Below are 144,179 nucleotides of genomic sequence, written 5' to 3' on the forward strand. Positions count from 1 at the left end.
ATAAGCCGGGTCTTCCCTTCAGAAATAAGGGGAACAAAGCCTTTCTTATCTTTACTAAAATCATGATGAACCTTATAAACTGGTTACATTAAAAATCATTTTGAAATTTTTGAATTAGTTCGTAATGGACTCGTAGGAATGGTATGGGGATGTAGCTCAAATGGTAGAGCGCTCGCTTAGCATGTGAGAGGTACGGGGATCGATGCCCCGCATCTCCAGTTGTTTTTCCACAGACGTATACAAAGAGTGTTAGATAGTTTTACACTATATAGTAATTCCAGATTGGCTTAGGTTGATATTGTAGTGGTATAGATGACACTTACGTATGGTTTGCTGGCATAATTTTTTGATTTCATTGCAATGCAAGTTCAGGGATTCTGTAAGGTTCCCAGAGTACGCAATATGACATGGGTTTACTGTTGTGTATTAGTATGATTCCCTCCTATCCCTCCATGCAGGTACCTCATCTTTTATCTTTCATGATTGGCCACTAAAGAAAGCAAAGACTCGCGCATCAGCCTGTCAAGTGCTTTGATGTCGGAGTCTATGACAAAAGTTCCTCCAGAATCCTTGAGACAGTAGTCGCACAGGAGAGTTCACCAATAGGACCCATCACTGCGAAATCCGAATTGGTCATCAAGAAAGAAGGGAATGGGGTTCTGTTTAAGAAAAAAAAATGAAAGGAAAGATTGAAAGACTTAGGAGATAGGGAAGGGGAGTAATAGGGCGATAGTCAGTGGGATCAGAGCATGCTTTTAAGAGTAGGGGAAAGTTGGGCTTTTTAAAGAATGGTGAGAGACAGACGAGCAAGGATTAGAGATAGCTCAGTCACACCAGAGATAGCTCAGATACACTAGAGATAGTTCAGACACACTAGAGATAGCTCAGACACTAGAGATAGCTCAGATACACTAGAGATAGCTCAGACACTAGAGATAGCTCAGATACACTAGAGATAGTTCAGAGGCACATTCCTTGAGGACTTGAGTAGTTATGCCGATCTGGGTCAAGAAGTCTTGTCTACTTGGAGTTTCGGGAGAGGAAATGGTTTAGATTCTGTGGGAGAAAGGTAACACAGGATTAAAGGCACAGTCATCCAAAGTTGAATTAGAGGGGAAGAGACATGAAAAAGAGCGGCTTTATCGGTTAGAGTTGGCTCTCGATTGATTAGGCCGGAAAAAAAGGAGGAAAGATTGAATTAAAAAGTGCTTGGAGATGTTTTTGGTTAAGGACCAGGAAGATTTGTCAAAACGTCAAATCAGCACCTGTCTTTTTTCTTTATGAAGACTAGATTGACTTTATGAAGAATAGCAGCGATTCTAAGAAAAAATAAAAATAGAGCAACCTGTGTCTAGGTGAGGCACTTGAGAGGGTGTTAGGGAGATGCGGAAGGAGTAGTCGGTTGGAGATCGTAATTAAACGACACGAGTATGCTGACCTTTCACCAACTTTATGAGACTACTGCTTTACGATCTTTCTAACGTGATGTATGTTAATGTGTGATGCAAATGTATATCATTCTACCTGTAAACAACATAACTACAACTACCATCATATTACAACCTTGCGAAGTCCTCGTGTCCAGCGAATGCTGTCGCAAATAAAAGACCCAGTAAATATATACCATCCCAAAATAACAGAATATTTGAAAAATAAACTGTCATGAGAGTAAGTGATGTTTCATAGGTATTTTTTAGAGTAAATCAAGTTTGATTTATTTAAGTAATATAATCATAAGAAGAAAAAAACACCGCCATCTTTTGTTTACAAGCTCCAAACATTTGAGTCCAGTACAAGGGTCGGCGGCCAAGAAGATGTCTTTCCCAGTGACTTGTTCGGCTTGCTGATAAACGGAGGACCCTGCTGCACAGCGGAGTTACTAACCTGCACCGCCCGCAGGGAAAAGTTAGTGGTGAACTGTTAAAGTGGGTAACATAGCCTGTAAATGGTGGTGGGAGAGAGGAGACATGAAGGTATGTGTCGCGTCCCACGTTGAGGTGTGATGCTCTGTGCAGCCCAAACACATACCATGTTGACCTAAAGTTGCCTTTAGGAGTGCCAGGGAGGGTGAAGGTTGTGGTTTTTAATTTTTTATTGTATTACTTTTTGATGGAGATGGGGAGATGGAGGTCATTAAAGTTCTACAGGACCTGTTGAATGCAACTGCTGATTCATGAACGTGACCAGGCTAGCCAAGCCAGCTGTGGACTGGCGTCACCATGTATGGATAACTAATAATATCGTACCCATAGGAGCAAGTTTTTGAAATGACTAGTAGATTAGGTTGATGGTTTGGATCAAGTGGATTTCTCATATTGCACGGGAGAAAGGCTATGAATTTTGAAGGCTCAATAGTAAAACTTCGATATGTTGCTTAGATAGATAATGTTATGTATGAATGGGACATTATTGTTTATTTCGTGCACAGTTAATACAATGGGACACTATATTATCTGCAATTGGAGCCTTTTCTTTTCAGTGCAGTTTTAGCATCTGATAACATAATTACAGAGAAATCGTGGTGAACAGGAAGTTTAGAGGCACCACATGAATCGCAGAAATATTGTATTCTTTTGCAGCGATACTATATTGCGTATAGATTAAAGTGAGATCAATGAAGAATGATAGGATCATCGTTTTTTTTATGAAAGGCTCCATGGCTGGCCTGCCATGCACAGAGTTTGCAAGTTATGTAGCTAATGTTAGGGTCTCCAGCTGGAGAACTAGCAGATGTTACAGATGAGATATAAATATTTGCTTGGATATATGGTATTTTGTCACAGAGTAGAGCAAAATATTCTTATAGTGCCTTAGTAAGAGGCTGTATTAATTATCCATTGCAAATGATAATAGATCATTGTCTATTATTTGAGTACGTATTATAGCAAAACCCAGAAATGTGCGCTTACAGCCATCTTATTATTATGCTCCCACCAAAAGCTTTTATTACTTCTTGGCTAAGTTAAGGCATATATCCCTTGATTCTTGTTTTTTTTATTTATGATTTTTCATTATTATAACAAAAATTTTTTATTTTTATATTGAAGATGTATGGTATGTCAATGTCTGTGACCCCAAAATAGCTTTACCAAAGAAGAATTTGGTATGTTAAGCATGGAATATGAAACATAGGTAGCTAATAAATTGCCCAAGTTTGGCACTCAATTTTGAAAAGCAGTGAGAATCTCCAAATTGTAAATGTATTCCTTGAGATGTTGATCAGCCCACGTAAATTTATACCTGGATATGCTGAAGGGTTAGTGTTGTTCCTCAGTATTACATGTCTGTGTTATATCACTGTCATCTGTATTTGGGATTCTTTATAGGTCATTTCCAAATGGAGGTGTATTAGTCTCTCTTATAATATATACCTGTTAATGTTTACTCATGAAGGGCCATTGTATAAAGTTGAAAATGAAGGAAAGTTGATTGTGCAATAAGATAATTATGTCAGAAGTTGTTGAATGCACTAACTTGAATGTGTCGCTTACCTCTTGTGAGATGTTAAAGTCAAGTAACTTTCTTATGTAAACCATACTAGCAAATATTGATTGTCGTAACTTAATGGGTCTTCAAAAGCTATTACAACTAGTATATTTTTATAGAGCTGTGATGGAGGCACTTGTAGTATACACATTTTTATGTAAATGTTGGTAATTGTGATTTCTGATGTTGTTACAATTCGTATGTTTTCATATTCTTATAAAAAAATTTATTAGAACCTAGGCAATATGAATCATAGTTATTTTGGACATTTCATAACATCATTCATTAGAAGCAAATTTGGATTGAATTGATATGCATTAAGTCAATTAGTGCTATGTGATGACTGATTTGCAGATGTCTGTGGATGGGCAGCTGGAAGGGGGTCAGCAGGGACCCTCAGAAGCACAACAGTCTCTCAACAGTTTTTGGCCTAAGGTTACGGATGAAATCCGCCAACTCACACAGGTTTGTTGACTTACATACTCCTCCCCTTGAACTTCCTTATATGGAGCCCTTGTAACCTACAGGAAGCAAGTCACATTTACTAGGCAGAGCCATAGATTGAGAAGTAAAGTGATGTGTACTCGTCTTGGAAGGATGAGAGCACGGGAATTGAGAAGTAGATATTTCTTCACTGTGGAAGTTGCACCTTGAGCATGAGATGTTGATTGACATGCTTAATTGATGTTCTTAATGTTGGAGAAATAGGTGATGCCTAGAGTTCATATGAGAAAATGAAATTAGTACATGTTTGTTGATAAACTATTATCAGGATTTTTTAGAATTTAGGATGGGTTTATCTGCTAAAGGAAACCAAAATATTTAAATATAGATATAGTTTTAGCATATTAGAGTGTGATAGGTTCCAGGGTCTCACTGTAATCCCAACATTCTTAATTGTCACAGATACAGACACATTTTCATACTTGATACATAAACTAAATATTTCATGAAATTATCAGGGCTTGGGACTGTTGGTTGGTAAAAGGAGTTAACAAGATCTGGAGTGATTGTGCAAGGAGCAGACAGTCTAGTACTGCATCTTTTAGCTTACTGGACTTTATTAGTTTTCCTTATTTGTGCCTGATTTATGAATATTTTTTGTTGTGATTGCTTTATGAGCATTTAAGATGGGGAGTGTGGGGCTGTAAATCTTCTTTTGTGTTGTCACTTTCAAAAAGGAAGAACAGAAAGCCAGGCAAGGATTTTTTTCTCAAAGGTTCATTTGTCAGTTCGTGGTGCTGTGTCATTGAGGTGGAAAGAGACGAGCACATATAAGTAAATCATAATGATACACTTCAGCCTTGATTATGGAAAGTTAGATTTTTTTTTTAATTTCCAGTCAGTACAAAATGATCAGTTGAAAAGAATTTTATTGCTTCACCTAACGATTATGAATTGAGAATGGTCATTGTCAGCTGCAAATAAATAACTGATTTATCTTCTGTGCTCCCCTCCTCTAACTACAACATAAGTTTGATGTGCTCTTCACTAAGTATAGCAGCCATATTTAGATGTATCAATACTCTTAGAGATTGATGAAAAAGAAATACCTATGTATCTTCTACATGCTATTGAAGGCAAGTAATAGGGGCAGGATTAGTGGGCTGAAAATCCTTCTTTCCAGTGGAAATGACGTCTTTTGATTAATGTTTATGTCATAAGAATCAAAGTACTCTTAATCAGTACCCTGACCCTTGATTATTTTAGATGAAGTTTACGGATTGTGTAATGCTATCGACAGACTGATCTCCGTCAGCAAGAGTTACCATTAGCACGAATAAAGAGGATAATGAAACTGGATGAGGATGTGAAAATGATCAGTGCAGAAGCTCCAGTCTTATTTAGCAAAGCTGCAGAAATATTCATCACAGAACTCACCCTTAGAGCATGGATACACACTGAGGACAACAAACGTAGAACGTTACAGGTATCTGCAGATTTTTATTACTTGACCTATATTATGCCTGATATGAACCAGTTGATTTTAACCTTATGTGGAAGCAAGGTATGGTTGGTCACTTCATTACTGCAATACTCAGTAATTCACCTGTTTTATATTTTGTTGGTATTATATATGCCATAGTAAATAATCAAATGTGAAACACAAGATACTGCAGCTTGTTTTACATTAACCTTAATTAATATTACTGTAAATCAGTGATACCAATTAGTGTACTTAGTGTTAAGTTTTACTGTCTTATTTGACAATTAATGAATTTCTCTGATTTTGGAAATAAAGCAGTTGTATGTTGTAAATGAACAGGTATTGTCTTATTGTGTCCAATGAATTGATTTCCTGGTGCATGGGATAAAGACTTAGTGTTGTGGAGCTGTAGTTATTGTGATTTGTCACTGCCATTGCTTCCTTGCTGCTTAATTTATTGTTTGTTTTGATGCTTAATTTCTAGAGCTTATTTTAATAGAAACATTTTGTTTATTACTTATCCATATCATGTAGTGCAGAATGTTTTGTTTAGTATCACTGTTTCTCCTTTTTTTGTCATTTTTAGTGACCAATATGGCATGGGCAAAGGGTGAAAGAGACAAAGTAGGAGAAAAATAAAGTAGACACTAAACAGGTTTACATCAAAGGATGGGCTAAACAAAGGCATGCTTCTTAGGGCAAGGAAAAGTCTAGGTTTTAAGGCAAAGATGAAATAGGCTTTCATTTTGAGAACAAAAGGGGGTCCTGATGTTATATATTGATAATATCCCTTGGGTAAAGCTAGGGACTTTTCCACCTCTGTCTAGTATTAACTATAATTGTTTCTCTCATATGTTAAGAAACCCCAGGTAGACTTGCTGTAGGATTGATAAAGCTAAGTACCTCCTCGTCCATTTTTCTCTGCAGTGTATAACTATATCTTTCATTTGACACACTTTTCTCCTCTACAGAGAAATGATATAGCCATGGCAATAACCAAGTATGACCAGTTTGACTTCCTTATTGATATTGTACCAAGAGATGAATTAAAGCCCTCCAAGAGCCGGGATGATGCCAACCGCACTGGAGTTCCTGCTGATCAGGTAATTTTCTATTCATGAAGTTTTGAAGAAAACAGTCGAAAAGAGTACAGTGGGCACTCATTTAAACATTATAATGAGGTGGTTCATGAGCATAATAAAACTAAATCGGCAATCAGACCAAGGGTGCCTGGATTTTTTTTTTTATTCATAGTACCCATATCCAGGTCTGTAAGCACTTGTTCTGGCTTGATTTGCATGCCAACTTTTCCTGTAAATTATCTGGCCATGTCCAAGTTCTGCTCCCTCTCCATTCCCCATCCTCACAGCACCTCACACGAATCACGAAAACGCGGGACACAGCGACAAAGCAAAATAATAAAATAATAGATATATCTTTCTTTCTTCTTTCATACTATTCGCCATCTCCTGCATTAGCGAGGTAGCGCTAAGAACAGAGGACTGGACCTTTGAGGGAATATCCTCTCCTGGCCCCCTTCTCTGTTCCCTCTTTTGGAGAATTAAAAAAAAAAAACGAGAGGGGAGGATTTCCAGCCCCCCGCTCCCTCCCCTTTTAGTCGCCTTCTACGACACGCAGGGAATACGTGGGAAGTATTCTTTCTCCCCTATCCCCAGGGATAGATAAATATATGTATTCATATCTATTTATTATACTTTGACGCTGTCTCCCGCGTTAGCAAGGTAGCACAAGGAAACAGGTGAAAGAATGGCCCAACCCACCCACATACACATGTACATACATAAACGCCCACACACACACATATACATACCTATACATTTCAACATATACATAACATATAATACACAGACATATACATATATACACATGTACATATTCATACGTGCTGCCTACATCCATTCCCACCACACATGAAATGACACCTTCCTTCCCACACGTGCACACGAGGTAGTGCTAGGAAAAGACAAAGGCCACATTCATTCACACTCAGTCTCCAGCTATCATGTGTAATGCATCAAAACCACAGCTCCCTTTCCTCATCCAGGCCCCACAAAACTTTCCATGGTTTACCCCAGATGCTTCATATGCCCTGGTTCAGTCCATTGACAGCATGTCAACCCCGGTATACTTTATGCCACACCTCAAGGGTTAAATAATTACCTGTTTCCAGAAGCCAGATTTATAATGTGTTAGGGTTTTGTATCTGAGTGTCTGTACAATCAGTGAAAGATACTGTACATAATTTTGGGTTTTCAGAGCACTTTTCCTTTCTGTCTTTTCAATACATACCTGAAGTTGATGAAGTAAGGGCAGTTATTGACTCTACCTGAAGTTCACTGGGAAAATTTCTTAAAAGGAAAAGTTTTTAATGTAACAATCAAGACTAACCAGGTTTGTACATAGCACTATTTCCAGATAGCACAGCATTACCAGGCAGTACTTCAGCAGTCCACAGCCAACAGCAGCAATAATAGCTCCCAGACCAATGTTCAGCCAACCACTGTCCAGCCCCAAACCATTCAAATTGTACAGACAGGAGGACAAGCTTCAACAGTACAGGTAATTAGAAAAATTATATATTGCTTTGATACCTCTTCTGTATACACGATGATGTGATGATAATGGAACTGTATGGTTTAGCAGTTAGCGTTGCTGACTGAGATGCATTCAGGGGCTGACTGGAGTCAGGTCAATAGATTTTGATCTTTATTTTTCCATAGTCACAGTCAACCCAGATGTTCATCTGCCCTTGAGATATGGTTGGCTTATGCAAAAATATTTTCTTTTGTACTTGATTGCCATTTCTCGCATTAGTAAGGTAGCGCCATAAATAGATAAAGGCTGCATCCTCTCCCATACATTTTCTGGCTGTCATGTGTGACACACCAAAACCTTACACACACACACACACACACACACAAACACATTATTTTTTAATATTATACTTGATCACCATTTCCTGCGTCAGTGGGATAGTGCCAGGAAACAGACGAAGAAAGACCCATCTACTCATATACACACATATATACAGACACGCCCATACACGTGCATATACATTACTTTGATTTATTGTACTTGATCACCATTTCCTGCATCAGCGAAGTAGTGCCAGGGAACAGACGAAGAATGGCCCATCCACTCATAGACACATCTATATACATAAATACCCATACACACTTAAACATATCAACATATACACATATACATATATACACCTGCACAACATATTCATACTTACTTGCCTTCATCCATTCTAGGCACTACCCTGTCCCACAGGAAACAGCATCACTACCCCCTGCTTCAGCGAGGTAGTGCCAGGAAAATAGATAAAAAAGTCTCATTAGTTCACGTTCAATCTAGCTGTTATGTGTAATGCACCAAAACCACAGCTTCCTATCCACATATAGGCCCCACAGACCTTTCCAAGGTTTACCCCAGGCATTTCACGTGCCTTGGTTCTGTCCATTGACAGTACGTCTACCCCAGTATTCCACATCATTCCAGTTCACTCTATTCCTTGCATGCCTCTTACCCTCTTGTATGTTCAGGCCCCAATTGCTCAAGATATTTTTCACACTACCCGTCCACCTCCAAATTGGTCTCCCGCTTCTTCTTGTTCCTTCCATCTCTGACATATATATATCTTTTGTCACCCTTTCCTCACTTATTCTCTCCATATTTCCAACCCATTTCTACACACCCTCCTCTGGTCTCTCAACCACACTCTTTTTATTTCCACACACTTCTCTTACCCTTTCATTACTTAATCAAACCACCTCACACCATATATTGTCCTCATTCATTTCATTTCCAACACATCAACCCTCCTCTGTACAACCCTATCTATAGCCCATGCCTCGCAACCATATAATGTTATTGGAACTACTATTCCTTCTAACATACCCATTTTTGCTCTCCGGGGTAATGTTCTCTCTTTCCACATATTCTTCATCACTCTCAGAACCTTCACCCCCTCCCCCACCCTGTGACACTTCTGTGGTTCCATTCGCTGCTAAGGCCACTCCCAGATATCTGAAACACTTCTTTTCCTCCAATTTTTCTTCATTCAAACTTACAGCCCAGTTAACTTGTTCCTCAACTCTGCTGAAACTAATAACGAATGTGGCCTTTTATTTTTTATTTTCTTGTCTCTTTTCTTGGCGCTACCTCACTGATGCAAGGGGTGGCAATGCTGTTTTCTGTGGGGAGGGTTGGTGCTAAGAATGGATGAAGGCAAGCAAGTATGAATATGTACATGGTTGTATATGTATACGTTGATATGTATATGTATGTGCATGAGCGTGTACGTATATATGTGTGCATATGAGTGGATGGGTCATTCTTCGTCTGATTCCTGGTGCTACCTCGCTGATGCGGAAGACAGCAATCAAGTATGATTATAATAAAAAATGTGTGTGTATGTTATCCCCAGGGATAGGGAAGAAAGAATGCAGCTATGTATTTCCTGTGTGTTGTGGAAGATGACTAAGAGGGATTGGAGCAGGTGGCTATAAATTCTCCCTTTCTGTATTACTTTCCAAAAGAAGGAACAGAGAAGGACCCAAGTAAGGAATTTTCCCTCTAAGGGTCTATCTTCTATTCTTGATGCTACCTCGCTCACATGAAAAATGGCAAGCATGTATGGAAAAAAATATGTACATGTTTATTAAGAAAATATTCATAATCCAATGGAGGTTCTTAGATTGTTTCATTATTTCGCACACTTTATATAAGGTATAGTATATTTTTGAATCATGTATAACAATGCTAATACGCCATGACATTTAGAACATTATTTTACCAGTTTTTTCTGCATGTAATAAAGACATGCTGGGCAGTTGTGCCATATGGTAGTTTTGTAAGTCACTGTGATAATGGAGGAATATGAAGAAATTTAGAGAGCTATGCATTTATTTGCAGTGATTGTGTTACATGTTTTGTTAATCTTTGAAATTTGGATGAATGCCTTATAAGGTAGTTTTGTCAAAGGTCTTAAGTCTTGTGATAAGACAATACATAATTATCAGCATGTTTGAATATAAATGTGTTTACAGACAACTGGGACCACTGCAGTAACAACAGCACAGGCTCAGCAAGCACCACAGATCATTCAACTGCAACCACAAACTCAGCCACAACAAAGTCAGCCTCAAGCTCAACAAGCGACACAGCAGACGGGTGGTATTCAGATTATTCAGCAAATAATTGGACCAGATGGACAGATTCAGCAGATACCTGTAAGTAATGATAGAGTGCTAGCATCAAGTACATGAACAAGCCCTCGCAACTCAGAATCTCAATATTTGGAAAAGTCATTTGGCCTGTTACCCTGAGAGAGTTTGGTAGCTTTATAGATTGTTATCAGTCATTAATATCTAAATACATGTAGTAAATCTCATCTTAAGCTTCTCTTTTCTGAGCTGCGTAAGTTTAAGACATCCATCCATTTCTTATAGGATTTATTTCTCACACCAAGAATCATCATGGTTTGCTCGGTTTGGAGCTTGCTCAGAGTTAAATCATTTACTGTTTGTGGATGATGTAGCTGTGCTGGCAGAATCCAGTGTTTGGTGACAGAGTTTGTGAGAATGTATCAAAGAAGAAAGTTTAAGGTAAATGTGAATTAAACAAGGGAATTAGATGCAGTAGAGTTTAATAGAAGTTTTATTTTCACTTTGGTGTGAGGAAAATACAGTTACAGACTGGTTTTGTGAGGCCATTGTTCATGTTATCCTGAAACATTTCTGCTGAAATAAGATGTTTATTTGTAAAAGAATATGTGTTCTTGTACACTTTTTCAGGGCGTAGGGGGCATGTGTCTACAAAAGCACTGATTGTGTTTAGACTTTTATATTCTTATTCTAATCATAGTAAAATGTATCATAACATTGTGTAGCTTTGCAGGTTAGGTCTTATAATTTTGAAACAATTGGCATTTTGTATTAATTTAAGCTTTTTGCACATTGTACATTACCCCCATTACTACCTATGTATCTACTGCTTGTCTTAGAAGATAAATAATAGGGGCAGGAATGAGGATGTAGGAAGTTTTTCCTTGCCGTGGTATGTTTTAAAAGAAGGAACAGGAGAAGGGTTAAGCAAGGATTTTTCATCAAATCTCTTTCAGTAGTTTTGGATGCTAGTTCACTAAATTGGAAAAGGCAAGAAGATATAGAAAGAAAAAGTAACACATGGTGTAGAATTTAACAGCATACATATGCTAAGTAGTAAACTCCATTAGTTGAAATTTCTATCAGTTACAGCTGTATTTCTCGTATGAATGAGCTTTACTCTGTGAGGTATTTAAGGCCCTCGTCATGTATGGGTAGGGAGTAACCAGGCTCCTGCCTAAGCATGATTTTTTCACTTCTAGTCAGAAGACTAAGCTATTACAATTCTGGAGGGGCTGCCGGACTGAGGCATATCTAATGATGAAAAGAGGAACTTGAGTTTATTCAGTTAAAAGAAAATATAAAGGAAAGGTAAAGAAGGACATTGAAAAAAGTTGTTGCTGTACCAACAGTTAAGTGTGGTGCATATACCAAGGGTATGTAGAGTGTGGATGCAATGCAGATTATCTGTTTATTTTTCAAGTTTAACCAGACCCTTGGAGGTGTAGGGATCTGATTTAGCCAAGAACCTGAATGTTGGTTTGCTGTTTGTGAAATAACATTCCTTTTGAAAGTGGAGGAACATAGTAAAAAATGTAGACCAGAACAGTGGTAGTGAGTGGAAGGGATTACTTGTATTTTCATTTGTTGTTTGATGCCATATAAAGAGCAGTTAGTTTTTTTCCATGTTTTTTTGCTTGGAAGAAGATTTTTTGTGGATATTATACTCTAAAACCCAGAATTTCTCATTAAAAACAGAGGGTGAGGGAGAAGGTAGGGGCCAGGAAGTGCTTTAAGGCCTGACCATGGATACAGAGAGTGTGAGGTGCAATGCAGCAAAGAACAAGAAATTCGTAAGCATGTAGTCTGTAGAAAGTGTACACAGTGAATTTGCTTGTATGGCGAGATTGGCATAGCATACCAGGGAGGATGTAAATTTGACCACTCCTGAAAATTTCAGGATCAGATTTAGGAAGAGAAATATCACTAAGGAAGAATGCAGATTTTACCAGCCAGAATTGTGTAAATTGTTGTTAAACTTTAGATGATGTCAGGCAAGGACCACCTCATATCAGGGATGATGAGACATATCCCTCATGCTGATCATAACACATTCCTCCTTATACACTAAGACAGGGTCAAACAGCCATGGAAAAATAGTTAGAGGAAGAACTAATACAGGCCTTTCTCTACAAAATAGTAAGGAACTGATAGAACCCAGCCATGCTCAGCAGAAGAGAACATTAACCCAATCATTATTCAAACAGCACCAATACAGGCAGTAACACAGCAGGCCCAGACTGTGGTTACCACTCAGCCTCAGATTATTCAGTTGCAGTTAGTGAGCGCCAGTTAACAACCAGGCTTACAACTACCTTGAAACTTCTCAGCTTTACATCTACAGATGGCATAGGAAATAACCCACCGTAATTTTCCAAAAGAAGGAACAGAGAAGGGGGCCAAGTGAGGATATTTCCTCTAAGGCTCAGTCCTCTGTTCTTAACACTACCTCGCTGATGTGGGAAATGGCGAATGTATAAAAAAAGAATTGAAATAAACTGTGTGCCATCCTTTGTATATGCCTACATACTGGCACTGAAATCACATGGAACAAATGAAACACAGATGTACGGGGTATGTCATCATCTGCACCTGAAGAATCCTAGAAAGCATGATCCCCAACTTACACTTGGAAGTATGTTCCTTTTAGGACAATAGGCATGGGAGACTGTAAAATGCTACCTCTGAAATCAGAAGCTGAAAATTGAACAAAAACAGAGAACATCTGAAACTTTTTGGGCCCCAGGCTTATCATCACCTTGACTATTATCATCAGTAACACCATAAATTGTACAGTGATGTTAAAGAAATTCCTGGACAAGTATTTACAAGGTGTACCAGACCAGCCAGCCTGTTGAGGCTCTACAGATTTGTGGACGTAGCTTCCAATAGCTTGGTTGACTAACAACCAACCCAGCAGCTTGGGCCCAGCCTTGTTATGGTAGATGAGTAACTAATGCTTAAGATGACCAAATAAGAGAACCATTCAATTAAGTGACTGGGGAAGGGCATCCAATTCAGGTGTGGATGGGGTCCCCATAGGTTCAGATATATAATCCCTTTGTGTTATATGGGTAACTGAAACTAGGAGCTTTACTAGTGATAATGATTCTTGTTTAGAACATAAAGCAACTCTGTATACTGAAAAGGCACACTTTCCAATTTAAATGAAAGCAGGAAGAGGCAGCCAATGCAAGTACTATTACAATCCCCACAAGGAAACCCTTGCAAGCATGGATATAGTCCTTTAAGGGTTAAAGTTTTTTATTGGAATCCAGTAGGCACAGTGGTATACTGTTGACTGCCATATTGCCATAGAGATAAAATGCTTTCTTTGATTCTGTATTGTCCTCTTTCTCTTTCTGTGTGGTTTAAGTTACTGACCTTGCAAATCTTTTGCAGATCCAGTTGACACCACAGCAGCTGCAGATGATTAAATTGCAAATGTCTGGTGCTACTCAGCAGCCTATCATTATTCAAACAGCACCAATACAGGCAGTAACACAGCAGGCCCAGACTGTGGTTACCACTCAGCCTCAGATTATTCAGTTGCAGCAGGTGAGCACCAGTTAACAACCAGGGTTAACACTACCTTGAAACCTCTCAGCTTTACATCAACAGATGGCATAGGAAATAAACACCAATTGATTGCTATTTTCTCAGAATAGTGGAACCCATATTGGACCAGGCTTAGTTCTTTACTTAATTACAGTGGTGTACAAATTGTAGGTTTGAAATTGGATTACAAAAAGACAACCTCATTTACTTAGCATAAAACTGTGTTGTTTGTCCAAGGACCTGGATTCAAGCTAAAATACTTGAGTTTGAGTTGCCTCCTAACATGTTCATAGACCTTTCAACTTTCTCATCTTGTTTAACAGACAAGCAATGCACTCTTTGTAAGTGTAGGTCATTTACATATTATTTTACAGTATAGGAAGGAATAGTTGATTGAAAATAGTGAAATCTCGATAAGTCAAATATGGAGTGCTTGAAATTCTGTACTTCTAGGTTATTGACTTTTCCAGATGGCATAATAAACAATGCCCATGAAAAGTTGAAATTCTGTACCAGTCAGTCCAGTTAAGTCAAACTTTAGCACTTGAAAGAATAGGAATGCCAATTCACTTATGGAAGAGGTACAAAACTAGTGTCTTTGATACTGAAAATCTGCAGCTTGCCAGAAATTATTTAGGAGGCATTTAGAATCATCACCTACTTGATGAAATCTTTTAATGTACTGGCTGTTATCTTGAAACGCTGCATAGCTCGAATTTTAAGGCAGTTCCCCTGAGATTTGACTCATCGAGATTATACTCTAGGAAGATGAACAGGAGTGATAAATGGGGAGTAGTAAGATGAGGAATGATAGGGAGGAAGTTGTAAGGTAATCAGGAATGATGAATAAGAAATAGTAAGATAAACAGGAATGAATAATAAGGTTTAAGATAATCAGAAATGATAGATATGAAATATGAACAAAAATGATGAATATGAAATGTTAAGGTAATAGAAATGACGAATAGGAAATATTTAGATAAGCATGAAGTAAAGATATATGTTCACCTTTTCTGCCTTAGTGAGGTAGCACTTGAAACTGAGCCTTCCCCCCCCGAAATCCGTTTGCTTGATTTTTTTATTTTTCGTAAAGGATGGAGGGGGGATTTCCAGACCTCTACTCCTGCCTCTCTTAGCCTCTTTTTGTGACATGCAGAAGATATGTGGGTATGATAGCATTCTTTATCTCTAATCCCAAGGGATAATGGTAGTAAGATAAGTAGAGATGATTCATAGGAAGTATGAAAGAATGATAAACTGGAAGTATAGTAGTAGATAAGCAGAAGTAATGAATAGGAGTCAGTAAGCTGAGCATGAATGATTTTTAAGTCATAAAATTTAGAAATGGAAGAAAGTAAGATAAGCTGGAATGATAAACAAGCTGTAGAATATTAAGCAGGAATAATGAACAGGAAGATGTAAGTTTTCACACATGATGAATAGGAAAGTATGATGATCAAGAATAATGAATAGAAAATAAGTAAGAATGATGAATAAGAAATAGTAAGATAAATAGGAATGATCAGTTGGAAGTAATGTGATAAGAAGAAATTATAAATAGGTAGTTTTAAGCAGGAATGATGAATAAAAAGTAGGAAGATCAGTAGAAATGATCAAGAGGAAATAGTAAGATAAACAGGAAAGATAAGTTGGAAGTGTGATAAGCAGGAACAACAGATAAGTGATAAGCAGGAATGATGAATTGGAAGTTGGAAGATCATCAGGAATGATGAGGAAATTGCAAGTTTGCGTTTAGAGCATTCATCAAAAAAAACATGCAACACTGTATACGTAGGAGAGATTTTGAAGCTTTATGGATTCTGTTCTGGGTACAGTTCATATGATTCCTAGAGAATAGTTTCATGTATTCTGTAAGTGTATGATCTGGAGACATGTGGTATTGCCTTTACTCTGCCCATCATGCTATATCTTTTTTTCTCTTGATATTAACTTTGTTTTTAATAACTGTGGCAAATATTCTCATGTTGCTCCCCATTTCATGGAATTTAATGGAGTTGAAACTTGTCAAATTTAAAATCACTTCATATGTTTAGTGTGGTGCATTTCAAGCTATGTAGTATTTGTACAATGTAATATTATCTTTACAGAGTGGAGGTCAACCCGTCTATATCACTCAGAGTCAGGCCCAGCAGCAGTAATGAGACTTGTTGAAATGAAGTTGAATTATTTTTCATCTTCATGGATACAAGTTTAAACTTTACAGAGGATCTTTTAGCAAAATTGAAAGTCAATACAAGATGCCTTTTCTGTAATTACAAACAGGAAGAAGTTAGTTTCAATAAAAGTGCCCTTGAAGGTTATAAAGTATTGAACATGGTGGGCTATTGTGAAGTACATGTGGGTAAAAAGGCAGAGATTCATGATGTAACATTTGTATAAAACGTGAGTTCAGCTCATCAATAGCAGCTCATGTTCCATTTTCAACCAGAAAAACATTCTTTTTTTCTCTGCATCTTACAGAAACACATAAGAGCTGTGCATTCATTGGTTATGGATGACTAGTTTAATGAAATATTTATTATTTTCCCAGGTTATTGTAAGTAAAGACTAGTTCAAAAGTTTCAAGACTAGACTCTTGGAAAATGCCATGAAGAAAGTTTGCGCCAGTCAGAAAATGCCAGATGCAGAATGTTGAGGGTTTGTGTGTAGACAGTGATGCTGGAGCTGTGTCAGATGTATGTACAAGTGTTTCCTTGATAAGTTATTATGCAATATATTTTCAAAGTTGATTAAATCTCATATCAAATGTATAACTAGTATGTAAATAAGATTATTGAGAAAATGTAAATTTTTCCTTTTGACTGAGTGTTATTGTTGTCCTGTATTTTGACAGTGCACTTTCTCTCATCAAAGATTTTGTAAATTATGGTAATTTAAGCAATAAAACGTATTTTATAATAGATGATGATGTTTGTCACCTCACCCAAAGATTTTACTTCATCTCCACACCATCGTCACAACACACCTTAGTGGATTCCTGCAATTTCACCATTACCATAGATCAGTGTATTATGTGATACCTTTCATCTTACCTGTAGGTATTTTTTAGTGCTATTTTGGCATCAAATTCTAAAAGAAATATATTTTTCCCAAAATCTCGAAGGCTCAGTTTGTTCATCTTACATGTAGGTATTTTTTAGTGCTATTTTGGCATCAAATTCTAAAAGAATTATATTTTTCCCAAAATCTTGAAGGCTCAGTTTGTTCCAAATGCTACCTTACAAAGAGCAGGAAAGGTACTATGGTTTGATTTTTTTTTTTTTTTTTTTTTTTTTTTTTTACGTATATAATTGACTCCCTGTAGGAGGAGGATGCATATTGGTCTGCCACATTACCCTGGGAAAAAGCAGTTACATGATTAACTGCCGGACAGTCGTACACAGGAGGTATGATTGATGCGTAATAATTGCTGCTGTTACTGGGACTGCCAAGGAATGCATCTGAATGACAGTAAGTTGGCCATTCTCAAATTCAGCTTGTTCCTTGATAATGTTTTAGATGAGACACCTCGATGAAATACTTTCAAGGGTCCATTATGTGCTAGAGTCTAGATGTGAGGGCTAGATTATCTTGATTGCTAATCATCACCCATGAATGCCTTCTCACTTTAATCCAGAGAATGTGTGATGACCTTTCTTCTGCTGATACGGCTATCTGGCTTTTAGATAAAAGCATCAAATAACTTTTGTGCTACCTATCCTTTGTTCTTCCATTCATATGATTATATAGTTGCCTTTCCTGATAAAAACTCTTATTGGTTCTCTGTTCTCCTTTAGCTCCACTTGATTCTAACACTACCACACCCCATAACACATCTTGTACTTCTATGTCCCTTTCTATAATCATTTTCTTTTACAGTCGAAAGAGCACTCCTCTCTGGACGCAAATGGCATCTAATTTTGTTTTGAAAGAGTACATTTCTGAACTTGCATTTGTGCTTTCTTGTCTTTTTAACTATGTTTGTGAACCGAAGGTTTTCCATCAGCTTGGAAGCATGCATTGGTATAGTCTATCCCTCCAAAATTGAAGACAACTTTAATCCTTCCAGTTGCCCAGTGTCCTATTATTTTCAGACTGAAACTCTCTTTAGCTTATATTTCCTCAAGTATCTTGAATCTTGGTCTTTCTGAACATTAGTATGACTCTCAAGGTGAGATCCTCTTGTAAAATCCTTTTATATCGTAGATCTTGAATGTAACCGGATTGTGAATTATCCAGACTTGCTTGATCTTCGAAACTGCCCACAAGACCCTGAAACTTGGAGAGGAATCCTCAGGTTGGAACCTTGATAGAAGTTTAAAAAGTGTTTATTCCTTGAGACTTTATCTAGATAGGCAGACTTCATGCTAGTGACAGAATGTAGCCAGTTTCATTGAAAGTGGTGTGTTTGCTGGTGAGGTGACAAATTCTGAGTTGTAAATGAAAATATGGGCTTCTGAAGTATAATGTAACGTTTTTGGTAAACTTCACTAACACTACAGTTCCACAAACGTTCTCATCTGAGTCACTTTCCTTGGTGAAAGTGACCCAAAGGGATCCCTTGAATGAGGCCAGTTTGTCTTTTCTCCTCGGTTGCAAACCAACTGAAGACATTCCTCACCATAGCAGACAGACACCACAGTGATTCCATTTCTAACAGTAGAACTGGATTAACTACTTCAGGCATTGTGTTAATGATTACACAAGAATGATTGTGCTTTCAGGAAGCCGGTTTCCTGAGGAAGCGAATTAAACTATAAGATTTCCCTAGAGGAAGGACATTCCTTTTTCAAGAAAACTTATAAGCTGGCATTGGATTGGTTGTAAGGGCCTGTTAGGCCTCAAGATTTAAACATGCGATATGGGCCTCTAAATGTGTTTAAACTTGCCTACTGGACGTACAGAATAACTTGTTGAAAAGAGCCCTGTTCTGCAACAACTTGCATGCGGACCTACTTTTGAAGAAGGTTATGCTGCTTTGATACCTGGTCACCTTTTTTCATCCTGTCCTAGGTCAAATTGGCTGGATGATGGCAACTGCCACTTACTTAAGAAAGAGATCAAGTAATTTTATGCTTCATTTAGCAAGAGATATTGCAGGAATTTGCCAAGGGTAAGAGTGTCTCAACAGTTTCTGGTTCTTTGGAATATTTTAGACCAATGCTTATCATAAGTCTGGAGGACAGGTTAAATGTCACTGGCCTGTGTCTTAGTCAAACTGATTGTGATAGAATATCCAACGCAAATAAGAGAATGCTTAAATGAATCAGTTGCCAGATGTAAGTGAGATATGCATTTCCACTCAAGGGAAGGAGGGGAAAAACTGAGCAAGAAGACCTGTTTCTGAAGGCAATGTGTTACCTTAGAGGCAGGTTTGAAACTAGCGCCATCATAAAGGACCTAGGACTCACGCAAGACCAAGGGGATTTTAGTGGTATGTGCAGAAAATACTTGAATATTGGAACAAGATCAGATATATAAGAGCCTAGAAGTTACCCCCAGTAACACTGCCTGTAAGCCATGAGTATCGCTGGAAGTGGATATTTCCGGTCTTCCCAAAATACGTTTGGTAATGAGAAGAAACTCTGCGGAATCACCTACCCACATTTTACACAACGGGTTACTGTAAAGCGTCTTTAGTCTGCCCAACATCGGTCTTCAAGGCTAGCGTATAGTAGCCTAAAACCTGGTCCAGATTCTGTTGTACCCTTCACTCAAAATCTAGAGCCTTTAGGTGCTATATGAAGCTGTGGTAAGTCGGAACCTTGTAGGGTGGCCTTTGTTGGCCTTTAAGGTCGGACTCTGATACCCTTGGATCCCGCCTTTGACCCCGAGGTACCTATATTATAATTTGTGGCCGCTAGATCGTCTGATTTGGATGAGCAGTGAACTGAGTGTAATGTTTAAGCTAGGAACGGCCAGATAGTGGCCTCAAAATGGCCTTCAAGGGCAGCGTACGTTAGGCCTTAAACCTGACCCAGATTCAGAAGTACCAGCTCCCGAAGTCTCGCGCTGGTATGTGCTACGCTTCGACCGTGAAAAAGGTACACACACACACACGCACAGACTCTCAACATTATTTATTGAATGATCTGCGTGAGGTGTTGTATGATTTCTCGTTGGCCCAGTGTGGAAAGAGGAAAGAATCAAAATAGTGGCGGGGAAAGGTACTTGTGAATCAAGGTGACAGTAAAAGTAGTGGCGGGGTAAATGATATGTCAGGGTAGTGGCAAGTCAAGGTATGGCAGGGGCAAAGTAGTGAAGGTCGTGACGGGGCAAGGACGGTTGTGGTGGGGCAAGGAGGGTAGTGGCGGGGCATGGAAGGTAGTGACAGAGCAGGGAGTGTAGTGACGAGGCAGGAAGGATAGTGGCGGGGCAAGAAATGTAATGATGGGAAAGGGAGGGTACTGGCGGGGCAAGAAAGGTAGTGACGGGGCAGGCAAGGTTGAGAAAAGGTAGTAGAGGGCCAGGAAAGACTGTGGTGGGGCAGGGAAGGTAATGGCGGATTAGAATTGTTAGTAGAGGAGTAGACAAGGTAGTGGCGGGGATGGAAGGTAGTGGCGGTGCAGGGAACGGTATAGTGAGGTAAAGAAGAGAGTGGCGGGACACGGAAAGTAGTAGCGAGGCAGAGAAGGGGCCGTGAAGGTAGTGGTTAGGCAATGAAATTAGTGGCGGGGCAGTGATGGTAGTAGTAGGGCAGAGATGGTAGTGGTGGGTCACGGTAGTGGCGGGGCAGTGAAGGTAGTGGCGGGGCCGGGGCTCGGGATGGCTGGGATGTGCGCCGGGCCGGGAGAGAGAGAGCCGTAGCCACCTAGCGGCCGAGGCCCCAGTCTCTGGCGGAGAGCGGCCGCGGAACAGTGCCATATATCCCGGGCCGCCAATTTCCCCGTTATGGCTACCTTGTCGCCCACTGTGTCCCCCCACGGTGCCCAGGTACGTGCCGTTGGCTCAGCTGTGTTGAGTATCCCTCGATGGAGGTGACTAAAGCCGAAGGGGCGTCGAGACCAGTCCCTCTGGATGATGCGCACCTCCAAGCACTACCCAGGAGGCCGACCTGACTCGGCCCGCATCATCCCAGATGCTGAGCGGCCCCGGCCTCGCCTCTCAACCTGAGTGTACCAGTGTAAACCTACGTGTTGGTGTTCCCTGTAGAGTGTAGACTAGAGGACGTGAGTCTAGGGCTGTAATACGGGCGGGTGGGCGCGGGCGGGCGTGTGTTTATCTGGGGCGCGAGTGGATCAATACGGTGTTGGAGGCTGGGCAGGGAAGGCGGCCAGCCACCCAGCCACCCAGCTCCATGATGCTCCTGCAGCTGCAACCTCCGCTCAACCCACCACCACCACCCCTCATCCTCCTCCTCATTACCGCCATTGTACCGTCGCTCAGCATCCTATACCTGCCGTACCGTGTGACCAAGCTTGGTGTACCCTACTGGCCTCCTTTCCAAGCCATCTTTTGTTTCTCTGCGTTGAGAGGAGGGGAGCATGCACCTCCACCACCATCACGACTCCTTCCCTCCCCACTCTCCCCCCAAGAGCCGATCACTCATTCCTGTATATTATTAAGGAATGAGTAACTTTTGCTTTGTCCTCTTCTCTCCCTCCCGCGGACGTCCGGACTCTCCCCGGCGCCGCCAGAACCCCAGACCGGCCGTGACTTACCCTCTGGTGACGGTGAGATGTGACGGGAGATGACGGCCACCATAGGTGATGGGTTTCTTCGTGACTCCCGTCACGCTTCTACATCAGGGGTCTCCTGTACAGGTCCTTGGCCTATTATACTGGACCTGGGTCTCCTGGGGCTACTATACTGGACCTGGGGTCCCCTCGGGCTACTATACTGGACCTGGGGTCTCCTCGGGCTACTATACTGGACCTGGGGTCCCCTCGGGCTACTATACTGGACCTGGGGTCTCCTTGGGCTACTATACTGGACCTGGGGTCTCCTTGGGCTACTATACTGGACCTGGGGCTACTGTAGTAGACCAGAAGTCTCCTGGGGCTACTATACTGGACCTGGGGTCTCCTCGGGCTACTATACTGGGCCTGGGGCTACTGTAGTAGACCAGAGGTCTCCTGGGGCTACTATACTGGACCTGGGGTCTCCTCGGGCTACTATACTGGGCCTGGGGCTACTGTAGTAGACCAGAGGTCTGGGGCTACTATACTGGACCTGGGGTCTCCTCGGGCTACTACACTGGGCCTGGGGCTACTGTAGTAGACCAAAGGTCTCCTGGGGCTACTATACTGGACCTGGGGTCTCCTAGGGCTACTATATAGTTCATGGGGTCTCCCGGGATTACTGTACTAGACCTGGGGTCTCCTAGGGCTACTGTATATTTTATGGGGGTCTCCTGGAATTACTGTACTGGACCAGGGGTCTACAGGGGCTACTATACAGGTCTTGGGGCTAATGTGCAGGTCCTGGGGGCTCCTGGGTCTTCTGTATAGGTCCTAGGGCTACTCTACAGGTTCCGGTGTCTCCTGGGGCTGCTCTACAGATCCTGGGCTCCTCTCCAGGTCCTGGGGATACTGCACATGTCTGTGGGTCTCCTGCGGCTACTGTATAGGCCCTGAGGTCTTCTGGACCTACTGTACAGCTGCTGGGGTCTCCTGGGGCTATTGTACGGGTCCCGGGGTCTCGTTGAACTTCTGTACAGGTCCTGGGGTCTCCTTGGCCTACCGTATAGGTTCTGAGGTCTCCTGGGGCTACTGTGCAGGTACTAAGGTCTCCTGGGGCTACTGTACGTATTCTGTGGTCTCGCGGGGCTACTGTAATGTCCTGGAGTCTCCTAGGGCTACTGTATAGGAGCTTGGGGTCTCCTAGGACAACTGTACAGGTGTTTGGGTCTGCTGGGGCTACTGTGCAGGTGCTGGTGTTCCCTAGGACTACTGAACAGGTGCTGTGGATCTCCTGGGATTATTGCACAAGTGCTGGGGTCTCATGGGACTACCGAATAAGTGTTGGCTTCTCGTGAGACTACTGAACAGATGCTAGGGTATTTTGGGACTATTGAACATGTGTGGGGCTACTGAACAGGTGCTGGGGTCTCGTGGGACTACTAACAGGTGCTTGGGTCTCTCGGGACTACTAACAGGTGCTGGCGTCTCGTGGGACTACTAGCAGGTGCTGGGGTCTCGCGGGACTACTAACAGGTGCTGGGGTCTCGTGGGACTACTAACAGTTGCTTAGGTCTCGCGGGACTACGAACAGGTGCTGGCGTCTCGTGGGACTACTAGCAGGTGCTGGGGTCTCGCGGGACTACTAACAGGTGCTGGGGTCTCGTGGAATTACGGTTCAGGTGCCGGGATTACTCCTCAGTTGCTAGGGTTTCTAGGACTACCGAATAGGTGCTGGGGTTTCATGGGACCGATACTAATGTCTCCTTGGGCTACTGAATAGGTTCTTGGGTCTCTTGGGACTGCTGCTAGGTGCTGGGGTCTCCTGGGACTGCTTCTAAGGCACTGGAGTCTCCTGGGATTCCTGTACAGGTGCTGGGTTATGCTAGGACTACTGCACAGGTAGTGGGTTTTGCTGGAGGTACTGTGTAGGTGGTGGGGTTTCCAGGAACTAGTGAACAAGGTGCTGGGGGGTCTGCTGGGGCAAAGTTTTAGTCGCTGGGGCTACTGTACAAATACTGGGACTACTGTTGAGATGCCGGATCCCATGGGACTACTGTACAGGTGCTGAGGTCTCCTAGGGCTACTGTACAGCTGATGGGGGTCTCCTTTGACGATTGTGCAGTTACTGGAGTCTCCTACGACTACTGTACAGCTGCTGTGGTCTGTTGCGAATATTGTACAGGAGCTGGGGGTCTTCTGGGACCACTGTACAGATGATGGAGTTTCCTGTACAATTGCTAGGGTCTGCTAGGACCACTGCACAGATGCTGGCTTACACCGGTGCTACCACATAGGTGATGGGGTCTTCTAGGGCTACTCTAGTGGTGCTAGGGATACTGTACTGGTTCGGGATCTCCGGGAACAATTTTAGGGGCGCTAGGGCCACTGTAGAGATATTAGCTGTCCTGAGACTACTGTACAGGTTTTGAGGGCTCCTGGGACTACTGTACAGGAGCTGGAGCTTTCTGAGGCTATTGTACAGGTATTGAGGGCTCCTAGGACTACTGTACAGGCACTGGAGCATTCGAGGGTTACTGTACAGGTATTCGGGCCTCCTAGGATTACTCTACAGGTCCTCTCCTAGGACTATTGTTCAGGTGATAGGTCTCTAGAGACTACTGTACAGATGCTGGAGTCTCCTGAGGCTGCTGCATAGGTACTGTTGGGTCTCCTAGGACTACTGTGCAGGTGCTGGGTTCTCCTGGGACTGCTTCATAGGTGCTAGGATCTCGGGTTTACTGTACAGGTTCCTGGATCTCCTTGGGCTACTGGACAGGTGCTGTGGTCTGCTGGGGCTACTGTAGAGATAGTTGCTGGAGACCTCCTGGGGGGTACTGCACAGGTACTGTAGCCTACTGGGGTTACTTTACAGGCGCTGGGGGTGTCCTCGGGCTACTGTACAGGTGCTGGGGGTGTCCTCGGGCTACTGTACAGGTGCTGGGGGTGTCCTCGGGCTACTGCACAGGTGCTGGGGGTGTCCTCGGGCTACTGTACAGGTGCTGGGGGTGTCCTCGGGCTACTGTACAGGTGCTGGGGGTGTCCTCGGGCTACTGTACAGGTGCTGGGGGTGTCCTCGGGCTACTGTACAGGTGCTGGGGGGTCTCTTGAGAGATCTGTACAAGTGCTGATGCTATCTAGAGCTAATGTACAGGTGCTGGGTCCTCCTAAGGCGGTCGTAGAGGTACTGAAGTGTGTTGGCGCTACTGTGGAGGGTTTGGGTCACCTATGGAGGTAGGTACTGGGGTGTCTTGGACTATTGTAGCGCTGAGGTGGGGGGAGGGGGAGTCGTTTCCTAGGGCTACTCTACAGGTACTGGGTTCTCCTAGGGTTACTGCACAGGCTACTCCCAGGACTACTGTACAGGTGCTGGGGTTTCCTAGGACTATTGCACTAGTTCCGGTAGGACTATTGTACATTTGCTTTGGTCTTTTAAGGCTACTGTACTGATGCTGGGGTCTCTTAGGGCTACTGTACAGCTGGTACGGTCTCCTAGGGCTACTGTACAGGTGCTGGGATCTCTTAGGGCTACTGTGCAGGTGCTAGGGTCTTCTAAGGCTACTGCACTGGTGCTTGGGTCATTTTGGGCTACTGTGCAGATGCTGAGGGCTCCTAGGGCCACTGTATTGGTCCTGAGGTCTCATAGGACCACTGTATTGGTCCTGAGATCTCCTAGGGCTACTATACAGGTGCTGGGGTTTCCTAGGGCAACTGTACGTATGCTGGGTATCCTATAGAGCTACTGTAGGGTGTTTGGGGCCTCCTCGGGCTACTGTACAAGTGCTGGGGGTCTCTTAGAGCTACTGTGCGTTTGCTGAGGTCTTCTAGGGCTACTGCAAAGGTGCTTAGGGTCTCCTAGAGCTACTGTACGTTTACTGAGGTCTTCTAAGGCTACTGCACAGGTGCTGGGGGTCTCTTAGAGCTACTGTACGTTTGCTGAGGTCTTCTAGGGCTACTGCACAGGTACTTAGGGTCTCTTGGAGCTACTGTACGTTTACTGAGGTCTTCTAGGGCTACTGCACAGGTGCTGGGGGTCTCTTAGAGCTACTGTACGTTTGCTGAGGTCTTCTAGGGCTACTGCACAGGTACTTAGGGTCTCCTGGAGCTACTGTACGTTTACTGAGGTCTTCTAGGGCTACTGCACAGGTGCTGGGGGTCTCCTAGAGCTACTGTACGTTTACTGAGGTCTTCTAGGGCTACTGCACAGGTACTTAGGGTCTCCTGGAGCTACTGTACGTTTATTGAGGTCTTCTAGGGCTACTGTACAGGTGCTGGGGGTCTCTTAGAGCTACTGTACGTTTACTGAGGTCTCCTAGAGCTACTGTACGTTTACTGAGGTCTTCTAGGGCTACTGCACAGGTGCTGGGGGGTCTCCTAGAGCTACTATACTGGCGCTGGTAAGTCTCCCAGGTCAATTGTACTGGTCAGGGCGACCCGTGATGAAGGACACCTCTGGGATCCTGTGGTGTTGTCGGTGAGCCTTTGATATCGTAGTGGCGACACCCGGACTATCCTGCATCGGTGGTGATGACTCCGGGGCTACTCTAACGTGACTCCTGTAGTCTCCTGGGGCTACTGTAGGTTGAACTCTCTCTCTCTCTCTCTCTCTCTCTCTCTCTCTCTCTCTCTCTCTCTCTCTCTCTCTCTCTCTCTCTCTCTCTCTCTCTCTCCGTCACAACATCATCATCCTCATCATCATCATCATCATCATCCTCATCATCATCATACAGTAATACGTGATGATGACTCCTCCTGGGCTATCTCTCCTGTGCTAGGTGACTATTGGCTTACTGTAGTGGTGTTGAGTCGTCTTAGGCTACTGTAATGGCGACTCCTTGGCTACTGTAGTGATGGTGATGACATCTGGGCTACTGTAGTGGTGATTGTGACCCCCTGGGCTACTGTAGTAGTGGTGATAGTGACCCCCTGGGCTACTGTAGTAGTGATAGTGACCCCCTGGGCTACTGAAGTGGTGATAGTGACCCCCTGGGCTACTGTAGTAGTGATAGTGACCCCCTGGGCTACTGTAGTGGTGATAGTGACCCCCTGGGCTACTGTAGTGGTGATAGTGACCCCCTGGGCTACTGTAGTGGTGATAGTGACCCCGTGGGCTACTTGTAGTAGTGGAGACACCTGGACTACCGAAGTGGTTGTGGTGATTCTGGCAGCCGTGGTGATGAAGGTCACACCAAGACGACCATGTCAGAGACACTTGTGCAGCTGGTCGTGTCTCCAGGGACTGACTGGACTGGTGGCGATGTCTCCAGGGAGGGGCTGCTTGGCGGCGGGGTGGTAATGGTGGTGGTGGGCGCTACGCGAGAGGTCTGTCATGGGGTTGATGCGAAGTGGGGGAGGTGGAGGGTTGGGGAGGGGAGGGGATGTCACCGGGCCCTCGTCTGCCAGAGGTTCCGACGTGGTCTACTGGGTAGCCTAGGAAATGGATGGCTGGGGGCTGCTGCTCCTAGGGCTACTGTAGCCACAGTGATGTCCCGAGGCTACCGAAATGCTAGCTGCAAGACGTCAAGGGAGGAGAGTGATGTATATATATATATATATATATATATATATATATATATATATATATATATATATATATATATATGTATTGCTCGCTCGGAAGACTTTGCTTCATTTAGGTGAATCGCCAAAGGCGTCTTTTGGGGTCGCTACGTTCGTACGTAGGGGGTAGACGTCAAAACCTAGGAAAATGATTATTATCTGTCATTTTGCGTGTGGTCAAGCCTCAGGCATTCTCTCTCTCTCTCTCTCTCTCTCTCTCTCTCTCTCTCTCTCTCTCTCTCTCTCTCTCTCTCTCTCTCTCTCTCTCTCTCTCTCTCTCTCTCTCAAGCCCTTTGCTTCATTCAAGTCAAGATATCAGTGTTGTCTCACATGATGTGAGCCGAGGTACCGTCTGGCCAGCGCTGGTTGCTGACCAAGTCCAGCGAAGACCGCTTCACAGACGAACGCTACACAGAAGACCGCTACACAGAAGACCGCTACGCAGACGACCGCTACACAGACGACCGCTATGCAGACGACCGCTACGCAGACGACCGCTACACAGACGAACGCTACACAGACGACCGCTACACAGACGACCGCTACCCAGACGACCGCTACCCAGACGACCGCTACCCAGACGACCGCTACCCAGACGACCGCTACACAGACGAACGCTACCCAGACAACCGCTACACACACGACCGCTTCACAGAAGAACGCTACACAGACGAACGCTACCCAAACGACCGCCACACAGACGACCGCTACACAGACGACCGCTACCCAGACAACCGCTACACACACGACCGCTTCACAGAAGAACGCTACACAGACGAACGCTACACAAACGACCGCTACACAGACGACGCTACACAGACGACGCTACCCAGACGACCGCTGCACAGACGACCGCTACATAGACGACCGCTCTCAAAATGTCATCGTTCGACGAAGCCTCACATCGTCATTTCTTAATGACATTTCTGGACGAACTCTCAATGCCAGCCACTTCTGGACGAACTCTCATCGTCACTTCTGGACGAAGGCGGGGGTTCACTGTGTCTCATTTATTTGGTCTCTTGTGAAGATGTGGGTGACGGTAGCACCTGAGAGGGATTCGAGGCTTGAAAGCGAGCCCCTCGTCCCTGTGTAAGGCAGATTTTTAAGGTGATTTGTGAGCCAGGGAGTCCGTCATTGCACTGAGGTGATTCACAGCGCTCTCCAGGGCAGGAGGGAATCGTGGACTTGAACTGGTGTGGTGAATTGAATGGAAAGAGCGAAGAAAACGGAGACTGTTGATGACGACACGGACGTTAGAAAATGGCCCTTGGCAGCTATGGCTAAGGCTGGGGTCAAGTGAGGTCGACCAGTTGGCTAATGTGGAGGTCGTGATGAGGGTCGTAGACAGCAAGGGTCGTGTCCACAGACCGATCTGACTTTGGTGTTGAGCACGACCAGCGAGAGGGTCGTACCCGTAGACCTGGCCCTGGTGTTGAGCACGACCAGCGAGAGGGTCGTGCCTAGCGACCTGGCTGGCCCTGGTGTTGAGCACGACCAGCGAGAGGGTCGTGCCTAGCGACCTGGCTGGCCCTGGTGTTGAGCACGACCAGCGAGAGGGTCGTGCCTAGCGACCTGGCTGGCCCTGGTGTTGAGCACGACCAGCGAGAGGGTCGTGCCTGGCGACCTGGCTGGCCCTGGTGTTGAGCACGACCAGCGAGAGGGTCGTGCCTGGAGACTTGGCTCTGGTGTTGAGCACGACCAGCGTGAGACAGGCAGGCTCACCTGGCTATATTTATATATGCATATATTTGAAAATAATCCTTTTTATTTTTTCATACGTTAAGCTCCAGGACTGGATGGGGTAGGGGGAGGGGTGTTGGGGCGCGGGGCAGGGTGGTGGTGTTGGGGCGGGGCAGGGTGGTGGTGTTGGGGCGGGGCAGGATGGTGGTGTTGGGGCGGGGCAGGATGGTGGTGTTGGGGCGGGGAAGGGTGGTTGTGTTGGGGGGCGGGGCAGGGTGGTGGTGTTGGGGCGGGGCAGGGCGGTAGTGGGGCGGGACAGGGAAGTAGTGGTCGAGGGGCAGGGAGGTATATGGTGGGGCGGGGCAGGGTAGAATGGTGGTAGTACATAGGGGCGGGTCAGGATGGTGGTGGTGTGGGGGAGGGTGGTAGTTGCAGGGGCAAAATTGTGGTAGGGTGGGGCGGGTGTGGGTGGTGGTACTGTGGGGTAGGTGGTGCGGGTCAGGATGGGACGTGGCGGGGCAGAGCGGGGTCGGTTGGGGCTAGGCTAGGCGGGGCCCTTGGGTAATGGTTGAGTGGGGCACATTGGTGGTAGGGTGGGGCGTATGTACTGAGGTGGGGCAGGGAGAGGGTAGTGGCAGGGCAGGGCGGGGCGCGGTCCTGATGGAGCGGGGGCAGGTTAGTGGTGGTGGGGCGGGGGCAGGTTAGTGGTGGTGGGGCGGGGGCAGGTTAGTGGTGGTGGGGCGGGGGCAGAGTATGTATGGTGCTCTTCAGCATCACGTCAGCACCACCATAAATTCACAACCTCACATCATACATGGTTGTGGGGGGGTGTTAGTCTCCACCTCCCTCACTTGTAGAGTACCAGGGTTCGGATCCCAGTACACAAACGGGACCTCTCTGTTACACGATGTTACGCGTCACGTGACTTCGTAACAGGCTGTTCATCAGCTGCCAATCATCATCTCATTAGTCACGCCGCGAATGACTAATTAGCAACGCTGTAAATACTTCCCGATCAATGCTGTAAGTAAGTCATTAGCGATGCTGTAATTAGCTCAATAGCCACCATGTAACTCATTAGTGATGCCGTAATTAACTCTTTAGCAACGCTGTAAACCCATTAGCGATGCCATAATTAACTTCTTATCAACAGTGCTGTAAATACTTCATTAGCTACACTTTCAACAACTAATTGACGATTCTTACGTAAATCATCAGCGATGACGTAATCAAGTCATTAGCAAACCCGTAAATAACTCATTAGCGATGCTTTGTTAGCTGAATTACCCATGCAGTAGCTGTCATTAGCCATTCTGTAAGTATCTCATTAGCGATCCCGTAGATAATTCGTTAGTCATACTGTAAGTGCTGTTGTAATCGGTGCTGCTGCGATCGGTGTGTGTGTGTGTGTGTGTGTGTGTGTGTGTGTGTGTGTGTGTGTGTGTGTGATTATATATATATGTACGTACATATGAGGATGGAGCTTCAACGGCAGAAGATACATTTTCTCACGTCCTCTCCTCCGTACATTTCCTCACCTCCCTCCTTCCCTTCGTACACTTCCTCACTTTCCCTTCCTCCCTCCGTGCACTTCCTCACCTCCCTCTCTCCCTCTGTACACATCCTAACCTCCCTCACTTCTTCCGTACACAGTCTCACCTCCCTCCCTCCGTACACAACCTCACCTCCCTCCCTCTGTACACCTATCTTGCCCCACTTCCAGGTGTGGCCCCTTGCTGTAATGATTCAGAGAACTGTTCTTCACAGCCTCCTGCAGGCATCTCTGTGGTTGTCCTGTCTCGTCCTCCTTGAGCCTAACCTCGTAGCTCACTTGGCACTCACGTCAGCTGCCGTTCGTGTTGCATTCCTCCAGACCCTCTCCAGCATCTCTATGTGGCTACCTCAGGTGAGGGAGGGAACCAGACTGTAGCGACCGTGTGTTACCTAAACATGTCATTTTGATATCAAGGATGATTGCAGTTTACCTCCATGATCCTTCCAGACAGACCTGACGACAAGGTCTAAGTCCTATTAGCTCTTGGGTCCACATCACAGTCCAACCTGCATCTGGGTCTCCATCACCACGGTGCTCACACTGTGGCTCATTCATCCCGCTTTTTGTCTTTAATGACGACTGCATCCTCCAGGGATCAATGTTACAGTCTCCGTTATCTCTCTCGTGTCCTAATGATGTTCACGTCATCAACAAACGTATTCACAAGGATGATGCTTCCGCCTCGACTGTCGTATGATGTAGAGGTGGTCCCAGCAGAGCCTTCTGAGGGACCCCACTTGTCATCCACGCCCAGCCTAACCAAGGCAGGTGCCAGGCCAATTATGCACCTAGTGTCTGACCCCCAGCTATGATATATATATATATATATATATATATATATATATATATATATATATATATATATATATATATATATATATATATATATATATATATATATATATATGTTTATATCCCGCGTGAGCGACGTAGCAAGCAGAAGAGATAACTGAGCCTTAGAGGAATAAAGTCCTGGCTTCAACAGGTGCCACCAACAGTAGTCATCAACAAGTGACACCAGCAGTAGCTTCGGACAGATGCCATCAACAGTAACCACCAACAGGTGCTACCAACAGTCATCAACAACAGGTGCTACCAACAGTCATCAACAACAGGTGCTACCAACAGTAACCATCAACAGATGCCACGCTTATACTTTTTGTATAGTCATCAATCACCACATTTCACGGAAGGTACCAAAAGGTGCCAACATTAAAGTGCCATCAAGAAGACCATCCAGGAGAGAGACCATATATAGTGGTGCCACCAGGAGAGACCATCAGATGGTACCACCAGAAGAGACCATCAACAAGTGCAGTTCACAGTACACGCCGTTGGTAATTGCCACAGACCAGTGCCACCAGCAGGTGGTATCAGACAGTAGATGGGCACTGCGAAGTGAGGGGCATAAGAGTTGGAGAAAATGGCCATCATCTCTCTCTCTCTCTCTCTCTCTCTCTCTCTCTCTCTCTCTCTCTCTCTCTCTCTCTCTCTCTCTCTCTCTCTCTCTCTCTCTCTCCTTCACCGCCCCAGCCTCGCCTTCTCAGAAGGCACCAATGCCTGGAACCATTCAATGACTGTGTGTCTGGCACTACCGGGAACAGGGGCCCTGCAAGCGGCTCCCAAGGACAGAGACCATCACATGCAACATTTAAAATGACACACGACTGCCTCCCTCGATAAATAACGTCATATTTACTGATGTTAATCGCGTAGTGTGAGTCTAGGAGGAGGGGAGGAGTGGGGAGGGAGGGGGGCGGCGGTACGGGGCCAGGCAATGTATCGATTCTTGAAACTGGTGATGAGGTGGTGGTGGTGGTGGTGGTGGTGATGGTGGTGGTGGTGGTTGTGGTTGGCGGTGGTAAGATGCGATGGTGGTAGGACCTGGTGATGGTGACTGTGGTGATAAAGTGCGTTGGTTAAGTAAAGCATGGTAGCAGTGGTAGGTGTACTGTTTGGTTAGGAAGTACGTGGGAAGGGCAGATCAAACTCCGGAGACCTGATGATCCATGATGAGGTTATCCGTAGGAAGATAACAGTACTAGAGTCATGAGGTCGTGAGTTTTATTTGTGGTAGAGACCGTAAAACAGAAGGCACCTCCCCATCCACCACTCCTTTCCGGCACAACAAACCAGCAGACATGTTACTACTCATTGTTAAGGAGATCCGTTAGTATGTAGAAGCTATACCGCCTTGGAAATTTTATAAGAAAGTTCGACAAATCAAACCCTGGTGGGATGCTGAAGCGGGATACCCCAGGGACGGAGGCTCAAGTTTGAAATGAGACAATAAAGTTGAAGTTCCGTATACAAAAACTCTAAAATTTATTTTTCCCTCCCGAACAAGATTATATACTAAACAACGATATCACTTAAGTATTCGTTTAGCTTTTACTTACCGGTAATAATAGTTTTCGCATCACCAACTTGTTTTAGTGTTACATTACTTTCGAGCTGGGAAAAAAGTTCTTTGCCCATGTTGATATTACATCTGATTTTCTTATATTTTCATGATAGTTCTAACGTGAAAGAAAATAAGAGTTGCCTTCAAAATCATTTAGTATTAGGCTCCACATTTATAGAAAAAAAAGATTATTCTTATTTTTTCCTCAAAAGGCTTGTTTCTAAAAGACAGAATTAGCTTTGTTGCTCTTCTTTGCTTTCGTTCTAATTTCGATTTCATCTTCGATCAAGTCTGATGACTTGAAAGCGTATTCCAGATGAAGTCTGACCTGGGCGTTGAATCAAATGAGTCTGATAACACTTGTTCTTATATAGATTTTTTTTCTCTGCCACCTGTGTAGCCTGTTATTTCATAGACTTGGTTTTGTCACCTGTGTAGCATAGCCGACACAAGTCGATTGTTCCATAGACACCGTCGCGGCGTCCATTGTCATCATAATCTTGGTCATAACTTGAACACTTTATATCAGACACTAGTGAAACTTTACACAGTTGTTTATCAACACCTAACGAATTGAATGGTATGAGATCCATTACTCTAGATTGGATTTTGATTGAGTTGTGCTCCTTATGAAATGGTTTTACGTGGAAATGAATTAAGTTCATACCTTGGACAAACTTCAACTTTGTGAGTATGAAACTTTATACATTTCTGTCCAAGCATGCAAAGAAGTGATTGGCATGACTCTTACTTGTTATTTCTATGCCACCCTTAAGATGATTTCAATTGGAACTTAACCTGGTTATGGCATTTATAAAAAGATTTAACATGGAAATCTACCTGGATCATAAGTTAAAAAGAGTTCCACCTTTTGCCCAGAAACTTTGTTCACTTGTTTCCCAGCATCTAAAGAATTGTATGGCATAATACCCGTAACTTTAGTTTTGTTTTCACGCTACTTACAAGAAAGGTTTCAACTCAAGCAATTATGTTCATTTGCGGGCTACGCAAGTGTTCCACGTAACATCCCTCTTATACTGTTTAGCAGTGAAACCTACTACTGTTTAGGTCTGTCTTTCGATCCCTGGTATAAATAAGGAACGGTAGGGGTCCCAGGACTGATCCCTTAGGTACCCCACTTGTCACGTTGAAACATGGATTCTTGACATTCGAATGGACTCATTTCTTTTCTTTCCTGTGGGCCAGGATTCGATTTCTTATTCTTTGGGATTTCATCTTAATGGAGAATCTTAATATTAAATTTTAATATGATTTTTTTTTTGGAATCTCGTTTATTATATGTATAATCAAAGGATTATCTTGGATTTGGTCAACATAGTCTTTTATTCTGAAACCCATTATGATAATCAGTTATTAGTTATTATTCTCTAATGGTCTAACGATTTTTCCCTAATTATTGGTTATAACATCTTACTGAGAACCGAAGGAAGAAGAATGATTGTTCGAAGTGCATTTTGCTGGTGACAAGGATAACCATATCTTCTGTGTCCTGGAAACCCCACGTAATGAACGTGGCTAAATCTGCATCCTCAAAGCTAACGGTGTTATACAGCTACTTTACATCGACAGAGCGTCTCGTTCGCCCCAGTATGGATGGAGTACTAGGGTGGCTCCTCTTCTGCTTTGCTCATAGCCAGAGCCTTACCTTGGCGTAGGCTGGTGCGTGTATGTGTACACATATAGGAGTAAAGACATGGTGTGTGTATACAAGGTCAAGAGACGGGGGCAACACGAGTACAACTCCCCTCCCCCATAACACACAGATGATGAATCACACTTTTATCTTTCTCTTCAACCATCCCTATACCTCAGGTTGTTTCCCCTCTTCCTATTTTACATCCATGGTGCCTCCTTTCTTAACCTTTCTCGAGCTGTAGAACAGTGGAATTCTCTTCCATCTTTAGTCTTTGCCTCTTACTATAAACCATCTCGTCTTTAAGGGTCTGGTCCACGTACACCTGAGGAGCTCAAGTTTAATCCTTTGCTGCATCTTTATTGTTTACCTTCTGTTTCACCGAGGTGGTCGGCCTTGTTGTGGACATGCTTGGGCCCGGGCCCTGCTGGCCACTGTGTAGGTATAATGATAGATGGAAAATGAAATGCACAAGGTTTTGTGGTAGGGAAGGGTTGTGATGGCTACTAGTAGTGGTTCTGTAGTGGTGGTAGTTATGATAGTGGTAGTGATGGTGATGGTGGTGGTGGTGGTGATAGTGGTAGTGATGGTGATGGTGGTGGTGGTGATGGTGATGGTGGTGGTGGGGTAAGGACTCTGGGCGTCCCCTTCTCACAGGAAATTAAATGACGTCATTATCCAGTTGAGCTGTTTAGCGGCCACTCTGACCCCGATGACCACGCTGGCACAACTGGCACTGGTGGCACAGCTGGCAATGGTGGCACTGCTGACACAACTGGCACGGGAGCCACAGCTGGCACAGGTCTCATCGGTGGCACAGCCAACATTGGTGGCACAGGTGGCTTCCGTTTACATGGGTGATACTTTCCCCATTACCACCACCATTACCACCACTGCTGCTCCTGCCAACCACCACCAACCGCTCCCTTCCTTCCCACAGCTACCACCACCCCAGCCACTACCATCAGTGACCTCCACCATCATTACCACCTCCAACAACACCAGCACTCCACCACCACCAGCTCCATCACCAACCCTTATCACTCCCAACGTCTCCATCATCACCAACACTAACATCATCACCCCCTCCCCACCATCATTGGTACCCCTCACCGCCACCACCATCACATCTCCACCACTACCTCCAACAGTAAGTACTACCATCACTACCACCCCTTGACATCATCTCCACCACCAACCACAACAGTAACACCACCACCTCCATCACAACACCACCTCCACCATCACCACCACAACACCTCCACCATCATCACCATCTCCACCATCACCATCATCACCATCATCACCAGCAGCAGCAGGCGGGCCCGCCACTACTCTTATCAGCGAGGCCCACCCCGGGGGTTCCCCGACCCACACTGATAACGTTACCAAACTCTGCACTACCGTGTGTGTGTGTGTGTGTGTGTGTGTGTGTGTGTGTGTGTGTGTGTGTGTGTACGTGTGTGTACGTGTAAAACACACACACACACACACACACACACGTAAACAGCTGTAGGGAGTACCAAAACTGCCATCTTGTGGGCAATCCTGTGTTGTATCCACCCTAGTGTTGGCAGCCCGTGTCTTGCGCTGGTGTTGAGGCTTTCGTGACGTAATATCTCAGTAATCAGTCGAGAGATTTTGAATCCATTGTACCGAGGCGATGACGAGGAACTGTTAGGATTCGGCAAATGGCAGATCAAAGGTCAAGGTGCGAGATATGATGGTCGTCGTACACCCGGCAGTGCTGCTGCTCTGGTCGTGGAGGAGGAGGAGGGGCGGGTGGCGGGAGGCAGGACGCGCCAGCTGCCAGTCACCACTGACACTGTCGTACCCTCCGGGAAGGTGTGAAGACCACATATAACATATATATTTTCCCTGATAGACACTCGATGCTTAACCGTTCCTCCTTCCCATCGTCTCAAACTTGGACAAATAAAGTTTGTATGAGTGAGTTCTTACGGGAGCCGAGCCGAGCGTCGCTCCCGTTCGCTAGCGAACAAAATGCCGCCGAAATTAGTGGACGGCTAGGGGGGGGGGGGGCCCTCTCATTAACTGCTGGCGATATATCAGGTCGCCTTGCGGGAAGAAATGATAAGGCGGTCGGGCACGTAGGTCAAAGGTCACCGCCACAGACCGGGCCGGCCAGATGCGCGCCAGCTGCCGACACCCCGCACCATGATGATTATTACGCAGGAAAACATTTACGGCTCGTGATTGGTGGCGAGTCTTGAAGTACGTAAGCAAATGATTGGTTAATGAAGTACCGGGTCCCGTCCGGTAGGTACTGGGGTGCGAGGTGAGGTGAGGAGATACTGGGGTGCGAGGTGAGGTGAGGAGGTACTGGGGTGCGAGGTGAGGTGAGGAGGTACTGGGGTGCTAGGTGAGGTGAGGAGGTACTGGGGTGTGAGGTAAGGTGAGGAGGTACTGGGGTGCGAGGTGAGGTGAGGAGGTACTGGGGTGTTAGGTGAGGTGAGGAGGTACCGGAAAGGTACTGGGAGATGCTTAGGAGGTTTATAGATATTTAGGAAGTGTAGAGGTATACTGGGAGGTGTGGTAATCCTGGACAGGTTTGCAGGTACTGGGGAGGTGTGGAGGTACTTGGGAGGTGTGGAGGTACTGGGGAGGTGTGGAGGGACTGGGGAGGTGTGGAGGTACTGGGGGAGGTGTGGAGGTACTGGGGAAGTTTGAAGGTACTGGGGAGGTGTGGGCGTACTGGGAAGTGGGCAGATACTCGGGATATGTGCAGTTCCTGGGGAGATGTTGGGGTACTGGGGGTCCTGGAGCGGTATGGAGGTACTGGAGTGCTGGAGAATTTGGAGGTATTGGGTTGATGGGGAGATCTGGAGGTACTGGGGTGTTAGGGGGGACAGTAGGATGCTGGGGAGCTGTAAAAGTACTGGGGTTCCTCGGAGGTGGTAAGGGAATGTGTGGGTTTTGGGGTGTTAGGGTTATATAAAGGTGCTGGGGGAGATATTAGGGTAGTATAAGGGTGCTGGGGGAGATATTAGGGTAGTATAAGGGTGCTGGGGGAGATATTAGGGTAGTATAAGGGTGCTGGGGGAGATATTAGGGTAGTATAAGGGTGCTGGGGGAAATATTAGGGTAGTATAAGGGTGCTGGGGGAAATATTAGGGTAGTATAAGGGTGCTGGGGAGATAGTAGGGTAGTATAAGGGTGCTGGGGGAAATATTAGGGTAGTATAAGGGTGCTGGGGGAGATAGTAGGGTAGTATAAGGGTGCTGGGGAGATATTAGGGTAGTATGAGGGTGCTGGGGGAGATATTAGGGTAGTATGAGGGTGCTGGGGGAAGTGTTTGGGTCATATGTGGTTGTGTGGAAGGTCTTGGGTCTTTTCGATGGTGCTGGGGTAGTTAGAAGGTGTTGGGGGAGGTGCTAGGGGGGTATTAAGGTGCTGGGGTAGTATGCGTTTGCTGGGGGAGCTGCTAGGGTAGTATATAGTTGCTAGGGAGGTGCTAGGGTGGTGTGAAGATTCTGGGGTAGTGTGAGGATGCTGGTGGAGGTGCTGGGGTAGTATGAGGGTTTCAGGGTAGTGTGGTGTTACTGGGGAAGTGCTGGGGTAGTTGAGGTTGCTGGGGAGGTGCTGGGATAGTGTGAGGTTACTGGGAGTTGCTAGGGGTAGTGTGAGGTTGCTGGGGAAGGTGCTGGGGGTAGTGTGAGGTTGCTGGGGTAGTGTGAGGTTGCTGGGTAGTGTAAGATTGCTGGGAAGGTGCTGGGATAGTGTGAGGGTGATGGGGTAGTGTGAGGTTACTGGGGGAGGTGCTGGGGTAGTGTGAGGTTGCTGAGGGAAATGCTGGGGTAGTGTGAGGTTGCTGGGGGAGGTGCTGGAGTAATGTGAGGTTGCTGGGGGAGATCCTTGGGTAGTGTGAGGTTGCTGGGGGAGATGTTAGGGTAGTGTGAGGGTGCTGGGGAGGTGCTGGAGTAGCGTGAGGTTACTGGGGGAGGTGCTGGGGTAGTGTGAGGTTGCTGGGGGAGGTGCTGGGGTAGTGTGAGGTTGCTGGGGGAGGTGCTGGGGTAGTGTGAGGTTGCTGGGGGAGGTGCTGGGGTAGTGTGAGGTTGCTGGGGGAGGTGCTGGGGGTAGTGTGAGGATACTGGGGGAGGGAAGGACGGAGGCAGCCGGGAAACTGTGGGCGACGGATCGATCTTGAGGTGGTGTTACTCCCTCACGTGCGGCCAGCCTCCACCACCACCAGCCTCCACCACCACCACCACCACCACCATTATCACCATCACCAACACCATCACCAACAGCAGCACCACCACCACCACCACCTTCGTCCCCAGCACCATCATCACCAGCCTTCACCACCATCACCAACAACAGCATCACTATCACCACCATCATCACCACTATCACCACCATCACCACCACTATCACCACCATCCCCACCATCCCCACCATCCCCACCATCACCACCATCCCCACCGCTTCTCTCGCTCCACCACCGCCAACACCACCCTCCACCATACACCCCTCTCCGCCAACAACACCCAGCCTCTACCTCCGTAATAAATGATTTAAGTCTTGATGGAAAAAAAATATAAATTAAAATTGGTACATATTACAGAAGGTTTGGCAGACAGCGAGCGCCACTTGCCAGACTCCGACCCTCCCCTCCCACACTTCAACTCCCGTTTTCTTTGATGGTTCCGTTTCCAATCAAACGTTTTCACGAAAAATGGAAAAGATATTAAGAAGATACAGCATTCGCTCGTAAATATATATACAATTAAGGTTTACTTACGTCCGTGTTCAGCAGTGTGAACTAGGGCAGGGGGCGTGTATACCATGATGCCATGGTATGTGTGTGTATGTGTGTTGTTAAAGGTGGAGCCAGCGTTTGCCCAACACAGCCTTATCGTCTCTATTGTCATCCCCGTTTCTGACACCTCACTAACATAACGTGTTTTACTGGAGCTCATTAACAGCCTGTCTCTCTCTCTCTCTCTCTCTCTCTCTCTCTCTCTCTCTCTCTCTCTCTCTCTCTCTCTCTCTCTCTCTCTCTCTCTCTCGTCTGTAATTAATTATCTATCTGTAGTGTACGGGGGTGGGGAAGGGGAGAAGGGGGTGGGGGGAGAAGGAGGTGGGGGGAGGGGGAGGGGGGAGAAGGGGGTGGGGGAGGGGAGAAGGGGGTGGGGGGGGGATTCCACACTCATGCGGTTCCCCAGATCTCTTGAGATTTCTCTATAATATGGCTTTCTCTTTTTCTTTTTTCTTTTTTTTCCTCCATTCGTATGCTCTGCTTTGGTTTATGATGTGAACGTTCATCCTTTTCTATTCGTCCGCCATGATTGTATGATGATAAAGATTCACTGTACATTTTGTCTAATACGTGTCTGACGTATCTGACTTAGTATTACGTCGTAGCCTCGTATTGTTTTGTTATTTTTTTCCCTCTATTTCGAAACTCTGTTTTCTGTTGACGTTATCATAAAAGAGCTTTAAGGTTGTGATCAAGTCACCCCTTACTCCTCTTCCTGTCCACGGAGGGTAGATTTATAGCTTCTAACATCTCATAACTTCTAATTCTTCTACGGTCTTTGTTGTCCTCCTCTGGACTGTACCCTGATGCTGTCTTGGTTGCCCTCCTCTGGACCTTCTCTATTAGTTCTATGTGCTTCACTGAGGCCGCGAGCAAAAAAATTTAGAGAATCAAAATGTCGTTGTGGCGTGACGTAGGATGCGAACAGTTCGTTAAATAATTCGTTATTCAAGTTCAGTTCCTCTTAAGATGGACGAAGAGGGATGACTGAAGAGAGTTGATGCCAAGAGTCAGCCAGGCGGGAAAGGTTGGCTAGCGAATCAAACACCTGTAGGTGTGAAACAGCTGCTTACGTGAAAAGGATGATTACGGCACTTGTACCAAATCCCCCCCCCCCCCCCCACAGCTTTGGGTGAGGGAGATTATGTAGTTTAGCTGTCAGGTCATTTGGGCTTCAGACATGCCAGGGTCATTAAGGCGGTCAACATCAAGTGATAACCACTAATAGAAATAAGACGAACAGGTGTTCAAGATAGTCCTAAGACTACATAAGTTCTGATTGTACGTATGATTCATGCGTGAGTGTGTAAGGTCCCCACGATACAGTGGAGGATATAGTGATGTTCAAAGTGTTTACGATAATACAGGATGGAAGTGCAGTATTTCGAAATGTGATAGAGAGAGAAACGAGAGAGACTTTAAAAAAGAGACATTGGTAGATATTGCGTTTTTTTTTAATGTCGAAATTTCATTCAGGTTATTGGCTTCTCTCGGTCTCCTGAAGTACCTCCACCATTCTTATAAAATGTAGGACTTCCAAGATGAATGGAACGAGGGATTCTTCCTCCTCTCCTTTCACACACGATAGTGTCAACATTCACTATTCTCTCATCTTTCCCAGCCACAAACATCAGTCCTTGTTCCTCGAGGTTCTCCACTACTGAGCTAAAATGACAAAAAGAGGATTCGTCAGGCCTTAAACATGTTTAAGTTGGTAGTTATCAACGACCCTATTTAGTGATCACAGTCTTTAAATTTGACGTTTAAAGCCATACGTCAGTTTATAGAGGTGAGTGATGGAACTACAGAACAGTTTTTGAAAGAGAATTAGGAAGGAAGTACACCACGGAAGAGTTCATTTCAACTTCTCAAGGTTATGTTTGTCTCCTCTGGGAAGCCCCGTCCACATCCGAATATTTAGAAGTAGCTCACACAAGACGAGACGCAGATCCAGGAAGAGAGAGTGCAGTGGGTTTTCAAGTAGAGAAATGTTGAGTTGAGTTGTCTGCGTATGAGTGAAATGCATGATTTATGATAAAGATCCCCTGATAAGACGGAGGAAGATAGTAGATAATAGACAGAACCATGTGATGTTGATGTACTCCACCTCTGCAGGTAACGCCCACACACACACACACACACACACACACACACACACACACACACACACACACACACACCTCTTTTCTCTTTCACTCACAACTTAACTTCCTCAATCCACCACTCGGTACCCTTCCTCACATGTACCCATCCCATCCTCCGCAGGTCACACACACTTCCTTCGCGCGTGTAAGCACTGCTTCCGTCAATACCTCCCATTCCTCATCCACTCTCCAAGTTTCGTTTACTCCTACCTTTTTGCCATTCTGCACTCAATAACTCGCTGTGTCATTTGACACTAGCCTCTTTTCCAAGTTCACTCACTTTCACCACCCACTTCCCGCCCATGTCACATCTTTTCCCAAAGCCTCAGACATTCCTTCAGCTGTCCATCTCAGCACATTTACATCCAAAAGTCTCTCTTTTGGGCACGCTTTTCAAGAAGGATATAATCCAATAAAGCTCGTTTCCCATCGTCCCCTCTTAACCCACGTATAACTTGTATATGTCTCTCTTATTTTTTAAGATCAAGTATTTCCATACACCAGTCCTTTTCCAGCACACAACTCCACAAGCTGCTCACCATTTTCGTTCACAGTGGGTACCCAATGCCCGCCAATATTATCCACAACTTGCTACATCACCCACTCTTGCATTCAAATTACCCATCACCATCATCAGATCCCTCACATCCAATTTGCTGACGCACTCACTCAGCACCTTCCGAAACACTCGCCTCTCTTCCTCACTCCTCTTCTTAGTAGTCGCATAAGCAGTAACAGTTACCCACCGCTCGTAACTCTCTGGGGTTCACTTCGTTACACTCACAGATACCTACACCTCTACTATAGGCGTTACAGAGCTCCATCTGGAGGAGGTAACACCGCAAATGAGAGGTCCACATTCGACCAGGCTGTTGTATTCTCATTAGATGAACTATGGAGTACAGCAACGTCCTGGATCTTCCCGACTCTAAAGGAACCCACCTTGTCCTGCCCCTGCGTGTGGAGCGCATCCTCGAAGCTATAGGAACCCCCATGGAAAGGGTCCTTGTATAAAGACAAGACCAGTAAACCTGACATGAGGGAGACAGATGATTTCTGTCATTAATAAACTCATCCTTGGACGGTGACTGTGCACACCCAATGCATCGAATACAACACAACCTAACATGTAATGTTCTTTGCTCTGTAATTTCGTGTAAGCACTGTAACGCATTATTGACACGATGATTACAGATCGACACATAATAATCAATTACCCTAAGACGTAACAAGGTTAAGTCAGGTTTGACAAACTGCCACACCAATCTGATATTCGAGACTTAAAAGGAAGATATTAGGAGACTCTAGGGAAGTGCTACAAGATAGAGTGACGGTCTAGACTGACATTATGCATCGCTTTTTATAAACACTACGTATTTGTAATATCTTATGCATGGAGTGCTGGGCTGCTGATTAATCGTTCTTAATAAGCAACGATAACAAGACCATAATATGACGTCATGGGGCAGAATCTCGTTTTCTAATGATGTTCCCAAAAATATCGCTGGTTGCATGTGTACAATCCAAGATAAACTGGTTTATACTATATTTAGAGAAGGACATATTTGTATATATATATATTGTTACATGCTCGCTATTTTCCGCTTGAGCGAGGTAGCGTCAAGAACAGATGACAGCCTGGGAGGGAAAGATCCTCACTTGGCTCCTTGCTCTATTTTTTTTTTTTTTTTGAAAAGTAATACAGGAGGGGAGGATTTCCAGCCTCCAGGTCTCGCTCTTCTAAATTAGTCGCCTTCTGCAATACACAGGGAATACGTGGGCAGTATTCCTTTCTCCATATCCCAAGAATATATATATATATATATATATATATATATATATATATATATATATATATATATATATATATATATATATATATATATATAAGCAAATCGAGGGCTGCTTTGGATAATCGAAATGACAAATGAATGCGTAACCAGTATCTCCTAAATGGGTCAAATTCCCTGTAGACATGCATCTAACTCATTAAATATCTGATTAATGATGCAGTAATGAAAAGATCGGTACATTATTCAAACAGGTAAAAAAAGATGAAACGATTTGCGCGCCTACACCATCTCCCAACACTTTCCCAATGCGCAAGATACGTTTTTTTTATCGTTATTTTACATACGTATGTACGATGTCGGTCGGGATCGCTAACAGCTGGCCAGTTACGCTCTCGTAACTTTGTGTATAAACAGAGCACAGCGTAGGAGGCTACGGGGAAGAAGTGCAGGAGGAGAAAAATATGACGTTAATGAAGATTTTAAGAAAATAAGATAAAACTCCTTAACTTACTTGTGTTAGTATTCATCTGTATATTTAATCATAGGGCTGTCTGTGCTGTATTTGTTGGTAGGAATCGTGTATATCGTTACGAGGCTACAGATCGTAACACACAACAGGGTCGTTTGAAGAACTTTTGGATAATTTTTTTTTCCTCCAGCAAAGTCAAAGCAAAGGGAATTACGCCTAAGTAAACCTAACCTAACCTATCCTATTACGATGTAAACTGAACCATTTAACCTTTCATCATGGTATACAAAAACTCTACTCATGTATAGATGTATACTATATTTTTTTCTGTTTTGAGATGTAAATTTACTCTTGATTTGAATGCTAGGTTGTTTTTTACAGACTCGTTTATCGTTCATTTTGGTTAAAGGAAGTTGTTAAGAAAACTGTGAATATTGAGAATATTAATGTAAAGTTTGTCATGATTTTTTTGATATAGCAACGTCCTAAATGTTGCGTGACTACCAATGAAAAACAAAAGGAATACTGCAGTGATGCGAGGCTTCAAGATTTACAAACTTGTTTGCCATTAATGTGCGAAAAACAAAAGGTTACTCTTACTTTTGTAAATTTTCTCTTCTTTTACCTTGAATTATGAGCAAGACCCATAGTACATTTTTAGTTAACATTTCCTTTGATTCTGTAAAGGAGGGAGTTACCTGGTTGTTTAAAATTATACACATTTACGAGAAAAAGGTCCCTTCAGTTTAAAAGATTATCTATTTATGTAGATGACTATTTTATTCTCGTCTATTAAAAAAAAAAATAAAAACTATGTTGCAGTAGACAGTATACTGATACACTGCAGATCATGAGCACAGCTTAGAGTGTATTAATGTGGGACTGTCTTATCTCCCCTCAGGTGGAGTTGGGCGGGGCGTGAAGCGTTCGCGGAGCAGTGTGGCAGCGGTGGTCGCCTTGCTTGGGACCACCGCCGCAGAAGTCGCCCCCCAACGCCGGCCTCCCCCGCGCGCCGGGCCCCCAGCGGCCGGGCATGCCCTTTGCCGAGGGCTGTGAGCAGCTTGTGTTGGCGCAGTGTCCGTGGGAGCCGCGTGTGTTGCAGACGTGTGAATGGCGAGGGTCTGAGCCACTGGCATGCCGCTTCTCGGCACCTCTATACGCACGTTAACTCCTACGCTTCATCCCCCTCTGTTCTGTCCCTCCCGGCGCTCGGGTACGACCCATACGTAACATCTCTCCTGCGCCTGACGTTGCGTTCCTTCTTTACCCTGTTTATTAACGTATCTCCGTTACCAGTGACGTATAAACTGTTTGCTTATGTAGCCTAGCTAATGTAGCCTACGTGGCCCCCAGGCAGCGACAGTTTTCTTGCGTATCCCAAGATATAAAAGAGAGCGAGAGAGAGATAGAGAGAGAAAGAGAGAGAGAGAGAGAGAGAGGAGTCGTTTGTGGTTACAGTCGAAGTATTTTTTTTCTTTCTGCGATTGTGTGGAAAGTGAGGAGGAAAGGCCGCCCAAGGCAGGCTAAGAGAGGCAGTTGCCACGCCCAGGAGAACAAGGGCACGCCACTGACTGACCACACCCCCTGAGCGGATGTCTGGAGTCGAGCAGGTAATCCGCCACACTGCTGCTGCTCCTGCTGTTACCTCTACTACTTCTGCTCTTTCTGCTGCTTCCTCTACAAGCGACGCTGCTGCCGCTCAGGGGCCGCCATCGACTGCCCAGTCCACTACCCATTTTCTGTTTGCTAAAGGTAAGTCAAGAGGACTCCGTCCAGGTGTCTCTATTATATTTTTTTCTTCCAATTTTGTTTTCCACTGTATTTTAAATGTATTTTTATTGATTCTGTCATAACGCACATTTCCCTGTAGCGTCAGGCACAACAAGTAGAGTCCATGTGGTTTGTGGGTTGGTTATGTGTGGGACGAGTCAGCTGGGATGACAGGTGTATGTGTTCTAAGTCAGCTGGGACTACACTTATGTGACCTGAGTCAGCTGGGTTGACCGTCCTGTGACCTGAGTCAGCTAGGACGATGGCCATGTGGCCTGAGAGTCAACTGTCAGGTAATGTGGCCTGAGTCAGCTGGGTTGACAGGTTTGTTTACATATGGCTGGAATCTCTTCTTTTTCTGTCATGTTTACCTCACAAGGCCAGCGCTCGTCCTGTGAATCGTAGATTGGTAAGGTTGGGGTATTTCTTCTAGTATGAACTGTTTCTGGGATATCAAAGTGACGTATAACTAAATGACGTTTTCCAATGGTGTTTATATACGTTTATTTAGAGGGGTAGGTGAGTAAAGTTATGTTTATTCCCAACATATACGCAGTGACGATGTAATATTACGAAGACCGAGGCTCTCTAGACGAACGCGGGTTCTTTAAAACTATGCTCATATATCATACTGGGAAGAAATATAGACAAAAACTAATTTTAAAGTTATAAATAGTTGATGATATCTGTCATTACAGTTGATGTCGTCGTACCAACCGTGATGTCGAATGTCGATGGGTCTCACGGACGTAAAAAGCCTAAAATTAATATTCCACTTGCTGGAGGTTCTTGGAAAAAAAAATATATATATGAGAAGTAACATGTGATACATTTTATATCAAAAGAAATTGACTTCACACCAGTGCGCGCGCGCGCGTTTGTAAACACAAGGATGGGAATTTTACACTTGTAGCCCCTGTCTCTCAACACCGCTTTTTTTTTTCTTTTATTTCTTTATACTACAGTGTCTTGAAATTTATGTCCACTTTTTCATGACTTATCTTGTTTCCTTGACTGTTCTGCTACTGCTGAATTATTTTCTCATCTTATTTCATCTTGGTGATCTGGTTCCTCGTACTGAATGCGTCGTCCGTTCGATCGATCGAAGAAACTTAAAAACTGATTTTACATTTCCTCTCTCGTACCATGGATGAGTTCTGTAGCTGCCATCCTATCGCTGTTGTTCAGCTCCTCTACTTTCTGTCCGTTGAGACCTTCTCCAGCAACTCTTTATCACCTCAAATAAGAAAAATCATTAAGCTGGTAAACGTAAATTGAGTTGGTGCATCTATTTTCTAGATATCTTTCGAAATATCACACCCATGAGCTTGATGGCAATTCTCACACCCTCACGAGTAGCACTTCTTAGAAAACTGATTGGATCAAGGTTCTTGTGAGGGGTGATATATATATGGACATCCTCCGTGGTGCAGCGAGGTTGAGCGTACGGGTTCGATTCCCGGTTGCAGCAAGCATTCGGTCCAGCTAACTCAGTGGTTCATCCTCCCTCGAGGTTGGTCGGATACAATGGGTACCAGGTTCAGGCTAAGATATATATGTATACGCAATAACCTTGGCCGGCCCGCCTCCACACCCTATAGATTTTCAAAGGCGATGCGTGGCTAAGGTTAACTGTAGGAGGTACGAGCATATGGCGTTCTCATGGTGAAGCCATGGTACCTTTGATCACCGAGACTGTAGTGTTTGAAACAGCGTGAGCCCCAGCAGCCCGCCTCGGTGTGCAGTCTGCTGAAGGAACTTAGGAGGAAAGTCGACATGTGATGTGGCACCATCACGAGTACTTACGACGCGATTTCTTTCTTTCTTTTTTTCTTTTCCTTGCCACGAGGAAGGTGTAGTGTGTGTGTAGCACTTAGAAAAATATTGAGTTGCGAGGAACGAATCGTGCAAGTTATGTCTCGTCATGTGTTGTGGATGGGGAGATATTGTATGTTCGGCGGATGTAAGCCTGCTGCCTTACGTGTAGGTGGGGCAGAAAGATAACAGACACCTCCCTGGGCCAGTAGAGTGACAGTTGACAGCCACTGAAGTGCTGGCTCGCTGGACAGCCTTCGCCAATCCATCCGATACCCGGGTGGCTTCCTGTATGAGAGAGAGAGAGAGAGAGAGAGAGAGAGAGAGAGAGAGAGAGAGAGAGAGAGAGAGAGAGAGAGAGAGAGAGAGAGAGAGAGCAATGCCACATTTGAAAGATGGGGCCCTACAGTTTACCACCCCCATCATGCACACAGATGGGCCCGGTAGAGTGTTCAGACCTCCCCTCGTGTACACAAAATGGTAATTACCAACATTCCGCAATGAACCTAACCCACGCTTCCATTTGAACTGGACACACACACACACACACACACACACACACACACACACACACACATATATATATATATATATATATATATATATATATATATATATATATATATATATATATGTATATATATATATATATATATATATATATATATATATATATATATATATATATATATATATATATTGAAAGGCACACTTGTAGCACAGCTTGCCCTTTTTCGGTAAAGTACTTTCAAAATGGTTTACTTTGCCGACAGTGGCGTTCAGCTTATATGGAGGATCATAGGAAACAAAAGCCTCCAGAATGACCATGAATATCGCTGGGAATATTAACTTTTCTCACGACTTAGTATTTCCAAAAGTATTAAAAAGATGAGCGAAAATTCGACCGTAGCGAACTAGGGTTGAAAATCAGTTTTTGAATAGCTTTAAACAAACGTAAACATATTCCTTTGCCGTTTTCACTTACCGTATACATATTTTAAATGATATATTTGCATTAATATTTCCGCATGAAAGTGAACAACTGGCGTAGCCTAAAAATTGCAGCGGCTTGGAAAGAGCCAAATATTTAAGCACTAGTTTCCTGCGCGCACCACCAACCCATGACGTCAATGGACGTCGATTTCGCTTACCACGGCGCGCTATACATATGGCCGGAGCTTCGCACAGCACCTATGCTAATTTTGATTAAGTATGATTCCCGTTATTTTTAGAGACTCTTGGCCTGTCATGGAGGAAACCCATGAACGAAATGCGAAGTCAAGTAGTACAGACAATTTGATAGTAAGAGCAGAGGGCATTTCATCTCTTATTTCCCATATTTTCCTGCCCATTCCATAATCTACACATCTCAGTTCTTCATATTCCTCATATTTCGCATCTAATAAATAACGTGTATCACGTATCGTTTCCATATACGTCTGTATAATACAATACCAGAGTGCGAGTGGCGTATCAAGTCATCTTGCGACATCTGTAACCACAAGTATTTCACGTATCTCATCCACACTTCACGCAGTTTCCATGTTCATCAAATTGTTACTAAACTTGATGCACGAGTTTCTAAGCCTACTATGAACTAAGGAGGTGCTGACGAAGTACATTTTGTTTACAAGTAGATATCGGAGTGCTTCCTTGCCTCTAACATGCGACCTTGACATTTGTAAACGGCCATGCGCTTTACGTTTGCCTTAGATCTGGCGAGATCCGCGCAGACTGGGTTATATAGAGACGAGGCCATTTCAACGAGCAGCTTCGCCATCCCTCGACACCAGCACTAACATGCACCATACACTCTGGTTCCATCAGCGCCTCGTAAGTCTCACGTCATCCACTGTTATACAAACTAGATCATTCTTAGTTTGGCTGTAGTCAGTTCCCTTCCTATATCAACAAGCACCGTCGCCACAAATGCACGCCTAGTCTGCCGGGGTTTTATAAATAAGGCACCGAAAATACGTCTCCAGTAAACCATTCACACACACCTCTCAGCAAAAACCTGCACCGTGCATCTGTTATACTCTACAACTACTTTCTCTCTCTCTCTCTCTCTCTCTCTCTCTCTCTCTCTCTCTCTCTCTCTCTCTCTCTCCAGTATTCTCTTAAATCAACCGAAAATAATGTTTCTTCTGAAAAAAAGTGATTCAACATTTGATCTTGTTTTTTTTTTTTCCACATTCTACTCTCCAAAAGCCTTACATTTGACCTTTTCACAATGTAGGTCAACTCAGCGGCAAAACTACCCATCATGACCCAAAGTAGTTTGACCTTTAAAATGCATTTCGTAAAGACAAGACCATCGTACATACACTGCTTCCTTCACTTCTTTATTCCTGGAAGACACGGTGCCTTTCCTTCTCTCAAGTAAACGTAACTAAAGTCTGAGGAACTAAATTTGTCACAGTATCTGCCTGCTTAGGTGATTGTCGGAGATTTTTTTGTTCTTCTCGTCACTCAAGTGTTGACTCCTTTATCAGTTTTATGTAGTTAGACACTCACGAGGGAGGATATACCCTTGTGAATATTGTGACAACGAAAGAAAAGGAGTAGTGTCGTTCTTTTAAGGAATAGCTTAGTCGTAGTTCTTTAAGGAGTAACGTGGTCCTTTGAGTAGTAGCGTGTATCGTTTTCATTAGGGGAAATAATTAGGGGTTCCCTGCCCTTGCAGTTAGGTAAGGAATGTGAAGCTACAGGGTAGGAAGAGAAGCTTTATGGTCTATCACTCTCGGAAAGAAAGGAAATAAACACTTTTACTATTCATAATTTACTCAGTGGCACATGAAGCCTATTCTACTTGTAACCTAACGTAAAGGAAGAATCTTCATGTTACTTTCAAAATTTCAAAACTACGCCAGTAGCTAATCCAGATGAATGGTTCTGTCTAACCATTTTGAGAATATCATTAATTTGAAGTTGACAAACAGTTGATTTCCAATGACCACGAACCTTGAAGCATAGCCTACCGCTTATTAAGCCAGCGGGTTTATGACCGCTGTCAGGTTAAAGGGAAAATGGTACAGCCGATCCTCTCGCATATACAACATTGCTGGCTGTTTGCGCATGCGGGTTAGGAGCTTTACACTTGTAGGACCCCACCACTCATCCCCGTTTTCCTATCATAGATTTTGTGTTCGCGTCGTCGTAGCGTTTCATATATATATATATATATATATATATATATATATATATATATATATATATATATATATATATATATATATATATTTCCTTCCAGTCTAGGGAGATGTAGGTCTTCTCTTCTTATCTCATTTCTTATACTTCTGGTACCATTCTCGTTGCATTCCTTTGGACCCTCTCCAGCAGTTTTGTTTAGCTCACGAGAGCAGACCAGACTGCCGGGGCATATTCCAAAGTTGACGCGAATGTCCGTTGTATCTTCTCAACCCTGTGGCTCTCCCTGTATTTAAGGTGATTTTGACATTAATCAAAATATATTGTCTCTCCACAACCCATCTCATGTGATGTTCTGCCAGCTACTTGTTCATTCTCACAACACGACTCATTCTTTCCCCTGATGACTTCTCGACGTCTTGTAAACCCACTCGTATGTCTGTGACTACATTTTCCATCGTTAAATTTCAAAATCTATGTCTGATCATTGCTGCATCTTCTCCGTTTGTTGTGTTTTGCGGTCAAAACCCATCCCATCTTCATGGTTACATTTTTTCCATTTGAATTTCACAACCCATCCATCCTATTGCATCTTGTCTTATTCCCTTTGCAGTATTTCCCACCCCATTGTTGCTTCACACTTCTTTCATAAATTTACCATTATCAGCAAGCGTTGGTAGGCATCACCACTCCTGTTCCAGCGCTGTCGGTCATTTATGATACACGGTACAAGGTCGTACACACTGTGTCACCGTCACTGCTTCAATAAGTGATGCATCAACCACAGATGGAGCTCTTAGCGAGGGGGCCCGCTCTCGCTTATATAACGTTCCCTGACAATTGTAGGTTTGTTTATGTTCAACAAACACTTCAACAGATGGCGCTGAAGTCTTCGTTAATACTTTATATTGGGATATGAACAAAAGGAGATTTGATTATGCAATCTGTGTTAGACGAAGTCATCACCAATCCAAGGCAAGTCTTGATGATTGATAGATAAATGAGTAATACAGCGACACATCAGGAAGTAGGTGAACGTGTTTGGCGAACACAATGGCTAGGCTAGAGTCAGACTTCGTTCACTGGTCGCCGGTTTGGTTTTGCGTTCAGAACACTGGCGGGAATTGTACTTGCAGAACGCACAGGCGATTTTTGAGGTTTAGCTCATCGGCATGAAGACAGGACAGGAATTTCAGAACCAATGGTTGATTGTAAGGGAAGGGAAATCTTGCAGGTGAAAAGAATGTGCTTATTGATGGGTTCTAAGAAGGGTGAGGGAAGAGGGGTCAGTTTCACGATATGGAACGTACAAGATAGCCATATACGGTGGGCCACTTGAGGAAGTTTTATGTTTTTAGGGGGCGATTTATGCAAAATCGCACAGTTAACATGATATAACCACCTAACCTAACGACACGGAACCTAACCAAATCTAACCACGTAACTCCACCGTAACTCACCTGGTGCTGTGTGTGATCAAGGTATAATATATATATATATATATATATATATATATATATATATATATATATATATATATATATATATATATATATACTGTGCCGTAGAGATCGAGGAAAAACGTTTGCTGACGAACTTCGTTGTGTAAAATTTGACAGAAACGGTGACCACTGTGGTGTTGTGGAGAAGTTATTTGTGATGGCAGTGAAAAAAAAAAAAAAGATACTGCAGGAAAAATATATTTACGAGCAGGACACTGACCAATGTTAGGAGTAAAGTGCAAAAAGGACAGACGTCTGGTAGTGCATCACGCCGAGAACAAAATTCATGAATTCGGTTCGACCTCGCCGTGTTGGTAGCGTAACACTCCCGTCTTCCGCAAGAGAACTGATCCTTTAATAACGGGATCGTGGCGGTCATTGTAAGCTACCGTAATCGTTCGTTGGAAAGAGCAAGTGGTGAGAAGGCCAGGAAGACGATAGGGAGGGTTCCAGTATCGTTATGTTACTGGAAGGAGTGAACTACAGCAGCCTAGCTATCGTAGAGGAGCGTCTTTCTCGACAGACACAATTAAATGGAAATATTTTCTACAAATTCCGGGAGTTTGCAGCCGATACCCTGATGCTCCCTCACACCAGCAGCAACAGGTGAGGCGTCCGTGATAGAACCGCTGATAAAATAACTATAACGTGTTATTTATTTATACAGAACTATTAGTAACATTTGTGGAGGGTATATACATCTATTGTCTCTAGCGATCAAGCTGGGCATACTTATTCCCGCACTGTTGGACCGTAAAAGTCAGAAGTAATGACCTTTGGCTTTACAGAATTAGATCAACTGTTTGAATCTAAAATCAAAAAGCAGTCTGGCCCTTCCGGACCATCATACACGTCCTGGACCATGATGTATAGGCTGGACCATGTCCATGTCCCGGACCATGTTGCACGTCCTGGACCATGTCCCATGTCCTGGAACATTTTACGCGTCCTAGATCAAGTTACGAGTCTTGGATCGTTGGACGATTATACACGTTTAAACCGTGGTTCTTGGTACGCCCCGGACCATGATACGCGTTTAAACCGTGGTACACATCCTAGACGTACGGTCCACATCCTGAACCACGGTACACCTGGACCATGGCGAGGACGATGGTGCCCATTTGTCTAGTGTTCCGTTCACCGGTCCAGCTATAAGTTAAGAGAACGGTGATATAGTGACATTATTCTAAAGAAGAAATAAGAAATCCTACGGGGAAAATACCGTGTGCGAACAAATACAAATTCAAGAAAGTATTGGAAGCCTTCGGTTGACTGACTCCAACATCCGCACAGTGTTTTCCAAGCCATGGAGACGCTGTCCATCTCTCCTTGCCTTTAGACACAGGAATCCCGTACATTGAAACGTTTTCATGTCTTCTTAAGTATTACTTAAGATGACAGGCGATTCTGGGCCTTAAAGGTGAGATAGTCGCTCAACGGGACAACAACAGCGACGCTCATTGGCTGCCTAGGGTGATGGCGTCCTGAGTGGCATGTCGTGATTGGTCGAATATTCAAGAACGAACCAATTTGGTGTACGCATGAATCACGAAATGTCTAACATTTATGGACACCTTCAAGCACCTAAAGAAGCAAGAAAAAGTTATCTTCGTTCGTAGATGGATGGGAAATACACGAACGTATTCTTTGATGGTAAATAACTGAAATCAGCCTTTTCTGCCTTTCGTCTTATTGTTTGATCTCGCTGGTCCCAGGAGCAGTGGTTGTGTCCGGAGACGATCAATGGAATGTAGTTAACTTTTCATCATAACATGAACTAGTGAGCAACTTGCTCACAACCCTGACTACCAGTCCTCGTGGCTTACAACTCTAACTACCAGGTCCCTTGGCTCACAACCTCTGATTGCCAGGCCCCCTAGATCACAACTCCTGACGACTAGGCCCCCTGATTAACAACCCATGACTCTGGCGTAGTAATATCTAGGCCATTTCCCTCTTACCGCCCCTGAGAATCCTCCCCCGTTGTCCGGACGCCCAGAAAATGGGTCAAGATAACGGAAGTTACGTTCGTGCCATGAAGCATGGCGTCTCGCCTCTGATTGGTGGATGACACAGTGACGAGTTGATGACGTAACGCTCCCAAGCGTAAACAAAAAGAGATTTACACAGTCGGGTGGATAGCAAATGTAAGTTAGAACTGTTGTTAGAGAGAGAGAGAGAGAGAGAGAGAGAGAGAGAGAGAGAGAGAGAGAGAGAGAGAGAGAGAGAGATGAGAACTTCCCATCACCAAAAAGCTCTGGGGGAGATGTATGGAAGGGGGAGGGAGCCAACGCCTTCAGTGGCTGGCGGGAACATTAGGATCATGATGGTAGGGACAAGGGTTCGAGGTAAACAGCTCTTATGGGGTTGGTAAGCGCGCGCGCGCGCGTCTGTGTGTGTGTGTGTGTGTGTGTGTGTGTGTGTGTGTGTGTTGTCCTTTATTACCCACTTGTTTGTACGGGGAAGACATTCTACGCTCGGTCTCCATCCTATATATATATTCGTGGGTCCCAGTCTTATACGCTCGTGGATCCCATCTTCTAAACTCATGGGTCCCATCTTCTACACCCGCGCATCCCATCTTCATTCGTGGGCTCCATCCTCTACACTCGTGAGTCCCATCTTCAACACTCGTGAGTCCCATCTTCAACACTCGTGAGTCCCATCTTCTACACTCGTGAGTCCCATCTTCAACACTCGTGAGTCCCATCTTCAACACTCGTGAGTCCCATCTTCTACACTCGTGAGTCCCATCTTCAACACTCGTGAGTCCCATCTTCAACACTCGTGAGTCCCATCTTCAACACTCGTGAGTCCCATCTTCTACACTCGTGAGTCCCATCTTCAACACTCGTGAGTCCCATCTTCTACACTCGTGAGTCCCATCTTCTACACTCGTGAGTCCCATCTTCAACACTCGTGAGTCCCATCTTCTACACTCGTGAGTCCCATCTTCAACACTCGTGAGTCCCATCTTCTACACTCGTGAGTCCCATCTTCAACACTCGTGAGTCCCATCTTCTACACTCGTGAGTCCCATCTTCAACACTCGTGAGTCCCATCTTCTACACTCGTGGACCCATCTTTTACATTCATGGACCCCCATCTTCTGAACGCTGGTGGACCCCATCTTTTACACTCACGGTCCTCATCATTTAAACGTTTTCTTTGCATCCTACGTTTTCTTAAATTTCCTGATGGTTTGAACGTTTATCACTTCACTAACCTTGGCTCCCTCGTCCACATCTACACAGGTATTTCTGGACAAGGAGTCACTGGCAACCATGCTTGGAGACGGAGTCCAGTGGCCTCCATGTCTGGAGACGGAGTCCACTGGCCTCCATGTCTGGAGTCGGAGTCCACTGGCCTCCATGTCTAGACACGGGAGTCCACTGGCCTCCATGTCTGGAGACGAAGTCCACTGGCCTCCATGTCTAGACATGAGAGTCCACTGGTCTCCATGTCTGGAGACGAAGTCCACTGGCCTCCATGTCTAGACACGGGAGTCCACTGGCCTCCATGTTTGGAGACGAAGTCCACTGGCCTCCATTTCTATTCTCGTCTCTTAGTGTCCTGATCTGACTTCGAAGGTGTTTCTAGGCGAAAGGTTCCCCCATCACCTCACCGATCTGCCTTTTCATGAACCCTTTTGAGAAACTTGACAGATGTATCATTATCTTCGCTTGTCCTCTGTGTTTTGCTCGGGTGGGCAAGTCTATGGTAGGTATCATCTTGCAGTTCGGCTCCCTCACTTCAGGTACAATTTTGTTGGTCAAGCAACTCTTTATATAGTTAGCTCATCTGTGTTCTTAAGTGGATGGTGAAAATGGTGCTTCGTACCGCAAACTGGGTCTTGTGTTGTAGTTATTTTTCTGACCGTCTGTTTTTCGATGGTATGAATTACTTTCCCCAACAGGTTTCTTGTGGAGAGTGTTTGGTGTCAGGATTGGGGATACGTGCTGAATCCCTCCCAGACGAAGAGTCTTGTCATTCCTGTAATTGTCACAGCTTGATCTAATTTCCCTGACCCCCATCCTCATTACTGGGTGGTTGAGAGTTCGCTTAGGGCTTTTATCAGGGTGCTTCTAATTCTATTTGTTCCATATTTCTCTCTGGTGTTGAGCATCATCTGCACACGTATGGTTATGATCGAATCCTTCTCGCAAGCAATTTGTGTAGACAGGGACAGAAGCAGTTCCAGCGCTATTCCCTGCGGGATACCTCTGTTTACATTTATGTCATTCAAAAAGGCGCCTCTCACTATTTTTTGTTCTCTTATGGTTATACAATTCTCTGTCTATAGAGAGGACTGACCTTCTCATATATTATCTCTGCCAGGATATCCCTCAGATGGTATCTCTGCCAGGATATCTCTCAGATATTATCTCTGCCAGGATATCTAATATTATACTATCCTTCTGTAGGGCTAAATGCCTTCATGGAGGCCGTAAAACAGACCACACTGTCCACTTATCCATCTTGGCTTCTTCTATTCACTCTTCCACAAGTTTCACAGCCTTTCTTGATACATCATCTTTTCCTCCTGACCACATACTGGCTCCCGCCTACGGCAATATCGTCTTTAACGTTTGTTCCAGTAATTTACAGACGCTGCTCGTCGTTAGGCACAAAATTAGTTTTCCTGCTTCCTTCTCTTGGTACTGATCCCTCGTCCAGCGAGTTCTGGAATTCCGTTTTAAGTGGCTTGTCTAGTGTTTCTGTTGTGTAAGTCGGGCGAACTGCATCGGGGCCTTGTGCTGTATACAGATCTAGATCCTTCATGAGCTTATTTATGTCTTTCTTTTACGATCTCTTTGCTCTTCCTGATCCGTCTTACATCCCATCATGGTAGTACTGAAGGCGACATGTCGTCTGTATCGGTGAATACGTTCTATAAGTTTGGATTCAGCTCCATAAAAGAATCCGCTGTTTTGTCAACCCTTCCCACAGCATTCTCCACAGTGGGTATCTATTTTCTTTTTACTGATGATTTCCACTTGGTATTTATATGGTACACTGTAGGATTATCATTTCCCTCGTCCATTTTTTTTCCTCGCGAAGTTCCTCTCTTCTCCCTTATGCTCTGCTATCTTGAGTCTTTGCTTTCTTATATTTTCACAGTGCCGCCGAGCGGTTGCTCAGGCTGCATCGTTCTCGTAATGTATCTCAAGTTTTGACATCTTTTGAACCATGTCTGCGTCTGCTCTATACCCATCTCTTCCCTGCTAACCACGTACTACCGTTCAAGATTTGTATGACTGTGCCTTTCCCGAGAGGGGTCACAACCCCCGTCCCGCACAGTACCAGTGGCAATAGACATTAAGAAAGCATTTGACACTGTCCCCGACACATTCTCTCACAAAAGATACTTGACAAAACCCTTCACAATAATGACAAAAGTGGTTGAACTTCTAAGCCGTTGTGGGTAGATATGAGATGTAGAAGTGAAGGTGTGTCAGTTCGACTGGCTTCTGTGTGTTCAGTCACATACCAGTACTGGAAGATCTGAACCCATTGTAAGGAGTTAAGCCTCCATGTCCCACAACCTCCATGTGCGTCCAGATGTGATTCCCAGTCGACGTCTGGAGGTTTAGAATCCCCAGTGTTGGAGCTTTTTCTTCACCGGGCAGGACTACCCTGGCCTGGCCGCTGTCTCCAGCAACCTAACTGTACCTTCATTACCACAAATCACTAATTATTATCATTTATCTTATCTTTTCGGGGCGGCACGTTATGAGAACCATCAGGTTGGCAACCATACTGTTGTTTCTGCCGTCCTACTCTGCCTGACGGACCATCATGCACCAACACACCTTGAAACACTAAATTGTCCCTCACTACACCCGCTCCTCCTCTGTCTGTCCTTCCTTGCTGCTGTCTGTCCCCCTGTGCTGCTGTCTATCATCCTGTACTCCTGTCTATCCTTCTGTGCTCCTGTCTGTCCTTCTGTACTCTTGTCTATCCTTCTGTGCTCCTGTCTGTCCTCCTGTGCTGCTGTCTATCCTTCTGTGCTCCTGTCTATCCTTCTGTGCTCCTGTCTGTCCTCTTGTGCTGCTGTCTGTCCTCCTGTGCTGCTGTCTATCCTTCTGTGTTCCTGTCTATCCTTCTGTGTTCTGTCTATCCTTTGGGAGGTATTGGTCAGGAGACTGCCACCTTGTTGAACTCGGATGCTACATCTGGATTCGTTCCCTCTTGTGGTCTTCACAATCCAGTTCTCTTGTGTTAACTGTTAATCTGTCTACAATTGTGTATGCCACTTCCAGTCTAGTTCTCCCAGGAGAGAGAGAGAGAGAGAGAGAGAGAGAGAGAGAGAGAGAGAGAGAGAGAGAGAGAGAGAGAGAGAGAGAGAGAGAGAGTAGCTGGCTAGAGACATTGGGTCGATACTGAAGAAGTCTGAGATGCCAGATGCCACCAAAGGTTTGTCTGGTGCTCTACAACTCCACACGGGCTACTGTTGTTGTTGTTGTTGTTGATGTTGTGTGTGGGTACGTGGGCGACTGTATCCCTTCCAGAGCAGCGAGCCCACGGCAGAGGCTGGAAGGCCCATGATGGAAGAGGCACCGACGCCCTCCCAGTATTGACAGCCCTTCGCTGGTGGGTCACCCCCCACCCCTTCTCTCTCTCTCTCTCTCTCTCTCTCTCTCTCTCTCTCTCTCTCTCTCTCTCTCTCTCTCTCTCTCTCTCTCCACACCCCTGCCCTCCGCACTATCAAACACCACCGTTTGCTAACCCTCCTCCTCCTCCTCCTCTTCCTCCTCCTCATCCGTTCTTTAAGGCTGAGGATGGCCCCTGTCGACACGCTGAGCTGCTGACGACCACAGCGGGTCGTCCAGAGCAGGACGGATGCCGTGGTGACCTTCCCCCCCCAGAGGCGACCTTCCCCGGGCCCAGTCCTGGCCGCGGCCCACACCATCATGGCCGGGGGTCGGGTTGAGAGACCCATCATGGCCGGGGGTCGGGGGTGAGAGACCCGGCGCTGCTCGCCTGCCTGCTTGCCTACCCCTCTCACTCGCCCGCCAGAGGTGCCATAATCAGGCATTCTCAAGGCACCAGAGACGAGTGGCTCTCCCGGTGCGGCATCATCACCCAGGAAGAAGTGTAAACAACTTTGATGACGGCTGCCGGCGCCCCGCGCGACGGCGCCCCTCATAACATCCAGGGGCCGGGGTGACCCCGACCCCCGGGAAGATGCTGGACAGGGTAGGACATGGGGCTTGCCGTGCGCGGGGGGGGGGGGGGCTGCACGCCTCATGTCCTACAAGGTATATCGCCCCAGGGGGCCGTGCTGTTTAGAGCCACACAATTCATGTCCTGCGTGGTACAGGGGCCCTGAGGGGCCCGTGCTGCGCGGGGCTACACAACTTATGTCCTCCATGATACAGCGGCCTTCGGGGGGGCCGGGGCAGTGCTGTGAGGGGCTGCACCCACCACGACCCATGTTGCTGACCCCGGCGCCACACATAGTGTCAGCAGAGGAAGGCATGTTCGTCAGCAGCCATGGGGGCCTCTCCCCTGATTGTTTACATTCTTCGGGCCTAAGCTGTAGACCATTACCATACCGTGTGTGTACGGCTCTGTCTCTCTTGTGTACGTACACCTGTGTATGTGTGAATGTATGCGCATGTTCATGACTGAATAAGCAAATATATGTTTCTGTAGACATCGACATTGACGGACGCAGTAGACAGAGCAGGTCCTTCTTAAGACAGACGTGTGCGCTATGTCACCTGTGGTGACAGGTGTGTTGTGACTGACCTGTGATGGTCGGGGTCGCACCTGTGGACACCTGTGGCTCTGCAGGTGTAGGCAGAAACATGGCCTCCCAATCTGACCCCTGTGTCTGGCTGGCTCTGTGACAATATTTTGAACATCTGCCTCCACCTCGCCAGGAGGTTTGAGAGACGGTTGCTTCCCTTCTGTCAAGTGACCTGATATTGAACAGACAGATGTAGAAAAAGAAAACGATATGTTTCACAAATGCTCATAGAAGATGGATAAAATCTAGATAAAAGACTAACCACTTCAATGATAATAATAACAATGATGATAATAATTATTATTATTATGATTATTATTATTATTATTATTATTATTATTATTATTATTATAATTATTATAATATGTAGATTATTATCATTATTACTATTCATTATTACTATTATTATTATTATTATTATTATTATTATTATTATTATTATTATTGATTTCTGTATTATTTGTACACTTTTTTCTTTGCAAATTTCTATCAGTTTCGAAAAATGTATTGTTTTAGGGAGGTGTTGGCTAACCATGTAAGAGGGGTAATATGTGCCAGGGGGACTTGTATGGTCGTGTTACAGGTATGAACAGCGTGATCCAAGGACCTTACCTACGTGTAGGGACGGGGGAGCACACACGAGCATCGGGTATTGGCAAGCACTAATTTGCCCTCAAGCACTTATATCATGCATGATGGAAAGTAATCAGAGAAAACGTCTTTGAATATTGGATCTAACCCGTTCCCAGAGCGCGTTCTGTAGCGCCCCCGAAAAGCTCCCCCTCCCCCCTTGTGCCATTGTTACCCTTCTCTCTCTCTCTCTCTCTCTCTCTCTCTCTCTCTCTCTCTCTCTCTCTCTCTCTCTCTCTCTCTCTCTCTCTCTCTCTCAGCGGTCGAACCTCTTCTAATCTGTGACCTGTTTCACGAAACACTTTGACGAACATGTTACTCCTTTCCATACGAGTACCAGAGGTTCTGATCCTACATTATAACGAGTACAAGAGGTTCAGATCCTACATCCATCGAGTATAAAAGGTTCAAATCCGACATCCCTCGAGTGGAAAAGGTTTGGATCTGTTGAACATGAAAGTTTCAGAACCTTCATTTATCGAATATGAAAAGGCCAGATCATTTCATCTGTTGTCATGAAATGTTCAAATCCTTCAACTTTTAATTATGAATGATTCAGATTCTTCGTCTGTTGCGAATGAAAGGTTTAGATCCATTATGTCTTGCGATTGGAAGGTTCAGATCCTTCATCTGTTGTGAATGAGAGGTTCGGATCCATCACCTATTGTTTCTGAAAGGTTCACATATCATCTATTGCGTATGGTGTTCAGATCCTTCATCTGTTGTGTATGAGAGGTTCAGAACCTTCATCTGTTGAGTATAAGAGGTTCAGAACCTTCATCTGCATACGAAACGTTCAGAGTATCTGTCGGCTGTGAAGGTTTCATCACCCTTGCCTGTCGACAAGAGAGGTTCATACTATTTTTCTCTCGCCTATTAAAAGGTTCAGGTCCGAGAGAGAGAGAGAGAGAGAGAGAGAGAGAGAGAGAGAGAGAGAGAGAGAGAGAGAGAGAGCACTGTTAACGTGGCAGATTATCTTAGAAACAAGTTGCTCTGAATGGAAGTGACAATGAGAATTCGGTTTTATCTCGATAGAATTACGTGGTTGAGGTGGACAGCTCAGTCCTTAGGGCACTACAAAAATCAATAAAAGAAAATAAGAAATTAAAACCCCTACTGCCTCAGGGGATAGGTCGTTCCTGTGGTACTTATGGGTGAAGGTCGTTTGTATAATGTGCCAAGGGTCGGGTCGTACTTAATAATAATAATGATGATAATGATAATAATGATAATATGATGATAATGATAACTTTCAAAAACAAGACACGTCCACAGACTGGATGCAGACGCACAGGACAGTGATCCAGTCCTTAAATCAGTTGCCCTCAGGATTTCTGTATGTCTTTGTTGAGGAACAGCAGTGCCACATTCTGCTACATGTCTAAGCTTCATCTGTGAACAAGATATTTATACTCAACTATCAACAGAGTGGTGCAGGATACTGTCATAGTAATTCATCAATAAAGGATCGTTGGTAAAGGAATTTACTAACTGAGTGAGTGAGTTCAGCTGGCAATCATTAATGAGGAGATGGGTATATAAAAGACACCTATTGGTGAGGAAGAGATCTGCCGTAAGAAAGTATATTTCGTGGAGCCACATCTGAAATCAAACATGGGAATGATCTCCTTGTGGCTGTTACGTAAAATATTCCTGAGCAGGTGAGAACGGGGGCTGGGTCTGGTCTGTGCTGTGTGTGTGTGTGTGTGTGTGTGTGTGTGTGTGTGTGTGTGTGACTGAGAGATGTTCATGTCTGCTACGAGAAGGAAGTAGAGCTCGTGTGGTAAAATCTTTTCCATATTGAAATGCTACCAGTGTCACCTCACACGTCACCAGTGTTCACTCACACGTCATCGGTGTCATATCCACGTCACCAGTGTTCACTCACACGTCACAATCGTCAGCCACACGTCACCTGCAGTACCCCCCGTCCCCCTCGCATCACCAGTAGTGGTGCCCCACGTCAGTCACTCCGCCCAGTACCGGCGGGAGTGGCAAACTTTGTCTCTGGCCGGGACAAGTTGCCTTATCTCGCTGTCGCCTGCAGGCGCAGGTCCTGCCTCCTCTTATCTGACTTCCCCCTTCGCCCTACCCCCAACCCTCCCCCTGGTGTGCCACAGTCCTCCGTCGTGGTACCCGTGGTGTGCCACAGTCCTCCGTCGTGGTACCCGTGGTGTGCCACAGTCCTCCGTCGAGGTACCCGTGGTGTGCCACAGTCCTCCGTCGAGGTACCCGTGGTGTACCACAGTCCTCCGTCGAGGTACCCCTGGTGTGCCACAGTCCTCCGTCGAGGTACCCCTGGTGTACCACAGTCCTCCGTCGAGGTACCCCTGGTGTGCCACAGTCCTACGTCGAGGTACCCCTGGTGTGCCACAGTCCTACGTCGAGGTACCCGTGGTGTGCCACAGTCCTCCGTCGAGGTACCCGTGGTGTGCCACAGTCCTCCGTCGAGGTACCCGTGGTGTGCCACAGTCCTACGTCAAGGTACCCGTGGTGTGCCACAGTCCTACGTCGAGGTACCCCTGGTGTGCCACAGTCCTCCGTCGAGGTACCCGTGGTGTGCCACAGTCCTCCGTCGAGGTACCCGTGGTGTGCCACAGTCCTACGTCGAGGTACCCGTGGTGTGCCACAGTCCTACGTCGAGGTACCCCTGGTGTGCCACAGTCCTCCGTCGAGGTACCCGTGGTGTGCCACAGTCCGTCGAGGTACCTCTCGGGGTCATGTGGAGTAGTCTACCTCCCAGGGTCGAGGGAGTAACGTGCTGGTGCGGTGTGTGTGTGTGTGTGTGTGGGGAGGCGGGGGTATAAGAGGGGAAGAGGAGTCGTCACCCCGGAAGCGGGTCGTTGATGCTGTTAGTACTACCTCCCTCTTCTCCCACCCCACCGCCCTTCCCAGGAGGGTACACACACACCCCACCCCACCACCACCTCCCGCTCACCGCTCCTTACCTCCGCTTCTTGACGGCCGCCGGGTGGGGGGAAGGGAGGGGTTACCTGGCTATGTTGCCTGTCACTCTAGGTGACCGTAGCCCTAGCCAAGTGTTGGCCCTGCAGGGGACGCTGGCAGAGGGAGCCACACTCCCTTGGTGTGACCAGAACTGGGTCACAGTGACCTAATGTGACCAGTACTGGTTCACAGTCACCTAGTGTGACCCAGTGTACACTTGCCATGCTGTAAGGTCATATCACACTATGTTGCCATCCCCAGTTTTACTGTCCTCAAGATAGTTTTCCAAATCCCAAGTGTTGCCAGTGGCCAGTGTTGTCATTCTACAGTATTACTAAGGTCTACAGTGTTGCCTTACTCGTTTGTGTTCCACTCTACAGCGTTGCGACAGTGGATTGTTGCTTGTCCTCGATGATGTCACAGTCTGCAGTGTTGCTACAGCTGTCAGGTGTTTCATAATACAGTGATGCCACAGCCGTTAGTAGTCCAGTCTTAAGTGTTGCCACAGTCCTGCTGTTGACGTAGATCAAAATGTTGCAGAGTTTACAATGTTGCCACAGTTGACAGTATCCCAGTGAGGCGTTGAAACTGATGAGTGTTCCAGTGTAGTTGCCAAACAGTGAATGATTCTCATATAATTACTGTGATAATCTAATGATTCTCATATAATTACTGTGATAATCTAATGATTCTCATATAATTACTGTGATAATCTAATGATTCTCATATAATTACTGTGATAATCTAATGATTCTCATATAATTACTGTGATAATCTAATGATTCTCATATGATTACTGTGATAATCTAATGATTCTCATATAATTACTGTGATAATCTAATGATTCTCATATAATTACTGTGATAATCTAATGATTCTCATATAATTACTGTGATAATCTAATGATTCTCATATAATTACTGTGATAATCTAATGATTCTCATATAATTACTGTGATAATCTAATGATTCTCATATAATTACTGTGATAATCTAATGATTCTCATATAATTACTGTGATAATCTAATGATTCTCATATAATTACTGTGATAATCTAATGATTCTCATATAATTACTGTGATAATCTAATGATTCTCATATAATTACTGTGATAATCTAATGATTCTCATATAATTACTGTGATAATCTAATGATTCTCATATAATTACTGTGATAATCTAATGATTCTCATATAATTACTGTGATAATCTAATGATTCTCATATAATTACTGTGATAATCTAATGATTCTCATATAATTACTGTGATAATCTAATGATTCTCATATAATTACTGTGATAATCTAATGATTCTCATATAATTACTGTGATAATCTAATGATTCTCATATAATTACTGTGATAATCTAATGATTCTCATATAATTACTGTGATAATCTAATGATTCTCATATAATTACTGTGATAATCTAATGATTCTCATATAATTACTGTGATAATCTAATGATTCTCATATAATTACTGTGATAATCTAATGATTCTCATATAATTACTGTGATAATCTAATGATTCTCATATAATTACTGTGATAATCTAATGATTCTCATATAATTACTGTGATAATCTAATGATTCTCATATAATTACTGTGATAATCTAATGATTCTCATATAATTACTGTGATAATCTAATGATTCTCATATAATTACTGTGATAATCTAATGATTCTCATATAATTACTGTGATAATCTAATGATTCTCATATAATTACTGTGATAATCTAATGATTCTCATATAATTACTGTGATAATCTAATGATTCTCATATAATTACTGTGATAATCTAATGATTCTCATATAATTACTGTGATAATCTAATGATTCTCATATAATTACTGTGATAATCTAATGATTCTCATATAATTACTGTGATAATCTAATGATTCTCATATAATTACTGTGATAATCTAATGATTCTCATATAATTACTGTGATAATCTAATGATTCTCATATAATTACTGTGATAATCTAATGATTCTCATATAATTACTGTGATAATCTAATGATTCTCATATAATTACTGTGATAATCTAATGATTCTCATATAATTACTGTGATAATCTAATGATTCTCATATAATTACTGTGATAATCTAATGATTCTCATATAATTACTGTGATAATCTAATGATTCTCATATAATTACTGTGATAATCTAATGATTCTCATATAATTACTGTGATAATCTAATGATTCTCATATAATTACTGTGATAATCTAATGATTCTCATATAATTACTGTGATAATCTAATGATTCTCATATAATTACTGTGATAATCTAATGATTCTCATATAATTACTGTGATAATCTAATGATTCTCATATAATTACTGTGATAATCTAATGATTCTCATATAATTACTGTGATAATCTAATGATTCTCATATAATTACTGTGATAATCTAATGATTCTCATATAATTACTGTGATAATCTAATGATTCTCATATAATTACTGTGATAATCTAATGATTCTCATATAATTACTGTGATAATCTAATGATTCTCATATAATTACTGTGATAATCTAATGATTCTCATATAATTACTGTGATAATCTAATGATTCTCATATAATTACTGTGATAATCTAATGATTCTCATATAATTACTGTGATAATCTAATGATTCTCATATAATTACTGTGATAATCTAATGATTCTCATATAATTACTGTGATAATCTAATGATTCTCATATAATTACTGTGATAATCTAATGATTCTCATATAATTACTGTGATAATCTAATGATTCTCATATAATTACTGTGATAATCTAATGATTCTCATATAATTACTGTGATAATCTAATGATTCTCATATAATTACTGTGATAATCTAATGATTCTCATATAATTACTGTGATAATCTAATGATTCTCATATAATTACTGTGATAATCTAATGATTCTCATATAATTACTGTGATAATCTAATGATTCTCATATAATTACTGTGATAATCTAATGATTCTCATATAATTACTGTGATAATCTAATGATTCTCATATAATTACTGTGATAATCTAATGATTCTCATATAATTACTGTGATAATCTAATGATTCTCATATAATTACTGTGATAATCTAATGATTCTCATATAATTACTGTGATAATCTAATGATTCTCATATAATTACTGTGATAATCTAATGATTCTCATATAATTACTGTGATAATCTAATGATTCTCATATAATTACTGTGATAATCTAATGATTCTCATATAATTACTGTGATAATCTAATGATTCTCATATAATTACTGTGATAATCTAATGATTCTCATATAATTACTGTGATAATCTAATGATTCTCATATAATTACTGTGATAATCTAATGATTCTCATATAATTACTGTGATAATCTAATGATTCTCATATAATTACTGTGATAATCTAATGATTCTCATATAATTACTGTGATAATCTAATGATTCTCATATAATTACTGTGATAATCTAATGATTCTCATATAATTACTGTGATAATCTAATGATTCTCATATAATTACTGTGATAATCTAATGATTCTCATATAATTACTGTGATAATCTAATGATTCTCATATAATTACTGTGATAATCTAATGATTCTCATATAATTACTGTGATAATCTAATGATTCTCATATAATTACTGTGATAATCTAATGATTCTCATATAATTACTGTGATAATCTAATGATTCTCATATAATTACTGTGATAATCTAATGATTCTCATATAATTACTGTGATAATCTAATGATTCTCATATAATTACTGTGATAATCTAATGATTCTCATATAATTACTGTGATAATCTAATGATTCTCATATAATTACTGTGATAATCTAATGATTCTCATATAATTACTGTGATAATCTAATGATTCTCATATAATTACTGTGATAATCTAATGATTCTCATATAATTACTGTGATAATCTAATGATTCTCATATAATTACTGTGATAATCTAATGATTCTCATATAATTACTGTGATAATCTAATGATTCTCATATAATTACTGTGATAATCTAATGATTCTCATATAATTACTGTGATAATCTAATGATTCTCATATAATTACTGTGATAATCTAATGATTCTCATATAATTACTGTGATAATCTAATGATTCTCATATAATTACTGTGATAATCTAATGATTCTCATATAATTACTGTGATAATCTAATGATTCTCATATAATTACTGTGATAATCTAATGATTCTCATATAATTACTGTGATAATCTAATGATTCTCATATAATTACTGTGATAATCTAATGATTCTCATATAATTACTGTGATAATCTAATGATTCTCATATAATTACTGTGATAATCTAATGATTCTCATATAATTACTGTGATAATCTAGAAGAGTCCAGTTCATTGCCACAAGAATGATACCAGACCTAAGTGAATGAGCAATGGAAAGAGGAGGGAAGCCTTCGATCTGCACCCTTTGGAGGCAGAAAGTATTAGAGATGCAGGAAGCCATGACGACATTCACATAAAGCATTACGTTGATGCTTCAAGAGTTTCCAGAACAAGAAGCCACATCTGGAAGTTAGGGGAGAGGAATGTACGGAGGGACGTGTGGAAATGTACTGAGGGACGTGAGGGAGTATTATTTCTTCAGCAATAGAGTTGTGGACTATTGGATTAAGCTAAGCCAAGAGGAAGTAAATGAGACTTCCACTGGAAAACTCAATAAACCCTGTGTGGTCAAAAAAGCAAGGATAGGAGGCGAGGCCCCATATGTACACAGGTAGTAACATCCACACACACACACACACACACACAAGTAAGATTTTAAGTCCTTCAGTTATATGGTGCGAACAAGAGAGGCGATTAGATAATTTGATGAGTCTTTAGCGATAAGCATTTGCCAGATACAGTGTTGGTGGGGAGGGGCAACTTGTGGATATATGTCGTTGGTTGGCTAGGCTACCTTCCATACCTCCTGTGTTGATCTATAAGCACCTTCCAGCTATCGGTGACGATGGTAACAATCGATGATGTGGAGGGCGAGTCACTCCAGGGGAATTGAGTATAGTGGTGTGTGGCACCATCATGAGCCACCGCTTAGGGGAACTTGTGTGTAGTCGTCAGGTCAAGGCCCAGCCACATACATGAAGTACGTGTGGTCTTTGAATTATCTTGAACATCTGGATATGTTCATGAACAAAAATAAAATATATCAATGATTACTTTAAACTTCACCCCCAACGTTTTTCTTAACTAAGTTAGGTTTGACCCCCCCCCCCCCTCCAACTCTCAACCTAGCTTAATTTAGCTTAGAAATACGTTGGGGCTAATCTTCATGTGATCCTGTTTCGAATATTGGTTTTGACTGCCGAATATGACGTTGGCAGGTGATAGACGGAAGGCACTAACCAAACATTTGTGATGTCAGTAAAACGTAACCATAAGTAATTATGTTTATGATTTACAACAGAAATGAGATGATATACTTTTATATATCATCTCTGGATATGTTAGGAACCTGCAGTTGCAGAAATAACTCAAATGTTATTGATACTGAGGTGAGTGTCTGTCTCTACGATGCCTATATGGGTCGGAGACTGCAGGATTAAACCCATGTTTCTGTGTTTGCAGGAGGAATGAGGTGATGGGGTGGGTGGCGGGGGCAGCGGTGGTGGTAGCGGCCACGCTGGGCTGTGTACTTAGCTCGCCCCCTCAGGGCAAGCCTAGCATCGAGAGCTTCAGAATCGGCGGCATCCTCTCCGACAAGGCCTCCGACGCCCACTTCAAGGAGACCATAGAGGTAAGTAGACCAGAGAGGCAGGAGGAACCCACCAGGCTCTTCCCTCGCATATACTCTCCCCTTGAGATTAATTTGTGTTTTAGCAACTACAAACGGCGGCCAGAGATTTTCATCATTCCTTAAGAACCTCGAGCCTTCGTTCTGGTGCAAAGGCGTCGGTGCACAGCCAAATCCCTCGGACACTCTCTGTCGCCACAGTAACCAAAGCAAATTTGTAAAGTCTTTGAGCAAAACAGTGACTCATATTCCTTATTGAATCATCTGTTATGTGGCAGTGCGGTGGTTCTTTTACATGATGTATAATCATGTATAACTTCCAATGTAAAGTTTCAGTTGTAAGCTGATAAGTACTCGCATTCCAATATATATATATATATATATATATATATATATATATATATATATATATATATATATATATATATATGACTTACCGGCCTCTGCCTGCTCAAGGTTATACCGCGAGTGAAAAGTCACGTAAGGGGAGCACAGTCTCTTCAGAGAACTTGTACCTCTAGAGGAGTCCACGTTTCCCTGCTACCGGAAGTGGCGCAGCCTTGAGCTGCGGGAGCCTCTGGGAAAAGGTCCTACGTAACACCAGGACACTTTCTTACAAAGAAGCCCTGATATATATATATATATATATATATATATATATATATATATATATATATATATATATATATATATATATATATCAAAGTTCGTTAAGTATGCATTTATCAGCCAAGCTTAAAGGGGAACAAGCATGAACTGATGGGGGTTGGCTGTGGACGAGCTGCCTGGTCTGAGCTTGGTCCCCCGAGTTCTCTGGTAATACACCGGCCACGACCTAACGTAGGCTCTTGTTTTACAATTAAACGCTAGAAACCATATAAAGGCATAGGTAGCCATGCACTGATGGATATTCATAGTCTAGGTGTCATGTTACTTACGTTAGTATAATGTAGGTGGCACATTACTTAAGTTAGTATATTCTGTTTCATATTACTTAAGTTGATAAACACTAGGGGTTTTAAGTCAGGGTGTTCTAGGTGTCATAATACTTGTGTTCTGAGTGTCAAAGTAATTTTGTTCTAGGTGTCATAGTACTTAGTGTATCATAAGTTTCACATTGCGTAAGCTAATATATTCTGTTTCGTATTACTTGGAATAATCTAAGTATCTGAAGTCAGTATGTTGTAGGTGTCATATTTCTTAGTATGTTATAGGTTTCACATCACTTATATACCGCTTGCCTCACTCCATGATACAGTATTGTATCAGTATGAAGGCCTAAAGATTGAAGATGGAGGCTTTTGGGTAGATGGGACTGAATACATGTTTCCTTGGTGGTATGAGAATTCCTAAGGTTATTTTTTCAGAAATTACACTTTGCAAAATGATCCAGAAATTCAAACAATTGACATCATTTGGTCTGAGAGTAAAGGATGTATGGATGTGTTTGGCGCACTGGCGGATGCACGGATCAGCTTGGTTAGGCGAGTTTATAGTTCGAAGTGTTGTAGAGAGTAGTGAGGAGGGTTCCGATCCTGGCACCACAAGGCCCAGCTTCAACAGTTGTTCTCCCGTCCTGCCAGCAGCACATCAATAACAGATCCTACGTGGACCCTGACACCAAGTTCAGCGACGTCACAATGCTTATGGACTCCAACCCCATCCGTACGGCTCTTGAGGTCTGCAAACAACTTATCTCCAGATCGGTGAGTTACTAGAGTCTTTCACAGCCGTAAGTTACTACACCCTCCCAGAGTAGCGAGTTACACCCTCTCAAGGACACATGATGAAGTGAACTGTGTGGCTGTGTCCTCAATCGCCTCCCATCCCTCCCCTGCCCACAAGTACCCTTTTCTGTCACAGAAATGCATGTCAAGTCCCTACTCTTCCTTTTCTCATGAGATCCTGCCCTATGATGTCCGTGTACAGTGGAAAAGGGCAGGCTGTTATCTCCCTAGGCATTTTTGATGCCAAGAGTGCCTAAGGTCTTGTCTAGATGTTTTATCTGTGATTCTCTCTCTCTCTCTCTCTCTCTCTCTCTCTCTCTCTCTCTCTCTCTCTCTCTCTCTCTCTCTCTCTCTCTCTCTCTCTTAATCTGATAGTTTATTAAGATATCAGTCCTTACAAAGCGTATTTCTTCTTTAATTAGGTGGTGCCAAAATATTTATATTCAAATTGCCTGTGGTCCTTACTTCACCACGTATATATATATATATATATATATATATATATATATATATATATATATATATATATATATATATATATATATATAGATGGATTTCATTTTTTCTTGAGTAATTATCAGTCTCAAAGTTTTGGGACAACTAATTTTTTTTTACCCTTACGATCATGAGTTTGTTGGTGTAGCAATGTGGGATGTGAAGACTGACCCCCTGGTGCTCCACTTCCGGTTACAGGTGTATGCTGTGGTTGTCTCTCACCCCCTCAATGGCGACCTGTCCCCCGCCGCAGTCTCCTACACCAGCGGCTTCTACCACATCCCCGTCATCGGCATCTCCTCCAGGGACTCCGCCTTCTCCGATAAGGTTACTAATTACCTCCTGCTGTACCTCTACTCCAGAAATAGCGACGCATAACTGAGCGTCGTTCCAATGACGTTCTTACCCGACTCTCGTATTTCTCATCGTTCCCTTCCACATGGCGCACAGTACTGGTACTTACATGTGTAATTCACCCTACCGTTGCCTGGTGGCTGCACTCTGTTAACGTGAACTACACGTATAAACACCGCTACTGCGCGCCATCTTGAGGACACTATGAGAACGACGGGTGTAGGCAAGATGGGCTTTGGGGCGACGCTGGGAATAAGTAACTAGAGACTTGTAGATAACCAGACGACTGAGGCACAAGAACATGGTTCATGGTGGTTCCCTTACAGCTGATTCATGTATTCTTGTTTGGGAAGTAATGTTTTTATCATCTGTTTTTATGATTAAACTTTAAGAATTTTTAAGCTAAAGAGAATTACGAAGTCCAATATATTTGATTTTGCTCAGATTTTAGATAAACAGTATGTTCAGAATCTTCATGGGAAAATATTCTATATACTTATGTTCCCATGCAAGTGAAGCAGGTAATCCCTTGTGCAGTAGAAGAATAAACAAGTAAATAAACATGTCAGAAAAGAACATGGGATGAACTTCAGTCAAGTACGTGGACCACACATTAAGGGGAACCTTACAATATTCTTGTAATGAGATAAAAGAGACAGAAAAAAAAGAAACGCTTCTTGTGGAGTACATGCAGAATGTATTATATCTCGGTTGATATTGTATTAAACAACGAACCATTGATGTAATGCTTTATGAACATTTGCAGACTTCATATTCCATGTTTATCCACAGAACATCCACGTCTCATTTCTGCGAACGGTACCGCCGTACAGTCACCAAGCGGACGTATGGGTAGAACTTCTCAAGACCTTTCAGTACACACAAGTTGTCTTTGTTCATTCTTCAGACACCGACGGCCGCGCTCTCCTCACACGCTTCCAGAACCAGGCACAGAGTCATGAGGATGATAAGGACATCAAGGTGAGAGATTGGAGTACAGGTCAGTTAGTTGAAGAGTTTGTATATGTTAGGTGAAGAGTTTTTATCAAGAAAGTAAGACATGTATGCGAGCAAGAAGAGAGGAATGCTGAGTGATTCCAAGTGAAGGCTGTTTGATTTGTTTGTGGTTGGGATTTTCATTTTGACCTCTTCTGGCCAATGGAATCATAGGTGTTCCATTCATGTATCTGAGTTAGGACAAGAACTCACTCATACAGTCTTCTTGCACAAGATTTGTGTGTAGATTCCTTTCTGTTCACCAAGGCTGTCATCTTTCTTCCAATTTTTCTTTCCTTCATGACTACTGTCAGCATCCCACTCTCACCCTAGCTAATCTTACCTCCAAGATCTCTAGACTTATCCACATCATCCAGTTCCTCACCATGCAAAATGTAAAGACTTTTAAGTCTTTTTTCTTTTGTTATAGCACCCTTTAATCCTCCTCATCCTGCATACCTTGTGGAACCAGCTAATAGTACTGCTTCATCTGTATACATCAACTGTTACAATTATTTTGTTTCTTGTTAGTTAATTTTAACACCACACTCACCTAACCTCACTCTCTCCTCACGTAATGGCCAATTAATAAAAGCATCAAACATCTATGGTGACATCACACTATCTTGAAGGACTTCCACAATATCTTTAGCCACTTATTCATACTATTACTTACTTCCACACATACACTGCTTACTTTACTGAAGCTCTATATGATATTCTAAAATCTTCCGTGCACACCACATCAAGTTCAAAATTCTCAGAGAGGTATCCTGTTTACTTTCTTGTATGCCTTTTCTAAATCTAATACTTATCTAAATTATGAAATACTGGTTTGCAGATCCTGTCTCCTCTCAAAGCCACCTTGTTCTGCAATGAAGGGTTCATTGATCTTTTTACATAGTCTTTTACTATTCAAACGTACACCTTGATAATTGTGCGAAGGAGACTTATTAATCTGATTTTATAATCAGTTTTCCTCCCTTTTCCTTTATACACTGGAACAGTTATTGCATCATCAGGCACATGGCCACTATTTCATGCTTCTGTATACTTTTCCAGCACCACTCTACAGCAGTTTCACCACTTCTCACCATCTCAGTCATCACTCTGACTATATCCTCAGCTTTTCTCTTTATGAGTTTCATTGCTACTCGTATTTCTTCCTTTGTAATGCCATATATTTGTTCCTCTCTTTTCTTATCTTTGATCCTTGTGTGCTGTTAGACACATCTCTTTCACTTTCATTTACAGTCATTTCTTTAAGATACTTCCTCCACCTTTTACAAACTTCATCCTTTGTCACTATCATTCTTCCAGATTTTTGTAATACACTCCTGCACCTCATACATACCTCTCACCTACTGTTAGTTAACTCCTTCTGGAATAGTTTGTTGCTTTGTTTTAAATGCTCTTTTTTTTTGTTGAGATCCTCATTTGCTTTTTTATTTTTTCAAGTGCATCATCCTCTTTTAGAATTTCTCTTAAGGAATATACATTCTACTATCTTTGCCCTCAATTCATCGCTATTTTCTGCCAGGTTTAGCTTCTCTATCAAACTTCTTTTTCTATCTCCAACTTTCTTCATTCATCTCTCCACCATGCTGTACCAGTTTCCACAACCTATACACTCACTGCTGTGCATATCCATGGTAACCTCTAATTATGCAATATTAACCTCAATATTACCTCTACCTCTCCTTGTATTGCTCCTGATTCTCACTCCTATTCATTTAACTTCTCTTGGAAGTTGAGCTCTTTTACTATCTACAGCAGAAGGCTAACCAACATGTTACTACCATATGGTCTGACAATCCCTCCCTACAGCCTTGACCTAGACCACCCATCATGCACATTGTGTGCATATTAGTTAGAAACATATTAGTCACAGTCTTTGTCTTCCCTGTATTTGCACCATGTTTATGTATGGATATCTTTATGTACATAAGACTCTGAATGTCTTGTCAGATGGAGAATGTAATCGAGTTTGAGCCGGGCCTTAATTCTTTTGTGGACAAGCTCAAGGAGATGAGGGAGGCATCAGCTCGGGTCATCCTTCTCTATGCCAAGTAAGTTGTTAGCAAAGATATTCCCTGTTCAATTTTTTTTTTTATTCCAGTTTAAAATATTTTATTTTTTGTCATAGCTTATTGATCTCTTAGAGAGTATGTGAAAAATTGGCTACATCTGTTCTGTAGGGGTAGCACTATGCACTAACATGTAATATCATTTGAAGTTTGTTGAGTGGAATTATTTCTGAAGGTAAAAGAGATGCAAAGATCATCTCCAGTGTAGTCTGTTGTGGAAACCACACAGGGTCTCCAGATGTCTGCTGGACTGTTGTGGATGTTTCCTTCTCTCTAGCCAGAAACAATGATGTTTAGCTTTAGATGAATGTTGAGGAGAGTTCTTGTGAATGTATGTGGCATGAATCACACTCGCTTTCCATCCTGAGGCACGAGCAGTGAGAAACTAAGATGCATTGAGTAAGCCTTCAGCAAAAAAATAAGATATGGAGTTATTAGTTTGTATAAGATCTAGTATCCTCCTCAGGGACAAAGTAGATGTCAAAGCTGGAGCTTGGGGCTGTTGAGGGAAGAAGGAATGTGGTAGTTTGTCGGTTGTGGGACTACTAAAGTCAGTTCCACATCCAACTGAAAAGAGCTCCTTTAATGCAGGTTAGCAGAAGGCTATGGTATCATAGCTTTTATCTGGTTATGAAATAGTCACATGGCAGTAAGGGCATGTCCCCTCTCATATAGACACTGCTGGATTTGTTTCTTAAGCATCTTGGAAGACACTCTAGACTGACTGATATTGATAGGTTATGAATGATTTTGTACAGCAAGGAAGGTTTTTGGCAACAAGGTTCCCATACTGGAGGAGAAATTCCATGCTTCTAATGCCTGGGACTGAGGATTTCAACCTGTGGTGGTCAGCAGGTGTGACAGTGGAATGGATGAGACTGGGTTTTGGTAACAACAGAAAAAGGGTATCCTAGTCTTAGGCCCTCCTTACAATGAAAAAAGGTCAAAGAATCCAAGGAAGAATCTAGCATTTAAAAGAAATTATGAACATTAGTTTGTTGGAAGAAAGGAGAGGAGGTTGTCCCATTGGCTATGTATGACAGACAAGATGTCTGTGTCATGGGTTCAAAGGTCATTCTTTGGAAATATTTGCACTGGTAAGAAAGCATTAACTTTGTGAGAACGTCTACCGTAGATGAAACACTTGGAGTGAGTTTCATTCAAAGGCTGCCTGCCCTAAGGGATTACACAAAGAGGGACTTGGACCTGGGCAGAACATCTACTCACTAGTTGCAAAATGCCGAAAGGAACTTAACTGACACTGGAAGACTGTGCTAACAAGAGTATCTTGTCCTAGGTGTCCTTTGGAAGAGACTGGGATGTTCCCTTGTTGGAAATGCACTGAACTGCTTCTGTATAGTTAAATCCTGATGGAACTGAATCTCTTATCTAAGGAAAGTGACTGGTACTTGGGAAATGATTTTGCATTAACCAGTTCCATTAAGGTGGTATGAAGGGAAAGATTTTTTGAGTGTCAGAGACCTTAGTCTGCATAACCCAATGGTGAATTTCCACCATTTTCTTGTCAGGGGTGTCTATCTAAACCTGGAGGTCCAGAGGTGGGTATGGTAGGAATAGTGTCGAATGTAGTCACTCAAAACAACCATAAAAGGATTTATTTTTTTTGTAGACTTCATTTCACTTGGTGAAAAAGGTCTCTTTTGGAGGTTTATTCACTTTAGATATGAAAAAACTGAAGGGACCTCATAACCAGTGAAGTCAATTTTTTCCAAATTTCCACTGACTTTAGGACAAGTCTCTTGGAGAAGAGAAAGAGTTTTTGTCTGTAGTCAGGTGGACTTGATGTTAAGATTTATTTCACAAGAGACAACCTCCTCTGACTTTTGTGCTGATATTAGATGTGACTTTGTCTTGTTCATCAGAAAGCAGAATACCTGAAGGAACGAGTGCACTGTGTTTGAATAAGCTCTCATTCATCCTCCAATGTGGCCACGAATAAGAAGTCATTCAGGTACTGCAGACTGTTCACCCTCTTTAGAGAAGTAAGGGGTGAAGTGCTGATTATTAATGTGCTGGTGAACAACACTGGTACAGTTAGGCCAAAGGGCAGGACTGTGAACTGCCAAGTCTTTCTTCCTGTTTCAGACTTGTGGAGGTTATATCTCCTCTTGAAGCTGATGTTAGCTCCATCCATCAGCTGAGGAGCATTGAATATTTTATTTTGGCTGGATGTATTGAAAAAAAAGGTGTGACTGGATTGCCATGCAGGTGGCGAAGGTGGCAAGTGAAGGATCTGTTTTTCCTTTAGATCTGTGTGTTTAAACAATGCCAATAATGAACTGAAGTCATCGTTAATAAGATCTTCATCTGTCGTACAGATGTTTAAGGATACAAAAGATTGGATTTGGATTACAAAATTAAAGTTCCTGCCCATAATGTTTCCTCTCTCCTTAAAACCTCTACAAATCTCCACCCTCACCTCCACAAGATAATGATCAGACAAACCACCAGCTGCCCCTCTCAGCTCATTCACATCCAAGTCTTTTTTTTGCATGCCTGTCAGATAGTATGAAATTCAGTACTGCGTGCTGACCATCTGTGACTGTTTGAAAGGTTGTAAAGACAGGGGTCCTGGGTCACTCCTAATACCTTATGCTGCATCAAGATACTTGTACTTTATACTTACCCACTCTCCTGCTTGCTCAGGCTAGCAGGTGTTGTGGATTATGTTCCACACTGTAACCTAATTTCACAGGTATTTCTGGACTGTTGAACATTTATCATTTCCCTTGCAGCAAAGAGGATGCTGGAACAATCTTTCATGATGCCAACTACATGAATATGACCGGTCGAGGGTATGTGTGGGTGGTGACGGAGCAAGCCCTCAGTGCTGAATATGTACCAGCGGGAGCCATTGGCCTCAAGCTTGTCAATGCCTCTGATGAAGATGCTCACATCACAGATAGTTTGTGAGTACCACTAGTGAGGGGCCACATATATATATATATATATATTTTTTTTTTTTTTTTGCTTTGTCGCTGTCTCCCGCGTTTGCGAGGTAGCGCAAGGAAACAGACGAAAGAAATGGCCCAACCCACCCCCATACACATGTATATACATACGTCCACACACGCAAATATACATACCTACATATATGAAGTCTGTTGGGGATGAGAGAGCTTGGGAAGTGAGTCAGTTGTTGTTCGCTGATGATACAGCGCTGGTGGCTGATTCATGTGAGAAACTGCAGAAGCTGGTGACTGAGTTTGGTAAAGTGTGTGAAAGAAGAAAGTTAAGAGTAAATGTGAATAAGAGCAAGGTTATTAGGTACAGTAGGGTTGAGGGTCAAGTCAATTGGGAGGTGAGTTTGAATGGAGAAAAACTGGAGGAAGTGAAGTGTTTTAGATATCTGGGAGTGGATCTGGCAGCGGATGGAACCATGGAAGCGGAAGTGGATCATAGGGTGGGGGAGGGGGCGAAAATTCTGGGAGCCTTGAAGAATGTGTGGAAGTCGAGAACATTATCTCGGAAAGCAAAAATGGGTATGTTTGAAGGAATAGTGGTTCCAACAATGTTGTATGGTTGCGAGGCGTGGGCTATGGATAGAGTTGTGCGCAGGAGGATGGATGTGCTGGAAATGAGATGTTTGAGGACAATGTGTGGTGTGAGGTGGTTTGATCGAGCAAGTAACATAAGGGTGAGAGAGATGTGTGGAAATAAAAAGAGCGTGGTTGAGAGAGCAGAAGAGGGTGTTTTGAAATGGTTTGGGCACATGGAGAGAATGAGTGAGGAAAGATTGACCAAGAGGATATTTGTGTCGGAGGTGGAGGGAACGAGGAGAAGAGGGAGACCAAATTGGAGGTGGAAAGATGGAGTGAAAAAGATTTTGTGTGATCGGGGCCTGAACATGCAGGAGGGTGAAAGGAGGGCAAGGAATAGAGTGAATTGGAGCGATGTGGTATACCGGGGTTGACGTGCTGTCAGTGGATTAAATCGGGGCATGTGAAGTGTCTGGGGTAAACCATGGAAAGCTGTGTAGGTATGTATATTTGCGTGTGTGGACGTATGTATATACATGTGTATGGGGGTGGGTTGGGCCATTTCTTTCGTCTGTTTCCTTGCGCTACCTCGCAAACGCGGGAGACAGCGACAAAGCAAAAAAATATATATATATATATATATATATATATATATATATATATATATATATATATATATATATATATATATACATATATATATATATATATATATATATATATATATATATATATATATATATATATATACATATATATATATATATATATATATATATATATATATATATATATATATATATATATATATATATGCTTCGTAATTTTGTACCACTAGTGAGGGCTACATATATATACTTCATAATTTCTAAGTACTCTCTGGGATGGCAAACTTTTGGGAACAAGAACTCCATATATCTTCAACTTTTTCTTGATTTGACTTTTTCAGAGGTAAAGGATTGTAAGATATTTTTATCTGCATCGTCATCAAGGATGGGAGCTGTGTTGTAACTTATCCTGAAACCTATCCTCCTCAGGTACATACTGGCGATGGCCTTGAAGAAACTACGGGAGGAGCAGAACACAACTGAGCCCCCTCCTAAGGACTGTAATAATACTGGTGCATCTTGGGAGACTGGCAAAAAGCTTTTCCAGTAAGTGTATACATTTTCTGTCTGACCCCTCGACATCTTTCTGGTTCATCCCTATCCTGTTGAAGGTTTAACAGAACATGAGGTACCTACTGTAAAAGAAAATGAGAACACCCTGTGGAGTTTTGTGCTGAAAAAGGATTTATGATCGCGAATATTTCATTCAAAAAAAGGTGTATACACAGGTACATGAGAGTAAACGGGGTAGGTGTAACCGGGCATTATGGGATTATAGGCTACTTAACTGACATGCAAGGAAGAGAAGATGGGTTCTCTCATCATATCTTGGTGATGGTGAGTGTGATAAAATGTGATTTTAGGTGAATAAGAAATGGTATCCACAAGGAAAAAGTGGTGAAATGAGTGAGCTTGGAAAAGGGACATGTGTGATGAGATGCTAAATGAGTGATTGAAGAGTGAGATTAGATTAAACAAAGGGAGTGGTAAGTGCTTCTGGGAAGATATCTTTACATGTGCAGGTGATGTGTGTAATATGCAGAAGGTGGAATGCATCGTCTTATGGTCATATGGAATGCATGGTCATATGAAAATAAGTAGTGAATGATGAATGAGAAATTTAGAGTGCTAGTGAAAGAGAAAAGAAATGTTTTTGGAAGGTATTGGCAGGGAAGTACATCACTTGCCATGACTCTTTCACTTCACACACCTCCCTGACCCAAACACCCAACATCTGCCACCCTGTCTTGAAACACATTCAACAAATCTACAAAGTACTCACTCCATCCCCTCCTCACCTCATCTCTGCCTGTTACCACTTCCCCACTCGCTACCTTTACTGATGCTTCCATTTGTTCTCTTGTTTTTCTCACACCATTAACCTCACCCCAACTTTCATTCACCCTCTTTTTGAGCCCCTGCACAATTCTTGACCTCTTGTCACTCTCTTGTACATATTCCAGTTGCTCACTTCTTCCTTGGTTACAGCAATACACTTGTCATTTTTTGTTCATTATCAACTTCATCATCTCACCATTTACAATCGTTTCTCACATGCCCACTTCCCACCTTCTGCATGCCACACCTTGTTCATACATGACAGCACTACTTCCTTAAATATGTCCCATTTCTCACCATTTCCCTTGCTTCATTAACTCCCTCATTTTGCTATTCTACACTCAATCTTTCCTTGTATCTCATCCTGCAAGTTTCTTTTCCAAGCTCACTCACTTTCACCACCTTTTTCCCATTCATATCATTTCTTCTTTTCCAGAAACCTTTACAAACCTTAACTCATGTGTCCACCAAGTAATGATCAAGGATCCCATCAGCTTCTTCATCACTTTCACATCCAAGGGTTTCTATTTTGCTTGCCTCTCATTTAATACATGATTTAGTAATTCCTGCTTACACTGCACCCTACTCTTCCATGTATATTTTTGTATGTCCCTCTTTTTAAACCAGATATTACCAGTCACCAATCCTTTTTCAGAACATGACAAGGAATAGAGTGAATTGGAACGATGAGACATACTGGGGTCGATGCACTGTCAATGAACTGAACCAGGGCATGTGAAACGTCTGGGGTAAACCATGGAGAGGTCTATAGGAGATTAGATGTGGATAGGGAGCTGTGGTTTTGGTCCATTACACATGACAGCTAGAGATTGAGTGTGAATGAATGTGGCCTTTTTTTGTCTGTTTTCCCAGTGCTGCCTCACTGAAGCAATGGGTAGCAATGCTGTTTCCTGTGGGATGGAGTAGTGGCGGGAATGGATGAGAGAGAGAGAGAGAGAGAGAAGAGAGAGAACAGTACAACTGTATGACAGGACATATAACAAGGATGAGGACTTATAACACTTCTGCACCACAGCATCCCACTCTCAGACTCTCAGATCATAAACACCCATATACATAAGGATAAAAGTGCATAACTCTTAATACAACATATTAGATACCTACATTCCCTTCTCCCTGTCACCTTCCTTCAATGATACACTCTTCGAGTACAGAACATGACCAGCACTTGAAACTACTATAGATTCATAGATTGCGGGACCCACCATCCTTCTTGGCCCAACACTTACACCAAAGATCCCTATGTAAAATTTCTCATAAGTCAACCTATAGAACCAGCCAACCAAACTTTCATCTCACTGCATTCAACAGACAAATAGACCAGACATTGATTTTTTCACACCAGTGCTGCATATATGGACCACTTAGTGCATTCTGTGTTAATTGTTCAATCACCATCTACCCATTTTGCTTGCACCTATCTCATGCAGCCACCAAAGAATTTACATAAGTTACAGGAAGACAGGTAAGTCAGAATTTACACAGTACATAGTATTTAAGCTTCAAAACTTCACATTTGATAACTTTCTATCCATCTAACAGTTCAATAGCACCATAATCCAAACTGATGAAAAGTACATACCACAAGGACATAACAAGCAGTATAATTCGTGCTTTTCTTTGCAAGTTTTAAACTTTATAAAACAAAGAAACATGCTCAGACAAAATCACTATCCATCTGTACAGATCATTCACCAAGTCTGGACTGAAACAGTAAAAGTAGAAGCTGTATTATATTGTATGTAGTAACTTGTCCTTTCTTACCTTGCGCTGTCCAGTTTCAGACCTTCAGGTTTGGATGGAATTCCCTGAGGAAGAGGCAACAATTTTATCATGGAGAAATCCAGTAAATTTACAAGCAGGGAATGTGCCAGTTTCCCCTGAATACTGAGAGGAAGATACTCTTATATGCACAGGACCTTTCACTTACAGTGTTAGCCAAGTGCCTTAGGGGTGTTTGCAAATGGGCAAACACTCTGTCTGGGACCATATCCCTGTCTTTGGAAGCTACCTTAGGACAGGCAACCTTCTGATGGATCCTCACACTTGAGTGTTTCACTTCAGATAGATCACTTTGCCACCACATTCAATGCACTTTTCCCAGTGTATGTATTCCAGTAATGCCAATGAAACCCATGATGACCCTGGTAGCACCATATTGGAGGGCATAGACTTAGCTCCCCATTTTCAGTTAGTATTTGAATCTAGTCCCTATTCCATTCCTCCTGTTAACCACAACAGGTTAAAGTGCTCAGTCTTGGATATTACATGTCTGGAGTCTCTTGTTTTTCTTCCAACACCAGTGTGGGAACATTAAACTGCATCAGATCTTTGATAGCATGCGAATGTCAGTCATTCTGGAGGATCTTCAAAGATTTTGTAGAAACCTGGATGTCTCCATCTCAGATAACATGTAGCCTTCGCTTCCTTTTTTTCTGTTTCAAAACCATGGTACGATTGCCAACACCTTAGCTTCTTACAATTCCTAACACCAGGAACCCCTTTCTCTTGGGTAAGGAATTCATCTAAGTAGTCCCGGAACTGACAAATCACTCCATTCCCAGTCTCCAACTGTGCAACAGATAATACTTAGTCCCTGATACTTTATCCATTGTATCCTGATGAATACCTACTTCACAAGTCCCTGTTTCTCATACCTCTAGCTTCAAGATGCATAGTGGATAAGATTCAAACCATGTCTCATTACAAAAATCTTTATTTTCATCAAGATCTGGATTGAGTGAGGATCCACCATAACCTCAGATTTCTTGCCAAGAATGAAATAGCAAAATTTGCTAAAAAGAATATTATTTTTTCATATGGATATTGACGTGTGTCAAGTAGGTGCCTTGAAAGCATTACTGGATTCTATGTTTGGCTCATTTGGACATTACTTCATCTCTTCTTGCTCCATGCTTCTCCTGTTGGTACAGAACATGAATATACTCATCTAGTTCACTTTATTTTCTTTTTGCATTTCTGTTTCACTAGAATTGTTTTTGAAACCTTTAATTTCTATGTGCTACTAATGCTTTTCAACTATGTCATCCCCATGCCTATATTTCAGGTACATTTTAGATCAAGTCCTGAAAAATGGACTCACGGGTAAAGTTGCCTTTGACGAGAATGGTGACCGAATCAACGCTGAATATGATGTTATCAACATACAGGAATTCAATGAAACGGGGGTCATGAGGAAAGATCATGTCCCCGTTGGGCAATATAAATATAATAAGGTGAGCATAAACATATAACAGCAGCAGCTTATTTCTTGTACTGATTTATTTTTGGTGTATTAAATATCCCATATTTCAACATAGATGTGTCCTTGTATCAGTGTGTTGTGTATAGTAGACCCATGCTCATGAAGATGCTGTGTTCAGTACCGTAGCCACTCACTGTGTCAGAATTTGGTGAGAACAGCAGCAGAATCAAAAGCGGTCATTAATTTTCATGGAATAATTGCAATAATATGAATACTTTCACTTGGTGTAATGCAGAATTAGTTAAATCGCTATGACAGTGTAAGAATTAATTTCAGTTGCTCTTTTCTGTCTGCTTTATAGTAAACTAATATATTAAAGGGCATTGTAATGTCATACATTCATTAATCTATAAGATTCTGTTATTATTCACAGTATATTCAAATAAATACATCCTCAGTATCACTACATACTATGATTCTCTGTTGTTGTATCTGACCAAAAGAAGGCTGTTTTGTACTATTGTCAGGCATTTCATCTTCAGTTCATATCTATTCTCTCCTATGATAGTTAAGGAAAATTTCAGTCTCTCATGAACATCTTTGAGTTTCATACCCAAATTTTTCATGATGTGGAATTTGCTGGGCTTAAGAAGCCCCAGAGTGTTCCTGGCATCCACCAAGTGTCCAGGAGAGAGAACATCAGTGACAGAGGGTGATACTGAAGATTAGAAGATTGAAGATTATACTTAACAACATTACTTGAGATACATGCATTGTGCATACTGGCATTACCATAACAACATTAGAACCCAGATATACTGACTTTTTTTCATAGCATAAATCAATGTGATATGTTTTAATGGGCAACCACACTGAATGTGGGTTTCTGCTTTTGAAAGGCTCCTTATGTGATTATTCTGAGATATGGAACTACCACATCCATAACAGCAGACAAACTTTTAATCTTTACCTCCAAAATGTACAAAATCTTAAGCATTCATATAGCTCTAATATTCACTTTTGTAACAGAGACAAGTGTTTCAGTTTGTGTTATAAGCCAAGCAGTGCTTTGATTTTAAAATGATCTAGTTCACTTTTTAGTATAGAATGCATTGTATATGACTCATGTAAAAAGAGGAGTACTCATTGTATGTGAAATCATTATTCAGAGCCTCACAGTTCCAGTAATCAACCCCATATATTGAAATACAGTCGAATTTTCTCAGGCAAAGTTGACTAAGATTATGAAATAGTTATATTAGATTTTGTTTTGCTCTCTGTGCATCAAATGCACTGCTGTAATAGCAGCTCTCTGGCAGTGTGATAGGTAACTAATATGGTGCTTTCAAGAAACTTTCACAGGTGTTTATAGAATGTATGTAGTGCTAACATGTTATGCTTGGATGCATAACATTACCCCTGCTGAGACAGAGTCATATGACCTTATTGAATACAACACTTGAAATGCATTAAGTGAAATGTAGACAAAATTTGTAATATTAGCTCAATTAACCTGCAGACACTGTACTAGAGTTGCCCTCTGCTAATGGCCTGTTAAGGGTAAGGCACAAAAGGCTAAGAAGTGGCACTGGAGGTCTCTAGTTATGTAGAATCTATTGCCACGGCTACCCCCTTGAGGGAGTTCCAGTTGGAACAAGTGGTTGAGATATAGATAGATACCATACAGCATTTCAATTTAGGTAAAAAGAAAGTAAAATTTCTTGATTGCAAGCTCAAAGTTTTCCTTCATTGCCTCAAAGGAATTTTCCATCAAACTTTTGAGTTATATGTAAATGAAAAAAAATTATAATGATTTCTTTAGAGGATGAATTGAAGGATAAGTCTAACGTATTTAGTTCCAGACATATATGACAGTTTCCCTGCTACAGTGTTTAACACATTTGCAAATTAATGGTAGCAGCCTTTTTTCTTTTTTTTTCATGAGCAGTTTGGCATGGGCAAAACATGCCCCAGTCAGGTGAGACACTGGTGGGAGGTGAAAGAAATGAAATGAGAGCAAAAAGAGTAGAAATTAATCAGAGCTCCGCAGGTGTCTATAGAACTGAATCTCAAAGGCATTCAGCTGTGGGTCCATATGGCTCATGAAAACAATGGTTAAGTTCATACTTTTAGAAAAGAGAGAAAAGCAGCATCACTGAGATGGAAGACTTTTGATTCCACCTTGGTTGATAAAGAGTTGGAGGAAGAGCAACTCCAGATGTATGAGCAATATTCCATTGCAGGGTGTATAAAACCCTGCAAACAGGAAATATATACCCACAAGAAAAAGAATTGCAGCACACATACAAGACTCCCAGCTTTTAGAAAGCAGACTTTGAATTATAGGGTTGAATTGTGATGTTTTAGAAATGAACAGAGGAAAACAAATGATTCTTAGGTAGAGATATAGGGGAAAAAATGCATTTTAACACTTAGATTTAACAGGGCTGCTGCTTTTCCAGTTTGAGACACTGCATGGGTTTGAATTGAGAGAGGATATGTGTTTGGTATGAGAAAGAGAACAATTATTAGATGGAAAAGGGGAGGAAAAATGAGGATGAGTAGGGATAGGAGTAGAAGAGGCAAGTTAATTATGAAGAGAAGAAAGAGATTAGGTGATATGACAGAACCCTGAGGAACTCCACTGCTGATAGGATGTGGAGAAAGTTACTGTATCAACAGCTGCTGCTTTAGAACAGTCAGAGAGGGGACTAAGCACAAGGAAATAGAGAGAAAAAAAGGAGGAAAGGAGTTTAAAAAGCAAAGTTATGTCATGATTTGTTGAATGCTTTGGAGTTGTCAGGGACTATGACAAAAGTTTTACCAAAATTCTTGATTTATAAGAGCTATAAGTTAGTCACATGGGGGAGATCACTAGTAGACTAAGCATTGCAAAATCTTTACTGGTGATTATTAGGAGGGGATTAGATAATTAGGTGTTTTAGAAAGTTAGAAGTAAGGACAGTTTTGAAGAGTGGAAGTAGCAGAAGTGGGAGCAGTGGGATGATAGAGGGTGTTAGAGCAGATTCCTTTCCTAGGGTTTGGCTGCACCAAGGCATTCTTCCAAAGGAAGGAAACATCTGGGTTTTTGGATAAATGCAAAATTGGTGACCAAAGATAGGAGCTACCTCAGAGGTATAGAGAACATTAGGAAGTATGACATCTGTGCCATACACCTTGTCCAACTGGAGCTGGAAGAGTACTTGAAAGACCCTGCGCAAGGAAAATACAGGAGATGGCATAGGTTCATGAGGTGGAAATAGAGGCAGAGCGATAGAAACAAAATCATCCATAGTTGAATTAGAGGAATATAAGGTACCACAAAGATTGACCATGCAAGAAGGGAAGAAAAAGATTGCATAAGTTATTGGAGATGTTTTTGGTTAAGAATCAAATAAATTTGTTGATAGTAGTTAAATTAACAGACTTCCTTTTAATGAAGGTGTACCTAACATTCCAAAGAACTGCTTTGCATTGATTCCAGGTAGATATGAAAGCAGAGTGGGTTTCAGGGGAAGAAAGTTTCATAGCTTGGTATGATCCTTATCTGATGTGACAGGCATCAAAGCAGGAGCAATCAAACCATGACTGGTGGGAAAAAGATTTAGTAGATGTGGTATAGGACACCATCTCAGCCGAGATAATCTTTGCTATGCATTCAGCAGTACACAAGGCATTCTGGATAGCAAAGTAGTACAGTACCTGTTTCAGAGAAAGTCAGTAAAGAAGCTGTGTGCGAATGACCGCTGAACTCTCTGGGTGTACCCAAGGAGGCATTTCAAGTTTGGGATAGAGGATGGGCTACTTTGTGGAAATAGCATCATACAACAGATGTGCTGTTGCCAATATTAGCATTAATTTCCTCAGTGCATTGAATTTTTCTTATTTTGAGGCTATGGTATGGGGAATGAGTTTATGATGCTTACTGAAATTACTAAATTTTTTGTATCTTGGTCTTGAGACTGATTTTTTGATGCATTAAAGGAAAATCCTAGTTCAAGATGTCTTGATGTGGAAGTAGTGAATATTATCACCACCCAATAAGGGATTTTTTTTTTCTAACCTTAGCATGGTATTAGAAATATATAAATTACATCATGAATACAAAGTCTATTCAAAAGATGAAAGATCTTTAATACTAAGTATGTAGGAGTGAATCAGTAACTGAGGCTCATAGAAACCCACAATGACCCTTGATTTTTCTTGATTTGAAAGATAGTTTTCTGAAGTTGGCTTTTTTATTTTCTTACTTTTTAAACTAACTTTAAAATGAGGTATTATTGTTTAACTGCAGTAATTTCATTAGGCATAGTCAAATTTCACAGTATGAAAAACTGGTATTTGAATATTTGTTAAAAATATGTCATTTGTATATCAGCAGTGTAGTTGGTGTTTCAGGTGTGATTGTAAGTTTTCATCAGTAACATTTTAAAAATGTCTCTTTGGGTTATTGGAAAAATCAATTTAGATCTCTATAGATAAATGTTAAAAGTGAATTATAAGTCTATTGTTCATCAAGACTATATAAGATCAACTGATATTGATTATTGATACAGTGAGAACTTCCACTTCACCCACTACTGTACTCTGACCAGCAATGTGGTTGACCACTCAGATTTAGTCTCTCTAAAGTGGAGGGGCCTTTGATGTATTTGGGTGTGAATGTTGAGGATGAGGGGCATGCATTTGACAGAATGACTTTAATCAGTGTGATATATTGGTGATGGGGGGGAGGAATGTGCCGTCAGTGGGTTGAATTAGGGTAGATGTTGTGATAAGGATGAACTATAAAGTAGTCTCTAGGGCTTGGCTGTGGATGGTGAGCTCTGGTTTTGTTGTACCATGCATGACAAATAACTATTTGAGTTGTGCAAGTGAGGCTGTTGGTCATTTGTTTCTAATGTGACCTTACCAAGGTGAGAAAGGTTATTAGATTTAAAGAAAATATATGGCTTGAATCGCTCAAATCTAGTGGCCACCTGTATGGTGTAGATTCTGACCAGCCTTTCTCTTTCTAAGGTTACTTACAGGAGTGTGCAAGTTAACCATCCTAGAATGTCTCAGATGCCACTGCTCACCTGTTCATTGTCATACATGTGTGCAGATAGTTAGTATACACTTGTGAACACATCCTATACAGTGTGAGCATTTGTTCTGACCAACCAAAGCCCATAATGGATCCTGTACACATGTATTACTGCACTGTAAAAAAGCAGAGTTATTTTTGGGTATGATATCACTTGCTTCTAACCTTTGCAACCTGATGGTATCTCATCTCAGGTGTTCTGCAGCGACAACTGGATATCTGTTTGCAATCAAATAGCTCTTTTCAGAGCTGTGATACACAAATCAAATTTTGGGTAGCACTTCTCTAAAGCAGAAGGATCTTGCTGAATGAAAAAATGAAAGTGATTCAAAAAAGTGCAAAGACTGGCAGAAACCAAAGTGATATGGCCAATTGCTATTCAATTACCTATTTGTTTCCTGTTAGTACTAGTACTGTCTCCATAAGACCTGATTCCAGTTGATTTCCAAGTGTAACCATTGTTGTGTTAGTATAAATAATAGATGACATAGATATTTTAAGTTAGGCACCTTCATTTTTATGTCTGATAATTCACCTACATGAACTTTAGCATCATGCAGTTAAATTTCATGGCACACTTTCATTAACCAGCTTTTTTAAAAGAGTGTGATTTTTTATCACAAAGCGGTCTGGTGATCAAATTTGTAACCACCTGGTTCTACTCCATTAGGTAGTCTGAATACTGTAAAGTTTCATTGTAATGCACCATGAAATGGAAACATCTGTAAGAAAATTTTTGGTAGAATACAATTAAAACTGGTATAATAGCTGACATTGTAGTAGAAAATATTATGGGTAAAAAACGTGGGTTTTGTAGATTTACGAATATTTCTTTTGAATATGATTCTGATATAGTGGTGAACACTGCTGTTAGAGAATGTGTTCCTAAGATATTGATCCTTGCAGTAAGCAGCAAGCGTGAAGCCCAGGTGTTCATTACAGTGTCTTGATAAATAGATGGTTGCTAATATCATTTGGGTAATAAGTACTCCCATGCTGTAATAGACCGAGCTAGGTGAAAGGGTATATCATAGCTCAGATTCTATAAGAAGGGTCATTGATTTTGGCTGATAAGCCTCATGCTTTTTTAAGGTGTGGTATGCTTACCATCCCTGAAAGTTCCTTTAAATGTTTATATCTTGGACATCACTGTTGGTTGTAACTAATACAACAGTAATTCTACAAGAAATGATAAAAGAAGAATGAACCAGTTGTATATGATTTATTTCAATGTTTGGGATCAAAGTTATGGAAGATCAGAGGAAAGGGATGACTGCTACAGCCCATGAGCCTCAGGTTCACCCCTTCTATCAAAGGAATGGGAGGGTGTCTTTGGATATGGATTTTTCTTACATGATTACCGATGCCTTTCTAAGTCTCCATTGAAGCAGTTTTGGCTGGAGAGAAACCATGACCCACACTTAGTGGAACAAAGTGTTGATAGACATTAGCTTCAGGTAATGAAAGTTATAACTAAATATTTCATTGTTTTTTTATGTATTTTCAAACTTTTATATTTTGTTTACTGATTTATGTATCTACCATTTCAAAGCTTTCTCCATTATACAAAAAGGCATAATTTCAACAGATATTCATTCTGTGTTTTGTTTGTAATATGCTACTGTATAAACCCATCTTCTATTCAATTGGTTGAGGTATAACTGGGTTCTAGTGTGCTCTTGTAGGTTACAGCTCATATGAATAAGGAAAGTCTATTTCAGAAATATCATTGAAATATGACTTTATATATCAGATGTTATATCAGTTGACTGATGACTTTTTCACACATACATCTGTTAAACTTATGACTTATGAGTAAGTATAGTATTATGTTAAATCTAAAAGAGCTCTCATTTTGTGGTAGTACATAACATGTGAAGGTAATGTCAGTAATGTGAAGATACATATGGTGTGGAGATCCTTGTTAAATTATTCTCACTATTACTTGTATAGTTTATCTCATCTTACAGATAATCTTTATTCATTATCAAGTGTTGTATTATTTTGTGTTCCCTAATGCGATACTATGATAGTTTGCGTGAAGGGTTCGAGTGCAGTGCATTTCTGTGTCATGCAGAGGCTCCTTCCCTCAAGGTCTGTGATAGTGGCACAGGAAGTGATAGTCGGGTGCAAGAATGACATGAAATGACACTTAATGAACCTTGAGAGCATAATACATTTCTGGCATTCCTGAAATATAATGCCTGGAAAAAAAGCTTTCGGTTCAGTGACGGGCAGTGCTGGGCAGGCGAGCGTCAGTCAGCCTGGCTAAGGTTCACTGTTTTCTCTGGCAGCGGCCGCGGGGTGCAGGGAAAGAGGAGGGTGGAAAGACCTTGGGCACCACTACACAGCAGCCGAAGGTAATACTAGGCTCCTCCCACAGCCACAGGGCAAGATGGGACACTGATTATTACAGTGGGCACACCAGGTCAGGCAGACATAGACCTTACTGAGTGTTCACGTTATTTTAAGCACACACTTGCTTTTAAGCTGTAATTTTGATGATCAGTATTACTTTCTCATTTTTGTTTGACTTGCATTAATTATCATTGCTAGTAAATGAGAAAGATCATTCTTAAAGTATACCAAGGATGATATGACATCAGTCAGGGAGTTCTGTGTATTTGCTTGAAAAAAGCAGGAAACCATTGGCACCCACATTCCGTTGCTAGGCCAAATTCACATTTTAGAGTGACTCTAATGTGGAATAATATGGCCCTATTAAAACTTTGATTCTAGGATTGATATACAAAATTTTTTGTATCAGATTCCACAGAAATTAAATAAAACTTTTTTATGTCAAAATAGAAAAATAAGACATAGATAAGTTATTTCTTTTACATTTTTATTTGTAGACACCACCCATGGTATATTTAAAAAAAAAGTGCAATAGTGATGTGGTTACAGACTGCCCATCTTGCCCTGTCAGACCAACTCAGGCCAAATGCTCGTTTAAGCCTGCTGCTGCACTAGTGACGTGACCCCAGCCTGGCAGCACTGGACCTGTTAGTAAACATTACAGTGGCAATATTCATGAAGTTTGGTGGTTCTCTAAAGTGTGTCCTGGTAGCTTCTTATCCTCCACCTTATATTTCTACTGGTTATGTGCAAGTTGTTTCAAATATTCATCAACAGAGTGTGTGTAGCACCTATCTTCATGAACCTCTATGGAGACACCTTTCATTTCTTGCCTCAGGTACTGGATATAGTTTTATGTCCCCAAAAATCTTACTTATGTTTAAATTCATAGCATTTACACATTGGATGATAATGTAGAGTCAGTCTTAATGTATTAGCAGAAATAATGTTGTGTCACAACTGAATATCATTATGTATTTCTTATTCACTGGTTTGGGTTCCCCCTTACTTTTGTATCTGATGTATATAGCAATAGATACAGACGCTTTAAAGACAGTCAGAAGTGTGGGCTTTGTCGGGTAACTTTAAGTCATCAGTAATTTGGAAAAGTAGACAATGTCAAGTGATTCAGATAAGAAAAAAATCTAAACTTAGAAAAGCAAGGGGCGAATCAAGACAGGAATTTACAACAGAAACTCATAATGATAGAAGCATATGTTTAAGAAATAGTTTGAGAGTAAGCTTACCTGGCTGTATGAAGTACTGTAACAAACTGTAAGGTGCTCTCGGCTGCTGAAATAGTTTACATCATGGTCATATTGATGATACTGACACTAATATTTATTATGATATGGCAATCAAAGTTTTGGGAATAAGTTTGTAGGATATCTTTTGGTTTGAGTCACCACCATTGTTTTAATGTAACATAAAAAGATTGGCCTCATTTTACTACACAAATGACTAGTCAGGGGGTATATTAGCAAAGAGATGTGATACAGGAACAAAGTAAATGATCTACTGATGTCAATATATTATGTATGAATATTAGATTACTTTTGGGCTACAATATGGTTAACAAAGATTTTAGGCCCTGATTGGCTAGTTGTTAGTAAATATGAAGACCAATTAATGACTGAAGAAAAAAGGATATTCCTCTAACCTGAGTGATTCCTGGGAATTGGAGCCAGACTCTGCATCACTCTAATTCTTCCTAGTATGGTAGATGCCATGTTCCACCTCGGGGCAAGTGAGAAATGGCCCTTCATGCTGCCTGTTATGTTCTGTCACTGCTTATATTTGATTAGGCTTTCAATATTTATATGTAATACTAATTCTGCACTTTTATGTTATAATGCTAATTATTTTAACAAATTTTCTCAAGGTTATAGATTTTTCTTTATTTCTGTATACATTATATCAGGTTACCTATGAAGATCCTGGCATTAGCATGTCATAAAATGTAATTCTGCATGTTTTTACATGCATGAATGCCTACTATGCTATTTTATGTTGATGTCTGCCAATCAAACTTTGTTATATAGATATTGCTGTATGTGGAATGATTCCCCAACTATTCAGTGTTTTGCCTTGCCCGTATCTTGTTTGCGTGTAAGGTTTATTAACAGCATTTGCTATATTTTGATTTAATAAATTCTGTTTCTTACTAATGTTAAAGGTCATAATGCTTGCAGCGCATTGTTAAAAATATGTAACCAATTACTCAGTAAATACTGTATATTGTCTTTGAAATCTTACTTGTGCATGCTTTATCTGTATAAAGCAAATTTAAGAACACAGATTCTAAGTCACAATAATGTATGATAGTGCAACTTCAAGAAGATGAAGGTATTTCTTTGAACTATTATTCAATGCTGATTCTGCCAGAAAACGAAGACTTCAAAAGAGTTACCTTTATGATAGAAACTTTAACTGCAATAATCTCATATTATCTTGGCTGTTGCAAAGGGTTCATAAAGAATTCATGATGTGTGCAAGTCTATTTTGATTATTTTGGTAAATACAAGGAAAGGAGATGCCAGGCTTGAAGTTGTATCATAGTCAGTTGACAAAATGGAGTACTGTCTTGTCTGTATGACTGGGTGAACTGCTGCCTTGGGCTGCAGGAGCCCTTGGTAGAGATGTTCTGGTTAGCACCAGGACCCTTTCTTAGAAAGGGTTCTTAGGTCATTATAGATAAATGAATGCAAGGAAATGAACTCTTACCTGCAGACGCATAAAGTTAGCCTGCTTCAGTATCCTAGTTATAGAAGCTGTTTTTGATTACTTTTTGGATGTCTACCTGTACAAATGTTCCTAATTAAAATAAAAAAAGAAAGAAAGGGAAGCCTGGAAGAGACGTTGGTAGACTGAGATTACAGTGGTTGTGTTTCTGTTTTTAAGAAAAAAGGTAGATGAGCTGAATTTCAATTCTGTTAACATAGTGATTTGAAATATCTAATATGAGTGTTGTCATTCACAGATGCAAGGCAACTTTTTTAAAATCATCACCTATTGAATTATTTGCTGAATGCCAGCTATAATACATGCCATCTGTGGCATGACAAGTGTTCCAAAACTCTGGCCCATTATCAGAAGCCTGCAGTACTTACTTATTTGGTGTGAGAGTTAGTATTGTGTTACTTATTTAAATATTTCAACAGCTTCATATCATGGCAAAATCAGTACTATATTTAAAGCATGCCTAGTGGAGATCTAAAAGATAAGTTATTATACTTAAGGACTACTAAGTTAATCACCAGGAAGATCAATATAATTATACTATTATATTTAAATATATTGTGTAAAAGATTATGTTTAATACACAATATGCTCATGAGAATGGAAAGGAAACATATTTGCCTATTGTTCTTATCAAGGGTGATCCAATGCAAAAAAAAATAACTTAATAATCCGGTGCACAATTAAAACTATGTAATATCATTTGCCTCCTCAGTGGTAGACATATATAAAGCTACTAAAATGCAAGATTAGCACATTAACAGAACATTTTTTTAAAGTCAAATTTAGTTTGAAAGTGTATTTCAATAATATTTTTATAGCATATGAAGTGTTTAGTCACTGTACCTTCTCTATTCTCAAACTTCAAGTTTTGTTTTGTTACAGTGAAGTTTATGTTTTACTTTGCTTTTATGAAGCATATTTCCTCCCAGATTCATTTCTAAGACTTTATTTTTGAAGAAGGTACAGAATGTTTTTGTAGAGTTGATGCAGTTTCTTGTGAATTTGTTCATTGGCAGATGATGTTCTTTTAATGGAGTATAATGGTGCCTTCAGTTAAAGCTGAATAATGATTAAATGTACTGAATTTAAACTTTAATGCATTTTCAAATCAAAAATAATTTTTTTGGTTTTAATCTTAAAGCATAAGGTTAAACACAATTAATAAGTCCTGTTAATATTTTTCTATGCTTAGTTACATATCTGTTCCTTATCTCTTGATTTTAGATGAAACAGTCTGCTTTAGTTATTCAACTAAACCTTTAGTTTTTTTTTCTTATCTTGTACCCCAACTTGCTGTGACCAAATTCATCTCTGTATGAACTTATTTGATCTGCTACTAGACGAAGGAGTCCATGACATTAGAAATCAACGAGAACGCCATCGTGTGGCCTGGAAACACCACTATCAAGCCCCAAGGATACATGATTCCCACCAGACTTAAGGTCAGTGGACTTGACATGTTTTATTGGATATCTAGTGAGAGAATGAGGTAGAGAGCAGTATTGGGTCTCTTATACAGTAATGACTTTGAATAACATTCTGTCTATTCTGTATTCAATTCCTTTATCAGTAGCATTTCAGTCAAAACTTGATGTTTATGCAGTCATGCTCATAAACACATACATTTTTGTTACTTTTAATTGCTTTATCATTAATGCAAGAAAGAAGATTAAGTGCATATAGTTTCATAAATCATTCATATCACACAGTGCTTTTCTGGCCCAGGAGTCTCTTCTATCATTATGAGTCCCTGCGGCATTCAAGAAGCTGGCCATATCCATTGGATGGGACCACAGGTCATAAAGTGTTGTGATCTGTATGTGTCTATGTGCAGAGAGTGCAGGGCAATTGAGTAGTAAGTGCTCGGTGTCTACTTTATGGTAGTTGCATCAAGACCATAAAGGGTCTTAGGATATATTGAAATGGTATTTGTAGTATTGTAGTGATATGTATCACCATATAATAATGTATTTTTCATGATCTAAATGCATTGTCATAAGTATTGTAAATGTTATTATGTCTCACCTAATGAAAAGATTGGTATTCTGGTTCAGAACTTGGGCAAGACATCTCATGCCTCAGTGTGACTTTGGATTCTTGGCTTCTTAAAAGTCCTTTGTCTTTAACCTACTTTAATCCCAGTATTTTCATCTTGTCGGGTCATGATAAAACCTGACATATCCCTGGGGACAGGAGAGAAAGAATACTTCCCATGTATTCCCTGCGTGTCGTGGAAGGCCACTAAAAGGGGAGGGAGCGGGTGGCTGGAAATCCTCCCCTCTCTGTTTTTTTTTTTTTTTTAACTTTCCAAAAGAGGGAACAGAGAAGGGGGCCAGGTGAGGATATTCCCTCAAAGGCCCAGTCCTCTGTTCTTAACGCTACCTCGCTAATGCGGGAAATGGCGAATAGTGTGAAAGAAGGAAAGAAGAAAAAAGAAAATATATGGTGTAGATAAGTTGCAAAAGAGAAGCTATGTAGATGTGATTTATAGTTACACTGTTCATCAGACAATTATCAAAATTCTAAAAATGCATTATTTATTATACAGACAATTTATGTATAATTCATTCCTTTGATTTTACAGCTTCTGTAATCTAGATTTGTAGAGCAGATGAGGAGAACTATTCTCTATGGGGCTTTACAAGTTTAATCCATCAAATCAATTGAATAACTTAATAAGTCTGTGTCAGTTTTGTTTTTCCTCTATCACATTATCACAGTAACAGCAATGACTTTGACAGAAATTATGATGATACTCTTTTAACTTTGCTGAAATGATTCTGTCCAGTATTGAGCACACATAAAGCATCAGCTGATACTCAGTATGGGTGTATTGCACTGACTTGCCCATGACTATGAAGAAAAATATATGGTTGAGGATGACTGAGACATCAAAGTCACATAATGGCAGTGGAAAAAATGGATTGTATATGACAATGACTTTACAGTCTGAAGGTGCAGAAGTAATGTAGTTAAAAGTTGCATTTGGATTTCATTGCCCTTTTTTTCATTTAGTGTTGAGTTGACTACATTCCTTTTTTCATACTTCCTTTACCTATGAGATTAGAAATTTCAGTGCTTTCCATATTGTTGTAATATTTATTTTTTGTTACATTTGTTTCCATCATGACACATTTTTACTTTTAAAACTGTCCCCATCTTGAACGCACTTCTTTTGATCAACACTGTTCTGTTGACCCAGTATATGCTCAGTATAGAGTGATATGGATGATATATACATGTTATATTGCTCCCTCTAGAGGCCACTTCTACAGGTACCTATTAGGCTGTACTAAATGAAAAAAGAAAACTAAAGTGATTAATCTGTTTACTAAAATGAGATAGCATGATCGTTTTTTTTCATTCTTTTCACACTGCAGCTGATGTTTATCTAACCTCACCATTGTGTTCCTAGGTCCTGACTATTGAGGAGAAACCATTTGTGACCACACAGAGGATTGAAAGCAAAGCAGAATGTTTGGGTGGTGGCCGAGTTCTCTGCCCTTGGTACAACACCTCAGGGGAAAGCGCTGACCTGTTCTGCTGTAGTGGTTATTGCATCGACTTGCTCAACACACTTGCTAACAAGATCAACTTTACTTTTGAACTTGCTCTTTCTCCTGATGGCCAGTTTGGTTCTCTTCAGATGAATGAAAAGACAGGTAAAGTAGCATGCAGTTTTAACTGTTAAGCTTATAAGTTTCCTAAATCTCATGGCTCACATTAAAATGCTTTAGTCATCAACACTTTTAAGGAATGAACCAATGAAAACATTCCATTTTGCCGTGATTAAACAGTAACATGGTTGAAAGAATATACACTCAGTTCCTCGGTGATGCTGGAAAAAGGGTATGATATTACTGATTAGTTGTTTGAAGTCATAAAACTGTGAATTTACTTTTTACATAAATAATCCCAAATGAAATGAAAAGAATGATAAAAGTTGTACATGTTTTAAAGGATGATAATTAAGTTAGGTATATGTGAGACTGTTAAAGGTTGGTGGAACATTTAAACGGAGTGATGATTGTGAAATTAACCTGTTTAGATTGTATATATATGGCTTTTCAAATGAAGGTATGGGAATTTTGATGAGATAGAATTGGTTTGATAAGATAGTTTACTGGAAATATTTAAGCTGTAAGTTATTAGTGAAATGAATTCAGTTATATTAGACTTAAAATGAATGTAATGGGAGTTCAGCCCTTTTGCAGCTTATCTCTTGACCTTTATTTCATAACTTTTTAAATTTTTATATACTGTCATCATTCACATTTTCAGTACTTAATTTGTTCCATTCATTCTTTTACTCTGACTGCTCCCTGTCAGCATTGTCAAGCTAGTTTTAAAGAAGTGTTCACTGTCAACGTTGTCAAGCTAGTTTAGACAATGATTATGATCAAAGTCTGCCCTTACTCTTTTGTTTTTCATTTTGGCATATTTACATCTAACCTCTCCATGTAACTGTTTTCTTATGTCATGTAACATCTGAACCTTTTCTGTGAGTTCTTTGTCCTTTTGTAGATGCTGTGACCAAACTTTAGGAACATAGATTAATCTGGGTCTAATGTACTTTGTGAATAGCTTGCTGAAGATTTTTTTTTACCCATGTATTTAATTCAGTTTTGATATTTGCCATCAGACAAATTAACTTCTTTATGATTCTTTGAAGATAGTATTCTGGCGACATATTAGGTACATTGTCAACCCCAAAGTTCCATCCACATATAGATTAATGTAGCTTGTATTTTGTTACATCAGAATCCTGTTGAGAACTTTTTTCACTCTGTCTCATTCAAGTTATTTTGCATTTATTTGGACTGGCTTTCATCAGATCATGTCCCTTGTATGAATCAAGGTCCTTTAGTAGTATGCTTCTGTTGTTTTTTCAGTTTCAACGCATTCTAAGTCCTCTTTCCCATCCTATTTCATTGATGTTGGGATTATAGTGTTCAATAATGTGAATACACTTTTGAAACTGACATTTAGATCCCTGCATATGGTCACTCAGTACAGCTTTTCTCTTTGAATCCCTTGGTTTGATCAGCTGCCATTTAACCAACAATTCACTCCTCATGAATTTCTATAAAAGCTCTGGATTTTTCCCCTTCCTTGGCCACAGTACTCTTTTCAGTGTTCCTCTTCTTCCTCATTGTCCAATATTCATTTCTTGCAATCTTGTTTCTTTCAAATGTTGATTGGTTGATGTGCCCCATAAATCTCCTTCACGATACATAAGGAATTTAGAGATATCGAAATGGTATAATGTGAATCTTAGGTAATGAGAAAGTGCTTGACATGTGTATTGATAGAAGCTGCTTCATTGGTGTTTGGCAGTGTAAGAGTAGCTTTTGGAATGAGAGAAACAGCATAGGATACTGAGGATTTAAGGCAGGTGACAGGTGAGGAAGACTGTAACAGGAGAGCTGTTTTTTGGAAAATAATGAAGAATGGATAACAAAAGTGAAAATTTAAATTCTGATATTATATAAGAGAGAAAAAAGTTGCAGTTAGAAATAAGAGGAAAGTAAATGAAAGTCTCTGAAAATGAATAATGAAATTAAGGAGGAATAACTAGCTTTTTTGTAAGATATACAAAAGTGCAGAGGGGAAATTGGTATGAAAAGCAAGGCCATATGATACAAATCAGGAAGATAATCAGTGACAAAGAAAGCCTATAAAAGGTGGAGCAAATACATTAATGAAATGATTGATGACAATGGTATAGGACCCATGTGGATGATAGAACTAAAGGTTCAGGAGAGTTCAGGATTGATGTGGGGAAGAGGAAAGGGAATATTGTACCTATTCATTGAGAAGTTAGGGTTGAAAGTATAAAGACTAGAGATGAAGCTGCAATCAAAAAATCTGAATATGTTTTTAGCAATATGCAACAGTAAATGTTTTAATGAACTCACTTCAACTTTTTCATGTTCTTGATCCATAGATTAGATGAATTAATTCATTCCTTCTTTTCACTTCTAATCCATAAACATGTTCTAGAAACAAGGACTATCTCATTTCAAAACCCTTGTCTCTCAGGCAAGAAGGAATGGACTGGTCTGATTGGTCAGCTGGTGAACCAAACCCACGGGGCCGACATGATTGTGGCACCTCTCACCATCAACCCTGAGCGAGCCCAGGTTATTGAGTTCTCCAAGCCTTTCAAGTACCAAGGAATCACCATCTTAGAGAGAAAGGTGTGACTTTTATGACTACCATATTTGCTGAAGTGCTGCAGCCTCTATTAAGTGATGTAGATTTTGAGAAAATTATTCTTCAGCAAATTCATGAGGGAATTTTTAAGAGCATTGCATTAAAGGCTTCTGCATACCACAATATACTTTGGAAGATGATTTTTTTTCCTTTAGTCTTAAAATTCTTCCAGTTTTCAGTTTTAAGTGTCACAGACTTTGCAAAAATGCAATTCAAGATCTCTAGTGAAGTGATATGGTAAGGATATCAAGGTATTCAGATAGATTTTATATCTGGAAAATGGGTGGGAGTTAGAAATGAAGCTGCTTAAATGATAGCTACTCTGAAAGTTAAGAGATGTTTGGAAGGACCATAGGATCCAGATATATAGGGTAAGTGCTGAAACATCCTGTCCAGATGCTTACCAATGATTATTTGTGTTTCTAGGAGGTAATGCAACAACTTATTCCTCTTGGAGCATCTGCAGTTTCAACATTTTTATTCTTATAGTTTGAATATGTAATGGGATTTGTATTTAGGATCTTCAAAAGACATATCACTGGCATCTGTACTTCATATGTATGTGTTTCTTTAGATTAGTTCCATTGGATTACCTGATCTTTCATGTCATACAGTAGATTTTACACATGAAAAAGTTCACATAGTTATCAGAGAAGAACATTGTAAAATATACAGTCTCTTCAGTTCTTCAAGCCAGAGAAAGAATAACTGGTCCCCTTTCTTACCCTCAGCAACCCCGATACTCCACACTGGTCTCCTTCCTTCAGCCCTTTCGCAACACACTCTGGATCCTTGTGATGGTATCAGTGCATGTCGTAGCACTGGTACTCTACCTCTTAGACAGATTCAGTCCTTTTGGCAGGTAAGACTTTTGTTATGCATGGAGTGAAAATTCATTTTAGCACATGGTCAGGGTTACATAGGTTTGAAAGGTGTCTGGTTGCAGCAGAATTTTTACATCTTCAGTATCTTCACTGTAGTGTGTTCTGCTATCATTCATCCAGTCATACACTCTCCTGATGTAGTGATAGAAAATGATTTAAAATTTTTATCTACTGAGCACATGTTGTGGTGTAATGAATGCTTCAGATTTCCTGATCAGTACATATTTGAAATATTCTTGATATTGTCTCATGCTTTTTATTTGAATAAAGAAGTACTTCATTAAGATAAGCCTCAAATATAATCCTCACAGACTTGCCCATTTGGAAGAAAGACTTAACAACAACTTTTGAATCCCTCAGTGGATTGAAAATGCCAAATTGGAATAGTTTAGTGAAATAAGAAGGGACCAATCAACTAGAGTGCATAACAGGAAACTAAATATGAGAAAAGTCAGAAAAGATGTGAATAAACATTTTCCTTAATGAAAAATAGTAAATGAGTGGAATGAATTAGATTAAGAAACGGTGGATGTGAGGAAAGTAAAGAGGTTTAAGAGAAAAGAAATAAGTCAAAGATTAGGTACTATTTTGTTATTATTTGTTTGTTTTGATTTACACACACACACACACGCACAGTAGTAGTCATACGGATTTGGGCCAAAGGAACCTCAGGAAGACTGTGAATAAATGAGTTAATCATACAGTATTTATCTTCTCTGGATTTGTAGAATTTCAAAATATACAAGGTTTTATCATGTTGAATCTAGAAATTTTGATCATATTTTCATAATATGGTTGTATATATTTGAATGTTCTTGGACTTTGAGGTATATGGATCTATATGACAATCTGACCAATGTAATTCATGAGTTTACTTGATTATCAAATATGGAAGTTCATGAGTTAATTGGCAGTATGATTGGAGAGTTCATAAGTTTTTTTGACTGTATGCTGTTCCTTGATGAAACTCACATGTTCCTTTGTGTGGATATATATATATATATATATATCCACAGCGACAAAGTATAAAAAAAAAAAAAAAAAAAAAATATATATATATATATATATATATATATAAACAGAGAAGAGGTAGTAAAAGCTTTGTGGAAGATGAAAGCCGGCAAGGCAGCAGGTTTGAATGGTATTCCAGTGGAATTTATTGAAAAAGGGGGTGACTGTATTATTGACTGGTTGGTAAGGTTATTTAATGTATGTATGACTCATGGTGACGTACCTGAGGATTGGTGGAATGCGTGCATAGTGCCATTGTACAAAGGCAAAGGGGATAAGAGTGAGTGCTCAAATTACAGAGGTATAAGTTTGTTGAGTATTCCTGGTAAATTATATGGGAGGGTATTGATTGAGAGGGTGAAGGCATGTACATAGCATCAGATTGGGGAAGAGCAGTGTGGTTTCAGAAGTGGTAGAGGATGTGTGGATCAGGTGTTTGCTTTGAAGAATGTATGTGAGAAATACTTAGAAAAGCAAATGGATTTGTATGTAGCATTTATGGATCTGGAGAAGGCATATGATAGAGTTGATAGAGATGCTCTGTGGAAGGTATTAAGAATATATGGTGTGGGAGGCAAGTTGTTAGAAGCAGTGAAAAGTTTTTATCGAGGATGTAAGGCATGTGTACGTGTAGGAAGAGAGGAAAGTGATTGGTTCTCAGTGAATGTAGGTTTGCGGCAGGGGTGTGTGATGTCTCCATGGTTGTTTAATTTGTTTATGGATGGGGTTGTTAGGGAGGTGAATGCAAGAGTTTTGGAAAGAGGGGCAAGTATGAAGTCTGTTGGGGATGAGAGAGCTTGGGAAGTGAGCCAGTTGTTGTTCGCTGATGATACAGCGCTGGTGGCTGATTCATGTGAGAAACTGCAGAAGCTGGTGACTGAGTTTGGTAAAGTGTGTGAAAGAAGAAAGTTAAGAGTAAATGTGAATAAGAGCAAGGTTATTAGGTACAGTAGGGTTGAGGGTCAAGTCAATTGGGAGGTAAGTTTGAATGGAGAAAAACTGGAGGAAGTAAAGGGTTTTAGATATCTGGGAGTGGATCTGGCAGCGGATGGAACCGTGGAAGTGGATCATAGGGTGGGGGAGGGGGCGAAAATTCTGGGAGCCTTGAAGAATGTGTGGAAGTCGAGAACATTATCTCGGAAAGCAAAAATGGGTATGTTTGAAGGAATAGTGGTTCCAACAATGTTGTATGGTTGCGAGGCGTGGGCTATGGATAGAGTTGTGCGCAGGAGGATGGATGTGCTGGAAATGAGATGTTTGAGGACAATGTGTGGTGTGAGGTGGTTTGATCGAGTAAGTAACGTAAGGGTAAGAGAGATGTGTGGAAATAAAAAGAGCGTGGTTGAGAGAGCAGAAGAGGGTGTTTTGAAATGGTTTGGGCACATGGAGAGAATGAGTGAGGAAAGATTGACCAAGAGGATATATGTGTCGGAGGTGGAGGGAACGAGGAGAAGAGGGAGACCAAATTGGAGGTGGAAAGATGGAGTGAAAAAGATTTTGTGTGATCGGGGCCTGAACATGCAGGAGGGTGAAAGGAGGGCAAGGAATAGAGTGAATTGGAGCAATGTGTTATACCGGGGTTGACGTGCTGTCAGTGGATTGAATCGGGGCATGTGAAGTGTCTGGGGTAAACCATGGAAAGCTGTGTAGGTATGTATATTTGCGTGTGTGGACGTATGTATATACATGTGTATGGGGGTGGGTTGGGCCATTTCTTTCGTCTGTTTCCTTGCGCTACCTCGCAAACGCGGGAGACAGCGACAAAGCAAAAAAAAAAAAAAAATAAATAAAAAAAAAAATATATATATATATATATATATATATATATATATATATATATATATATATATATATATATATACTTTTAAAGAAAGACCTGAAATTCTGACCTGTCTACCCATAGAATCTGTTGCACTGGATGACAAATTCCATACTGGTTTACTGGAAATATTTTCTTTTTCTTTTCATAAAATCAGGTATAAGCTGGCCAATATGGATGGCACCGAAGAGGATGCTCTGAACTTGTCTTCTGCAATATGGTTTGCATGGGGAGTTTTGCTCAACAGTGGTATAGGTGAAGGTATGTATGTAGTAAATCTAGCATATACTAGAAAGCACCATTGGAGTATTGTTAAACCTTCAGAATTGCTAATGGACTAAACACAGTATTTGTTACTGATATCAGGACATTTCGTAAAAAAAGAAATGTTCAATTTTTCTTTGTGACTCTACATAGCTGCATATGCTCCTTATAATCACAATTCTATCGACATCATATTTTTTCTTAGTCTGCCATTTCACTTCCCATCTAACAGCTAATATTCATTTGCCATAACTCTGATACATGTTCCTCTACACTGTTATCTTATCTTACTCCTGTTTCTTTACATATTCACACTTATAGGTTTGAGCTGTGTCTGTTCAATTGAATTATTATCTACAATTCATATGTTGAAGGTAGAATCCCACAGATATGTAGAATTTTTGACAGATCAATCTTTTTATGGGAAAATGCCCAGGACTATTTTGTAGCACTTTCTTAATTATTTTCTACAATAACCCATTAATGTATCTCTCTTAGTGCATACTTCATCAGCCTTACCCTGCATCTGGCTTTTGGTAATTTCCATCACTTTCTGTTGCACAATTGCATTCTGTTTGCAAGCAACTGCAGATGACCTCAGATATTATTCTTCATCTCCAGCTCCTATTTAAAACTTACAGGTCTGTATATTTTTGTTCCATGTAGTCTGTTATGTTGTTGGCAGAGTCATATTCAGTAACTCTTTTTATGTTGCTCAACATTCTGGTTTTATTATGATAGAAAAAAAATCAGTCTTATTTAAGTAGTCTGGGAGAAATTACTGCTGGTCAAGAATATCACTGAAACTATTGTCATGACTTCTGTGGGAGACCTGAATTAATAACCCCACCATGACCCCACTCTACATGACTCACATTGTACCGATCCCACAATGTATTGACTTATAATGACTCCACAGTCTGTTGATGCCACCATGACCATGCAGTGTATTGACCCCACCATGACCTTACACAGCTTTGATACCACAATAACATTACAGTGTAGTAACGCCAACATGATCACACTCTGTTGCTGTTGCCATGATGTATGGTGTAATAACCAACCCCTAATGATTACACACTGTAATGATGCCATTATGACTCTTCACTTTATCAACCCCACTTTGACCCAACATTGTTCTGATGCAATTGTGATTCTACAGTGTACTAACTCTAGCATAACTCAAAGCTATAATAACACCAGCCATATCCAGACAGTGATGACCATATAACAAAATGGCTTTCCACAACTCACAGGTACACCACGAAGTTTCAGTGCTCGTGTCCTAGGGATGGTGTGGGCCGGCTTTGCTATGATCATCGTAGCCTCATACACTGCCAACCTGGCGGCTTTCCTCGTGTTGGATCGCCCCCAGACCTCTCTCACTGGTATCAACGATGCCAGGGTCAGTCTAAGAAATTGAATAATGAGTTGAAGAAATTATATTGAATTCAGATTAAGATAACAAGAAAGGCATATGTATTATTGAATTTTTAGTGACATGAACCTGATGCATTGCAATACTTTGTAATGCTTTTCACAGTAATCTTCACCCTCATTGAGTATTTAGAAGCATTACCCAAAGTGTCACTTTGGAAAATACTCTTATGATCATCTTTGTTGTTTCCTTCAAGAAACATTTGACAAATTGATAGTTAACTTGATGTAAGATGGAAACAGTTGACAATTTGATAGTTAACATGATATAAGATGATTGTGATGCCTAAACTGAGTTGACCTCCTTGATTATTCCCATTTTTCTGTTGTGTCATGCCTCTAGTATATGTTATTATTTTTCTATTGATTGTTCCTGCCCTCAGTTAGATATTAGATGCAAACTGTAGCATTTGGATTCTTCAGTCATAAGGGAAGTTATCATTAAGCATCTCCGGGATTCATATTTAGAGGAAACAGTAGTCAAATTGTTCTACTTTGAGAAGCAATAGGGGATCTGGAAATGGACATGATGCAATGAAGAGGGGCAAAACACAATTTAAGTGACCCAGAAGAAATAGTCTTTCTGTGGAAAAAGTTGTAGTTTTTATGCAAAGTTTATATGGACATTCCATCTGGTTTTCCCCATTCAAAACTTGATAAAGACATGACTTCTATTTTTCTTTCAAGATAGAGAATTGGATAAGAAAGCAAGTTTGTAAATGGCAAGTAAGTCATTCATTGCATCAACTCTGTATACATTTCATCTGCTGCACTCTAAACTATGCCTCAACTGCATGGTCTTCCACCCTCTCAGTAGTAAATATAACAAAACTGCAAATTACACAAAAACATACACTCAAAAAATTGCAAACTACCTAAGAAGCACAAACATTCACCACCAACACAATGTAACAAAGATCCTCTCATAAAGTCCCACCTCAACATGCTTGGCACTCATTTCCATGCAACAGCATTAGACCCCTTCCACCCAAACCTCTCCATAACTAAACACCAACCCCAAGTAGAAATAAAAATTTTATCCCTGCATAACACTTCAGCAACCTCTACCTACAGATCCACCATCCCCAACAAATATAACACTAACAACATGCATATACACTGAAATAATCATTAAACACAAAACAACCACCTTCCCAACTCAGTCCTGAACTCCACCTCACCAGACATACTCCCATCAGAATATTATGGATGGTACCATATTCACTAACAGCCAGATATTGACTGTCATCACTTTTGTCTTAGATGTGACTGGTATGACTGTCATCATGGCAAAGCCAAACAAGGCTCATATTTTGTCTCTCAGGTATGATGAAAGTTTCCGTTATCTTAACTTTGTAGATATGACATGCCAGATGTGGAATGTGATTACTTGTGCCTTCTATAATGGATATGGAAATTCATCACAACTTCCCAGACCAGGAAGCAATTTACTTATATTTTGGCTTTCATAAACAAGATTATAGGAAAAAGAAAATTATGGAAACCTCTTTCTACCATGTTCACTGTAGAGCAAGAGTCTGTTATGCATATCTTTGATCACAAGACTTTCCAGATCTAACAAATCATATTTGATATTACAGACATAGTACAAACTGCTATTTTGAAAGACATGTCAGTACAGTATATCAGAAAGTTAGATATACTGAGCTGATATCATAGACTAAACAAAGAGCAAATATCATTTCTATAATTGCAAAGTGGTATAAGGATTCACTTGTGAACGTGTCAAAATTTTAAAGTTATTCAAACTTTAAAGTGTCAGAATTTGAAAATTATTCAGCCTTTAAAGTGTCAAAATTATATTCAGCCTTGAAAGTGTCAAAATTTTAAAGATATTCAGCCATATCTTGTACATTTTAATGATTATAGAATAATGAATAAAGATGAGTCTAAGTTGCACTGTGAGAGTGCTCCTATGCAGAAAAGGTTGGCTCACTGCATGTCATTTTGAATCTTAACTGATCTAACAAATGTCCAATTTTTTCCTTCTGTGATTTCGTTGTTTCAGGCAGCTTGAGTCTCTCTGTTTAGGCGATGGCATCAGCCACGACTGACTTGAATACTGTATCTTGCAGAAAGAATTGCGAAAAACTAATCATATCATATCTAAACATGATTGTAATCCACATGTTCATCTTTTCATAGTTACGAAATCCAATGGAGAACTTTACGTATGCGACAGTTAGGGGGTCATCGGTGGACATGTACTTCAGGCGGCAGGTGGAGCTGAGCAACATGTACCGCACGATGGAGGGCAACAACTATCCCACAGCAGAGGAGGCCATTTTAGCTGTTAAATCAGGGTGGGTAGACAACCTAAAGCACAAACTTACACTGTCAGTGTTTTCAGTACTATTTGCTGGATTCATTGAGAGTGTAATATCCATTAGATGTATTCAGAAAATCAATAGCACTTGTTAATAAACTAAATACTTTCTTAAATTTGTTGGAATCTCTCTTTTCAGGAAGTTAAAGGCTTTCATATGGGACAGTTCACGTCTGGAATATGAGGCAGCAAAAGACTGTGAGTTGGTAACTGCTGGTGAGCTCTTTGGCCGCTCAGGATATGGCATTGGCCTTAAGAAAAACTCACCGTGGGCTGACAGGGTCACCCTAGCCATACTGGAGTTCCATGAAAGTGGCTACATGGAGGAGCTAGATAATAAATGGATCTTGCAGAACCAAGAAGATCACTGTAACACAGATGAGAAAGCACCAGCAACACTGGGTCTGAAGAACATGGCTGGTGTGTTTATCTTGGTGGCTGCTGGCATCGTTGGTGGCATAGGCCTCATCATCATTGAGATCATTTATAAAAAGCACCAAATTAGAAAGCAAAAAAGACTGGAAATTGCTCGTCATGCTTATGATAAATGGAGAGGGGCCATTGAGGTTTGTCTAAAAAGATTTCTGTTTTAAAGTTCTTTGTAAAGTTGTTCTATTTGTGGAATCTTTTAAATTTTTTGTGTATGAAAATAATTTCTGGTGATCAGACAAATAAGGAAAGAAAAAAGTACAAGTATTTCATTAGGTTATCATATTTACTTTTTCATCACAGAAACGGAAGACTTTACGGGCCTCCATGATGATGCAGAGAAGACTCAAGGCTAATGGGGTTAACGAACCATCAGTGATCTGTGTCAATGTTGAAGGTGGATCTGGGGCTGGGGCTGGGGCTGGGGCTGGGGCAGTCAGTTCTGGGGGTGGTGCTGCTGCCACCAGTATTGGAGCTGCTGACCTGCCTCGGATGCTTCCTCCACCACCAGCACCTCCAGCACCCCCTTCACCCCCAGGCCTACCTCCAGATGTGCCTCCAGCACCTCCAGCTCCCCGATGGGGTAATGACATTCGGCAGCGTCATGTTTCAGCTCAGGATGAAGGTCTGCCTCCTCCTCCTCCACCCCCTGCAGGTGTGGACACCATGCGGCTACACGCTTCCTACAAGAACCTGTTCGGCCCTGACCCGCCTGATCTGGTGGCGTGAGCACCCGCTGTTAGCCTCTGTATCAGAGGCAGCCAGGCTCACAGGGGCAAGTGACCCTGGCAGGGAGGCCCACTGACTCCCCTCTTCATAACGTCCACTCGGCGGTGCCCCGGGCCATGCTCCCCCAGGCCACTGTGCTGCGCACCACCAATGGCTCGCCAGCCAGGCCAGGGGGTCACTAACTACGCTTCTCACTCGTCAGCAACATTGTATAAACCCATGGACATTTATAGCATGTTATCAGTGGGTCATAGAACCTTGACCACCCTAACTTTAATTGTTTATTTTGGTAAAACACATTCAGACCCTTCTGCAACTCCTGGTTAGAAATTAAACTATATCTTAGTTGAGATAAGCCACACAGAAAAGACAGCAGTTGGTGAGGGACATTATGTGTGGTGGTGTAACAGAGCCAGTAGACACACTCCCACAGTACCCTTCGGGAGCGAGAGGGTGCGCTTGTTGATCTGTTGTTGTACTCCCATCCTGCTCCCTCACCAGGAGTATTTTAGCTAGGGAGCATTAGTGTGGAGCCCCAACCAGTGTGAGGGGCAGGGGGGGACTGTCCCTTATGCCGACAGTATGAGGGGCGAGTGGCAATGAGTGCCCCCTTAAGCTGTCAGTGTGAGGGGTAGCCAACAGTAAGTACCTCCCTCATGCTAAATGTGAGGGCCAAATGACACTGAGTTCCTCCTACTGCCACTAATATGGGCAGACACGAGTTCCACCTCCTACCACAAGCACACTTGATGGGGGTAACAAATAATGCCCTCTCTTGGCATCAAGTGACAGGAGTAGGCATTAGGAAGTGCCTTTTCATGCCACAGTTGCCTGGAGGTGGGCTGGTCACTGTTTCATCATGAGACTAGTGTCATGAGGTGGATCACAGTAAGGCCCTCACGTCCATTAGTGCTTGGAGTGGGGGTACCAGTGTGTCACCCATCACGTACACCAGTGTGAGATACGGGTACCTGCTAGTGCCAACCCCCCCTTACCCCTGTCACACACCTTTCTGTTAGCCTTGTAAGGCCCTGCTGAATATCTGGAATCTACACTGTTGATGATACGCTTATAATCGTTGTGTGTTGTGACCACGGACAAGAACGGCCACGCATGGACAAACATTAGGCATATAGCAACCTGGAGGTGCTGTGTGCTGAGGACTTATGGTGTGGTGGTCTGTTCCTGCAGTTGTTTACATGTATACTTATTTGTAATTTCTGAGGCTGAATAGAATGGAATTTGACTGAAAAAAATACTTTTTCAAAAAAAAAAATCTAAAACCTGAAAAACACCAGTTATTACATTGCTTTAAACTTAGGTAATAATGTTTAGAAAAAAAGCCATTGGTAGAAAATAAATTGTTAAAACAAATTTATAATAATTTCAGTAACATATTAAGTAATGGCCAGTATTGGCAATATGTTATTTTGAAAATGCCATTTAATAATTAAAGAGGCTATAGCAGTGGAGAGACCGACCAAGCCTTCCTATGTTTGGTGGCATGGGAGCCATGTTGATGGAGCTTGTAGTCCCACTAGGGGGAGTTCTGGCCCAGAAGTGTTGCAATAAGGAACAATGAGCCTTATGATACGACTACCGAAGGGTGAGAATAACCTAATGTGTGGTGTAGACAGATGTTTAGGTGTGTGAGTGTGTGGGTGCGTGTGTGTGTGTGTTTACGTGTGTTTGATACAAGGATCCAGAATGGAGCTAAAAGTTCTTATTGTAAGTGATTCTGTGGAGGGTTTCCTATAGTTTTGTCAACCGTGTATTCATTCATTTTAAGCTTTGAAATGTTCTTCCATTAACTGTGGTCATTTTCATTTGATTTGTACGGATGTGAAAATGAAACAATATACTGAACCATGATGTACTTATTCTGATGATTAATGAATGACTTCTGATAAACAAACAAGTTATATTTGGGTCAAGTGGCTTTGTCAACATTATGCTCAGTTGATAGACAGTATTAATTAGTAGAGTGTGTGTGTGCAACGTTCTTATTTTATTTAATAAGTTTTTGCATGTTTTGGACTAAGGAGATTGTATTAGTACTCAGCAGGGGTGACAGGAGATGTGTTTTACATACGAACAGTAGATGAATAAACCTCGTCTGATAGCAGACAGAAGGTTGGACACCCCTTGTTTAATACTAAAATAAAAACCACAACAGACGTTTTGTATCCTTAGCTGTGTACCATATGTTGCTCCCAATGACAGGAATTATTATTAACACTTGAAGGAACTGACTTGTCTCTAAACCATCATCATCACAGCTCCAATCACCATGTTGATACTCATTACAAGCTCTGCAAACACCTGGAACCATAAGTGCTAATCAGACTGGTTCCTAACAGGCAGTGATTTGGAAGTTCATTGCCTTCATAATGTTACTTTAGACTGACAATGAACAGTGGCATGTTGCACTGAGGAGATTATATATCTGCATAAAACATGTTCAGGGATCTTGTGGCCACACAGCATATACTGGGGTCATGAGTCCACACAGCATATACTGGGGTCATGTGCCCCCACAGCATATACTGGGGGTCATACGTCCACACAGCATATACTGGGGGTCGTGTGTCCACGCAGCATATACTGGGGTCATATGTACACACAGCATATACTGGGGGTCATATGTACACACAGCATATACTGGGGGTCATATGTACACACAGCATATACTGGGGGTCATATGTACACACAGCATATACTGGGGGTCATATGTACACACAGCATATACTGGGGGTCATATGTACACACAGCATATACTGGGGGTCATATGTACACACAGCATATACTGGGGGTCATATGTACACACAGCATATACTGGGGGTCATATGTACACACAGCATATACTGGGGGTCATATGTACACACAGCATATACTGGGGGTCATATGTACACACAGCATATACTGGGGGTCATATGTACACACAGCATATACTGGGGGTCATATGTACACACAGCATATACTGGGGGTCATATGTACACACAGCATATACTGGGGGTCATATGTACACACAGCATATACTGGGGGTCATATGTACACACAGCATATACTGGGGGTCATATGTACACACAGCATATACTGGGGGTCATATGTACACACAGCATATACTGGGGGTCATATGTACACACAGCATATACTGGGGGTCATATGTACACACAGCATATACTGGGGGTCATATGTACACACAGCATATACTGGGGGTCATATGTACACACAGCATATACTGGGGGTCATATGTACACACAGCATATACTGGGGGTCATATGTACACACAGCATATACTGGGGGTCATATGTACACACAGCATATACTGGGGGTCATATGTACACACAGCATATACTGGGGGTCATATGTACACACAGCATATACTGGGGGTCATATGTACACACAGCATATACTGGGGGTCATATGTACACACAGCATATACTGGGGGTCATATGTACACACAGCATATACTGGGGGTCATATGTACACACAGCATATACTGGGGGTCATATGTACACACAGCATATACTGGGGGTCATATGTACACACAGCATATACTGGGGGTCATATGTACACACAGCATATACTGGGGGTCATATGTACACACAGCATATACTGGGGGTCATATGTACACACAGCATATACTGGGGGTCATATGTACACACAGCATATACTGGGGGTCATATGTACACACAGCATATACTGGGGGTCATATGTACACACAGCATATACTGGGGGTCATATGTACACACAGCATATACTGGGGGTCATATGTACACACAGCATATACTGGGGGTCATATGTACACACAGCATATACTGGGGGTCATATGTACACACAGCATATACTGGGGGTCATATGTACACACAGCATATACTGGGGGTCATATGTACACACAGCATATACTGGGGGTCATATGTACACACAGCATATACTGGGGGTCATATGTACACACAGCATATACTGGGGGTCATATGTACACACAGCATATACTGGGGGTCATATGTACACACAGCATATACTGGGGGTCATATGTACACACAGCATATACTGGGGGTCATATGTACACACAGCATATACTGGGGGTCATATGTACACACAGCATATACTGGGGGTCATATGTACACACAGCATATACTGGGGGTCATATGTACACACAGCATATACTGGGGGTCATATGTACACACAGCATATACTGGGGGTCATATGTACACACAGCATATACTGGGGGTCATATGTACACACAGCATATACTGGGGGTCATATGTACACACAGCATATACTGGGGGTCATATGTACACACAGCATATACTGGGGGTCATATGTACACACAGCATATACTGGGGGTCATATGTACACACAGCATATACTGGGGGTCATATGTACACACAGCATATACTGGGGGTCATATGTACACACAGCATATACTGGGGGTCATATGTACACACAGCATATACTGGGGGTCATATGTACACACAGCATATACTGGGGGTCATATGTACACACAGCATATACTGGGGGTCATATGTACACACAGCATATACTGGGGGTCATATGTACACACAGCATATACTGGGGGTCATATGTACACACAGCATATACTGGGGGTCATATGTACACACAGCATATACTGGGGGTCATATGTACACACAGCATATACTGGGGGTCATATGTACACACAGCATATACTGGGGGTCATATGTACACACAGCATATACTGGGGGTCATATGTACACACAGCATATACTGGGGGTCATATGTACACACAGCATATACTGGGGGTCATATGTACACACAGCATATACTGGGGGTCATATGTACACACAGCATATACTGGGGGTCATATGTACACACAGCATATACTGGGGGTCATATGTACACACAGCATATACTGGGGGTCATATGTACACACAGCATATACTGGGGGTCATATGTACACACAGCATATACTGGGGGTCATATGTACACACAGCATATACTGGGGGTCATATGTACACACAGCATATACTGGGGGTCATATGTACACACAGCATATACTGGGGGTCATATGTACACACAGCATATACTGGGGGTCATATGTACACACAGCATATACTGGGGGTCATATGTACACACAGCATATACTGGGGGTCATATGTACACACAGCATATACTGGGGGTCATATGTACACACAGCATATACTGGGGGTCATATGTACACACAGCATATACTGGGGGTCATATGTACACACAGCATATACTGGGGGTCATATGTACACACAGCATATACTGGGGGTCATATGTACACACAGCATATACTGGGGGTCATATGTACACACAGCATATACTGGGGGTCATATGTACACACAGCATATACTGGGGGTCATATGTACACACAGCATATACTGGGGGTCATATGTACACACAGCATATACTGGGGGTCATATGTACACACAGCATATACTGGGGGTCATATGTACACACAGCATATACTGGGGGTCATATGTACACACAGCATATACTGGGGGTCATATGTACACACAGCATATACTGGGGGTCATATGTACACACAGCATATACTGGGGGTCATATGTACACACAGCATATACTGGGGGTCATATGTACACACAGCATATACTGGGGGTCATATGTACACACAGCATATACTGGGGGTCATATGTACACACAGCATATACTGGGGGTCATATGTACACACAGCATATACTGGGGGTCATATGTACACACAGCATATACTGGGGGTCATATGTACACACAGCATATACTGGGGGTCATATGTACACACAGCATATACTGGGGGTCATATGTACACACAGCATATACTGGGGGTCATATGTACACACAGCATATACTGGGGGTCATATGTACACACAGCATATACTGGGGGTCATATGTACACACAGCATATACTGGGGTCATGTGCCCCCACAGCATATACTGGGGGTCATATGTACACACAGCATATACTGGGGGTCATATGTACACACAGCATATACTGGGGGTCATATGTACACACAGCATATACTGGGGGTCATATGTACACACAGCATATACTGGGGGTCATATGTACACACAGCATATACTGGGGGTCATATGTACACACAGCATATACTGGGGGTCATATGTACACACAGCATATACTGGGGGTCATATGTACACACAGCATATACTGGGGGTCATATGTACACACAGCATATACTGGGGGTCATATGTACACACAGCATATACTGGGGGTCATATGTACACACAGCATATACTGGGGGTCATATGTACACACAGCATATACTGGGGGTCATATGTACACACAGCATATACTGGGGGTCATATGTACACACAGCATATACTGGGGGTCATATGTACACACAGCATATACTGGGGGTCATATGTACACACAGCATATACTGGGGGTCATATGTACACACAGCATATACTGGGGGTCATATGTACACACAGCATATACTGGGGGTCATATGTACACACAGCATATACTGGGGGTCATATGTACACACAGCATATACTGGGGGTCATATGTACACACAGCATATACTGGGGGTCATATGTACACACAGCATATACTGGGGGTCATATGTACACACAGCATATACTGGGGGTCATATGTACACACAGCATATACTGGGGGTCATATGTACACACAGCATATACTGGGGGTCATATGTACACACAGCATATACTGGGGGTCATATGTACACACAGCATATACTGGGGGTCATATGTACACACAGCATATACTGGGGGTCATATGTACACACAGCATATACTGGGGGTCATATGTACACACAGCATATACTGGGGGTCATATGTACACACAGCATATACTGGGGGTCATATGTACACACAGCATATACTGGGGGTCATATGTACACACAGCATATACTGGGGGTCATATGTACACACAGCATATACTGGGGGTCATATGTACACACAGCATATACTGGGGGTCATATGTACACACAGCATATACTGGGGGTCATATGTACACACAGCATATACTGGGGGTCATACGTCCACACAGCATATACTGGGGGTCATATGTACACACAGCATATACTGGGGGTCATATGTACACACAGCATATACTGGGGGTCATATGTACACACAGCATATACTGGGGGTCATATGTACACACAGCATATACTGGGGGTCATATGTACACACAGCATATACTGGGGGTCATATGTACACACAGCATATACTGGGGGTCATATGTACACACAGCATATACTGGGGGTCATATGTACACACAGCATATACTGGGGGTCATATGTACACACAGCATATACTGGGGGTCATATGTACACACAGCATATACTGGGGGTCATATGTACACACAGCATATACTGGGGGTCATATGTACACACAGCATATACTGGGGGTCATATGTACACACAGCATATACTGGGGGTCATACGTCCACACAGCATATACTGGGGGTCATATGTACACACAGCATATACTGGGGGTCATATGTACACACAGCATATACTGGGGGTCATATGTACACACAGCATATACTGGGGGTCATATGTACACACAGCATATACTGGGGGTCATATGTACACACAGCATATACTGGGGGTCATATGTACACACAGCATATACTGGGGGTCATATGTACACACAGCATATACTGGGGGTCATATGTACACACAGCATATACTGGGGGTCATATGTACACACAGCATATACTGGGGGTCATATGTACACACAGCATATACTGGGGGTCATATGTACACACAGCATATACTGGGGGTCATATGTACACACAGCATATACTGGGGGTCATATGTACACACAGCATATACTGGGGGTCATATGTACACACAGCATATACTGGGGGTCATATGTACACACAGCATATACTGGGGGTCATATGTACACACAGCATATACTGGGGGTCATATGTACACACAGCATATACTGGGGGTCATATGTACACACAGCATATACTGGGGGTCATATGTACACACAGCATATACTGGGGGTCATATGTACACACAGCATATACTGGGGGTCATATGTACACACAGCATATACTGGGGGTCATACGTCCACACAGCATATACTGGGGGTCATATGTACACACAGCATATACTGGGGGTCATATGTACACACAGCATATACTGGGGGTCATATGTACACACAGCATATACTGGGGGTCATATGTACACACAGCATATACTGGGGGTCATATGTACACACAGCATATACTGGGGGTCATATGTACACACAGCATATACTGGGGGTCATATGTACACACAGCATATACTGGGGGTCATATGTACACACAGCATATACTGGGGGTCATATGTACACACAGCATATACTGGGGGTCATATGTACACACAGCATATACTGGGGGTCATACGTCCACACAGCATATACTGGGGGTCATATGTACACACAGCATATACTGGGGGTCATACGTCCACACAGCATATACTGGGGGTCATATGTACACACAGCATATACTGGGGGTCATATGTACACACAGCATATACTGGGGGTCATATGTACACACAGCATATACTGGGGGTCATATGTACACACAGCATATACTGGGGGTCATATGTACACACAGCATATACTGGGGGTCATATGTACACACAGCATATACTGGGGGTCATATGTACACACAGCATATACTGGGGGTCATATGTACACACAGCATATACTGGGGGTCATATGTACACACAGCATATACTGGGGGTCATATGTACACACAGCATATACTGGGGGTCATATGTACACACAGCATATACTGGGGGTCATATGTACACACAGCATATACTGGGGGTCATATGTACACACAGCATATACTGGGGGTCATATGTACACACAGCATATACTGGGGGTCATATGTACACACAGCATATACTGGGGGTCATATGTACACACAGCATATACTGGGGGTCATATGTACACACAGCATATACTGGGGGTCATATGTACACACAGCATATACTGGGGGTCATATGTACACACAGCATATACTGGGGGTCATATGTACACACAGCATATACTGGGGGTCATATGTACACACAGCATATACTGGGGGTCATATGTACACACAGCATATACTGGGGGTCATATGTACACACAGCATATACTGGGGGTCATACGTCCACACAGCATATACTGGGGGTCATATGTACACACAGCATATACTGGGGGTCATACGTCCACACAGCATATACTGGGGGTCATATGTACACACAGCATATACTGGGGGTCATATGTACACACAGCATATACTGGGGGTCATATGTACACACAGCATATACTGGGGGTCATATGTACACACAGCATATACTGGGGGTCATATGTACACACAGCATATACTGGGGGTCATATGTACACACAGCATATACTGGGGGTCATATGTACACACAGCATATACTGGGGGTCATATGTACACACAGCATATACTGGGGGTCATATGTACACACAGCATATACTGGGGGTCATATGTACACACAGCATATACTGGGGGTCATATGTACACACAGCATATACTGGGGGTCATATGTACACACAGCATATACTGGGGGTCATATGTACACACAGCATATACTGGGGGTCATATGTACACACAGCATATACTGGGGGTCATATGTACACACAGCATATACTGGGGGTCATATGTACACACAGCATATACTGGGGGTCATATGTACACACAGCATATACTGGGGGTCATATGTACACACAGCATATACTGGGGGTCATATGTACACACAGCATATACTGGGGGTCATATGTACACACAGCATATACTGGGGGTCATATGTACACACAGCATATACTGGGGGTCATATGTACACACAGCATATACTGGGGGTCATATGTACACACAGCATATACTGGGGGTCATATGTACACACAGCATATACTGGGGGTCATATGTACACACAGCATATACTGGGGGTCATATGTACACACAGCATATACTGGGGGTCATATGTACACACAGCATATACTGGGGGTCATATGTACACACAGCATATACTGGGGGTCATATGTACACACAGCATATACTGGGGGTCATATGTACACACAGCATATACTGGGGGTCATATGTACACACAGCATATACTGGGGGTCATATGTACACACAGCATATACTGGGGGTCATATGTACACACAGCATATACTGGGGGTCATATGTACACACAGCATATACTGGGGGTCATATGTACACACAGCATATACTGGGGGTCATATGTACACACAGCATATACTGGGGGTCATATGTACACACAGCATATACTGGGGGTCATATCCGCACACCCACATAACCAGCGTTCATCTCCCGCACACCTGCTCTCCTTCCACTGTGGTCCACTTGTCTTCCACCGTAGCCGTTGTCTTCTCTGGTGTCCACAGGGCTTCCTCCACTGTACCTCTGGGCGTCCTCAACCTGATCCTATGCTAAAGAATTACCCTCATCTACCCTGGTCATTCCTGCCACCCTGACTAAATCGTTTCCCACCCTGGCCAAGCCTTATACCACAAGTCCACCTTGAACACAATCATGTAGGACTGTTTCAGCTTAGCTGTATCAGTGAATCCTTTCTCCACCTTTACCAGACTTGATTCCCTCTCTGCGTCCTATTCCCTTTAGATCCACTTGCTTTCCACCTCCCACTCCACCCCCCTGCCCGTCACCAGTACTCACTCCACCTCCTGTTACGTCTAGTAGACCCACACCACCAGGGCCCTACCCACCTCCACTACCCACTTCCCTGTAGTACCTGTGGTTGGCACCGTAGACGTCCTTCACCCTGGGGAACACCAGGGTGCTGGGTCCCCGGCGGCCGCTCCCTCCCAAGGTCGTCTTCTGCACGTGGTTCCCAGGGACCTGCTGGGCGGCACCCCCCCCCCCCCCTCCCAATCCTGACACTGCTCTAACCTGTGCCAAGGCTGGGGGCATGACACTAGTGCTGGAGCCTGGCACCAGGGCTGTAAGGTGGCATCAGGGCTGGAGCCTGGCGCTAAAGCTGGAGCCTGGCGCTAAAGCTGAAGCCTGGCTCTAGGCTGGAGCCTGGCACCAGGGCTGTAACGTGGCATCAGGGCTGGAGCCTGGCTCTAAAGCTGGAGCCTGGCTCTAAAGCTGGAGCCTGGCGCTAAAGCTGAAGTCTGGCTCTAGGCTGGAGCCTGGCACCATTGCTGGAACCTGGTGTCAGCTGGAGCCTAGCGCTGGGGGAGGCCACTGGTGCCGTGGTTAGGAACCAAACAAAGTGGACGGGTCAGCTGACTGAGGCCTAGTGCCGGGCTGCTCCACGAGACAGCTGACAGCGTTCGTGTGACGAAGGTGTCAGGCGAGGTGGGAACGAGGGTAAGGGGTGAGTCAGCCAAGTCAGCTTGGCTAGACCAAGACGTCTTGGCGCGAGCGACACGCTCCCCTCCAGACGACCTTGCCGTATTTGGCGGACCCGTCGCAACCACGCGGATCTGTGACGTCACTCATGACGCAGGCATGGTGGCGTCACTTGCCCCTCCCCCCCACCTTACGTCATAAAGCTTCGCGGTTGCTAGGTAGCCAAGACGACGGCCATATTTGGCGATAGTTCAACCCAGCAGCTTATTGGTGCCAAGTGCAGGGCCAGGTGAGGCGTGGCAGGATGTGGTGTGGCAGTGTGAGGTATGGCAGGGTGAGGTAGGGGTGGGTGAGGGATAGCAAGATTAGGTATGGTAGGGTGATGTGGCAAGATGAGGTGTGGCAAGGTAGGGTGAGGGGTGGCAGGGTGACGTGTGGCAAGGTAAGGGGTGGTAGGGTGAAGTGTAGGAAGGTGAGGTGCGGCAGGGTGATGAATGGTAGGGTGAGGAATGGTAGGGAGAGGTGGTAAGGTCAGGAGTGGCAGGGAGAGGTGTCAGGTGAGGGATGGGATGGTACGGGGTGTCGGAGTGAAGTGTGGCAGGGTGAGGGGCGCCAGGGTGAGGGTTGGCAGGGTAAAGAGAGGGAGAATGAGGGGTCTGCAGGATGATGGTCAGGGCTTGAGGATCGGTAGGGTGTGGATCAGCAGGGTGAGGATCAGCAGGTTGAGGGTCGGTAGTATGAGTGTGAGCAGGGTGAGGATCAGTAGGGTGAGGGTCAGTAGGGTGAGGATCAGGAGGGTGAGGATCAGTAGGGTGAGGATCAGTAGGGTGAGGGTCAGCAGGGTGAGGATCAGGAGGGTGAGGATCAGGAGGGTGAGGATCAGTAGGGTGAGGATCAGGAGGGTGAGGATCAGGAGGGTGAGGATCAGGAGGGTGAGGATCAGTAGGGTGAGGATCAGGAGGATGAGGATCAGGAGGGTGAGGATCAGGAGGGTGAGGATCAGTAGGGTGAGGATCAGTAGGGTGAGGATCAGGAGGGTGAGGATCAGTAGGGTGAGGATCAGGAGGGTGAGGATCAGGAGGGTGAGGATCAGTAGGGTGAGGATCAGGAGGGTGAGGATCAGGAGGGTGAGGATCAGTAGGGTGAGGATCAGGAGGGTGAGGATCAGGAGGGTGAGGGTCAGTAGGGTGAGGATCAGGAGGGTGAGGATCAGGAGGGTGAGGATCAGGAGGGTGAGGATCAGTAGGGTGAGGGTCAGTAGGGTGAGGATCAGGAGGGTGAGGATCAGTAGGGTGAGGATCAGTAGGGTGAGGATCAGTAGGGTGAGGATCAGGAGGGTGAGGATCAGGAGGGTGAGGGTCAGTAGGGTGAGGATCAGGAGGGTGAGGATCAGTAGGGTGAGGATCAGTAGGGTGAGGGTCAGTAGGGTGAGGATCAGGAGGGTGAGGGTCAGTAGGGTGAGGATCAGTAGGGTGAGGATCAGGAGGGTGAGGATCAGTAGGGTGAGGATCAGGAGGGTGAGGATCAGGAGGGTGAGGATCAGGAGGGTGAGGGTCAGTAGGGTGAGGATCAGTAGGGTTGAGGGTGGGCCGTGGGTCATCATCTCCCCAGCAGAACACCACACAGCAAGTCACCTGGAGTCTTGGACAGGTCTAACCTTGCCCTCCCCTCATTCGTAACCTCACCATCCATACATCTATCTATTTCTTGTCTCTATCCCTTTGTCTATTGACCCACGTATCTCTGAAAATCTCTCCATCCGTGGTGGCTGCTCCCACACACACACACACACACACACACACACACACAAACACAGGGTGTGACGCGATGACACCGTGACGCCGAGGCGTGGCGTGACGGCCTCGTCACACTGACGTCTAGCTGCAGTGCCAAGTGTGATGAGTCCTGGGATCTGTGACGGGGGTGAGTGTGTGGTGGGTGAGAGCGGGTCCTGCCTGGGAGAGGAGAAGTGAGAGTCTATGTAAATGTGTGGAATGACTGGAATAAAAAAAGAAAGAATCGTCTTTGTGAGTGTAGCACAGCGGTGAGAGCCTGTGAGAGTATGGGAGAGTGGCGCAGTGTGAGAGTGTGTCTGGCCTGTTGTGGTAAGAGACAAGAGGGATAACTACCTGTCGTGTTTAAATTACCAGGTGTCGTATTGGCCCCCACCTGGGACCAGGGTCGCCCTCTGTGCCCCACAGACACACACGGACGTCTACACAGATGTATAGATGAACGGACATTCAACCATAGGTATATTGTATAGAAATATATGCACAGAGATACACGCATATTGATATACAGAAACAGAAGACTGTGTAAGTATGTAAAGTGGCTATATATGTTTAAAGGGTTTAAATGCTTAGTAGATTATGTTTTTGATGTACTTAATATATATATATATATATATATATATATATATATATATATATATATATATATATATATATATATATATATATATATATATATATATATGTATATATATATATTGTGTGTGTGTAATTGTTTTGGTTATGCAAGATGTAACTAAGTTAGGCTGAGAAATGTTCTTGGTGTTGAAACATTGGTTGACTGGAGTCTCTTTCAGGGCTTTGAGGCTCCGTCGGAACCAGGTGTGTTCCACAGATGTGTTGCTGTCCAGGTCTTGGACATGTCTGTGGCGTCTGTCTTTGTCATCTTCCAGTTTCTGCCATATTTCTGTTGTTGCTTCTTGTACACTCGTGCCACTGGGGTTGTAGGTGTTGGACGTCCCTATTTCCCAGTGGTGGAGTGTTTCTCGTTCATTATCTCAGTAGCTTGTCCTGTACTGTCTACAGCTTGGAATCGGGTAGATGGGGACTGGGGAGTCGTTGAGAATGGGGATGGTAAGTGGGTCGATGGGGACTGGTTAGTATAGTTCAGGATGGGTAGGGTAGATGGGTGGATGGAAAGCAGTTTGGAATGGGGAGGGTAGATGGGTGAATCGGGACCCGGTTAGTAGCTCAGGATGGGGAGGGTCATGGATGATAAGGGCTGGGGGAGTAGTTCAGGATGGGGAGGGTCATGGATGATCCCAGATATAACCATTACATCTGGAGGAGGTGCCAGAATCCACACAGGATCATCAGGTAAGCTTTCCACTCACTGTGCTGCTCCTCTTCTTCCATGAGTACTGTCTGCAGACAAACCTGGCGAGGTTAGTGTGTGATCAAGCTTGACACAGGTCCTCTGGTGGTGGAGACACGAGTCCTCTGGTAGTGGAGACACGGGTCCTCTGGTGGTGGAGACACAGGTCCTCTGGTGGTGAAGACACAGGTCCTCTGTTGGTAGAGACACAGGTCCTCTGGTGATGGAGACACAGGTCCTCTGGTGGTGGGGACACAGGTCCTCTGGTTGTGGAGACACAGGTTCTCTGGTGATGGAGACACAGGTCCTCTGGTGGTGGGGACACAGGTCCTCTGGTGGTGGAGACACAGGTCCTCTGGTGGTGGGGACACAGGTCCTCTGGTGGTGGGGACACAGGTCCTCTGGTGGTGGAGACACAGAGGTCCTCTGGTGGTGGGGACACAGGTCCTCTGGTGGTGGAGACACAGGTCCTCTGGTGGTGGAAACACAGAGGTCCTCTGGTGGTGAGGACACAGGTCCTCTGGTGGTGGAGACACAGGTCCTCTGGTGGTGGAGACACACGTCCTCTGGTGATGGAGACAGATCCCCTGGTGGTAGAGACACAGGTCCTCTGATGATGGAGACACAGGTCCTCTGGTGGAGGGGACACAGGTCCTCTGGTGGTGGAGACACAGATCCTCTGGTGGTGGAGACACAGGTCCTCTGGTGGTGGAGACACGAGTCTTCTGGTGGTGGAGACACAGGTCCTCTGGTGGTGGAGACACAGGTCCTCTGGTGGTGGATCTGGTCCCTTCCTCCCGCCATATTGTCGCCAGAGTTTGACCCTCGAGTGTGACGCCACCAGCTGTGATCTTTACGTTCGTCGTTTGTTTTATCATCATTTTCCGCGTCTTTCATGACTTTAGCTAGTAGAGTCAGTCGTGCCTGCCTTTGTACGACGAGGTTTTGGTAGGTTCCGGTACTCCTGCTGGCGGAGCTGACTGCCTGCGAACTGGACGTCGAAGCCCTTGATCCTCGCCGGCGTCCTCCGCTTATCCTGCCGCGTGGGACATAACTAGATATCCTGCCGTGGAAGATGTGACCATATCGCTGGAGACAGCACCCGGTCCTGTGGGACCACTGTCTGGTGACAGGAGTTCTGGTGATGTTGCAGAGTCTGCCTGTGGTTGCTCTGGCGGGGCGGTGGTGAACAGACGCTGCACCGAAATCTCGTGGGATTTCTGGTTATGTTCCTCTGGAGAGGTATGTCATGGAGAGCGCTCCTCCACCCGTCGTCTAAGACGCCCTCCCCCCCAGACGTATCCCTTTGTCATGTCGTGTCGTTTATGCTCGGGTGACTGACGACGATATCTTTTCTCCTGCGATCGTGGTGGTAGAGGTGGAAGCCACATTGATCCTGGATAATATAGAGATTGTATTCTAAGCGCCATCTTCACCTCGGGTATGCCAGTCCCATCAATGTCGTCCCTGGTACTACCCAGTGTAAGGAGGTATTTCTTTAGTTCCGAGTCTGGTATTCGGTGCCTTTGTTAGCCTGGCTTCCTTCAGAATATGGCGGGAAAGAAATCCTGTTCTGAGCAGAGCGTTGCAGGGATGCAGGCGGGAGCCTTTTCGTGGTAACATAAGGAATTTGGTTCATTCTTTACTTTTCAAAAGCTTTTGCTGAGGTTGTTTCTCCTATTTCAGGATGGCTGTCCGCCGTGTCCGCTGCTCCTTTGTTCACCGTAAGTGGCAGGGGTGAGGGACGATTGTGGTGGTGGTGGTGGTGGTGTGTCTCAGGTTGTGGTACAGTGGCGTTCTGTTGTGGCTCCCAGCCACCCGCTCCAGGAATTCCGTTTCTTTGTTTTGACTGAAATTCCCGTTTTCTTCAGGTGTGGTCCTGGACACAGACTTCCATATTTTCCTGGACATGGAAGCTGTGCTAACTGATAACATTCACCTTGTTATCTCTAAATCCTATATATATATATCTGATGTTGTCGCCCATCTTGTCAAAATGTTTGTGATTCTTTGTTTCATTTCTGTGTGTGTGTGTGTGTTGGGGCGTTGTTCGTCTGTAGCCAGTCCTTATTGTGTTCTGTTTTTGCCTTCTCCACTCGTATCTGTTGGTCTTTGCTCTGTTCTTGTGGGACATATGTCCACCTGTTGGTGTGAGGGTGGGCTGGTATGGTGGTGAGACGGTGTCTGATATGTATAATTTCCCGGGTGGAGGCCGACCATAACAATGCCTTGTGTATCTAATGACTCGTCCATTTCCTCAGTATTCATCCGAGTTTTGACTGAGGAGTTTAGAGATATATTACTTCTGAGAACTGGCTCCTGTTTTGATGTGGGTGTGTTTCCTGTTGTTGTTATGTGCCAGGGATGAGGGATGAGGGTGTTAGATGAGGTGACCAATATGTGATCACTGCAGGGGTGGGTTCGCCAGCCTCAGAATACGGATGTTATGGTGAGTCTTTGCCAGAAGTGTGTCAAGTGTGGCGAGGAGCGTCGTTGAGTCAGTGGCAAGTTGGGGGTCCAGGATGTTGTGGGTCGTGATGTTTTACAGTTCTCACTTGTGGCTTCCATTTGTGACGTTTGTTGTGATGTGTGTGTGTGTGTGAGTCCGTCTGGTGTTGAGATGTCTGACGCTATGAGCCATTTCAGACTTCCTTGATGTTATGTAACCTTTCCTCGCGTGGTGGTAAGTAGGTGGTTACACTTCCAGATGAGGTCGTGAATTTTACACACACACAGGTGTCATGAGTCCCTGACAGACGTCAGATATTTTGTGATGTAGACCTTGACTAACAGCTGTGCCAACACCTGCGTGGAAGCTGGCTGGCCGCTCGCTCCGGCTGGGTTAGCAGGTGTTATAACCTGGGTGTCTGTAAGACCAAGGAGTCGTTTGTCCTATGTTGTATGCTATGTTGTCTGGATTTCATTGTCGTGTAGACCAGCATCTGGGGATATGCTCCTCGGTTCCTCTCCACCTCCTGGTACCTGCTACTTCCACTACCATTCCATCCACCACAAGTACCCAAGCTGCGCCACAGCTGGAGACGTACCACCTTCACTGCCTACCATTGTCTCTCATAAGGTCCTGCTCCCAGGAGAGGGTCTTCCCTAACCCCCTGCACTGGTCCTACCATCACAATATGGTACTAAGTCAACAGGTCAAGTCCCATCACCATTACATAGTCGAGCACAAAGGCATAAACACAGCGCCAATCACTATACGAAGGGAACCACAAGCATAACATAGAACCTACTAACACAGCACATGGCTACCACAACAGATCCCTCCCCCGCCACTACCACGAAGGACCCATTACCATTCTTCAAAGACCTATCGTTACCAAGACCCACCCACTACCATGAGGCAGGACCTCCACCATGCCCCAAAGGCCTCCACCACCTCAGGAGATCCCTCGACCATAGACCAGGACCCAGGGACCTGTCACAGAAGCCACCACCATTGCACAGGACCCCCCCACCACGTCGCAGGACCCCGCCACCGTTGTATAAGACCCCCCCCCCCCCATTTTAAACACAGGGCGGGACTCCACACTAGGACAGGAAAAAAACCACTCCAGTTGAACGGTCCACACTACCATAGGCTGTGAGCCTTCATCATGGCAGCCTACCATCGCGAACAGGTGTATGGAAGGGAAGGAACCCTCCCTCCGCTGGCTGCAAACACTCCTCACCAACCACAAGTCTTGCACAGATTTTTCCACTCTTGTGTGCACGATTTCACTGAGGGGGCAACGAGGTACTCTCGCGCTAAGTCTTTTTCCAACACTGGGTGTGAGTATAGGCACATGGCGGGGGCAACACTGCCACGGTACACTACAGCTCCTTCTGCTGTGGAGACGAGGCGTACACTGGCCAGGCTGGCACCGGAGCAGGACTTTATAGAAGGGCGGCGCGCGGGTTTTCCCTGTGGCCGAGGTGTTGGCATCGCGCCCCAGCGGCCACCCACACCCCCTCCCGTCGCCCGCCTTCCGCTCTCTCTCTCTGTCTCCCTCTCCCTCCCTCCCTCGCTCTCCCTTGCCTCTCCTCTCCTGACACACACGTCCACAGGGACTTTTAAATGCTTATGGAGACTTATGTTGTATGTCTTGGAGGGTGGAGGGTGTAGGGGAGGGAGTGTGGTGAAGAGGAGGGCGAGTGGGAGGGTGGTAGTGGCCGGGTCCCGCCGCCGCCCGGCGCGCGCAGCTCTCGACTCTCCCGTGAAGGACGCCTACCGCAGCCGGCCAACCCCCTTCGCTCCAGACGTTTTTCATCCGTGGCCGCAGAGAGCCATCCCCCAGCTCCCAGGTGACGGCCCTGACAGGACGCCCCAGTCCTGGAGGGTTCCAGCAGGCTCTAGAAGGTGTCTCCCTACCGCTCGCCCCGCGGGGACGAGTGGGCGGGGCGGCCCCGTCGAACCTGGAAGGAACTTCACCTGTCGAGCTGCAGGAACGTTGGCGCCGGGAATCCCTTGGGGGGCACGGGGTGGCGGGGCGGCCGGGAGACCCCCTTCCCTCCTTAGATGGGGGGGTTGGGGAGGGGTGATGGCACACCAGCGGGCGGCAGGTGTCAAGGTGGCAGGGGATTGGGGGGGGTTTAGGGGTTACTAAGGAGGGGGGGTAAGGGGGTGCCGGCGGCCACAGGTGACCCTGGGCGTTCCCGAGATGGATCCGGAGTCGCGGGGTCACCACCGGGGGGCCACTGCCACCCCCCCCCCTCCGCTCCGCACCTGTCCCCACGCCCCACACCTGCCACCACCCCCGCTCCACACCTGTCCCCCGCGCCTGCCACGCTCCCCTGCCCATCTCGACGCCCCGCGCCCGTCCTCACATCCCCACACCTGGCGCCGGGTCTGCCCGGAGATTCGAAGGGATCTTAGACAACCTGATGGAGTAGTCAGACACATAGAAAATGGATCAACGAAGACAAATGCACAATAATCTCCACTGTGGCCAGAAATGTGAACCGTTGATACAGAATGCTTCGTAAACCAGTATGGAAAGAAAGATAAGAGAGAAAAGACCTTTGGGAGTATGTTATCAGTAAAGACATTAAGTACGACAATCAGTACTTAGCTGCTGCATACAATGAGCCAACAGGACGTCAACTTCCATAACGAGAGGTATAAGCTATAAAACAAAGGCTGCAATATTTATACTTTATAAAACCCCGGGTCAGACCTCGCTTGGAATACGCTGTTCTTGTCACCGTACCTGATGGAAGACGAAGAACTAGAACAAATTCAAAGATGAGAAACAAGATGTATATCCCTTCATCGTAGACTGATACTTTGATATCTCTTATCAATTGAAGATAATTCAACCTCTATCTATAATCACATTCAGCCCCCCAGTGAAGCCGTTCGTAAAATCAGTTGGGAACTTGTCCCATTCAGTCATTCCTGTCAACTTTCCGTGGCAGGAGACGTTGTATGTACTGCATAGCGTCGTCTCAGCTTCTCCCCCTCCACACCCCGACCCTCCCGGCAGTTGAGCCGGAGGGAGAGGTGGGTGTGGATATGCCGTCTGCTCAACTCTCTTCATGAATTACTAGGTCTCCTGGTGTCTGTCTCTCCCTCGTACTTCTGGCTTCCGTCTGGGTCCTGTCCTGGTGCTTTTGGTTGGTGTCTCGGTCTTTGCAAGTGTTCGGATTCTACTCGTCCGTAACCAAACGCTCTCTGCTTTTGAACCCCCTTACGCCCCTTCCTGTTCTCTTGTTCGGCATCATTTAACAGACTTGCTCAACCCACTCCGACGTCTGGTCACCCTCCCCCCGTCTCAACAGGGTACAGTGTCTGGCTGCCACACGGCCCGCGGAAGATCATTTCTATACCTATCATTGATGGTTATAGAAATATTCCCCAAGTCCCCCTTAGCTCCACACCTGCCGTGCTCCCCGTCTCCACGCTCCATGTTAGGAGGAGAGTGAAGAAATGAAGCGAAGCAGTGAAATGAAGGAATGAAGCAGTGAAATGAAAGAATGGAGTGAAGCAGTGAAATGAAAGACTGGAGTGAAGCAGTGAAATGAGGGAATGGAGTGAAGCAGTGAAATGAAAGAATGGAGTGAAGCAGTGTAATGAAAGACTGGAGTGAAGCAGTGAAATGAGGGAATGGAGTGAAGCAGTGAAATGAAAGAATGGAGTGAAGCAGTGAAATGAAAGAATGGAGTGAAGCAGTGAAATGAAAGACTGGAGTGAAGCAGTGAAATGAGGGAATGGAGTGAAGCAGTGAAATGAAAGAATGGAGTGAAGCAGTGAAATGAAAGAATGGAGTGAAGCAGTGTAATGAAGGAATGGAGTGAAGCAGTGTAATGAAGGAATGGAGTGAAGCAGTGAAATGAAAGAATGGAGTGAAGCAGTGTAATGAAGGAATGGAGTGAAGCAGTGTAAAGAAGATATAAAGTGAAGCAGTGTAATGAAGGAATGAAGCAGTGAAATGAAGGCATGTAGCGAAGCAGTGAAATGACGGTATGTAGTTGGATGCTGCAAACAGTGTTAGACTTGACCGAATGTTTGCTGGTGAACCCAATCATAGAGGGAGCGTCACAGAGCGTCTTGTTTATCTCAGAGCTTACGGAATGTATTAGCTCGTTTGTACAACCAACACTACCATTACTTCGTATGGTTTAGAGGTGTGAAGATATATTCTTATATGCTCATTTATGTTCAATACAAAAAAGAATGATTGCCATTTGCAATGTCATTCAATAAAGGACTGAACTGTTAATCATGTCTGAAGTAAAGTTATTTTTTTTGTTCATAAATGCTTTGTGTTCCTGAGTTCTCAGATCACTGCCAGAAAATCTGATTGTGATATTGAAGAATTCCTGTCGAAAAACAGATATTTTTCTAATGGCAGATTACACTTGTGTTAGGGTGTAGTAAACCCACACTACCAGAGTTACACTTGAGAGTGGTCTGGTCTGTGGAGCACTGTGTTTCCTCCATCACCATAAAGTTCTCTTTGTATAGATGGTCACAATGCAATAACTATTGACAGAAGTGGTTGTCACACTACCTTCCCAGTCTTTCTAGTTCTTGTTCTGCCTCTTATACTCGTGGGTTGCTGGAACTCAGTCCACAAACGCAAACCTCTGTTGAACAGATGGGAACATCACTGACGGGCGGCATGTTGGACAGTAGTAACATGGCAAAGGTGAGTTGAAGAAGAGATGGAGTGAAAACTTTCATGTACAGTTGATTGTGCTAACTATTAGGATGGGATTCTGCTTTTGATGTGTTATATATGATAGTAAGGGACTGGATGTGAGAAGACCGGACCGTTCTTCGTCTGTTTCTAGTATGTCCCCCTGTGTCCTGTACTATCATGGTGTGTCCATGTGTCACAGATTGCCCCACTGTGTCATGGATTGTCCCTCTGTGTCGTGGATTGTCCCTCTGTGTTCTGAGGCGTCATAGTGTGTCCCTATGTGTCCCTGTGTGTCCCTATGTATCCTTGTATGTCTTGATGGCTCTTGGTATATCCCGGTTGTGTTTCTGGGCAGCAACTCGGTGTATTTGTGTCCCGGTGTGTCCTGGCCGTGTCCCGGTGTGTCTTGATGTGTCCCGGAGTGTCCTGGTCATGTTCGTGAGCAACAACAAGGTATAGGTTTGGGTGTAGCTGTGTGACGGGTGGGAAGCCCAGAGCCGGAGGCCTCAGCCACCGGGAATGTCTAATGCCCTACCACGGCTTCCATCACCACCACCACCACAACCATAACCACCTCCACCACAAACACCACTATTACCACCAACACCACCACTACCACTACTGCCTCCACCACAAACACCACCACTACCACCACCACCACTATTACCATCACCGCCACCACCTCTACTACCATCATCACCACTGCCACCACCACCACCACTACTACCAACAGACCCAACAGGCAGGTGTGTTACCCCAGGACCTACAACAGAGGATGAATCATCAGGGGAGGTAGCACACACCCCTACCCTACAACACCATTAACCTTGAATGGGTGAGCACAGTAGCGTCTGGGGGTTGGCTGGGGAGGGGGTACCGTTGGCTGGTCGTTGAGTAATGTGCCTCCCTGACAGGTCGTCTCCAGGGGGACTACTGAACTACCATACTGATGGTCAAGGTAGTGTACGACCCCTGTGGTGGGGACCTAGTTTAGTCTGGGGGTCACCTGAGGTAAAGAGAGGTGGGGACCTGGTCCTGCCTGGGGTCACGAGTTACACTATGATGGGGACTTGGACCTACCTGGGGTCACACTGTAGTGGGAACCTACCTGGTCCTGCCAGAGGGTCACACTATGGTGGGGACCTGGTCCTGCCTGAGGGTCACACTATGGCGGGGATCTGGTTCTTCCTGAGGTCACCTGGGGGTCACCTAAGAGAAAGGCTCTTCCTGGGGCTGCTGTGATGTCAGCAGTTAGTGTCTTTGGTGAGTAACGTGGTGGGGGGGAGGGGGGAATAAATATCATGCAGAACCCAGGTACAAAAAGGGAAACTTTGGCTGAGTGAAGGCCCCTCCAACCTGCCTTCCTCGTGTGACTCATCCCAGGGTACTGGTGATGTGGACCGCTGCCCCAATACTGGGTGGTGATGTGGACCACTGCACCATTAGAGGGTTGTGTGTGGACCGCTGCCCCAATACTGGGTGTGTGACCACTGCACCAGTACTGGATGGTGTATAGACCACTGCACTAGTACTGGGTGGTATGTGTAGACTGCTGCCTCAGTACTGGGTGGTGTGTGACCACTGCACCATTAGAGGGTGGTGTGTGGACCACTGCACCAGTACTGGGTGGTGTGTGGACCACTGCACCAGTACTGGGTGGTGTGTGTAGACTGCTGCCTCAGTACTGGGTAGAGTGTGGACCGCTACCCCATTGTTGGGTACTGATGGTATGTGGACCAGTGTTCCAGTGCGGAATACTGGTGGTGTATGGACCACTGCCTTCATCAGACTTGCCTTACACCTTCCTGCCTTTCTCATACATGCGTTACGCAAGCCTGTCTCATTTACTCTCTCACACAAGCCTTTTAGCTGCTCTTCATACTCAATACACACAGAACTGACCAACTTCACTCATAAACCAGCCAGCAGCTGTTCGTCTCACTCAAACATACCTACTTTACTCTCATGCCTCATCCCTGCCCGTTTTACTCACACATGCCTCACCCCTCGCCTGCATTACTCGGGACATTCCTCACTACAGCCAGTCAACCTTGCCACCGGCAGCGGTACGCCGGATGATCACCTGTGGGCAACACTCGACCACAGCCGATCCAAGAATCTCTAGAATGTTATCGGGGGGAAATTCCTAGCGTGCTATTACGGCGTTCTATAAGATCTCGCATCATTCTCCATCCTTCCAAAGTGGCTGAGGCCGCCTTGAACAACACGCTGGCTGTTGATGCCCGACGGGGAACGGAAACGTAAACAACAGGGAGTGGGGTGGGAGCCAACCCCCACCCCCGGAGCCCCGGCCGCGCGGTGTTGTGAATGATGCAGTGTTGCCAGACGTTGGTGGTGCCCTCCTCACCCACACTAACAGTCTTTCCCCCCACCCCCCCTCCCCCCCTTCCCTCGCCGTTCATGGCGGGCGCGTCCTGTGGTGAATTATCAGGAAAAAAGAAAGAGTAGAGCCTGAGTCGTTTCTATATGTGCCCTTCGGTGGCGGATGCTTAGATATAGAATATATTAATAGCCTCTCGATTTATTTATCTTTTATGTAAATAATATCTATCAAAATATGTTCAACATGAAGAGTTGCATGACTAGGGTGCGAATGTGGAGATGGTGATGGTAGCAGAGATAATGGTGAGGATGGTGACGCTGGAATATGTGTATGGTAGTGGCGGTGGTGATGATGGTGAGCGATGGTAGTGATGTATGTGTTTGTGGGAGGAGTTGTGACTAGGATGGGTGTGGTTTGTCCTATATGGTGTTGGAAGCCCATCTCTTGATCAGACTCTACGATCGTACAATTCTTGAAACCAAGATAGTATTCTGTCTCTCCTCCATTCATAACCTGGTCACCTAACTTATTCCATTCATCCGCGACTCTGGTACCATGAATGTGCCTCTTTACATTTGCCCAGCGTGTTTCTAAACTTAGTTTCGTGTCGTCATCTCTTGATGCTCTTTCTTTGCATCTAGTGAAGACGTCTTCACTACCTACATTGTCAGATAGGTTGAGAAAATAGATTATGATCAAATCTTCCCTTACTCTTCTCTACTTCATGGTTGGCAGATTTATAGCCTTTACCCTCTCCTTGTATACAAACTCGGCCCGCTTCAGGTGCTATATTTGTAGCACCTCCTCTGGACCTTCTCTGTTATTTCTTTGTTCCTTTGAGGTAATCAGACCTGAGAAACGTATTCTAATCTGTTTCTAGTATAATTTTTAGATAACTAATTGAACGTCTCCATATCTCTGTAGCTAAATAGATAATCTGTTATTACTAGTAAAAGTCTCTTAAAATTTCTATTTGACGCGAGGTGCCGATGACAAGATGGGTGATAGAGCGATCCCGAGGTCTCTCTCACACATAGGCAGCTGGTTGTCTGCTTCATTCTGTTGCATTCGCTAGGTATTGAACTTGGTCTGCCGTATAACACACCAGCCCTGGAGCTTGTATAAGTTCCTCTGTAAGCTGATGCAATCCTCGTCATTCTTTACTTCCCTCATGACCTTGGCATCACCCGCAAACATATTCAGGTATGAGTCCAGTCCCTCTGGCGAGTCGTCTGCACAGATCAAGAATAGCAATGGTCGTAAGAACAGGGCCCTGAGGCACGCCACGAGTAAACCCCCCAACCAACCCGCTTAGAAACAGCTCCTGTGACATGCATCCTCTCGTCCCTTCCACTGCATTTCGAGGCATCGCAGGAGTCCTGGTTCTTATTCCTGCCTGATGAGTCCAGTTTCTTCACCAACCTCCGACGTGGTACAGAGACAGGAGCCTCTCTGGTCATCCAAGGACACACGACGCACTCCATCCATCCATTTCTTTTGTCTAAAACAGAGACCACTTCACGATATATGTCAAGGAAATTCGTTACTCACGACCACTTTCCCTTAACTCCACGTTTTCTTATCGTTTAACGTAATTTCATTTGCTTCCTAATTGTGTTCTTCGGTGTTTCAATCAACGTACTTGTGAGAGATGCTGGTCCGTTAGATAAGATCAATTTCCCTATCGCCTTTCTTAAAGATAAGCACAACATTTGCTCTCTTTCATTTCCTAGGCGGTATACCCTCTCTGTGAACAAGATTTCAAATACCCTGTCAGGTTTTTCTACAAGCTCCATTCGCAGATCAAGGCATTTCAAAGTGGTCACTTTTGTCTTGAACGATTCCAGTGTTTTCAAAGTTCTCCCCGTTCTATTTCTCTGATGATCGAGCTATAGCGTCCTCCACTGTGAGTACACTTGTGAACCATCATTCAACTTCCTCTCATAATTTTCTCGTCTTCGTCAGTCCTTCCATGCGAATCCCTCAACTTGATTACCTGCTCTTCAGCGGTCGGGTTATTTCTAATAGATCGATGGAACAGTGACAGATTTTGACCTTCCATCGTCCAGCATACTGTCTGTCAAAGACTCTCAGTTCCTACATCCATGTCCCGCTCTCATGCACTTTGCATATGCCTGCTGGCTGTTGCGACGTCCACGTCTTACCATAGCACATCCCTATATTCGTACACATCTAACCTATTTTAACAATGTATATTTCTTCCTCGCTTTTAATGTCCTCCTTCAAAGATTCATTATGTAGCCTCACCTTCACTGTAGATTTCACAGAACTTCCTTCCCCTCACAATGTTCTGTAGTCAGATGACGGTACAGTGTTCCCCAATTAGAGTTCTTAAAACAGATTGTTTACTTCGGTGCAATTTTCGAAGTCTATAAATATATGAATCTGGGTTTCTCTCTGATCTTTCTGGCTTGCTATACAGTGACCATGGCACTACATGATGGCTTTTATTTCCATATGACGTCTTAAATTTATTTTTTTATTTATGTTTTGTTATACGAATAGTATAATGTATTATACGTATAGTAATGATGGTGTATCAGCCACTCTGACTCGAGTGTGTTAAGGATCATAATACAAGACACTTTCTTGAACACTTCAACTCTAACAACTTGTCTTCATGCCCTTTATAACTCTGAGAGAATCTAGATATTCACACTAGTCCTTATGGTCTAAATCCCACGCTATCAGAATATCACACTCTCTGAAATTTGTGTGTGTGTGTGTGTGTGTGTGTTTGTGTGTGTGTGTGTGTGTGTGTGTGTGTGTGTGTGTGTGTGTGTGTGTGTGTTTGTGTGTGTGTGTGTGTGTGTGTGTGTGTGTGTGTGTGTGTGTGTGTGTAAAGCTTCTTGCACCTCCCATGTTCCTCCTCCTTGTTTGTTGTTGTTGTTGTTGTTGTTGTTATTGTAGTTGTGGTTCACTGAAATTCTATAGAGCTCAGGTAGACCCTTCTGCAAGTTTCTCGTAGTAAACGTTTCAGGTATTCCTTAGTAAAAGGGTCAATACTGCTCCTCGTTTCTCTCTTCTTTTCCCCTACTTGTTCTCATGTATCCCTCGAGAAAGATTAGATTTCACCTCCTTTAAATATGTCGTCACCACCACAGCAGCATCATCAGGTTTAGTTCCTCAAATTCTGTCCTTAAACTTCTTCTCTTCTCCATCTACTGGCAGGCCATTGGCGTCGTATGAATATATATTTCATGTTGCTGGCTTCTGTGAGCCTGTTGCTCTTTCTCGCATCTCTTAATACCCTTCATTTATTGGGCTTACGATTCGATTCTTCTATGAGCCTGTTGCCCTCTCTCGCATCTCTTGATTCCCTTCATTTATTGTGCTCACGATTCGATTCTTCTGTGGGCCTGTTGCTCTCTCTCGCATCTCTTGATTCCCTTCATTTATTGGGCTCACGATTCGATTCTTCTGTGGGCCTGTTGCTCTCTCTCGCATCTCTTGATACCCTTCATGTATTGGGCTTACGACTCAGTTCTTTATTTCTCTCTTGTTTATCCTTCGATCTACCACCTCTGACGAGCGTTACGGTCTCTCTAAGAGTGCTCAAGTGCCTCCTGGTTGGTCAACGCTACATGGAAAGTAACCATGACTGGCCACCATCTTTTATTTTGCCCATATCTTCCATTATATCTGTTTCCTTTATCTCAGAAAGTTCCAGTCATCACGTCTATAGCCCCGCCCCCCACAGTAGTAGTTTGTGTTGCATATCTTCTTTTGCTCGCCTTTCTGATGGTGTTCGAGTGTGATCTTCCAGTCCGGGGATGATGAAGGCCTCGGGGTCTGCTCACCTATGATTCTTGCTTCAGTGAAACACCCTCTCTCTCTCTCTCTCTCTCTCTCTCTCTCTCTCTCTCTCTCTCTCTCTCTCTCTCTCTCTCTCTCTCTCTCTCTCATTTGTCGCTCAGTCCACTCACTGGTCGGGTATGTCCTGCCTTTGTGGTGCGTCAACCGCCTCGTGCCTTGCTCCTTTCCGAGAATCTGCATTTTCGTCTTGGTGGATTCGTTTTTAGGAGTGGCGAGTGTTAGGGGTGTGGGGTGTTGGATAGGGGGGAGGGTTGTGGGGGGATGATGTTGTGAGGGGAATGCGTTTGTGGGAGTGTGTGTGTGCGTGTGAGCCCCTCCCCCTCTTCCCCCCCCCTCCCATCAACACGTCAACACCACACTCTCCCACACACCACCACCACCACACAATACTATCCCACCCACCACCATACCATCACCATTTCCTCACTCTCCCACCCGCACATCATCACCACCGCACACTCACACCACTACCCTCCTCCCTCAGTGTCTCTCGTTCCTCACTACTCTCCTCCTCCCTCAGTGTCCCTCGTTCCCTCGCTATATTTCCTCACATACCATGACACTGTCATGCGATCTGGTTCAGTTAACAGTACAAGGACGTGAGATAGTGGGAGGGAGACGGGGGCGCTGGGCCGGGGCCGGGGCGCTGGCCACCCCCTGGCGGAACTAGTCCTTCACCATCGCTGACGGGCTTAGGGGGACATCATACCACCCACCCCCCATGTATCCGGGCTTTGCACGTCCGTGAACCTAATTAACGTCATTAATTATACCCAGGATGCTAATGATTCGTATTAATCATACCCAGGAGGCTGGTGATTCGTCTGAATCAGTTCTTCAGCTTATGGGTATCAAATGTGTCATGACCCATTTCAGTTCAAACTGTATCGATAATACAAGGCCCTCAGCTTCACCTCTGTAACTTGCCTTATGTACCGCCCTATTGTTCCTATTCCATGTCTGCTAATCTATCCTGTAATATGCGTGAGTCTTATGTCTTGAACCCGTGTGCTTGATCTAATCTCTCTCTCTCTCTCTCTCTCTCTCTCTCTCTCTCTCTCTCTCTCTCTCTCTCTCTCTCTCTCTCTCTCTCTCTCTCTCTCTCTATACATATATATATATATATATATATATATATATATATATATATATATATATATATATATATATATATATATATATATATATATTTATATATATACATATATATGTATATGTACTGACCCAACCTTTGACGTGTGTCTCTTTACCCTGATAATACGTAAATGTAACCTTTCCTCACGTCTGTAGCCTGACCTAGTATGTATTCTGCTCTCCATATATATATATATATATATATATATATATATATATATATATATATATATATATATATATATATATATATATATATATATATATATATATGAGTACTTACCCATCTTGTACGGTGCTTGTACTGAATACATCAGGTCCTCAACCCACCTCTGAAGCGTGCCTCACGGACGCGTATATTTACATGAATCGCTACACATGAGCTGGTCGAGTGTGCCTTGTGATGTCTGGGGCGCCCCCTCCTCGCGCGCGCCAGAGGCCCTGAGTTGGTTGGGGATGAAACGCTTAGATTAACGATCAAAACTTAACTGGTTTTCGCGAGGCTACGTCCGTCGGATGCCGGCCATCCGTGGCGGAACTGGTGCCGCGATCGTGAGGTTTCCGGCTCACGTCCTCCGTCAGCAGAGTCAAGACCCGGAGAAACAACAGAAGAATTCGTGGACGAGGGACGCGCGCCGACCTCGACGTCGCCATCAACACGGATCCGTCCCACTCTTGTGTTCTGTAATTGTTCTGACATGTGGGAGGTAAAAGTGTTGCCCCGTGGCCCTCGCTGGCTGTTCTGTGATTGTTCTGACATGTGAGGGTGTAGAACTGGCCCTCTGTGGTCCATGCTGGCTGTTCTGTGATTGTTCTGACATGTGAGGGTGTAGAACTGGCCCTCTGTGGTCCATGCTGGCTGTTCTGTGATTGTTCTGACATGTGAGGGTGTAGAACTGGCCCTCTGTGGTCCATGCTGGCTGTTCTGTGATTGTTCTGACATGTGAGGGTGTAGAACTGGCCCTCCGTGGTCCATGCTGGCTGTTCTGTGACTGTTTTGACATGTGAGGGTGTAGAACTGGCCCTCTGTGGTCCATGCTGGCTGTTCTGTGATTGTTCTGACATGTGAGGATGTAGAACTGGCCCTCTGTGGTCCATACTGGCTGTTCTGTGATTGTTCTGACATGTGAGGGTGTAGAACTGGCCCTCTGTGGTCCATACTGGCTGTTCTGTGATTGTTCTGACATGTGAGGGTGTAGAACTGGCCCTCTGTGGTCCATGCTGGCTGTTCTGTGATTGTTCTGACATGTGAGGGTGTAGAACTGGTCCTCTGTGGTCCATACTGGCTGTTCTGTGATTGTTCTGACATGTGAGGGTGTAGAACTGGCCCTCCGTGGTCCATGCTGGCTGTTCTGTGATTGTTCTGACATGTGAGGGTGTAGAACTGGCCCTCTGTGGTCCATGCTGGCTGTTCTGTGATTGTTTTGACATGGGAGGGTGTAGAACTGGCCCTCTGTGGTCCATGCTGGCTGTTCTGTGACTGTTTTGACATGGGAGGGTGTAGAACTGGCCCTCTGTGGTCCATGCTGGCTGTTCTGTGACTGTTTTGACATGGGAGGGTGTAGAACTGGCCCTCTGTGGTCCATGCTGGCTGTTCTGTGATTGTTCTGACATGTGAGGGGTGTAGAACTGGCCCTCTGTGGTCCATGCTGGCTGTTCTGTGATTGTTCTGACATGTGAGGGGTGTAGAACTGGCCCTCCGTGGTCCATGCTGGCTGTTCTGTGATTGTTCTGACATGTGAGGGGTGTAGAACTGGCCCTCCGTGGTCCATGCTGGCTGTTCTGTGATTGTTCTGACATGTGAGGGGTGTAGAACTGGCCCTCCGTGGTCCATGCTGGCTGTTCTGTGATTGTTCTTGGATGCGGGCGGGGGTTGCAGAAACTGTCTCTCCCCCTCCCGCCCTCGTGTCCCTCCTCCTCCCTGCCAGTACTCCTCATAACCCAGTTGGCATCACGAACGCTTCTTGGGCTGTTGCCAGAGGTGACGGGAGGGGAGGGCGTTGCCCCGTCCTAGTGTTCCTCTGTCCCATCGTCGTACAGGTGTGATGCCTGCTGACCATGCCCCTGGGTCGACTGTAGTGCCTGCTGACCATGCCCCCTGGGTCGACTGTAGCGCCTGCTGACCATGCCCCCTGGGTCGACTGTAGCGCCTGCTGACCATGCCCCCTGGGTCGACTGTAGCGCCTGCTGACCATGCCCCCTGGGTCGACTGTAGCGCCTGCTGACCATGCCCCCTGGGTCGACTGTAGCGCCTGCTGACCATGCCCCCTGGGTCGACTGTAGCGCCTGCTGACCATGCCCCCTGGGTCGACTGTAGCGCCTGCTGACCATGCCCCCTGGGTCGACTGTAGCGCCTGCTGACCATGCCCCCTGGGTCGACTGTAGCGCCTGCTGACCATGCCCCCTGGGTCGACTGTAGCGCCTGCTGACCATGCCCCTGGGTCGACTGTAGCGCCTGCTGACCATGCCCCCTGGGTCGACTGTAGCGCCTGCTGACCATGCCCCTGGGTCGACTGTAGCGCCTGCTGACCATGCCCCTGGGTCGACTGTAGCGCCTGCTGACCATGCCCCCTGGGTCGACTGTAGCGCCTGCTGACCATGCCCCCTGGGTCGACTGTAGCGCCTGCTGACCATGCCCCCTGGGTCGACTCTAGCGCCTGCTGACCGCCAGGGGGTAGGGGGGCCGTGCCACACGCGGAGCCTCTGGTTAGCGGCAGTAATGTCGGCGACGGTTGCCGACCGTTGCCGGCGGTGGTACAGTTAGGTCCCCGCGACGCCTCAGGATCCGGGAGGCGCGGGCGTGAAGCATGACGACCAGGATGCCGACCACGCCTCCTCCCGCGCCGCCCCCCCACGCACGCGCCACAAGGACTCCACGCCCATTACCACCTCCACCGTCGGAATTGCTCTGATAAATCTTGCGTTTCAGCGACGGACTGACGGAGGCGCTCAGCAGCAGAGGAGGGCATCGGGGACTGGAATGTTCACGTCAAGGTCGCCAGGCCGGTCCCCCAGCTACTGTGTTATGGCCGGTCCTCCGCTGCTGTGTTATGGCCAGCCACCACCAGTTCGCCCTCCTGCTGCTGTGTTATGGCCAGCCACAACCAGTTCGACCTCCTGCTGGTGTGTTATGACCAGCCACCACCAGTTCGCCCTCCTGCTGGTGTGTTATGGCCAGCCACCACCAGGCCCGCCCTCCTGCTGCTGTGTTATGGCCAGCCAAGAGAATAACCCTCACAGTCAGCCGTAGAACATGAACAGGAACGACCAGATAACAGAGATGAACAACGGAACTGAGAGCAAGGTAAAACGCGAGCAATAGAACTGTTAGCAAATGAACAACAGAACTGGTAACAAGATGAACGGGGCAGACACCGGAGATGATAACATGATAACAATGATGAACAGTGGAACTGATGACAGATGATCATCAACATGTGGTGGATTCTTTACAGTACACAGAGCTGGGTCCTTTTATTCATGTGCTTCAATAAATCCACTATGTTGGGTTACGTCCAGCATACTGTTCAATATGTTGGGTCTCATCCAACAAACCATAACACCAACATACCAGATGTTCAATATGCTGGGTCACAACCAACATATCGTAACACCAGCATACCAGATGTTCAATATGTTGGGTCACAACCAACATATCGTAACACCAACATACAAGATGTTCAATATGCTGGGTCACAACCAACATATCGTAACACCAGCATACCAGATGTTCAATGTGTTGAGTCACAACCAACGTACCATAACACCAACATACCAGATGTTCAATATGTTGGGTCACAACCAACATACCATAGCATTATGGCACCGCATGTTTATCATGTTGGGTCACAACCAACATATCACCATGGGAGTGGTTTACATTACCGGTGCCATATTGGGTCCCCCTGGTGACCTGGGAGAATGTAGCAGACCCAGTCATCACCTGGGAGAGTGTGGCAGACCCAGCCATCACCTGGGGTAGTGTAGCAGACCCCGCCATCACCTGGGAGAGTGTGGCAGGCCCAGCCATCACATGAGGGAGTGTAACAGACCCAACCATCACCTGGGAGAGTGTGGCAGACCCAGCCATCACCTGGGGTAGTGTAGCAGACCCAGCCATCACCTGGGAGAGTGTGGCAGGCCCAGCCATCACATGAGGGAGTGTAACAGACCCAACCATCACCTGGGAGAGTGTGGCAGACCCAGCCATCACCTGAGGGAGTGTAGCAGACCCAGCCATCACCTGGGGGAGTGTGACAGACCTAGCCGTCACCTGGGGGAGTGTGGCAGACCCAGCCCTCACCTGGATGAGTGTGACAGACATACCCATCACCTGGGGGAGTTGGTAGACCCAACCATCACCTGGGGGAGTGTGGTAGACCCAACCATCACCTCGGGGAGTGTGGTAGACCCAGCCATCACCTGGGGGAGTGTAGCAGCCATAGGGAACTACCTCCGTGGGTACACACGGGGAACCAGCCTAGCCCTCCCCCCGTCTCCTTCCTCACCAATGCTGACAGAACCATTCAAGAAGGAATGAATCTTGATCAGATGAAACAAAAAAGAAAAATATATATAAAAAAAAGTATATCTTTATTGAATAACAAAACGAAAAAGTATTATTAGTCGCAATGATGAGGACAAGTCATACGTTCGTCACAAGACTGGCGTGTGTGTGTGTGTGTGTGTGTGTGTGTGTGTGTGCGTGTGTGTGTGTGTGTGTGTGTGTGTGTAGTCCAGCGGGCGAGAACTTTCTCTCCCTCGTTGGTCAGTGGTGAGTGGGAGGCTGCAACAGGGAAGTGAGGTGAGGTGAGGCAGCAGCACCAGCCTATACCTTCTGCCTCCACCCTCGGTCTTCATAACAATGGCAGACGGAAACTTGAAACGCACGGGGTGAGGGAGGGATCCAACCTCGACGGCGGAATTCCCGCGCGCTCCTCCCGTATGCCAATACCCAGCCAAACAAGGAAGAAACAATCCACAAGAATGAGGAAGACGCCGAGAGGAGGAGGAGGAGGAGGAGGAGGAGGTAGCCCCCGGAGTGAGTCAGTGGGGCCTCATCCCTGGCACGACCTTTGGGACTACCCACCAGTACGGTTACCTGGGCCTCCATTACACACACACACACACACACACACACTCACACACATACACACAAGCTCTTTCCTCATGCCAGTTCCCAGGTGTGAGGAGGAGGGAGGAGGAGGAGGCCCCTCTCTCTCCTCTCCTCCTCTCCTGCAGTAGTGAGGGAGTCCTAGGGCCCTGCCACGCTGCCTGCCCCAACGTAGGACTTGTGCTCCAGGAAAACGGAAGGACAAAAACATCACTTGGTCACCCCACCCGTTGCTGAGTTGCAAGTGTTGCCATTGACGGCGCCTTATGGACGGGACGGACGGAGAGGAGGGGGTCGGACCTGGCACAGGAGGAACGTGCATCCTTTACCCTTATGGGGCAGGGGGGCCAGTTTGGCACTGGCTGAGTCATCCCCCTACTACCCCGCCACCACCACACACCCCTGGAGCCCCCCTCTGGGGGGGGGGGGAGTCTCGTTGGTCAGCTGACATATTGGGCAGTGAGAATGTACCACTCCAACCTTAGTAGGTCGGAGAGTGGCAATCACATGTTTGGCATCACTGGCGTCCCGCTCTGATGGCCACCATAGCCCAGGACCCGCTACAGCGATCAGCTGTGTGTGTGTGTGTGTGTGTGTGTGGAGGAGGCATGTGTACGTACACTCGGGGCACACCTCTGTGTACAGGTCTGTGTGTATTCACGGCTTCCTCAGGTGGCTTGTTCAAATCCATCCACATGAATGATGTTCTGTACGCGTCCCTCCCTCTTCACGTCCAATGAAGTGTCGTGTCTGGCCTCTGGTTTGCGTCTTCTCTTCATCATTGAAAGAGAACTGTTCACAGTCAGTAGAGTCAGTATGATTAAGAAACTTGGTAAGTTGTCATCGCGTCTTCATCCATGATAATCTCTCATGGTGGGCAGAAGTTTGGCCTCTGTGATCTTCCTGTATCTCAATTCTTTATTTCAGGTGCCATTTATTTTTTTGTTGTCCTCTTCCTGGAGCTCTATTAGGCGCTTACGTGTCTTGATGTATCCACGACCAAACTTATCCTTATTCATGTCCAAGTTTGTAAAAAGAATGATCGATTGTTTTCTTATCCATGTACTTGAAAGGCATCATATTAACTTGGACATGATATGTTTCCTTATCAGTTCTTCTGAAGTGGAACCCTGGCGACATGTTTGGGTACTTGCTCGAACCCCGAAGTCCCTTGCATACACAGGTTCCTATAATATCTTACCTGCCCCAGTATGTTACCTGCCCCAGTATGTTACCTCATCCCATGCACAGACTTGGGTCGAAGTTCCGTGAAACTATGTAACATGACCAACTTTTGCAGCTTCTCCAAGTCCCTTTGTGAATTTGGTAC

General features: G+C 43.6%; 2 protein-coding genes across 8 annotated transcripts; both read left to right on the plus strand.

Annotated features, from left to right (window-relative positions):
- The first annotated feature begins 1,758 nt into the window (after positions 1–1,758).
- Positions 1,759–17,084, plus strand: LOC139766934 (nuclear transcription factor Y subunit gamma-like). 4 transcript variants are annotated; one of them, XM_071695991.1, is made up of 8 exons: positions 1,759–1,905; positions 3,841–3,951; positions 5,231–5,416; positions 6,385–6,516; positions 7,838–7,993; positions 10,489–10,671; positions 14,008–14,163; positions 16,272–17,084. In XM_071695991.1, the coding sequence occupies exons 2-8, from the start codon at positions 3,841–3,843 to the stop codon at positions 16,320–16,322; spliced, it is 975 nt and encodes a 324-aa protein (XP_071552092.1). In that variant the 5' UTR covers positions 1,759–1,905; the 3' UTR covers positions 16,323–17,084. The 4 variants fall into 4 exon arrangements, with proteins under 4 accessions (XP_071552092.1, XP_071552093.1, XP_071552094.1 ...); XM_071695992.1 differs by having other exon boundaries at positions 1,772–1,905; positions 7,850–7,993; XM_071695993.1 differs by having other exon boundaries at positions 1,772–1,905; positions 16,715–16,874.
- A 3,834-nt stretch (positions 17,085–20,918) lies between these two features.
- On the plus strand, positions 20,919–111,010 carry LOC139766935 (glutamate [NMDA] receptor subunit 1-like). 4 transcript variants are annotated; one of them, XM_071695995.1, is made up of 20 exons: positions 20,919–21,096; positions 44,728–45,578; positions 69,015–69,183; positions 70,764–70,886; positions 71,601–71,729; positions 72,549–72,737; positions 74,721–74,821; positions 77,596–77,769; positions 79,377–79,493; positions 83,374–83,542; positions 90,892–90,957; positions 95,038–95,139; positions 97,113–97,359; positions 99,740–99,897; positions 100,645–100,775; positions 103,785–103,888; positions 105,148–105,296; positions 107,495–107,652; positions 107,815–108,241; positions 108,408–111,010. In XM_071695995.1, the coding sequence occupies exons 3-20, from the start codon at positions 69,028–69,030 to the stop codon at positions 108,831–108,833; spliced, it is 3,126 nt and encodes a 1,041-aa protein (XP_071552096.1). In that variant the 5' UTR covers positions 20,919–21,096; positions 44,728–45,578; positions 69,015–69,027; the 3' UTR covers positions 108,834–111,010. The 4 variants fall into 4 exon arrangements, with proteins under 4 accessions (XP_071552096.1, XP_071552097.1, XP_071552098.1 ...); XM_071695996.1 differs by having other exon boundaries at positions 20,920–21,096; positions 70,767–70,886; XM_071695997.1 differs by lacking the exon at positions 90,892–90,957 and having other exon boundaries at positions 20,920–21,096.
- The last annotated feature ends 33,169 nt before the right edge of the window (positions 111,011–144,179 follow it).

This window comes from Panulirus ornatus, chromosome 58 (assembly GCF_036320965.1).
Source record: "Panulirus ornatus isolate Po-2019 chromosome 58, ASM3632096v1, whole genome shotgun sequence".
Taxonomy (NCBI): Eukaryota; Metazoa; Arthropoda; class Malacostraca; order Decapoda; family Palinuridae; genus Panulirus; species Panulirus ornatus.

What these genes read in the sequence shown, in the direction of transcription:
- LOC139766935 (XM_071695995.1), top strand. Translation starts at nt 69,028, where the DNA reads ATGGGGTGGGTGGCGGGGGCAGCGGTGGTGGTAGCGGCCACGCTGGGC. An exon ending in GGCAATATAAATATAATAAG is followed by an intron (nt 83,543 to 90,891) that starts GTGAGCATAAAC and finishes TTTCTCTGGCAG; the next exon opens with CGGCCGCGGGGTGCAGGGAA. An exon ending in TCAGATGAATGAAAAGACAG is followed by an intron (nt 97,360 to 99,739) that starts GTAAAGTAGCAT and finishes CTTGTCTCTCAG; the next exon opens with GCAAGAAGGAATGGACTGGT.
- LOC139766934 (XM_071695991.1), top strand. Translation starts at nt 3,841, where the DNA reads ATGTCTGTGGATGGGCAGCTGGAAGGGGGTCAGCAGGGACCCTCAGAA. An exon ending in ACAAACGTAGAACGTTACAG is followed by an intron (nt 5,417 to 6,384) that starts GTATCTGCAGAT and finishes TCTCCTCTACAG; the next exon opens with AGAAATGATATAGCCATGGC. An exon ending in AGATTATTCAGTTGCAGCAG is followed by an intron (nt 14,164 to 16,271) that starts GTGAGCACCAGT and finishes TTATCTTTACAG; the next exon opens with AGTGGAGGTCAACCCGTCTA.